This window comes from Equus przewalskii, chromosome 13 (genome assembly GCF_037783145.1).
Source record: "Equus przewalskii isolate Varuska chromosome 13, EquPr2, whole genome shotgun sequence".
NCBI classification, from domain to species: domain Eukaryota; kingdom Metazoa; phylum Chordata; class Mammalia; order Perissodactyla; family Equidae; genus Equus; species Equus przewalskii.
In genome coordinates, this window is record NC_091843.1 from 44,889,807 (window position 1) to 45,033,985 (window position 144,179).

General features: G+C 37.0%; 1 protein-coding gene across 2 annotated transcripts; it reads right to left on the reverse strand.

Moving 5' to 3' along the window:
• Positions 1–39,364: 39,364 nt before the first annotated feature.
• SLC27A6 (solute carrier family 27 member 6) lies at positions 39,365–98,667 on the reverse strand. 2 transcript variants are annotated; one of them, XM_008516413.2, is made up of 10 exons: positions 97,193–98,667; positions 87,206–87,409; positions 78,464–78,622; positions 76,911–77,035; positions 59,322–59,516; positions 50,782–50,872; positions 46,269–46,467; positions 45,119–45,216; positions 43,820–43,950; positions 39,365–39,943 (listed from the first exon to the last, which is right to left on the reverse strand). In XM_008516413.2, the coding sequence occupies exons 1-10, from the start codon at positions 97,671–97,673 to the stop codon at positions 39,767–39,769; spliced, it is 1,860 nt and encodes a 619-aa protein (XP_008514635.1). In that variant the 5' UTR covers positions 97,674–98,667; the 3' UTR covers positions 39,365–39,766. The 2 variants fall into 2 exon arrangements, with proteins under 2 accessions (XP_008514635.1, XP_070427355.1); XM_070571254.1 differs by lacking the exon at positions 87,206–87,409 and having other exon boundaries at positions 97,193–98,485.
• Positions 98,668–144,179: the final 45,512 nt, after the last annotated feature.

Here is a 144,179-nt window from a genome sequence, read left to right on the forward strand (position 1 = left end):
GCTGGACTTTCATGCTTCCGAGAGTAAAGAATATAATATTTGGGGCTAAAAACAAACAAAAAACTTAATGGGACTTTTTGTGCACAAATTTTTCACTTTTTCTTAGCCTTATAGAAATCAATTGTCTACTTAATTCTCCGTGTTTCTGAATGAATTAATGCTTTGGCCTCCTGTCTTTTGGACACTGTTCATTGAATATTTACTGCTCACCAGGCCCAAGACTAAACACCTAACATGTGTTATTTAATTTGATTCATACAATAATCCAATGAGCCAGTGTTGTCTCCCCACCACTGTGCCCCCTCACCCCCATTTACAAAGAAAACTGAGGCCCAGAGAGGTAAAATGTCTTCTTGGGTCATGTGACTTGTAACTGCAGATTCAGGACTCAGTAGGGCATCACTTTATCTGACTCCAAAGGCCCTTACTCACTACAGCAGACCACGTTCTCCTGCATGGGTTTCTTATCATTCTCTGGGAAGCAAATTTTAGTTCCAGATACTATTCAGGGCCACAGTTGTTAAGGCTTTGATAAATCTATCACATACCTTTCCAGATGATTTTGCTTTCTGGAATAGAAATAGGACATCTTCTTAATTAAGCAAAAGGAAAAGGCTTTGGAGTGCGGTCACTGCCTCCCTCTGAGGATGCACGAGTCCCTCTCCTTTGTAGCATCTGATTAAAATGTCTGCTGGTGGAAGGTGGACTGCCAAATAGCATATTCTTTTCTCTTCCTTCATCAGAATAAGCTTCTCCCTGGAACCCACTTCTGTACTCAAAGAGACACAGATTCCTTCAAAATACACAGTTAATGGTCCTTGAGCTGTCCAGTTCTCAGTATTTCAGAGTGTGAACTTCTGGCCATATTCTTGGCATACTAATAGCAAACACTTTTATAGTGCTTAGTGTGTTACAAGCATGGGCCTAAGTATTTCTATTAGTTTCCTGTGACTGCTGTAACAAATTACAACAAACTGGGTGAATTAAAACAACAGAAGTTTATTCTCTCACGTTCAAGAGGCCAGAAGTCCAAGATTAGTATCATTGGGGCAAAATTCAGATGTCGGCAGGGCTGTGCTCCCTCTGGTGAGTCTAGAGGAGAACTGTTCCTTGCTTTCTCCAGCTTCTGGTGGCTGTTGGCATTCCTCGGTTGTGGTCATATCTCTCCAGTCACTGCCTCCATCTTCATACCACCTTCTATCTGTCTGTGGTCAAATTCCCCTCTGCCTCCTTCTTATATGGACACATATAATTGCATTTAGGGTCCAACGGAATAATCTCCTCATCTCAAGATCCCTAACTTAATCACATCTGTAAAGACCCTTTTTACCATATAGGTAACATTTACACATTCCAGAGATTAGGACCAGACATCTTTGAGAATCATGATTCAGCCTATTCGAGTATTCTACACATGTAACTCACTTAACCACACAGCCATTGAGATAAGTATTGTGATTATCCCCATTTACTGAAGAGAAAACTGAGGCAGAGAGTAGTTATACAATTTACCCAAGATCAAGTGGCCAGTAAGTGGCGGTGTCTGGATTTGAACCTAGGAAGTTTGTAACCTTAAAAACTAGCTGCCATGTAAGTAAATGAGAAAATAATTCCTATAGAAGAACTCCTCAGACTGAGTATGCCAAGATAGGAGTCAAAGGAACAGAGGTTTCTCCTTTAAAGGCAGTACTCCTAGGTTATGGAATTTCCTTTCTTTCTCATCTTTGGCAGGACTCCTTGTTCTATTGTGTACTTTATTATCTTACACATACACAATCACTTTAAGTGCAGGGCTTTTAGAGCAGTGTGAGAAAAGGGTGCTGTATAAACTGCATGCAGTTGAGATATTTGCTGAATGAATGGACTTTTAACCAATCCATCAAAGGAACACCCTGTTTGAGTTGGCAATAAGCAGCAAACAAGCTAGATACTCCTCATCATTTTTAATTTTTAAGACAGACCCTTCCAGAACAGCTTGCTAGACTCCTGTACCCACAATACCTCAGCCTAGTTAAGCTGTTTCTGCAACCCCTAGATCTCAGGAAAGGGTTTCTTAGACTGAACATCCTACGGCATCAAACGTGTCAAACTCCTAGCAGACAATCCTGTAACCTTTGGGATATGGAGCCCTAATGGCTCTGCTCCTTGAAATCTTTATCTTGTCCATCTCAGACTCTTTTAACCAAGCAGCGCATTTCTGTATGTATGTTCTGGGGTCTCTTCTAGAAAGCTCTGTATTTATATCCTTTCCCAGGTCTACATTCTTTATAGCACCCTTTTAAACAATTCATTCTCTACTTCTCTCCCCGCACACTCAGAGTTTCACCAAATCGATTTCCATGGTTCTTCATATCACCACACTCTTAGGACTGGGTCGCTTGCCCTGAAGGTCACATTTTCCTTTCATGTGAATCTCATTCTCCCCTGACTAAACTAGCACAATAGCTCGAATGCACCTCAGTTTATAGCCTTAAGCTGTCCCTCCAGTGCTGGGACAGCACAGGTATTGCTATTCTACAAAATACTGCAAAGATGTATTCAAAGAATAATACCATGTCAAAAATAAAAATGTTTTAAAAATACTATATGTTGGTAGATGGAATAAGGCAGTCTTTCATACATTTCTGGTGAGCATAGAAATTAATATAATCTTTTAAAAAAGCAACTTGACATCATGTAACAAGAAACTTGAAAATATTCATAATCTTTGATCTATGAATTCTGTTGTGTAAGTCGGTATAGGTTAAGGTTCTGTAACTGATAGTGTTAACATGTAAATTGGCTTAAACACACTAGATGTTTATTTCTCACTCATGTGACAGCCCTGGCTGGGTGACTCTCCTCCACATAGTGATTCGAGATGAGGCTTCTTCCTTCTAAAGTTTTGCCTTCCCCTGTGTCATCATCATCTGCCTCTGGCAAACAGAAGAAAAAGAGAGGATGGGGAAGATATATTCACTTACAGCTTTCGTCCAGAAGTGACAGACATCACCTCCCCTCACATTCTGCTGGTGAAAACTCCGCATATACCAAACTATAAGAAAGACTAGGAACCTAGTCTAGCTATGTGCTCAGAAACAAGAGGAACTGGTCTTTTGTCAGTTAACAGTCTCTGCCATATCAATCTTTCAAAAGAAATAAGCCTAAATATAGCACACAAAACATCATGTAGTGGGAATGTAGAGCCAGCACTAAGATTGCACACGTGTCAAGGACAGATATGTGGATTCGGGTCTGAATGCTGGCTCTGGCCCTCCCAAGTTGGGGCTCTTAGCCAAGTTACAAGTTGTCTCACTTTATAGTTGGGATAATCATCTCTCAAGGGGATTTAGTGAAGATTAAATGGGATACCGTATTTAAAGCACTTACAAAGCACTTGTTATGTGGTAAATGGTTACTATTATTATTGCTTTTTTAAAGTTTTATATACAAACGTGTATTGAGGGTATTCTTGTTGAACCATAATAATCTAAATGCATCAGTCAGTCAGTCATGGCACAGACATTCAGTAGAACAGACTACAGTTATTTAAAAGTGATGCAAAGTCTACACAATACAATGGGAAAATGTACATAAAATAAAAAATTTAAAAGCAGGAGACATTTGTAAACCATATGAACTTAATTAGGTTAAAATATTCTTAGCTATTGAAAAATTTAAAATACAACAAAATCGTAATCAACATTATCTATGATTTTTCACTTTGTTTTGACTTGGTGTACTTTTGAATTTTTTAAAATTTTTGTTTATTTTATTTTTTTTTTTGGTGAGGAGATTGTCCCTGAACTAACATCTACGCCACTCTTCCTCTATTTTGTATATGGGATGCCGCCACAGCATGGCTTGATGAACAGTGTGTAGTCTGTGGCTAGGATCTGAACCCATGCACCTCTGGCTGCCAAGGTGGAGCACGTGAACTTAACCACTATGCTATTGGGCTGGCCCCTCTACTTTTGAATTTTTGGTGACTACTTTACTGTTTTTCCCTTGTTTTTTTTTGCTCTATTTCTTATCTTAAAACTTCTTTTCAGTAATAAAATGTTACAGTTATAATTAAAATCTCTTTTATATTCCTCCTAAAACCCCTCCCTCCATCGCAGATAAAAACGTTTTCTTGAGTTGCTATATGTCCTTTCTGATCAAGTATTTTACTCTGGCTAGGTAAATATGTTTGCATAAAAATAAATGATTATTTAGAATTGTTTAAGTTACATGAATGGTATCTATCTTTGATTTTTTTTCATGCAATACTGTATGTCCAATATATATCCATATTTATTCTATAGATCTAGTTCATTTATTTTAATAGTTCCATAGTGTTTTATTGAATGAATATAATATAATCCCTTCATTTGTTCAGCATGGGTGGATATTTAGGGATTTCCATAGTTTTGCTATTCCAAAAAAACGTTGCAAGGAGCATTCTTCTATATGCTCCTTGTGAATGTAAGAGATAGATTCCCTGGAGTATATTATCAGAAGTGAAATTTACGGGTCATAGGTTATGATAATACTGAGGTTTATTAAATATTGCTAAATTGGTCTCTTACTGAGTTTATATTCTACTAGGAATATGTGAGGTTCAATTTTCCATAACTTTTTGCCAATTCTTTCAGACTTTGTCTCTTTTTTTTGCCAATCTTATGGTATTTAATGATATCTTTCTGTGGTTTTAATTTTCCTTTCACTGATTAATTATGAGGTTAAAGATTTTTTCATTTTTTTGTTAGACATTTAGATTTCATCTTATCATGACTGTTTATTTTAACTCTTTGCTATTTGTGTTTATATTTTACTTATTGATTGACAGGATTCTATATCTATATTCTCAAAACTAAACTCATTTTTAAAATATAAGCATACCAAATGTCATTGTTTATTTTGCAGCCTGATATTTTGCTTAACAAATAAACTTAAAAATCAAACTAATATTTGGTAACTCTGGTGGGAAATTATAATTATTTTCAAGTTGTTTTTATTGTGACTAATACATGTGGTTCACTGAAGTGATTTCTGGGGACAAATGTGTATTCCACACAGATAAAGAAAGACAAGCCACTGAACCTCTTGCAGTTCACCTTCCCTGCAGCTAAAGACAACAGAATCTAAACATGCTGCCAACTGTGAGGGATTTTCATACTGCTCATCCAGGCTTAAATATCTGCTAATTTAGATAATGGCTGCAGTCCATCAGTTAATAGTATTTACAACAAAAACATATGGCCAGTATTTGGAAGGCCAGTCATTAGCTAATGTGAGTCATTTCCAGATGATATAGAGATAATTTGCATTGTCAGTATGAATTCTGTTTGAATATGGCATCTACAAGGGGTGACCTTACCAGTAGACATTGGCGACTACCTATGTGTTGATGGTTGAGGGCCTCTGAAAAAGACTACTCACCTATCACAAATTAGGTGGTACAGATTGAAACAAGCACTGGAGCTTGAGGGAGGTAAGGGAGAGATGAGAGAAAAAGAAAGAGTCAGAAAAGGCTAGGAGGACGGATTGAGAAAATCAAAGTCTACATTAGTCAGAATAGGTATGCTAGGTTATGCTGCAATAACAAATAATCCCTGATAATAATGGCTTAACCCAATAAAATTTTCTTCTTGCTTACTTTACATGAGTCAGAGAGGGCTCTGCCCAATGTAGTTACTCAGAAGGCAGAAGCTTCTGTGATCACAAGGGCTTCTTCCCCAAACTGATATACACCATTTCTGATCGTACTTGGTTGTCCACAGCAAATCCCATGGCCATCTATAACTTCCACAGGAACTGACATACCTTCTGTGATATGCCTGGAAAGAAGTGAACTGGAGTATTTGGTAAGCAGCGTCATGGTTATGACATGTTGGTTCAATTGGTTCACTCTATCCCACAAACAGAATATATCTGTCCCTACTCCGAGGAAGACAAGCCCTAAATCCCCCTCAGTCATGGCATTAAGCTCAATATCTTGGACCTCCATGTTATATGCGTCAGTTTCTACCTCCACTTTGGATGTGGGTTCTTTTGAAATGGAGGTATAGCAACTAAAAAGACATGTTAACAACTTCCAACACACAGACACACACACCCCCTATATGTTAGTGTAACGGAAACGGGTAACCGTGATAAGGCTGGAAGCAGTAGGAAGCCAGTTCACGAAGTTAAGAACTGCTGAAAACTGCTAGTTCAGTGATTTTTCTGTGAATCTTACCAATGAGCAGGGTCTGGAGGCTGTCTGGCATTTCATTCATCCTAAACTAGGCCTAGGGTGATACCTGGAAAAGAAAGACACAAGGAGCTTCTACTTTACTACACTCAGTACTTTGCCAAATTAGTGTGATGAAGTTAAAACCCTATGTAGCATATATAAAGATAGACAGGATGACAGTTTACTTTTATCCCAGGCATGTCTGTCAGTTTCTAGATCTGCAAAATTAAATTCCCTGTGGGCTGACTAAATTTAAACTCCAGGACTCCTCTAGCAAATGCATTTCTCTTCTATTTCCACCTCATTTTCTTCTCGCCTGTGTGGTCTGCAGACCCTGAGCTCATTTGGACTGAAGTCTAATATCTGTGCTTCTGGCATCTAGTTTGTTTGGTCCCAACTGAGTCTTTCCCTTACAGAAGAGAGATCTATAAAAAGAAAGGGGATATTTTTTAGAAGGATGGAAAACTTTCATATTACAACTGTTTTCAGTAATTGATGGCACAATTGGCCGAGAAATCAATTATAAATGAGAGAGTATGAGGGTATCTTTTAGTATGTAGATTATACTTCAAGAGGAATAAAACTAGGAAATAGTGAATCAGCCTGAGAAGACGTACAGAATACCAAACACCAAAGGGAATAAGCAATTGGAAAAAAAAAGGCCCAGGGAACTGTCAAGCAGGAGTCAGTGATGGAGGCTCACCTGCTGTCAAAGCATAATCTGTGCACTAGCAGCATGGCCATCATCTGGGAATTTGTTACAAATGCAGAATCTTGGTCCTGAGCCTTACAGAATCAGAGTCTGCACTCTAACTGCATCATCTAATGATTCATGTTTGTGTTAATATTGGCACTTCTCTAGATTGTAATGAAGTTATTTAAAAAATATTAAAAAATCATTGTTTGTATATTCTGGTATTCAGAAAGCAGCACTTAAAGTGTCTGATAACTAGGTGGTTATCAGTAACTATTATTAAAATCAAACTATACCTTCTGTACTGGAAACATTATTTTGCTGTGTAGAATATTATTGCTGAAAAAAAGAATATTATTGCTGAAAAAAAGAATATTATTGCTGAGATAAAGTTTATGTGGATGGCAAAGCAGTAAATATAAAATTTGAAAAAACAATTTAGGTAGAGTAATGTCTTACCTTTTATATGTTTACATATTTATGTACATGTACACATACGTAAATCATGTATACAAACATATAAAATGTAACATAAATAAAAAGTGTAACCTTTGTCACATAGGTGTCATTATAACATGATAAAGGATATTGAGGCACAGAAGAGTTAAGTGTATCCAAAGTCACAAAACTTGTAAGTGGCAGAATATTGAATAGCATCTAGTTTTGCATTGTATCTAATAACTTTGAGGCTTAAATATTTTTATCAAGGTTAATTACAGTAGGATTCCATGATGAATTTCAAACAAGAATCAAGTTAGAGCTTGAATGGGATGGGATTTATGTTCATGTTCTTCTGGAATTTTAAATTAATAAATGAAATTTTAATCTTGCAGTTAAAAAATATTTTTCATAATTTATATTCCTATACTTTTAAATGTTTATTTTATGATTATGGATTTACTCTTCTACTTTCTAAGTAAGATGGGGTAAATTTTTTGTGTGTGTGTGTGTGTGTGAGGAAGATTGGCCTGGAGCTAACATCCGTTGCCAATTCTCTTTGTTTTTTTTTTTTTTTTTGGCTTCAGGAAGACTGGTCCTGAGCTAACATTCATACCAATCCTCCTTTCTTTTGTATGTGGGTTGCTGCCACAGCATGGCTTGACGAGTAGTGTAGGTCCATGCCTGGGATCCAAACCCATGGACCTGGGCCACCAAAGTGGAGCATGCCAAACTTAACCACTTTACCCTGGGGCTGGCCCCAGATGGGGTAAATTTAGTTTAAACATTAAGGCTTTACTTCAGAAACTTTAATGTCACTAAAGTTTATCACAAAGTTTTAAATCTGAAAGTTTTTCTTACTCTTGATTTGTTTTAATCTATTCAGGTTTGATAATGGAAACCGTAAAGCATATAAAATGGTAAAAACTAATTTAGTATTTTCTATTTGTTATTCATTTATGCCACGCTTTTGCACCAGTAAAAGTTACTTCTCTTTAAAATATTAATATACATTAGCTCCAGCTTTTATTATGCATAAATAATACATTATTCATATCTATGAAGACTAAAAATAGAGAACGTAGAAAATTAAAACATGTTTATGTTAAAATAAAATAATCCAAAATTGCATGTATACCATGATTACAATGTAAAGATATTAATGCACATGGAGGGTGAAATACAAAACTAAGAAGTTTGTTTTAACATGGGGTTATAGATTTTTGTTATTCTAACACTTAATGTTGAATATTTGTTTCAATAAAAAGTAAGTGCTCCATGTGCACACACTCACAACAAATGTTTTCTGTGAATTGAGTTTTCATCTTCTTAATGATGAATTTAGGGAAACATAAGGACATAATTTCAACTGAATTAGAGATATTAGTCTTCCAGACTAATATCTTGTTTTGGTTCTGTTTTAATTTTTTCATATCCTGAGTTCATATTCTCTCATCTTCTAAAAATTTTGTTTTTACTTTCACATTTAGATTTGCAATCAATTTGTAATTGATTTTTGTTTGTGGCATGATCTTGAAATACATTTCATTATTTTCACATATGGACATCCAATTTTCACAACATTATATTTTGAAATCAACGTAATTTCCCCACCACTCTCCAGTGCCACTTTTGTCATAAGTCAAATCTCTATATGCCAACAGGTATGTTTCTGGATTCCCTATTCTCTTCCTTGTTCTATTTTTCTATCTTTGTGACACTATGATAATATCTTAATTATTGACTGTATAATAAATCATTAAATCACAGATTGAATTTACTTAATACTTAGAAAAGTATTCAGATTTAACATTTCCTATTGTATGAGTTTAAGTAAGCGTAGTTGTCTAAAATACATTTAACTAAAGTCCCAGAAGAAAAAAAAGCGAAAAAGGGTGGGAAAGAAAGAATATTTGAAGAGATAACAGCTAAGAATTTCCCCACACAGATGAAAGGCTTCAATTCATAAGTTCAAGAAACTCAAACTCCAATCAAGGTAAAATTTGTTAGAGGCAGATAAATGGTAAAATGATTAAAGAAGTCACAAAAGTAGAAAAAGGAACAACAGAGTGGCAAAATATATAGAAACCAGGTATCAAGATTACAGGTTTCAACTCAAATACTATTGATACTAGTTATCAATTCAAATACCTGTTACATTAAATACAAATGTACTAAGTGCTAGGACTGGGATTTTTCAGAATCTCTCAGCTGCCTTAATAAGCTATTCTGCAGTCTCTGTAAGAGCTGATTCATTTGCAGTTTACCCTGACTCCTGGAGTGCAATCTTTTGAGCCCTAATGTAAGGGCATTGTGGGTTTACAAGGGTCCCCACCATCGGTGGGCTCTGGAGTGACGCTTTTGTCCTACGTCTCCAAAATTCTTTCAATAGTGCTGCTCAGCTTCCCTGCCACCACTTCTGGGTTAACCAAAGAACCCTGGGCCAAAGCAGCCCCAGAGGGATGCTGCATTTCTCTGCATTCCTGTCAAAATTCAATTCTCTGCATTTCTGTCTTCTCATCCAGTAATTCTGGACTACTTTGTTAGGATCCTGGTCACTTCAAGTAAATTTTTTGCAAACTATTTTATGCAGGTTTTCTAGTTGTTCTCAGTGGGAAGAGTGGTCTTAATTACCTAGTTTGCCACTATCAGTAAAGTTAATTCCCCTATTATTTTTTACACGCATAAAGGTTGTCATTTCACTCTTTCTAAACTAGCTAAAATGGTTTCTTCATTTCTTAAACTTATCAAAAATTCAAGTTTTAATAAAAACAGCATAAAAATCACATTAAAAAGCAGAGAATCTCTGAATTCAATCATTAATATTATATTTAATATTTGTAGGTCAAGGGTTTCATGGATTCATTGTATTCATCGTCCTAGTACCCAATTTCATCAGTATTCAAATGGGCATCACTTTTATGCAAGCATGTTTAACATCAGTTTCCTTTAGCTTAGCTAACTCTAAGGAAAAACAGTAACAGATATAATATTAGGGATACGGGGCAAGTGAATTCCAAATATTTATAAGCTGGAAGACACAAGAGAGCCAGGAGCACTATGAAACTGAAAGGAAGGACAGAAATAAAAGTAGATATGTGCAGAAGACAAATTCCACTGTTTATCAATTTTCCTAGGATCTACCATGGCGCTGTGGAGCCATTCACGAATAGCTGGCAGTTCTCCTAGCATGCAAATAATGTTGAATTGGGGGTTCATGTGAATATTTCTCCCATTTCAGTTTCATGACTGTTATGCTTGGTTATTCTTGATAATGAAAACAAGGCCAGATGGTATGGCCAGTTAACAAGCTCTATGAGACAGCTACCAGAACTTAAATGGGAGTTCATCTTAAATAACTCAAAGTCTTTCAGTTGCTTTTCTTAGTGTGAATGAGAAATGTGCAGTCGGTTGGCAAGAGATGGACTCAGTTACTTTAATACTTCAACCTTTGTTTAATGCAGTTCTGTTCAGAAACTGCTTATGGAGTAGGAAAGATTTCCTGGTAAAGACAAAGTCTCTGATTACTGTTGAATAATGAGTATGAATTAGCAAGGTAGAGAAGGTTATGGGAGAAGGGTAGTCAATGCAGGGAGATATTTAAGAGATATCTATTTATTTATTTATTTTTTGAGGAAGATTAGCCCTGAGCTAACTGCTGCCAACCTTCCTCTTTTTGCTGAGGAAGACTGGCCCTGAGCCAACATCCATGCCCATCTTCCTCTACTTCATACGTGGGACGCCTACCACAGCATGGCTTTTGCCAAGCGGTGCCATGTCTGCACCCGGGATCCAAAGTGGTGAACCCTGGGCCGCCAAGAAGCGGAACGTGCGAACTTAACTGCTGCGCCACCGGGCCGGCCCAAAAGAGATATATTTTAAGATCTTATGTGAGAAGCAAAGGAGCAATTTCTAACTCTGTAATCAGATAAAAGTTTCTGATGTGAATAATTGGGTGAGTGGATAATGGTACAGTTTACTGTGATCAGAAATACAGTAGGTTGAAATCCTGAGATGCATCAATATTTGAGAAATGACTTGAAAAAGAGGAAAAGCACTTTGAGATGAAATAGAGGAGAACTCAGAGAGGGTAAGTCTAAGGTGTCCTAGAAGTCAAGAGATTCAAGAGTTTCAAGAAGAAAGAAGTGTTCAAAGACGTCAAATAAAGCCTGCAAATCTAGGCAGAAAATACTGAAAAGCCATTGGATTTAACAACATCTTTTTTTTTTTAATTGGGTTATTGATAGGTTACAATCTTGTGAAATTTCAATTGTACATTAATGTTTGTCAGTCATGTTGTAGGTGCACCACTTCACCCTTTGTGCCCACCCCCCACCCCACCTTTCCCCTGGTATCCACTAAACCGTTCTTGGTCCATAGTTTTAAATTCCTCATATGAGTGGAGTCATACACAGATTATCTTTCTCTCGCTGGCTTATTTCACTTAACATAATTCTCTCAAGGTCCATCCATGTTATTGCAAATGGAATGAATTTTGTTCTGTTTTGCAGCTGAGTAGTATTCCATTGTATATATGTACCACATCTTCTTTATCCATTCGTCTGTTGATGGGCACGTAGGTTGCTTCCACGTCTTGGCTATTGTAAACAGTGCTGCAATGAACATTGGGGTGCACAGGACTTTTGGGATTGCTGACTTCAGGCTCTTTGGATAAATACCCAGTAGTGGGATGGCTGGATCGTATGGTAGTTCTATTTTTAGTTTTTTGAGGAATCTCCATACTGTTTTCCATAGTGGCTGCACCAGTTTGCATTCCCACCAGCAGTGTATGAGGGTTCCTTTTTCTCCGCAACCTCTCCAACATTCGTTGCTATTACTTTTAGATATTTTTGTCATTCTAACGGGTGTAAGGTGATATCTTAGTGTAGTTTTGATTTGCATTTCCCTGATGATCAGCGATGATGAGCATCTTTTCATGTGCCTATTGGCCATCAGTATATCTTCTTTGAAGAAATGTCTGTTCATGTCTCCAGCCCATTTTTTGATTGGGTTGTTTGATGTTTTGTGGTTGAGTTGCGAGAGTTCTTTATATATTAAGGATATTAAGCCTTTGTCAGATATATGACTTGTAAATATTTTTTCCCAATTAGTGGGTTGTTTTTTTGTTTCAGTCCTGTTTTCATTTGCCTTGAAGAAGCTCCTTAATCTGATGAAGTCCCATTTGTTTATTCTTTCTATTGTTTCCCTTCTCTGAGAAGGCATGGTGTCCGAAAAGATCCTTTTAATACTGATGTCAAAGAGTGAACTGCCTACGTTTTCTTCCAGAAGCCTTATGGTTTCAGGTCTCACCTTTAGGTCTTTGATCCATTTTGAGTTTATTATGGTGAATGGTGAAAAAGAATGGTCAATTTTCATTCTTTTACATGTGGCTTTCCAGTTTTCCCAGCACCATTTGTTGAAAAGACTTTCTTTTCTCCATTGTACGCCCTCAGCTCCTTTGTCAAAGATAAGCTGTCCATAGATGTGTGGTTTTATTTCTGGGCTTTCGATTCTGTTCCATTGATCTGTGCACCTGTTTTTGTACCAGTACCATGCTGTTTTGATTACTGTAGCTTTGTAGTATGTTTTGAAGTCAGGGATTGTGATGCCTCCCGTTTTGTTCTTTTTTCTCAGGATTGCTTTAGCAATTCAGGGTCTTTTGTTGCCCCATATGAATTTTAGGATTCTTTGTTCTAATTCTGTAAAGAATGTCATTGGGATTCTGATTGGGATGGCGTTGAATCTGTAGATTGCTTTAGGTAGAACGGACATTTTAACTATGTTTATTCTTCCAACCCATGTACATGGAATGTCTTTCCATCTCCTTATGTCGTCATCCAATTCTCTCAGAAAGGCCTTGTAATTTTCATTATATAGGTCCTTCACTTCCTTAGTTAAATTTACCCCAAGGTATTTTATTCTTTTTGTTGTGATTGTGAATGGTATTGTATTCTTGAGTTCTTTTTCTGTTAGTTCGTTACTAGAGTATAGAAATACTACTGATTTATGTAAATTGATTTTATAGTCTGCAACTTTGCTGTAGTTGTTGATTACTTCCAAAAGTTTTCCAATGGATTCTTTGGGGTTTTCTATATATAAGATCATGTCGTCTGCAAACAGCAAGAGTTTCACTTCTTCCCCCCCATTTGGATTCCTTTTATTCCTTTTTCTTGCCTGATTGCTGTGGCCAGGACCTCCAGTACTATGTTAAATAAGAGTGGTGATAGAGGGCATCCTTGTCTTGTTCCTGTTCTCAGGGGGATGGCGCTCAGTTTTTGCCCATTGAGAATGATGTTGGCTGTGGGTTTGTCATATATGGCCTTCATTATGTTGAGGTAGTTCCCTTCTATGCCTATTTTGTTCAGTTTTTATCATAAATGGCTGTTGGATCTTGTCAAATGCTTTCTCTGCATCTGTTGAGATGGTCATGTGGTTTTTATTCCTCAGCTTGTTGATGTGGTGTATCATGTTGATTGATTTGCGGATGTTGAACCATCCCTGTGTCCCTGGTATGAATCCCACCTGATCCTGATGTACGATTCTCTTGATGAATTGCTGAATTCTGGTTGCCAAAATTTTGTTTAGAATTTTTGCATCTATGTTCATCAGTGATATTGGCCTGTAGTTCTCTTTTTTCGTGGTGTCCTTGTCAGGTTTTGGTATCAGTGTGATGTTGGCCTCATAGAATGTGTTAGGAAGTGCTCCATCTTCCCTAATTTTTTGGAATAGCTTGAAAAGGATAGGTATTAAATCCTCTCTGAAAGTTTGGTAGAATTCCCCAGGAAAGCCATCTGGTCCTGGGGTTTTATTCTTTGGGATGTTTTTGATTGCTGTTTCAATCTCTTTCCTTGTGATTGGTCTGTTCAAATTGTCTGCCTCTTCTTGAGTGAGCTTTGGGAGATTGTAGGAGTCCAAGAATTTATCCATTTCCTCTAGGTCCATTCTGTTGGCATATAGTTTTTTGTAGTATTCTCTTATAATCCCTTGTATTTCTGCAGAGTCTGTTGTTATTTCTCCTCGCTCATTTCTGATTTTGTTTATTTGAGCTTTCTCCCTTTTTTTCTTTGTAAGTCTGGCTAGTGGTTTGTCAATTTTATTTATCTTCTCAAAGAACCAGCTCTTTGTCTCATTGATCCTTTCTACTGCCTTTTTCGTTTCAATAGTATTTATTTCTGCTCTGATTTTTATTATTTCTCTCCTTCTGCTGACTTTGGGCTTCATTTGTTCTTTTTTCTCTAGTTCAATTAGGTGTGCTTTAAGGTTGCTTATTTGGGATTTTTCTTGTTTGTTAAGATGTGCCTGTATTGCGATGAATTTTCCTCTTAATACAGCTTTTGCTGTATCCCATATGAATTGGTATGGCATGCTATCATTTTCATTTGTTTCCAGGTATTTTTTTATTTCTTCTTTAATTTCTTCAATGATCCATTGCTTGTTCAGTAGTGTGTTGTTTAGTCTCCACATCTTTGTGCCTTTCTCAGCTTTTTTCTTGTAATTAATTTCTAGCCTTATAGCACTATGATCTGAGACGATGCTTGTTATTATTTCAATTTTTTTAAATTTGTAGAGGCTTGCCTTGTTTCCCAACATATGGTCTATCCTAGAGAATGTTCCATGTGCACTTGAGAAGAATGTGTATTCAGCTCCTTCAGGGTGGAGTGATCTATATATGTCTATTAAGTCCAATTGTTTTAGTTTTTCATTCAGCTCCACTATTTCCTTGTTGATTTTCTGTCTGGATGATCTGTCCATTGATGTGAGTGGGGTGTTGAGGTCCCCTACTATTATTGTGTTGTTTTTAACATCTTCCTTTAGGTCTGTTAATAGTTGCTTTATGAATCTTGGTGCTCCTGTGTTGGGTGCATAGATATTTATAAGCGTTATTTCTTCTTGATGAAGTGTCCCTTTGATCATTATATATTGTCCCTCTGTGTCTCTCTTTACCTGTCTTATTTTGAAATCCACTTGGTCTGATATGAGAATTGCAACACCTGCCTTTTTTTCCTTGCTATTTGCTTGAAGTATTGTCCTCCACCCCTTCACCCTGAGTCTGTGTTTGTCCTTGGGGCTGAGGTGTGTTTCCTGGAGGCAACAAATTGTTGGATCTTGTTCTTTAATCCATTTTGCCACTCTGTGTCTTTTTATTGGAGAGTTCAATCCGTTCAAATTGAGAGTGATTATTGATGCATGTGGACTTAATGCTGTCAATCTGTTGCTCATTATCTTGTTTTCCTGTGTTTCTTTTCCTGTGTGCTTTAGACTACCCATTTAACACTGCAATTTCTTATGCTGGGTTTCTTAGATTTTTCCTTATCTATGATTTGTGACTCTGTTCTGTACTTTATTTTAGTGTCTACCTTGAAGTTTGTATCTAGAATCTCGTGTATAATATAGTCTATTCTCTGATGGTCTCTTACTTACTCGACCAATACTGATTTAGACCCTTTGCTCTTCCCCTCCTAAATAATTATTTTCATTTTTTATTCCAACTCATCTTATTAATTTGTAGTTAGAGTGCTAAGATCGTCCTTGTTTTGGTAGTTTCCTTATTTTCACCCTAGTGCTATAGTTGAATATTTGCTATCCTGTTCTGGTTCTATCCATCCATCTTCCTAGTCTGTGGATTGTGTCCCCTTTCTCCCTTTTTTCTTTTTTCAAGTATGAGAGCCTTCTTGAGGATTTCTTGTAATGGAGGGCTTTTAGTTACAAATTCCCTTAACTTTTGTTTGTCTGGAAAAGATTTAATTTCTCCCTCATATCTGAAGGAAATTCTTGCTGGATAGAGTATTCTTGGCTGAAGGTTTTTATCCTTTAAAGCTTTGAATATATCACTCCATTCTCTCCTAGCTTGCAGGGTTTCTGTAGAGAAATCCACTGACAGTCTGATAGGGGCTCCTTTATAGGTTATTCTCTTTTTTTTTCTTACTTCCCTGAGTATTCTTTCCTTATCATTCCTATTTGCCAACTTTACTATTATGTGCCTTGCGGTGGGTCTTTTTACATTGACAAATCTAGGAGATCTAAAACCCTCCTCTACACACATTTCTCCATTGATCCCTAGATTTGGGAAGTTCTCTTCAAAAATTTCGTTAAGCTCACTTTCTGCTCCATTTTCCTTTTCCATATTCTCGGGAATTCCTATGATCTTTATGTTCTTACTCCTCATTGAATCCATTATCTCTCGGAGATTTTCCTCATTTTTTTTAATTCTTAGTTCTCTTTCTTCCTCTGTCTGGCGCCATTCAGCCTGTCTGTCCTCGATTATGCTGATTTGCTCCTCTAAGTTGTCTACACGGGCATTCAGGGAATCCGTATTCTGTTTTATCTGGTCCATTGTATTTTTCATCTCAAGTAATTCTGTTTGATTCTTCTTTATGATTTCAATCTCTTTTGTGAAGTAACTCCAGAACTCGGCTTGTTTCTCTATCTTTCTCTCTACCTCATTGAGTTTTTTGATTATAGCTGCTCTGAATTCATTATCACTTAGTTTACCTAATTCCAAGTCCTCAGGACTTAATTCTGTGTTTTTATTGTTTTCCTTCTGGTCTGGGGCTTTTATAAATTGCTGGATGGTAGAGGAGCGGTTTTTTCTCATGGTGGTAGAATTCAGTTGCAGATACAGCCTGTCGCCACTAGATGGGGGTCGAGAGCAGCGTGTTAGCTCTCCGCCTTCGGGGCAAGATGGCTGTGCCCAGTGGCTTTGTTAGGGGGGAGGGGCTGTTACTCACACGCGCCGGTCTGGGTTCAGATCAGTTCTGTTCTCTGGTCTCCCAAAGCCCTTGATTTATAGGGTCCCCGCGGACGGAAGCTTCCCCCCCCCCCCCCCCCCCCCCGTCAGCGGGTCTCCACTGAATCAGCGGCAGGAGTCCTGGATCATTCCCCGGTCACGCGGCCCCTCCCCCGCTCCTTCCCAACCCGCGCCGCAGCCATCGCAGACTCTAGGGGAGGGAGCGATGTTCTCTCCTATTGTTCCAGCACCTCCGAAGCTGTCTGCAAGGTTTATGATCTCCGCCTTCTTGGTATTGTAGGTCTCTAACGAGCTGGCCTTATGTTTATTCTCTGAAATTCAGTTCTTCCAATCTTTTGTTGTATTTTGGAGGGGAGAGAATCCCGGGTCAGCTCACCCCGCCATTTTGCTCCACCCACCCATCCTGGATTTAACAACATCTTGATCATTATAAGGAGCAATCATTAGAGAACAATTTTGACATTGCTATGGTCCCCAAAATAAGATTTCAGCGAGTTAAGATGCAAAGGAAGTGGAAATAATAAGGACAGAGTAGACTTTCAAGAATCTTGGCTATGAGGAGCTGGGATGATAGATATAAAGGGATGCAACGTTGAGGGAGCATCTCCCTTTTTTGTTTTCCCAGAAGGAGTAAACTTAGCAACTGAGAAAGACCCAGGGGACCGGTAGGATAAATATAGTATAAAAAGTGCATAATTCATGGAGAAAATACCAAGTGAGAAAGGGGAGTCTTGATGGAAAGAAATGGGAAGCAGTTGGCCATAAAATGAAGGGAGGGTAGGCAAAAGTTGCACAAGGAAGGTACAGATATGAATATGTTTGTAGAAGTTTAGCTGTGTAGATGGTGCATGATCAAATTCTACACTGTGCAAGATACATTGGTTAAGCTGCACTGGGAAAATTCGGTTGAAGTTGATTTTTAATACAAATGTTATAAATTGTCTTATTTCTCTTAATTATAATAGTCATCCACTTAATGAAGACTCTAAATAAGATAAATTGTATTGTGAACAAATCCAACAAGAAGATTTTAATAAAAGAATCTTGCACTCAAGACTGAGCTTGAAGGACAATTACGGAATGGAAATGAGTTGCTCATGTTCCACAAGGCTATGTTTTCATCAGTAAGACTGCCCTTAGACTTCAAGGACATCCAATCCATCAACTAAAGAAAATGCCAGTGGTCAGAATAGGGGGAATATTTGAGATGGCAGGAGTAAAAGAGGGGGACATGCCTAAAAATACGGGTTTTGAAACATTCACAATTTCTCACACCTTGTAATCTTCTATTTCTATTAGCCTGTGGGATTTAGATAGAGATCACACTTCCTCATTTTCCTGGTTTACATCTGTTGTCACAGTATCCTTTCCTGCTTCATGTTTATCATATGGTGATCCTAGATTTAGGCACACCTGCTTGAGCATTAAAACTAAGAAAGGTCATGCTGGATGTGAGTGAATATGTCAAGTTAGGATAGCTAAGAAATATTAAAATCAGATTACTGTGTCCGTTGGTGTTTGCCCTAAGCCACTCCCATCGAATGCATTTTGCTTTAATCTAATTTAATGTTGATATGCCTGATATTATAAGCTTAGCTGTTCAGACTACAGGAAATTAGCTAAGGCTGAACTATTGACCTGATGATAAAAATCTAACCACAGGGAAAATGCCTAAAAGGCTCATAACCCCCTAAAAGCTTTCTCATAGTCTCCTAGTGGTTCCTAGGTTAAGAACCAGTGCCCCAGAAAGAAATAGGTATTTGTAGTATTATTTTTAAAAGGAAAAAAAGAAGAAGAAAAATCAAATTGTCTCCTTTTCCTATTAATTTTCTTTGCCTTCCTTCTTTTCCCTCCCTCTTTCCCTCGCACTCCTGGAAAACTAACATAATTTGAATATTGTTTCTTGAATACAGAGTCAAAGCAAAATGCTCCATAGGCAGATAAGGGATTTTATACTTTAGTTTAATGATTCTCACACTTTGGCATTGGAAATACCTGGAGGCCTTGTGAAAATACTGATTGCCGGGCCCTGCCTCCAGGGTTTGATTTTGTACATCTGGAGGGGAGCCAGAGAACTGCATTTCTAACAAGTTCCCAGGTGATGTTGATGCTGCTGGTCCAGCGCCACACCTGAGAACCACTGCCTAGCTATAGGGAACTGTTGAAAATACACTCTTCCTCGTGTAACACTTGAGAAACTCTGATTCATTCTTTTCCCACCTCATTGCTTCCTAGATTCAATGAAGATTCAGGCCTGCATTGAAATCCCAGCTCACTCCTGATTAGTCACCTGCCTCAGGAGGCTATAGCCCTCAGGGGGCTCTTGTGAGTAGCAAGAATATATTAAGTTAAACGGCTACTAAGGTGCCTGATAACAAATCCAAAAGTTCGCTGGTTACCAACACAATGCCTATAGTCATCAGACAAAAAGCCTAAATGAAAGCATCCTCCTTTGTCAAGTGTGTTCAACTGGGACACCTGAGCGGGCCAGAAGGGACTCATCTGCGGTCATTGAAACATCATCTTCTTTCGTATCTTCATATAATTGCAATATTGATGATTATTGGCCATTTTACAGATTTCTTAACGAAATTGAACAGTAAACCATGGTTCTAATTTAGTGGTTCTTAAACTTTTCAGGTCCTGGACTGACTTTGAGAAACTGAGGAAAGCTATGGACACTTCTCCCAGGTAAATACATTCAACTTGTCGGGGGAACAGTTAGCGGTCTCTTAAGGGATCTGTATTCTCCAAATTCAGAACCTCCTGCTCTACGTGCTTCAGTCGACCCCTTCCTGGTGATTGTGCGGTCTTGCCATCCTGTGATATGAAGGGCTGCTTCCAAGAGGATTTCACAATCAGGATGGGATAGGCTCCTATTGACCTTACATAGTCTCTGTCTGTACCTCAATCTTCTTTTTTCCTAGAACTTGGCATCTATGTTAGTTTTAGCTGTTATGAGAAATTACCACAAACATTGTGGCTTAAAACAATGCAAACTTACTGTTTTACAGTTCTGGAGTTCGGAAATTCTAAAATCAGTGTCAGCAGACTGTGCTCCTTCCGGAGGCTCTAGGAGAGAATGGATTTTCTTGCCTTTTCCTGCTTCTAGAGCCCACTTGCATTCTTTGGTCTACGGCGACTGCCTCCATCCTCAAAGCCAACAGCCTAACTTTGTCAAATGTCTCTGCTGTCACCTTCCTATCTCCAGCTTTCACTCTGCCTCTTCTGCAGCCCTCTTTCCCTTTATAAGGGCTCCTGTGATTACACTGGGCCCGCTTGGATAAGCTAGGATAATCTTCCCATCCCAATGTACTTAACTCAATCATATCTGCTAAGTCCCTTTTGTATTTAAGGTAACATACTCGCAGGTTCTGGGAATTAGGACATAGACATCTTAGGGTGTGTGTGGGTGGGGGAATGGGACATTATTCTGTCTACACAGCATCCATTTATTGTCATCTCTCTAACACACACTAGTTCTTGGTTGATTATCATTACTGTCACCATCAGTCAAATAAAATTAATAACTGTGGACGTCAGTTAAGCAGTTTCAACTTCTAGCATTTGGTAGGACTCCAATAGCCACTCCATGAACTATGAAAAACTTCTGAAATTAGATATTTATACCCATTTAATAATGACGTTTCCAATCCTCTAATGTAAAACCTGCATACTATGGAAACATGGTCAAATGAGCCTGTATTTTGAGACCAACTGAAAAAAGATAGAAAAAGAATAAATTAGCTTACCTTAAAGGTACGTTAAGTAATCCATCAAAAGTTCTTGCACTTAAGTGCAAAAAATCACCCTGAACACGCAATGAGAAAGACATAATGTTACAGACATAGTGTCAAAAAGAAAATCTGATGGCTTTTTACTTGACCCCATGTACAATATGAGTTTTTAAGGTAATGCAATTTTAAGCTGCATTAATCGTAATATAATATTTAGAAAAGGAAATAACAGTCATTCACTCAAAAAAGATTGTTTTTAAAGCATCTGTGTGCCAGACAATGGAGATACTCTCGTTTTTGTGCTGTTACTGTGTCCTCATTTTTTCTAAATTTTAGGTTCATATAGCTTGCATAAAAAAATCCCATTATAGGTATAGGAAAAGACAACCTTTCAACTCGGTAAAATCTTTGTACCACAGTTTTTCTGAATCATTGTATCTGATTATGCAGATTTATTACCCAAAACCACATTTAAAATTGTTTATTATCATGTCGGTCACAGATGTTAAGGTTTTGAACCATCTGCTTTTCCAAATGTTCAAACATCACCATCAGCACATTTAAAAATTATTTCTTTTAATTTTGCTTATATTTCACCCAAACATCTCTCACTATGAACTATAATAATTATGGAATTTGTATTCTAATATTATTTTTCACCAAACTTTTAATATATTGCAATTTTAAACTGCAATAAAGCTAGTAACGGAGGTATAAAAAATAATTTTTAAGCAAATATTTATGGACTCTAAATTGTCTCAACCTTTTCCAACAAATAGACTCCAATCCCTGTTTTGTTGTTATATTTCAGATATATACATATTCTCAAAATTCATAATGATACATAGGTAGGCAGAAGCTATTTGTGTTAAAAGGTTTGTGAGAAAGAAGTAATTAGTTCCTTTTCTTCAGCAAAATAAACCTAGAAGAAGATGGAAAAACATGGGCAGTGAGCGCTGAATGTATCAGGCCGCAAACTCAGATGCAAAGGAGGTGAATCCAGTCCTTGGTCACTTTGGTCACTTCATGATGGCATCTGCTGAGTTGTACATCTTTCCATTAGCCCATCTGGTCTACAGATCAGACCAGTGGCCTATCAGTGGCAGCTGAGTCTTCGTCCTCCCCAGATTCAAAGCTTTTTGTTCCAATTCTTTTACTACTACAATGCACCTCTGGAAGGCTTAGAAAAATACTTGGCTGTGCTCCCAAGCCATGCTGGCATAAGAATTCTTTCAGGCTGTCTCAGATCCTTTTTGCCTAGATATTCAAGAGGCAATTCCTACCCACACCACACCATGTTGGATGGAGGCCCCTGAGGTCTTGCTGCCTCCCAGGGCTTAACTTGAACTGGAGCTCAGATCCCCACCCGCCACCACTGCTCTAATTACGGTTTCTAACGTTCTTCTCTTTCCCGGTATTGGGCCCCAGATGTCAGCCAGGACACAAAGCCCATTCTTTGGGAATCACACCAGTATCTAACCCTTTTGTATCTGCCCTTCTTCCAGTCGCAATCTTGAATGTCATCTCCAGAGACAGCCAGCAGTGGCTCTGACTGTCTTTGAAGCTTAAACTTCTGAAGCTCAGAAGTGAAGTACTGACTTCTTTGTTCTGTGTTCTGCTATAATTAACAGTTCAAATTGGAGGTAATGGATGCCTCTTGCCCTAGCTGGTTAGGAGAGTAGTGAGGAGGGAATGAGGGGGCTGAAAGGGTCACTCTTGGGATAACTAGGAGGTGGATACTAGTGCAGAGTCTTAGTCTCAAACTCGTCTAGACAAGGAAAAGGACAAACATGAGAGTGAACATTTAGAGGGAAAGCTCTTAAACTGTCTGGAATTCTTGAAATTAGATGAATTGTGAAATGAAAATGTCTCTACTTGAGAGGGAATAGGATTAGAGAGTTAAATCCAGGCTAAAATAGAAACATCTACTCAGGTGAGAGAGAGAAAATTGCTAGTTAATTACCCAGTTTTTTAATGAATGTATGATTTTATTTATTGTAATTTTTCTTGATCTAAGTTAAATTTTAGATTTTTTTTAATGCTTTGATGAATGAAACGTGCTGGGGCAGAAAGAATTCACTCACATTTTCATAGTCTGTTCTCTTCTGGTCATATGGTGGTAGCAAAATTTTATCTTAGGGACCGGCCTCTTGGCGGAGTGGTTACACTTGCACGCTCTGCTTCAGTGGCCCAGGGTTTTGCTGGTTTGCATCCTGGGCGTGGACATGGCACCGCTCATCAGGCCATGCTGAGTCAGCGTCCCACATGCCACAACTAGAAGGACCTACAACTAGAATATACAACTATGTACTGGGGGGATTTGGGGAGAAAAATCAGAAAAAAAAAAGAAGATTGGCAACGGTTGTTAGCTCAGGTGCCAATCTTAAAAAAAAATTATCTCAGTAAAAAGTGAAATAAAGTACAGAGAACTCACCCTCATAATCCTCTCCCCTTCTTATTGTACACTTTTAATCCTAAACCTCAGATTCTGCCAAATATTATGAGAGGGGGTTCTATTTCTCTTTCTTTTTCTTAAATTTCTATTTTTATATTGTTGCTAAAGTAATACTTGTGTTTTGGCAAGACAATTATATTTTTGAAAGCACAATGTAAATTGTATTCTACATGGTAACAGGAAAAGTATCCAGGCACCAGCTCATAAGGGCATTATAGTTTCCTTGTATAAGTCAATAATCTGCTTAGTCCTATGGAGAGTGAAATGCTATGATTCTATAAGAGGAGCAAGCTGAAACTGACAACTCGGGCATGCTTGCCTGGGCCACAGGCTGACCCCAGCAGATACTGGGCACTCGGGAACTAGGCACCCAGCTACTGATACCCAGAGAGCAGCAAAGCAATATAGAGATATCCTCAGCTGTGTAATCTATTTTGGCATTTGAAAGTTTATTTAATCCATCTTTTAAAGTACAACTTACCTAAGGTAATATGTAGCAAAATTTGTCCTTAGAAATGATCTCTTTACAATAATGGCCACTTCTTATTTTATTCTCCTTTTCCTCTTCTGGTTATGGCTTAGTACTGCTGATACTGTCAGGCTTTGTGCTTGACTTACCTATGAACTTGATTGAGCTGCTCTCCTGGAAGTCTCTGATGTGTTTCCTAGTGTATGATAAGCTCATGAACATACTTTCTATGACAAGTAACAGGAACACTACTCAAACTAAAGGGAGTTTACTGCCTCCCAAAACTAAAAGTCTCGATGAAGAACAGACGCTGGAGTGGTCCAGTTAGAGATTTGCTTGGTTTCTCTGCAATGCTTTACTCTGCTTCTGTGTGTGTCAGCTTTTTCCTTATCTTGACCCCCTCGTGATTGTAACACAGCTGCCATCAACAATTAGGGCAACCCTGCTTCCTCATTCACATCTGGCTGCAGGGTCTGGCTTTCTGTTCTTCTCCATTAAAACTAAGGAAGGACTTTTCCAAGAAACCCCCAGAGAAATTGCCCTTGTGCCTCATTAACCAGAATAGGAGGCTTATCTCCATTCTTAACAAGTCTCTGGTAAAGGGAATTCCAAGACCAGCCAGTTCTGCCCCATGAGCTGAGGTCAATTACCCAAACCTTACTGTTCCTTATAAATGGAAGGAGGAGAAAATCATCATCATCCTGACCACCACGATCATCATCACTTCAGATAGGTTTAGGAAATTAAACATATTGGCCTTCATTTATGGGCATTTTTTTTCCCATTAGAGACTGCCACCACTGCATCTTGCCAGTTACACTCCAGTGACCTATTCGCTCATCATGGAGCTTCAGGTGGTCTTTTCTGAACTTCTTATGTCCAACCCTTTCCTTCTCATGCACCTTGTGCAAACCTTCTGAATCAAGTGCAGTCCCTATTCTTGGGGTCTGCTAAATAAAAGTAAATGAATATACTGTATGCTGTTCATTCCTGTATTAACCTGCTGATTGATTGATATGCACTTTAGAAAGCTTCATGATGAATAACATGAAGGAATATCATTTATTAATGATGATAATTGATGCCATGTTTAAATTAATAAAGTTTGGGAATCCATCTCTTTAGGAATGTAACCGTCTACTGAGATCATGTTTCCATGAAAAATGAATTTATCTTTCATCATTTCCACTGCCGTAAATTCATTTTTATTTGAATTAGTAAATGGTTCTAAATTTAAATATCAATTTTTCTAAATTAATGTGTCCATTCATTCATTCAATAGAAAAGGTAGTGCACAGTATAACCCTGAAGTTAGGAAACGGGCGCCTCTGTTTTTACAAAATGAAGGCGACACACAATTTTGTGTATTCTGTAGATGAATGCAACAAATATTTTTTTCTTTTTTTTATTGAGTGTACTCACGACCTTCACATTTGTTGTTCATTTCACCTTCACAACATTTTTGTAAGGTAGATTTATAACTTCTATTTTACAGATGAAGAAAATAAGACTTAGAGAGGTGACTTGCCAAAGGTTACCCAGCTAGTTAAATGGCAAAGCTCTGAAAGGACAGAAAGCAGTAATCCTGACTCCAGTTTCCCCTATGAGTTCAAATAGGAAGTCATAATGGCTGGACACCAGACAGAGCAAAGCCAAGGCGGCAGTGAATTTAATTTCGGAAGTCATTTATTAAAAGAATATTTTGCCACATGTTAAACTTATGCATCTGCAGTTTGGGCTGGTAGACAGATACTATTGTTTGACCAGAAAAATTCTAAAGAAGTAAAAAATCACCACAGGTTAATAATTAAGAGGGATTGCTCTTCTCTATTCTACAGAGTTTATAGAATATGTTAACCTGATATCTTTCCTAGACAAAGATAATAATTTTCCCAAAATTGCCCAATATGTAAGCAGCATAAATTTAAAATTCCAATTATGGACATAAATGTCAACCCACAAAAACAGAAACCAGTTTAAGAGGCAAAGCGTTTATTGGGGATCAAAGAATTGCAATTCGGGGAGCACAAATTCCAGTAGAAACCCAAACAGTGTCCTGACTACAGGAGAGGGGCTTAGGGTTTTTATGGGAAAAAGGGAGGACAAGGTGAGTTGTATGAAAGAAGAGTTCACTGGTACTAGATAAGGGAAGGCTAGGTTTGGATTTCGTAGCTTGGCTCAAGGTTAGATCATCAGACAAAAGGCTAGACTTATACTTGATTGATTGATTAGCGATCCAGTCCTCAGCAAAGCCCAGGTCCATCAGTTCTTACAGACAGCATATTCTTGTACCTTACTGACTTCTTGAAATATTGGTGGTTTGGTTCAGTTTGGAAGATTAAAAAAAAACAAGACATGAAAGGCAATTCCTCTGAAATGGCTGCTCTGGCTCTATTTTAGTACAGCTCCACTCATGTCATCTTTCACACAACTTTATACATTAATGTCCATTTTTCACAAAAAGCATCTTGTAACTTTAGCTGTTTTAATTGAAGCCTCCTTGTTTTTACTGACCTTGATAGTTTTGAGGAGTGCTAGTCAAGTATTTTGTAGAGTGTTCTCAATTGGGATTTGTCTCATGTGTTTTCTCATGATAGGACTGAGGTTATCTACGGGTTATTGCGCACAGTCTTTTTCAGTACAATGTCAATGACTAAAGTCTAAGAAAAGCACATGAGAAATCTGAAATTACTGCTTTGCTCTTCTCATATACAGAAATTTCCCCATTCCCTGGAAAAAAATTGATTCATTTTACTACAAAACTCCACTTGATCTAAATGTCTTTTCGCAATTAGATCATAACAGCTTCAGATAATGTTCTCTTTTTGGATTTAAATAGGGAATGAAGTAATTAAATAGCAAAATCAGGTATTTTGATGCAGATCAAAAACAACTGACCATTCATAGACTTCCTTTTTAAGAATAATAACTTGGCTTGTTTATCAATCACCAAAATATTTGACTAATGCAGGATTTACAGGAGTAGGTTTGATCATTATCTTTGATATAAACCAATTAGTTCATATCTCTCCCATACTGGTTTCTTGGCAACATCAAAAAAGTATTGCTTTTTTGTTTGCTAAACTCAGTCTGGCAGAAATTTGTTCATTGTGTTATTGCCCTTTTGGCATAAGCTTTCATGTATCGTCTTCAACATTTTTAGCTTGTTTGCAGGAGAATACAATATCCGGTTTCAATACTGAAGCTCTTACTATATGGAAAATTTACTTTAATTTTCCATTGTGTCATTGACAACTTATAAAACAGGTCTGTAAAAAATGGCATTTTTTCGCTCAGATGCCCACTTATAGATAATAGTTCTTTTAAGAAATAGTGCGAAGAAGAGGCACAGTGAAAAAGATAGCAAATGCTTTACCTAACTATTTCAATTCCCAAATCTGGCAGCTCAGTGTCAGCATGTGTCTATCTTTGACCCACCCATTACCAATTGTATAGGTCCCTTGTTCCCATCCTTCGTGCACACTGAGATCAAAGCAATCTCTTAGCTGCTTTTCCTGTTCCAGCCCTGATTCACAAACAGGTAGAAAGAGGCAAAATATCTCTCAATTCTGCGTTCTGCCTTGTGACGCATACTAGAAGACCCCAAGAAGCACAACTGATGGACAATCCTTTGAATATCTATCCGTGGAGATCCTTTTTTGCAATTTTTATTCTACGTCAAGAATTAAAAATTAGGGAATTTAAATTTCAGTTCAAGCCAGAATTAATTTAATTTCCAGTTTGAAATACAAGATAGCAGCACTTAATTTCAGGCAATTTTGGCTTCTCTTCTACCTATCATTTCCCTCCACTTTGGGTTTAAGTTCTTGCGAGTGTGCTATGGACACTTGCAGAGGAGGAGGGCATTGTGTTACCTGCCATGCAGTTGTCTCTCAAACACTCATTGTTTCATTAGGTCTCCAGTAGAAGAGCCATGCAGTTAGCCTCTGAGACATCCCTTATTCTCAGCCATGAGGCCTCTGGAAGCCCAATGGCTTTCTTACTAATGTCCTGCTAAAACTGGAATCATGGCAACCATTCTATTTCTAAAATACTCTCTTTGCTTCTCTTATATCTCTGCTTTTCTAAGACCAGAAAATTTTCACTCTAGATGGAAGCCCCATTCTTCTTGAGCTTCTCTTTTCTACATTCTCCTAAGGACTTTAGTTTTTTAGAAATTAAAATCAGAAAACCTCCTTTTCCCCCCTGCTTTTGTCCTGACAGAATTGACTCTTGGTAGGAATTCCATTTCTCGTATTCTCCTCCCCGCCCTCATGACCCCCACCCCCCACTTTCATACCACTCAAGGATTATTCTGGGAGGCCAATTGGCATTTCTTCCTCTTGCTTCCCTCTCCCTGAAGAATTTCACTATAACCCCTTTTGGACTAGAGAGAGGCTGGGTCTCCATGAGGAAGGACTCTGCAATACTTGGGCAATTATATACCTGAGTAATTTCCCGTTCCTCTAAGGGACCGATGACTGTTTTCTCAGGTAATCATACACTAGGGAGAGGGAATACCCAAACTTTTCTTAGACTGTAGAATAAAAGGTTCATTTTAATGTCCTGGGAACCTAGAATAAATCATGCCACACCCATTAGAATAGGAGTAAATAGGAATCAGGAATTAAAGAGAGTATTGGTCCAAGTTCATCTCACAGTAGTTCTGTGGGGTTCACAAACACATACTGTGGTCATTTCCCTAGTTCTAGAATGTACAATAGGAATGGATATTTTAGGCAAGTGGTAGAACCAACATATTGGTTTCTTCACCTGTAGAGTAAGATCAACAATAGCAGGAAAATGCAAATAAAAAACCTTGAATTCTACTCCTTCAGGCTAAGATAGGATATCAAAATAAATAATAATAATGCATCCCAAGAGGTATGGCAGAGATTTGTGCCACCTTCAAAGACTTAAAAAGTGCAGAAGTGGTGTTTTCCATCATATCCCCAATCAATTTACCGGTTTGGCCCCTGCATAAACCAGATGGATCATGGTGGTTGACAATAGCCCACTGGAAATTTAGCTTAACCCAACAGGATAATCAAAAAATGGCAAATATGTTGAAAGTCTGGATAAGATACATGCATTTAGAAGGTAGAAGGTAAATCCTACAAAGATTCAAGCACCTTAATATCAGTGAAATTTTTAGAGATAAAGTAGACAAGTCTTAAGGAATGTACTCTCCAAGGTACAGGACAAGTTATTCCCTCTTGTGTCTCCTACCACTGAGAAAATAACAGAACACATGATACGTCTCCTAGGGTTTTGGAAGCAGTATATTCCAGATTTGTGAAATTGCTTTGGCCCATTTATCAGATGACGCAAAGGCTTCTGGTTTTGTGTGGGGTCTACAGCAAAAAAGGATATTGCAGCAGACCTAGGATGTTGGTACAAGCAGTCCTGACACTTGCACTGTATCCAGCATGTCTTATGGTACCAAATATATCTTCAGTAGAAGACACCATATGGAGGCTTTGCCAAGCCCCAACAGGAAATTTAAAGTACAGACAACTAGAGTTCCTGAACAAGGCTAGGGAATTTGCAGCAGACAATTATTCACTAAGTGAAAAAACAGCTGCTGGCCTAAAATTGGGCCCCAGTGAGGACAAAGTCTCTGTCTAGAGGGCAAATGACCATGCAGCTAGGACTGTCAATCATAAATTAGGTACTGTCAGAGTCATAAGATTGGACAAGCCCAGCAGCAATTCATTGTAAATCTGCAATGGTATATCTGGGACCAGCCTTGAGCAGATCCAAAGGACGCAAGTAAGTTGCATGAATAGATAGCATGGGACCCATAACACACTCCACTTTTTTTTTAAATTAAGAGCTTTATTGAGGCATAATTCACATACCATAAATACATACTTTAAACGTGTACAATTCAGTCACTTTTAGTATATTCAGAGTTGTACAACGATTACCACTATCTAATTTTAGAACATTTTCATCACCCCAAAAGAAACTCCCATTCACAGTCACTCACCTTTCCCCCTTCTCATAACTGTGGCAACCACTTTCTATTTTCCATTTTTATAGATTTGCCCATTCCAGACATTTTATATGAATAGAATCCTGCAACATGTGGCCTTTTATGACTGACTTCTTTCACTTAATGTGATTTCAAGCTTTATCCATGTTGTAACATGTATCAGTACTTCATTCTTTTTATTGGCAAATCATCATGCCTCCTTTTCTGGAGAATCATTTTGCCCGTCTTGCTTAGGAAATTATGCACTCTCCTCAGGGCACCTCCAGATAATGACTGACTGACTTTGAGCACAGAAGGCCAGCCGTCAGTGGTAAATTCACCCACCAGAGGTCACCATGGGAACAAGCTGAATCCAGACTCTGAGACCACATCCTTGCTGAGCCTCTTTCCCTGCCCAGTCCTGCTTCCTGAATGCCCTTTCTTGTTAGAGTCCTCCACCAATAAATCATTTACAATTTGAGTGGCTGTCTTGGGCTCTGCCTTACAAAATCTGAGCTAAGACAGATGGAGAAAATCACATAATGATGCTGAATTGTCTCTAAACATTTGACCACTTTCCTTAAGAAGTTTCTCGAATCCCTGGCCTAATATATTTCTCGAATCAATTTACTCATCACATCTCGTTTCAACTCTCCGCTACACCTTCCTTTTCCTTACTCTCAACCAATGATCTCTATTATTTTTTTCCTGAGAAAAATAGATGCAATAATCAGAGAACCTTTTGAATCTTCCCACCAATAAAGCTACCCTCGTTTTTTCATATGTTCTTATTCACTCGGCCTTTCTTTATGGACAGTGGACAAACAGTTCACACTCCTATGAGTCAAGGTTTTGTCAGGAAAAGACAACCTCTCTAGAAATTCCAAGTAGAAAGGATTTTAATACAAATATAGGGTTAGGGAATTGTTGGAATAGTTTGGGCGTTAAAGGACAGGAAAGTCACCCCTAGAAGTAGATGACTAACAGGAGCCCACATGGAAGCTAGTGTGAGTCACAGTAATCTCAAGGAGGGTCATCACCTCCAATTTTAACAGCCTGCTTGATTTTTAAAGTTCACCATCTTGCCACACACCAGCCTGCAACTGTCTCCAGAGAAAAGTGGCTTCTCTTTCTCTTCTGCCTTCAAATCTGCCTGTCATTGACTGATTCTAATCCAGAAGTGTTCCAGGTAGTTCCAGGCATCCTCTCTGTATACAAAATTTTACCACGGCCTACAAGGTCCGGCTGATGGAGTCCTCTCTGTTCCCTTCCCTGCCACCCACCTCGTCCTCTTGCTTAGTCTTCCATCTACATAGGCTTTCTTGCTGTACTTTGAGCCATCCTACTTCTTTCTTTCTCAGGAACTTTTCTAAATGTGTGCTGTTTCTACTACCTAGAAACCTAATCCCCAAAATGCCAGAAAGTGAGTTTCACCAATGCAGGGCTATTTTTCTATGTTTTATTCATATTTTGTAAGCACCCAAAATAATAGTTGGATATAGTAAGCGATCAAAAACTACTTATTGAATAAAGGCACAAACTCAGAACTTACTCCCTTTAGCTCATTCAGCTGTGTACAGAGTTCATTGATCCCCCCGCCTTCCAAAGACACTGGGCCTGGGCCCCACACAAACGAATGTGTCAAAAATGGCCACTTCAGCCTTGACTCTAAGGCAGAAGTTACAAAAAAATACGTCCTGTGTCATGTTCCTTGTCTGGGCTGGCCACTCCGATGGGCACCTGACAGGACTTTAGAAACATCCCATCCGTGGGAACAAAACAGATAAAAACACCCCATCCATGGGAACAAGAAGAAATAACTCAAAATATCCAAATATCTAAAACCCTGAGTCAGAACCCAGAGAAACCTTAGGATAAAAGGGAGTCACAGGCATAGAATAATTGGGAGTCTCACTGAGGAAAGGACGCTTTGCCTCAGACCTGGACAATCGGCACTCCCACCCCCCATACAAACTATTGGGACTTCCCCGGCTGATTGTGGTGTGGATGTTGTAAATACCGATTTGTTGTCCTCTTTATCCCTGATCCTTGTTCTGTTTCCCTTTATCAATAAACTTTGATTGCTTAAACAACCAAGTAGCCTTGGTGGTACCTGTCATTCCTTGCCCTTTGCGGCTGCAGGCAACAAGGTGTCAGATCAAATAACACTTCAGAGAGGTGTTCCCTTATTCACTGCTTCTAAAATGGCATACTAGTCACCCCAATGGCCTCTGTCCAACCCCTTTCTCTGCTTTGTTTGCTTCATAATACTTCTAGTTTCTAGGAATATAGAAATAAAACAGATAAAGTCCTGATCTTAGAGAATAGGAATAGACAGAAAACACTTGAATAGGTAAATATACCAGGTGATGATACATAACGTAAGGAAAACAAAGCATGCTAACAGAGCAGAGAGTGATGGTGAGTGGTAAAGAGAGAAGGCTAATTCTCTGAATTTGCTGTCCTGCTCTATGTGAACAGGGAATTTGTCTTGTTACTCTTCTGTCCTCGGTGATGAGAAAAGTGCCTGAAATACAGTAGGTTCTCAATAAGCATATGTTGAATAAACTGGATGTCTTGTCACCTTCCTTCTTTAAGGCAACAGGCAGAAAATGAGGTATCTACTTAAATGGGAGAAAGGAAAAGTAGGGAATTCCTGGGGAAGGAAAAGCATTGGTTACTATTTCAAAAATGTGATCTCACTCTAACATCATTGGAGTTCCCAGCAAATGATGGAGTCAGATTAAATCCTTATGAATCCAGAACTAGGAAGTGAGTCTGGATGATCCACATATGTGAGGTCTACTAATCCTCTATCAGGTAATTTCAGCCAGAATTATTTAATTTATGTGTTTTTAAAAGAAATCCATTTCTCCTTGTTTACTCTATTCAGTTTACAGGGTAGTTGTTGAGTAGTTGACGGTTTTAGTATCTCTGTGTCTGTGTTCACTGTCATCACCAAAGCCCACCTTGTTTCTCTTGGTCTTTAAGAAAGGACTCATTTGCTAGTGAGTGAAAATAAACACCTGCTTTCTAGGAAGGGAGATAATCAATAATCTTAAATATGAGAGAAATCATAAGTTGTGTATGATGCTTCACATTATAATGCTCAGCATTAAAATAGCTGAAGTATTTTTGCAAATAAGTAATAGAATTTGAAATTTAACAATTTTTCATAACCTTTCCAATAATTTTTAACACTGTATTATTCACTTATTGACAAATATATATTAAACATTTGAAAAGCATATGCAAAGGCCGTAGTATAGGAAAGAGTTTGGCATGTTGGATGAACAGAAAGGAGGCCAGTACTCTAGGTGGCTGGAGCATAGTGAATGCAGAGGAGAAAACTCTGAGTGGAGGTTGAACCTGTAGGCAAAGTGTTTGGATTTTATCTCAAGTGTGATGAGAAACAATGGAAATAGTTTGATTATGGAAGAGACGCTATTAAAAGAATCAGACTGAGAAATGAGGCAAAAGTGGAAATGAGAAACCACTTAGAAAACTATGTGTTTTGATAGTCTTATGTGTCGACTTGGACAGGCTATCATGGGCAGTTGTTTGGGCAAACACTAGTCTAGATGTTGCTGGGGATGAATTTGATAGATGTGATTAGATTTACAATCAGCTGACATTAAGTAAAGAGATTACTCTCCATTACCCAACGGATGAATGGGTCTCATCCATTCAGGTGAAGACCATAAGAGAAAAAACGAAGTTTCCTAGAGAAGAAATTCTGCTTCCAGACTGTAATACAGAAATTCTGCTGAGTTTCCAGCCTGCCAGCCTGCCTACAGATTTCTGCCTTGTCAGCCCTTACAGTGATATGAGACAATTCCTTTAACTTCTTGATAGATATGTAGATAGATAGATAAATGGACAGATAGATATAGATAAGATATAGAGGTATATAAACATACACATGCATATCTATATATCAATAATCATAATCATAATCTAAGCATAATTAACTAGATTTAGTTATACATTGGATAAGGAGTTAAAGGATAGTGTATTATAGCCTAGGTTTCTATTTAAACAACTGAGCAGATAGTGATTTTATTTATTGAAATGGAGGTAACTGGGAAAAAATAAGCATTTGGGTGGTGAGGGTAGTGGGAATTAGTTCCCTTTTGTCCAGGTTAATTTTGTGATATCCAAGTATATACGTAAAGTTGTGAATATGTGAATGTAGAGCTGAGTGGGTGGTTTAAGTTAAAGATAAAATTATAGGATTGCCACATAAATATGATATTTAGAGTTAAGGAACTTGAGGAGAATTTCTAGTAGGAGAATGAAAGATGACTTATGACCAAGTCCAGAGAGCCTAGGACCACAGTGTGAGGAGAACCAACAGTTAGAGCTCAGGTGGAAGTGGAAACACAGGAGTGATGAGAGAAGGAAGAGGTAAATGCGTGCTATGGTGTCACAGACCTAGCAAGAGAATAGTCAATAGTGTGGAATGATTCAGATTTATCTAGCAAGATAAGGCTAGAAAAAAAAGCGTTACATGGGATTGGCAAAATGGATGTCATTAATGACCTCAGCAAGAGTAGTTTTTGACTGGTGGGGAGGCAGCAAGACAGATTCAGATAGGTTCAAGAGTGAATGGTAGGTAAGTGGAGACAGTACGTGGAGATAATTCTTTTAGGAAATTTTGTATTAAACAGGGACAGAGAAAGAGCTTGAGGAGTATGTGGTGTCAAGAGAGAATTTAAATATTTTATTTATATTTTGTTTTAAAGAGACCAAACTTTTTAAAATAAAATAATATATAAATAAAACAAGATGAAAAGATATATTGGTAAGTCTTGATTTTATCCTGACTTTGTCTCTCACCCTTGATAAATAACCACTTTTATTCATTTCTTGTGAAAAGTTTCAGTGTTTCTTTATGAAGATATAGTAAACATGAATACATATTATTTCTGTGCCCATTTCAAGCATATAAAATGCTATTTTGTATCTGAAGTTTTCCGTTTCATAATGTATTTGGGAGATCTTTCCAAATTAGTACAGGGAGCTACCTCATTTTCGTAGTAGTTTTGGACACTTATATCATGGTTTGTTTAAGCAGCCCCCTGTTAATGCACTCCTGGATTTTTTCCAGTATTGTGCTACTATAGACAATGCCCAAATCAATGACCTTGTAAATATTTCTTGCTGTCTATATCCAGGCGCATCAGTTGAATAAATTCCCAGAAATGAGATTGCTGGGTCAAAGATACATGCTTTTATATAGATATTGCTAAACTGATTTCTATGGGATTATGTAATTTTACATTCCCATCAGGAATGTATAAGATGGCCTGTTTCTCTAGTCCCCTACCAACTGTTGTGAAAATCTTGAATTTTGCCAGTCTCTTGCTGGAGGCTGGGGACTCAGGTAATAAAGGCTTCCTACAATAATGTGATGGGGAGGAGGAGCCATCACTGTTTACAAGGTCAGGTGTGTTACTGGGAAATCCATTCACACTTTCAGCTCTTTCACCTCACTGTTGAAATGTGACAGAGTACATAGATGGTAATCGTACAGCTATGCTCCTATCTCCAGAAGGATTTGACTCAAATAGTTACATAGATTAAATGTCAGTTAGATTAAATCAAGAAACCAAAATTCTGAATAAGGAAAAGACAATGAAAGCACAGCAAGAAGTTAATAAAGTAAACTCTACAGACATTTTTAGTACCGCATTTTAACTTTCATTTTTAACTTGGTGGAGACATTGCCCAGAGTTTCCTGGTCTGAAAACCACAGTCCTGGTAATAAACCCTTCACCAGTAAAAAAGCCAGAGATGTAACAGATACCTCAAATAAAGAAAGATCATGATAAATGTGGTTCAAATGTGGTTTTTGTTATATATATTTAAAAACCTACTTACAAATTTACTGAAATTTAGGCAGAACTAACAGCCAGAGTATTCTTCTTCAAGAAGTTAACACTCATGTATGAAGTTTATAGAAAATAGATGTTTTTTACTCTTGTCTTTAATGGTCTTAAAATGATTCATCTTAAATACGTCAAGAGGTGGTGGAGTCTACAGGGATGTGAAATATATTGAGAGAAAGAATGACAACCTATAATTTATTTCTACTGAGAAATGGTTGAGTATCTTAAATTCCCTCCTGTAATGATACTTAATTCAATTCTCTGCCTTCTGTCTTATGCTTTCCTTAAAGGAGACAATTTATGTAACTTTTAAATTGTCTTAAAAGCATACATAAGCAGTGTACAGCAATTTTTCAATTCAAATGACAAAAGGGTATAGAGTAAAAATTAAAAACCCACCCGGTCCCCATCCAGCTCCACACTTCTTAATTATTTAACTAGTTAGGAATATTTGAAACTGTCCTTGCAAATGTTTATATTTCTCAAATACATTTGTAACAAATAAATAATAAATACCCTTTCTAACCCCTTTTTTCTTAGTGACATAATATGAATATTCTTCCATGTCGGTACATCCTGACTTATCAGTCACTCTTTGTAAATCATTGCAGAGCATGGCAAGATATGGATTCTACCAATATTTATTTAACTTTTTTCTATTTTAGATTGTCTTCAATTAATAATACTGCCCTGAGCAGAATAAATTTTGATATAAATCCTGGCTCACTATCAATAATAATTTTTTTATTTCTAGAAATAGAATTGCTGGGTCAAAGTTACATCAATTTTGTATGCTGATTGGCACTGTCCTCTAGAAAGCTGTGCCCATTTATAATCCCACCACCTATGCCTATAAGAGTTCTATTGCTAATACGTTGCCAACTCTAGACAGATCCAATCTTTTTAATTATTCAAATCTGATTAGCAAAAAAGTCTCATTCTTATTTGAAGTTGCAATTTCCTAATTGCTAATGAATTTTAAGATTTTTTTCCCAGTGCTTCATAAGTATCTGTAATTTTTCCATTGAATTTCCCATTCTCTATGCGATGATTGTTATTTGTATTACATCTACATTAAGTATAAACCCACAAAACCAATGTTATGAATTTTGCATTAAACAGTTATATGCATTATTTTCAAATTAAGAGAAAATATCTTTGCCCACATATTTACCATTTCCAATACTCTTCATTCCTACCTGATGGTTGGAGTTTCTGCCTACTCTTATTTTTCTTTGGTCTATGGAAGCTCCCTTAGCATTTCTTCTAACACAGGATTCCTGGCTATGAATTCTTTTAGATATACTTTACCTAAAACTGCCTTTATTTCACCCTCATCCTTAAAGAATACTTTTGCTGTATGTAGAATTCTGGGTTGACAATTGTTTATTTACCATTTTAACATTATTGTTCCATTTGCTTTTGGCTTCCATAGTTTTGGTGAGAAGTTAGCCATAATTCAAAGTGTTGGGTTCTTTTTTTTAATGTAATGTGGTGTTTTTCTCTTACCTGCTATCAAGAATTCCTCTTTATGTTTAGTTTCCAACAATTTGATCATAATGTGCCTTGGTGTGGTGTTCTTTCTATTTTTCCAGTTTGAAGTTTGCTAGGCTTGTCGTATAGTGAAAATTTTTTACGTCTATTGCCAAGTTTGCTTTCCAAAATATCTGTACTGAGTTATAGTCTCAATAGTGGCACTAGGAAGTTAAAATTTACCCACATCCTGGCCTGCCAAACCCAATAATAATGTGTACAAATGTGTAATTATTGCTTGATGGGCAAAACCTGATGTCATTATTGTTTAAATTTTCATTTTCTTTAACAATAAGATTGACTATCTTTTTGTAGCAATTGTCACAGTTGCAACTCCACATTTCATTGTGTGTTTTTTTAATGGCTTCCTCTCCTCGCCTGTTGACCTGATTGTGCTTATCAGTGTATCCCTAGTACCCGTCTTTCTTTCTTTCTTGCACACACACATATATGGGGTTGCGTTAAATGATTGAATGAATTGAGTTTTTAATTTTTGCATTGTTAAATCACCTGTTCTCATATTTTTCCCATTAAAAATTATTTTGCCTTTGTATTTTTTTATTTGTAAGTATTCTTTATATACTATACATATGAACAATTATCTTTCCCTGGTTTCTAGATATTTTCTCCTGGTTTCTAGCTCTTTAAAAACTTTAATCCTTACTGTCTTTGTCTTAAAGAAACTTTGAATTTCATGTGGTCTTATTTGCTATTTCTTTCATGTCATGAATCTACTTTGTCTGCTGATGGAAGTTTTCTACAAGCAAGGGACAGGCAAGGCACCTCATGATCTCAATTTCCTATAATTAATTACCCTGATGATTACACAGAGGCCCCAGCTGGGTCTTTATATGTTTTCAATGTGGTTGGAGTTTCTTTTGCCTTTGAAGCAGTCTCCAGCTGCATCCGTGTGAAGTTTTGTTTCACCCCTTCCTCTATTGTTTCTTTGATAATCTGATTCCATCTGTTTTCTATTTTCCAGTAATTTCTCACAATGTTTCAACTATGGAAGACACACTCTCTCGGTTTTCCCTCATCTTTTAGTGGCTTATTCTCTTTGTAATACTTTGTCTTTTATTGTAATGGATTTGACAGGAAGGATGGGGAGGGGGTGAGATAGGTGTGCTTAGTTCACACCATCACAATCTAACTCCAAAGGTTTTAAAGAGCTAGGAATTAGTAGAAAAGAGTTCAGTCATATTTATAGCATTTAAAGGGCACCTATAAATTACAAATATATACATAAAGGCAAAACAATTTTTTAATGGGAAAGGTGAAAAACAGCCAAATCACCAATATAAAAATTAAATGTCAATTTGTTCATTTCATTTAATACTTTTTTATTACAGAAAATTAATCCATTCTCATAGATAGTGGGAGAATAGATATGCTTAGACTTATTTTTTCTATTTATCATTTTTAATATTTCTCTTTTAAAATTCCTGGTTTTTGCAAAATTGATTACACTTTCTTGTTTATTCGCTCATTCTAAACTTTGACCTTTTATTTCTATGCTACTTATGATTAACCTTTAATTTTAAAAAATGTTTTAACTTTATAACATGTTTTCCTAACAATGACAAAAAGGAACTATCTGCAGCTTCTCTTCGAACGAAAATAAGCTTTTTCACCTGGAGAGGAAACATGAGGCAAAGCCCCCTTTCCTTCTGGTTGTACAGGAGGTAGGTTTATGGGCAGCAGAGCTTCCTGCTGGGCCCTACGCCCCTTCTTAGTCCAGCCCCACAACCCAGCATACGGAGGACGCTCACTTTAAGAGAGTCATTCATGTGGTTCTAGCTTGAAGCAAACACTGGAGCCTGGTGCCTCCAGACTGAGGGACAACTGTGCTTATTGCATTATCCTTGTCTTACATTTCCCAGTTAGCTGCTCACAAACCTGCTCACACTCAAAACCTTTTCTGCCTCTGATCTTGGGGTTAATACCTGGGTTCTATTCTAGTCTGTTCTTTTCTCGTATTATTAATGGTTTCTGCAGATCTGTTGGATTTTATTGTCAATTTGATCCCATTTATATATCTTCCCAAAATTCCTAAATACTTTTAGCTTATCAGTTTTCCTGCTTTGCTGTTTCGTATTTTCATATTTCTTCTATCATCTTAATGTGCCTTTAAGCTAAGGGAGAGAGCACTGCATGCATTTGGTCAGTCAGTTTCTCTTGACTGGAAGTTTACAATTTAAAACATCAGAACAAAATCTCAAAACATATTAATGAAGATGGTTTTATTGAGTTATAGGACAGGGCACATAAAAATCAAATATTTGAGTAAAATTTAATGATTTATTCAAAACTAGAAACTTTAAATATTAAAAAGTTCATTTTTAGTAAGCGTCTAAAGTCTTAACCACTGATTGATTATTTAAAATCTTTAAGATTAAGGCAAATACTTAGTTATGCACTGAATCTCCAAAAAGGTAAAAAGAATAGTCAACTAAAGGTTCTCAATTAAAACAAATTAAACTTCTCACTTAATTAAAGAAAAGCTTTGAATATTAAGGAAATAGAGCACACAATTAATGTCAGTTCCCTTTCCCCATTTCATATTAAAGAGTCACATACTATCACCTCTCCTAAGAAAGCATATGAAAATGCCATATATAAAAAATCTTAAAGTTTGATCTCCCCCAATATTATTTGATCATAAAGTTCTTTGGTCAATGGAACATAAGATTTTTTCAAGTTATCCATAAAGTAAAGTGGATCAGAAATTTTCAGTGGACTAAATCCTTCTTCTACCAGCTGAAACTTCTGTAGTTTGAATGTCTCTGTCGTTTTCATCTTTTCCTATAAAGCAATTACCAGGATTAGTGGAATCACTTAATATTATCTATAATATATAAATAAAACATTTAGCAATGTAGATTGTAATAGTTAATTCTAACACTTTTATATCCAATAACTATCTCTATATTTACTACCAATAATTTAACATTAGAAATAAAAAATGCCCCCTGGAACATTTAAGTCTTTAGCTTGATTTACCTGTGAATTCTATTCAACATATAAGAATTATGAATAAAGTCAATAACTGATTACAACTTATTACAAATATGTCTCAAAACACATAAGCTTATTGGTTCAATTCAGTGTCGATACAATATTATGTACAGAGAATGCTAGTAGATACCAAGAAGATAGAAGCTGTAAAAGACAGCAATGTATTCCATAAGGCAGAAAACTCTAAGAACCAGAGGGAGTAAAGAATGATCTGAAACTTGGGTTTCCAAACTATGCACCGAGGTACCTTGTGTAGTACCTCTGTGAATTTCCAGGGTCCCCATGGGATATTTTAAATATTCAAGGTAAACCTAGTGACATCCGTTGGTCACTACTCACAAACTACTAGCTCAAGGTAGGTCACAGTTTCAATATTAGTTAGTGATACATTCTTTTCAATGATGTCATTTCTTTGTGAAACAGGGTTTTCAGTGGTTGCTGTGATAAAAAGCAAGTACAGCCAAAAATCAATGTGGAACATGGAATTAGGCTGGGCCTGTTCGGTTCAATCTAATTCCAAATTTATAATCCAACTTATATCTCCTTAGTACTTGTGGTTATTTAAAAATGAAGTATGAGTATTTTTTCTTTCAATTTATATACATTATTTTTTCAAACGGAAACTAATTTGTTAGATCTAAATACTTATGAGTTTGTCTTACCTAACTACTGAATAAAGGGATGTTTAGGTATTCGTTTTGGCCCAAGAGTGCCATGAAATAAGTTTGCTGTTGGTAGTGCTGTGGAGTGGATTCTGACTCCTAGTGACCCCATGTACAGCAGAGTGGAACCCTGCCCAGTCTTTTTGCTCCGTCCTCTCACCTTCTGGTGCTACCTCAGACAATGCTCCACTGCTATTCACAGGGTTTTCAGAAGTGGGTGGCCAGGTCCTTCTTCCTAGTCTGTGTTACGTTGGGAAGCTACACTGAAACCAATCCACCACAGGTGACCCTGCTGGTATTTGAAATACTGGTAGCATAGCTTTCAGCATCATAGCAACACACAGCCACCACAGTATGGCAATTAACAGACAGGTGATATGGTTCCCTGACCAGAAAACAAACCCGGGCTGTGGCAGTGAAAGCACAGAATGTTAACTACTGGACCACCAGGACTGGCTATGAAACAATTACTGAGACACTAAAGATGCCATGAATCTAGAAAGTTTAAGATGCTCTGCTTTAAGAGATTTAAAGGAGATAAGGTATATATCTTTGTGGCAGTTTCGAGTATGGAGAAGCAACCTTGTTTTAAATCAGATGAATGTAGAGGTTCATATAAGGTTCTGCGAGTAACTCGGCCATTTTTATTCATCCTTCTGGCCTGATTCAAGAATCAACTTCTCTTCGAAACTCCTTCCCTGATCTCATGCCTTCTCTCCCCTCCTCACCCAAAAATGTCATCACAGAATTAGATGTGACTGTGTAGAAACACATATTTTTTTCTCTTTTTTAGAAAATTAGAAGCTTACTGTATTTATACCATTTGATATTCTGCTTTTTTTTAAAAAAACAATATTATACCAGGTATATTTCCCCAGGTTAGGTAATTTTCATTGAAACAGTACTTTTTAGTGGTTTCATAAGATCTCATCTAACTATAATATTTTAATTAACTTTACTCTTATTCTTGAACTTACAGAGAATATTGAAAATTATTACTACTACAAATACTTTGAAGAACATCTTTACATATAACATTTGTGCACCTTTGATTATTTACTAAGGATAAATTTCTGGAAATTAAATTATTAAGTCAAAATATATGCAAATTCTGAGTCTGATCATATATTTACCAAACGGTGTTCTAGAGAGGTTATGATAATTTGTGTTTCCACAGCAGATGAAAGGAACAATTTAATTTCATCCCAGCTATACTGAGTAATATCACATTTTAAAATTTTTTCTAAATTTATTGGCAAAAAGAATCTTTTTTTTAATTTGTGCTAAACAGATTTTTAATGAAATAGTTGTTTTATTCATTTTGTCAGAAGTAACTTATACTTTGCATTGCTTATATCAGATCATTTATTATAAATCATTTATTAAATAAATATTTTGAAGGCCAACTAAGTGTCATGCATTGTGCTAACTATAGCAAATACTGTAATAAACATAACAGTCATGGCCCAAGTTCTTTTAGGTGTTTAATGATGCTAAAATATTTTCTAAATTTGTACAAGACTGATTTAGTCTTCGAGTAGTCTTACGCCAAAATATTTCTTCTGCTTAATGAAGTGAATTTTAAGTTGCCCTGGGGAAAAATGTTTAAAATATTATTTGATCCATCAACTTTCTACTCTATTAAAATACATTATTTCTGGGACAGGATAGGAAGGGGCGGAGCTGGTGTGGTTATAAAAGGGCAACATTAGGTATCCTTGTTGTGTTGGAAGTGTTCATATCTTGACTGCGATCATTGATGCATGAAGCTACACGGGTGATAAAAGTGTGTGGAACTTAATACACACACACACACACACACAAATGAATACAAGTAAAACAGAGGAAACTTTTAAAAGATAGGTGAATTGTATCAATGTCAATATCCTGGTTGTTATAGTTTTGAAAAATGTTACCTTTGGAGGAAACTGAGTAAAGGGTACACAGGATCTCTCTGTATTATTTCTTACCACTGCATGTGAATTTATAGTTATCTCAATCAAAATTTCAATTGAATATATGTTACTTCTGCTTCATATTTACTTCCTTTAGTATTTCAGAGGATCGCTATGAAATAATCTGAGACAATATATATGAAAGCTCTTAAAAATAAAAAAAAATCATGTAAATGAAGTATGTATTTATGACAGTTCAGATGATGTGCCCCATTGGCCAAGTAGTGACTGGGCCACAAGGATTGCTCAGCAAAAGCTTTGAAAATGAAATGTCTCCATCTGTTGCTCCATTAGGGAATCTAACAGTGATATGACAAAAGTATCCAGAAAAATTCTGTGTGAATAGATGTTAAGAGATGATGAGTACTGGCTTTGGGAAATTACATTTGAGGCACAATATTAAATAAATGAATGGCTGAATAAATGAGCCAGTAAAGTTACCCAGTACCTGAGTAGATTTGTTTTCTTTTTACTGTACTTTATTCCAGTAACCTAAGAAGAGAGAGCCCACCTCTCAAAACCAATGAATTCAGGATTACCCCAAAATATAAAGTCCCGGAGGGAGGTTGGACAGAATGAGGAAACATTTTAAAAGCAGAATTGCTTAAAGCAAATTGCCTGTAAGTTCTGCACACATCCTGCAGACACCTTAACGTCAGCTTGGTGGGACCTAACTTTAGGTACATTGCACCAAAAGTCTTCACAAGGCATGTGTAAGATGTAGTTTGGGCCTTGCCACAATCAATGGGAGCATCATTTTTTCCCTAAGGTCTTGATTGAAGAGGAAAAGAGCAATTCTATAATTAGGACAAAAACATCCTAGCGTTTCATCATGCTCCCTTCTATAATCAAGCTTCAAAAATGGCATAAATTAGCATCCCAACACTTTTAATTGTTCTTGAAATTTTCTAATATAAATAAAATGCACGTATTATGTAAGGGATAAAATACTATTTTGTGATTAAACCATTTCTTGGATTCCTGGTCTTAAATTTGATGGGTAAATAAAATTATCTGAATTCTTAAAATTCAGACAGGAAAATTACCTGAATTCTTAAAAATCGTGGGCAGGCATAAGCTGGTAGATATGTTACAACTTGTTCATAAAGTTTTTCCAAGTCTAAAGACTTATTTGGTTTTAAAATAATAGAAGCCATTCCTGCTTTTCCTTCATAATCTGAAAAAAAAGTTTGAAACAGAGTCAATTTTGTAAGTACTAGTTAAATTTAAAAAATAATCCTATTAATTATATACTAATTGTTGCAAATAGAGACATTAAATCCACTGCAGCAATAATAATGCAACAGTAGCATAAATGAGCAGATCCTTCCCTGAGCATATGATTTACTCCCTAGAAATAATTTAGCAACCGAGAACGGCAGAGTATATCCCTAATTGTCTACACTATAAAAGTGAAATAGATGGAATGGAAAACCCCATAAATGATCCATAATTTGCATCCTACCACCATTAATATAAAAATATGAAGAGGAAACACTTACTTAAAGGCAAATATATTCCAGAGAATTGTCCATGTTAAGCATTAATGCAAAAAATAAAGAGCACACTTTTAAGTTAAGAAACTAGAGACTGGTATTTCCATAACTAATTCCACAGATGGCTTACTTCTTATCATGCCACGTATGGATTTTTCCAGGGGATCAGAATCTCCTGTAGCATTTCTCCAGCACCAGTTGCTGTCTATTAGAGTGACCATCTCCTTCCTCTGCCCCCCTGTGAAAACCCCCCAGTGTCCCCTGCACCTACAAACATTAGCTGGAAAGTATTGTCATTTAAAAAAAAAAAAAAAAAAAAAGACAGCAAAGGAGAACAGCTGTCTGTGATTTCACGTTGGTCACTTTTCTTTGCCATTTTCACCATCATAAGACAATCCTTATATGCATATTTACAAAGATAAATGAGGCCAAACAGATTTTTGAATAATTTTTGAAAAAAATTCAACTTAACAACAAGTGTTACTAAACGTTTAAATTAGAACACATTCCTGTTTAGTGGCGTGTATAAACTCCAATCATAAAGAGAAAAATAATAGACTGTTGAAAAGCTGTAAACTATTTTCAAGCATGAGTCACTAAAGTGAGTTATTTTAAGCATGAGCTTTGCTTAAAAATACACACATACGTTAAAATTTAGTGGGTACCTTTTCCCTGAGGTGACCATGAAGTTTGTTAGCTTGGTCTAGGGCATTACTTGCCAACACAAGACTAGGATATTTATTTTAACATATAAAAAATAAAAGGTTGAATTAATTAAGATTGCAAAACTAAAGAAAAGTAGTACATACTATTCTGAGAATCCTTCCAAACCCTGAAATATACTCATACCTGGCACAGCTACACCATACGCGTTTGTTTCCTGTATGAAATCCAACATTCCAATAGCATCAGCAACTTCCGTGGTTGCAACATTCTCCCCTTTCCATCTAAATAAACACAAAGGTCCAGTGAGTGCACCTATATTTGAAGAACTAGGTACCCAGTTCTAGTTTTAGTGCCTTGCATTTGGCTCTGTGCGAGCACCTAGTAACCAACAACAACGGCAGTTTGCAGAACAAAAGGCATTTCTAAGGTAGCACTTTGTTGATAAGTCAACAAAGTCAACATCAGTATCTGTTTTTTAGTGAAAATTATTTTATCTATGTCTAATGTATATAAATTGCTTACTGTAAAACATAACATTTTTACAATGTTATAAAAAGTAAAATAATGATAAATCCCTCTTTATTTTGTAATATAACAACAGTTAAGTACATACTGTTCCATATCTCTAATGACAGACAGAAAAAACTGAAAAGAAAGCTACAGTAGTTGTCTTTCAGTGTACTGACTTCCCTTAATTTCTAGGGCTTAACCCCTTTGGCTCTTCAAATGCATATAAATGAATATTTTATTCTAATTAAAATAATTTTACATAAAGTGAGCTCATAACATGGTACAGGAAGGAGAGAAAGTAGGAAGTATAACTCGTTTACTCAGTCAATCATTTTTGAATGTGTACTGTCTGTCTTTCACTGTTCTATGTCATTGACTAGTAAAGCAACATAATTTCATAAGCCAAAAATAATCTTAAGGAACTAAAAAAGAACACATAAGAAAAGAAAGTTTTGCTGTTTCACTATTTTTATCATTAGGTCAAGAATTAGACTATATTTGATGAAATTGATTTTCTGTTTTAACCCTACTATTTAGATTTCATGTCTGCTTCCCTGTTTTAGATTCTAAAGAAAAGAAGCTCAGATTTGGACCAAAGTGATTCATTAAAATAATTATAAAAGTGGACATCAAACTTTAACTTATGTTTCAATCTAAAAACAGATGGCCAATGAATTTTTAAGTGGGGAGACATTATAGAGCAAAAAGGGCTCCGTCCGCCCTGAAGGTCAAGAGCACGTGGTCTGTAATGTTTCCACAGAGCCTTGCTGGGAGCATGGTTCACCGTCACAGAACGAGCAGCACAACTGATGGTCTTTCATACCTGAAAGTGTCTCCAATACGGTCCCAAAAGTAAAGGAAATCCTCCTGGTCTTGGACTATTAAGTCTCCTGTGTTAAAGTAAACGTCTCCCTTCTTAAAAACATCACAAAGCAATTTCTTTTCCGTGTGCTTCCTGTTCCCCACATAACCAAAGAAGGGATTCTGTGCATTCACTCGAGAAACGAGAAGTCCAGGTTCTCCTGTGAGAGAAGGCATTTTTCAGTGATCTCATTAACCACCATTGCACACACTATGCAGGTACCTAAATTATATCCAACCAACACAACCAGTGTTGCTTATCTTACTTTCCTTTGAACTTATTTTTATTCTATCCGATATCATTTACTCTGGGTGTCTACATTTAGCACCTCCTTTCACAGATTGCCATAAACACAAATTACTTTGGAAAAACTAATGAAAAGGAAATCGAATGTAAAGAAGGTTACGTTAACTTTATTTTATATCCTGGGTGGGTGGACCAATGGCTCCTTGTTTTTTGGATTACATAGATTTTTAACAGTGATAATAATGACAACTATATACGTAATAACCATAATAATAATTTTAATAAGATTATGAGAGTAGCAATATTTATTGGGCATTTGCTATATAGCAAGCCCCATACGCCCTTTGCAGCAGTCATCTTGTTTATTTTTCACAGAAATTCTTTGAAATTGAAAATTATAATCCCTGTTTCACAGGGAAGGAACCAGGGCCCAGAATGAAGTAAGTTATCAAAGTCCAATAGATAGAAACGAATGGACTTAGAACACAAATTCAAGTCTCTATGATTTTGTAACAAGGTTTCTGTACAATACTTTGATCTAATTAATATATTATTAGAAATTTAAGAAAATGTTTTATTCTTCTGGGATGTTCATTTGGAAATCCTTTACAGGCAAGAGATGAGACATGAAATGTATTGGTTTTACCTATATTTAGACACTTTATCTGAAATAAATTTTCAATAGGATTTATCCAAATTAATCAAGATTTTGCCCAGCAATCTGCAAGGTAAAAATCTACTCCTAAGAGAAGAGTAGAAGACAGAGGGGAGCAGCAATCACTGCCCTACAAGATTTCAAGGCCATTGTTGACTTGGTCTGTCCCCTGCCCCCTGCCCCCCTTCTCTTCTGGATGAAGGGCAGCAACATCCACATGATGAGTTACACGGGGTTGAATTCCAGCAAACTGTAAAGCAATTTGTGTCATTTTAACACTCTCTATTCAATTCCCATTGCTCCCACTCCTTATGGACATTCTGGCTTCCAAGGGCACACACGTCACTGGCCAAAGCAAGCCAGCTCTGCTATAGCAGAGGCCTCTCATTGTCATTGTCATCACCAACACCATCATCATCACAATCATTGCCATTGTTACACTTATTGGGCACTTTCTGGGTACCAGCCACTACTCTGAGTGCTTTACCTATGTATCCCATCTGGTCCTCATCACAAACCTGTAGGACAGGCCCTTCTAGTATCTTCATTTTACAGGTGAAGAAACTGAGGAAGAAAACCTGATTTGCCCAATGTCACACAGCTGCCAAATGTTGGAGCTGGAGCTTTTTAACCAGGTCCATCCAACTCCAGAGCCTCTCCTTCATCACATATTCCATCAGTCTACATTCCCTGTACTTCAGAACTTTCCAAGCCCCTTATATTTCCCTTAAAATTTATGTCCTTTGTTTTTCTTGTTCAGGAGACAGGTGACAGGTTCTTCCCTGACAAATTAATGACTACAAATGCTTAAAAAGGTCACAGTCTATTCTTATCTTTCCCTTCTGGATATAATTTATGCAAGACAAAATACTTTAATGAAAAAAATAATATTGAGTAACCCAAAATGAGAATTGGAAAATAGTAAAGTTGATATTTGGAGACAATCTGCTTTTTTTCTTTTATTGACGTATAATTGACATAGAATATCCTATTAGCTTCAAATGTACATCACTGATTTGATACGTCTCTACATTATGAAATGATCACTACAATAAGTCCTGTTACCATGTCACCATACAAATTTATTTTAATATTATTGACCATATTCCTTATGCTGTACATTGCACCCCATGACTTATCAATTTTATAACTAGAAGTTTGTACCTCTTAATCCCCTTCACCTATGTCACCTGCCCCCTCAATTCCTCCCTACTCTGTTCACCACCAGTTTCCTGTATCTATGAGTCTATTTCTGTTCTGTTTTGTTTGTTCACTTGTTTTGTTTTTTAGATTCTACACATAAGTGAATCATATGGTATTTGTCTTTCTCTATCTGACCTATTTTATTTAGCATAATACCCTCTAGGTCCATCCACATTGTTGCAAATGACAAGATTTCATTCTCTTTTATGGCTAATATTCCACTGTATCTGTATACCACATCTTCTTTATCCATTCATCTATCAATGGACACTTAGGCTGTTCCTATATCTTGGCTATTGTAAATAATGCGGTATTGAACATGGGGTTGCATATACCTATTCGATGTAGTGTTTTTGTTTTCTTCAGATAAATATCCAGAGTGGAATTGCTGGATCCTACGGTAGTCCTATTTTTAACATTTAAAGGAACCTCTCTACTGTTTTCCATAGTGGCTGTGCCAATTTACATTTCCACCAACAAAGTGTACAAAATTTCCCTTTTCTCTACATCTTTGCCAACACTTGTTATTTTTTTATATTTTTGATAATAGCCATTCTAACAGGTGTAGGGTGATATCTCATTGTGATTTTGATTTGTACTTCCCTGATAATTAGTGAGGTTGAACATCTTTTCATGTGCCTGTTGCCCATCTACATGTCTTCTTTGGAAAAACATTCAAATCCTCTGCTCATGTTTTAATCGGAGTGTTTGTTTTTTTGATATTAAGTAGTGTAAGTTCTTTATATATTTTGGATATTAACCCCTTCTCAGATGTACGATTTGCAAATATCTTCTCCTGTTCAGTTGGTTGCCTTTTTGTTTTGTTGATGGTTTCCTTTGCTGTGCCAAAGCTTTTTAGATTAATGTACTCCCATTTGTTTATTTTTGCTTTTATTGCCATTGTTTGAGGAAACTGGTGCAAAAAATACTAAGATTGATGTCAGAGAACTGACTGCATATGTTTCCTTCTAGTTTTATGGTTTCAGGTCTTACATTCAAGTCTTTAATCCGTTTTGAATTAATTTTTGTGTGTATGGTATAAGATAGTGTCGTTTCATTCTTTTTCATGTGGCTGTCCAGTTTTCCCAACACCATTTATTGAAGAGACTGTCCGTTCCCCATCATATATTCTTACCTCCTTTGTTGTAAATTAAGTGACCATACACGAGTGGGTTTATTTCTGGCCTCTCTATCCTATTCCATTGATCTATGTGTCTGTTTTCATGCCAGTACCATACTGTTCCAATCTGCTTTTTAAGGAACCCTGAGGTTGCATAAGCAGTTCTGGGATTCAAGTTCCAATGTCAGATATTGTTGTAATTGTAATAAATAAAACACACTAGAAAAGTGTTTAAATAAAGTTCTTTGCAATCTCTTTAGAAATGCCTTTTATCTTAGATGCTGTCTATAGAGGTGAATTAGGGAAAGATATTTGAGAAATTCTCCTAGGCTTGAAATTCAGAGGATTGGGAAATTTGTTTTTTAATAGATAAGGCCTATATTTTCTCCAGTCTTTCAGCTACCAGGAAAAAAAAAACAAACAGGTTTGCAACCTTTAGCTTCACATTTTAAATAAAGATTTAAAGAAAATCATCTCTGGAATGTAGTTTAAACATATTCTGAGGCTGTCAAAAGTATTTTTGGCCTGATTTATTCAGAGTGGATCTCTAAACAATTCTAAGTGCACGTTTCTACATTTAATTTTCTAGGTTAATGATATGTAGCAGCAAATTAATTGGGGCACTTGCTTTCATTAAAATTTCTAACCAAAAATTATAAGAAAGTCTACCTTAGTGGAGGAGGGAGAGTGAGAGGGAGAAGAGAAGGGGAGGGAGGTAAGAAGGCACATGCCAGGCCCTCTCCAGGGCTTTGCACACATCGTCTCATTTAATCGTCAATGATAACCTTACAAAATAAATATTGTCACTCTATTCTACATATGAAGAAAATAAGACTCAGGTTGAGTGAGCTGCCTAAAGCTGTACACTTTCTAAATGTGAAAGCCCAGATTGAAATCCAAGTCTGGCCAACTTTCCCCCAGACCTACAATGACAAATTAAGTCATTCATTTCTATAGCATATTTTGGTGATATCAAGCATTCCACATGTGCCACTGTTACAAACCAGAAGTGATAGATTAAGAAAAATATGAGCCTAATAGTAACCACTTTTAACTTTTAATAATGTGCCATCTGAGTGATCCTTTTGGGCCCCCTAACATCTAATAATTAAACCATTCTACCTGCATTGAAATCCCAAATAAGTTACACTATATATTAGAAATAACCATTCTTTCTTTTCTAAATACAGTAGTAATTAAATAAAAATCCAGAAACTTTGAGGAGAAATCTTCAAATACAAGAATCTTACCTTTTTTTACATTACTACACCAGCCCTGTTCATTTCTAATGGGCTCATCCTTCTGAAAATCATACTTTATCAAGTCAAAAGTGAAAAAAAGCTGTAAAAACAAAATCAAACAAACAAAAACAAAACTTGTTATTTATTTGGGCAGTGACATCTACTGGTAGTAGATTTTATGCTCAGTCAATTGAAATAAAGAATTGGAACGTGGATTTATTAAAACCGGTAAACTTTACTGATGAAAAATTAAATAAACATTTGAAAATCAAAACTGAAGGTATTAGTAAACAGAACTTAGGTACTGACATTTACTTTCATTTCTTTTACGATGCACTAATTTTAATCTTGAATGAGTGATAGCAAGCAATCCCTGCACATAATGAAATATTCTACTAATGATAGGTAGGAGGACCATTTTCTTGCCTTCCCCTTTTTGCAGTCATTCAAAACATCCCTTGAAACGGAAAGTCTTTATAGAACTAAAATGTAAGCATGTGAATGCAAGGATTTTGTTTTCTATTTTTAACTTCCAATCCTTTGAAAAGGGACCAGATGCCTAAAATGTACTTATTATTTGACACACATTGATCTTTCCCCAGGCCTTGCACTTGAATGTCCCTGAAGGAACACTCAGTGCTTCTGCACACTGTTGTGCTGGGAGACGGCAAATCTGTGGGAACATCCTCATCACATTGGGAAACAAGTTAAGTGGACATCTCTCCTTGCCCCCAAATATATCTGGCTACCCCGCTCCTGTAATGTCCATGTTGCCATGTCACGCAGATTCACAGGTCCACTAAAATCTGACCCTGAGAGAGAATCGCAAATGGGTTCAATCCGACCCGCTCATTTTATATATAAGAAAATTGAGGTTTTCCTGATCATTAAACAAGCAATTTCATTAAGCTCAACTAAAAAAACTAAAATGGAGGTAATAAAATGAAGTGAGAAAAATAAGGAAGGATGAAGAGAGGGAGGAGGGAGAGAGAAATGAACAAATATAGAACAAATAAATGGGAAAAGATGAATAAGATGGATGTAATAGTATTATTTATTATCAAAGACTGAACAGAAACATCTCTGGTTTTTAATCTCAGTAAACTCAGCATGTAACTAGAATCAGAATTCATTATTTGAATTGAAATATAAATGAGAGCAACTAATATTGATTGAGCACTTACTGCATGCCAGACACTGTGCTAAGAGCTTAAGAGCAGTATTTAATTTAATCATCAAAACACCCTATGGGGTAGAAATTAGTATAATCCTATTTTACAATGAGGGCCAATGAAAGAGGCAGCAAAGGAAAATGTATTGTTATTCTAGACATAAAGATTCCTCATTAAAATGCAAGCTTGCTTCTTCTTGGTCTTTGTCTGTAATTGGGATAACAGGATGTTGGCCACTTGCCTAATGACTGGTCAAAAGAAAGATTCCAGAAGTTCCGGAACTGCATTTATCATTTAGGCCAAACAAGAACAGAGCCCAGTTCATTACCTATTCTTTTCTCTAGTGTTTTAACATGCTTTGTATCTTGAAAAATTTGCCCAGCAACTGGTGATATTATTATAACAGCTTTAGTGTTATTTCTTTTAGATTAATTTGGCAACCACATGCATGGGTGATTCATTCCACACCCAATCACTGTTCCATATGCCTGTTATCAGATATAGGGATTCAATGGTCAAAAAGTGGGTAATTTTATAATACAAAGGAAATTTAAATATATCATAGCATCTTCTAGAAGTAGTCTGGGTCAGAGCAGTAAGTCTCAGCTAGAGGGGTTTCTATCTTTTCTCCCTGCATTCAACAGGTCCCACAAGATTACAAAAATGGCCATTATAATAACATAAAAAAATAGATGCCACACTTTAATATCTCCTAAATGTATATGTACCTGTACAGGTACAGGTAAAGGTATAGGTATAGGTATATATGTGCAGAGCACAGCGGAAGAGGCTCCCATTCATACCAGGTTAGGAGCACAGATCCCCCAGAACTGTGCTGTGCACTCCTGTGGCTGTACACACTGCCCCTTGGAGTTCCCGCACAGATGGATCTCTATGCCTTTGCAGACTCAGATTTGTAAATTTAGAAGTTGGAAAGGGAACACAAGAATCATTTCTTCTATTAACACTTGAGGAGACTTTGAATCCAGAGGAAAGTTACTTGTCAAAGTCAAAAAGTCAGGTAGTGGCAGAGCTGAGATTAGAGTCCTTGGTACACTGATTCCAGTGTAGGATTTTTCCCCTCAACATTCTGCTACATTGCCTCCACCTTGACAGCAGAGGCTCATTTATTTGGCACCATAGGTAAAGGGCAGTTTCTCTGTTTTCTTAAACAGAAGACTCTTAAAAAAATACAAACACGCACAAATAAGTCGTCTACCTATTATAAATCTATATTTTTATATATTGTAATATATAATATTATATATAATTAGGGTATTATGAATACTTATTCTCAGAATGTATTGTTATGCAACAGTATAGTTCTGAATAGTTTTCAGAGTTAATTGTGTTTAAAAATTATCTAAAAAAAATCAAAGAAAAGAGAAAAATAAGAAGGAAATTAAAAATTTTCCCAAACCTGAACCAAAAGTAAGCCATTGTTAACACATTGGAACATATTCTTAACTCACCCAAAGTGATCCCATTAAAGCTAAAACAGATGCACTCAATCTTCTGCTCAAAATCTTTGCTCACTTTACTATCAGTACCGTGGTCTCATTGCTGTTCCTCAAACATGCCAGGCAGGTAACCACCTTAGAGCCTTTGCACGGGCTGTTCATTCCACTTTGAACAGCAGATAGCCTCATGAACTCATTGCCATATCCTTCAAGCCTTTCCCTAAATCTTGCTTTCTCAGTGTGGCCTTCCCTGGTCAACCGATCTAAAATTACAAAAACCCCTACCAAAACACACACACATACACACAATCTCCTTTCCCTATTTAATTTTCCTCTTTAGTGTTTATGAGTATGTAATATAGACTGTATTTAACTTATTTATCTTGCTTGTTTTCTGTCTTCTCCAATAGAATACAACCTGCACATGGGCAGGCATTTATGCCCATTTGTTCACTGCGTTCACAGGGCGAGGCATATTGAAAACTTTGAACAAATATATATAAAGAAATGCATTTGATGAGCATCATTATAAATATGTGTTTAAATTGATTGAGAGGAAGGTAGAAATGATTAATAAAATAATTTATGAAAAATGAAACTATACCATTTTAATAAATGCAATCAATTTAAATTTTCTTGAATTTAAACAAAAGGAAATGGAACTAAAGTTAAACTAAATTGTTTCTTGAGCATATCAGTCCCTGTGGGGTAAAGAATTTAACCTTAATTCAAAATTTAACCAGGGGTCTGGCTATTACTTTCAGCTTCTTGGAGACAATCTCTAAGTCTTTGCAAGGTCTCTATAGATAGGAGTGTATTTGATGCCCGAGGGCTACAGCAACCAGATAGTAATATGATGTAGAGTGGCGTCTCTGAGCCACATCAATAATGTGACGTAGGGTAGGGGCTTTGAGTCAGCCAGCTTGACCTCCTGGGGGGCTGGATTTGGAGGTCAGCCATGGAGGCAGCCAACTAGATTTACATGATTGAGTCACCCCCGCCCCCAAAAGGCTCTGGACATCAAGGCTTAATGAGCTTCCTTTATTGGCAATAGTCCATGTAAATCACCATACATCAATTCCAGGAGAGTAATGCCACTGTCCTGACTCCACAGGAGAGGACACTAGAAGCTTTGCATCTGGTACCCTCCTTGGTTCTGCCATAAGGCTTCTTCTCCTGGCTAATTTTAACCTGCATCCTCTAGATGTAATAAGCTGTAACTATGAGTCTAACAGTTTTCAGTGAGCTTTGTGAGTCCTAGCGAATTACCAAACCTAAAGGTGGTCTTAGGGACTCTCAAACAGCAATTGATGGCAGGAGTAAGGGTGGTCTTGTGTGGACTGTTCCCTAAATTTGCAGTTGGCTAAATTTCCTAGTCCCTAAAAGATGTCTAATTTTAAGACATTAAAAAAGTCTATAAAAATGTGAAGAAAATAAGCCTATTGACTAAACTCCATATTTTATCTTTACATTGTATCTATGGTTTTCTCACTATGAGAGATGAAAGAATTAGCACTTATATTTCCTCCCACCCAATTCCCATTTTTGTTAGTGTTACAGTTATTTTTATATTGTCAGGATTTACACTTCCATTCCATCTATAAACAGAATTCAGAGCTGTTCGATCTTCTATATTTAAACAGATTCAATCAAACCTTTTAACTGAAGGTGATTCCTTCATTTTTTCTGCTTTATCTTCTGGTTGACCAGAAATTTCCACTCAGTGAATTTTATAAAGAAGCATTGCATTCCTGTAAATCCACGGGTATTATGTTCTCTGATTTCTTAAAATTTTGAGAACACTTCTTTGTTGCCTTTATACTTGAAGAACAACTTAGAACTAAAATTCTTCGGTGGAAACATTGCTTTCCTTTCTTTCTGATATTTAATGTTTTATTCTTGTTTTGAGCGATGTCTAAGATGTTTCCCATCTTCATCCTACACTTTCTACGTTCTTTGTTTTTTCTGTCTCAGCGTCTCTTCATGGTTCTCTAATTTATGTTCAGTAATTTCACCAGGATATATTTTTCTGATGATCATTCTGCGTAATATTTTTTTTCCTGGAACGCAATGTGCTCTTTTGCTAAAGATTGGAGTCTTTATTTTAAGGAAGTTTTCTTCTATTAGGTTTGAAAAAATTGTTTTTCTCTTTGACTTGATCTTTTCTACAGTAACACCAATTAAGCACATGTCTATGTTTTCAAAATCTATCTTTCTAATTTACTTTATATTATAAGAATATTTGCTTATTCTTTTTATTCTTTGTGTGACTCCTTAATCCTATCCATCTTGTTCCCTAGGAATGTTTATATTCCTGTTTATTTTTAAGTCTTTTAATGTGGTGTTGTAAGTCTTTTAATGTAGTGTTCATCTCTGTAATATTTTCATTTTTTCCTTTATTTTTTTCTTTGAGCTGAGCATGCCTACTTTCCAACTCTTTTTGTTGATTTACATTTTCCTTGCACTTTCCTCTTCTTTGAGCTCTTATTTTTAAAGAGAATATTATCGCTATTTTTGAACTTGTGGGAAATTGTTTTTCTAAACATTTCCTGGCCACTTTGGAGGCCTTATTATTTTAATGTGCATCCATATTTTTTTCAGCTGTCTTTTATTGAGATTCATTTTCTCCCTTTTTTCAAGTTTTATTTCCTCTAGGGATTTCATGTTTCTTCCTTCCCTGTTATTATCCCTGGGTGTAGAAAAGGAGAAGACAGTCCGTAACTTACTTGGGTTTGTCTCTTCCATGCATTGTCACAAATTTTTTTATATTTTTTCCTATGGGGCACATCACCATTCAGATTCATGCATTTAAATAGTATGTATAGCACAGAAGAAGGACATTTGGGTTACAAGAACTCTGTGTTGCTGCCTCATCTTTGTCCTTCAGTGTTAACATCCTACCTTCATTGAGAGGCTGTTTCCTCTCTGAGATGGTAAGTCTCCTTGGGTTTACATTTCTGAGAGACACACTTCTTAAATCTCCCCATGTAATTATGGAATAGTTATTTGCCCAAATTTTTCTGATTACCTGCTATGTAACAAACAATATGTGAAGGGAATAATAAAAGAAACTAGAATTCATATGATATTGGGTATATTTTTAAAAATTTACTAACTGAAAAAAACCCTAACTAAATGGTGTTGAACATCAGAAGTTTTCCAAATAAATTGGAGACAATCATGACTTCCAGCATTGACATTATTACAATCTGACAGGGAATTTAAGACATTAGAAAATTGTAATGAAGTCAAGCCAGTAATAGAAAATACAAATCTTCTTCATTGTGCTCCAGTTGGATGATTACTTTGGAATGACTCAGGAGCTTTAATAGGAATACCAAATTTTTAACAGAGCTAGTGCAATGAATTGAGAAAATCAACTGTAAGGAATGTAAAACTCAGTAATATCAGCATTTATTCTTCCCCAAGTTACTTTTGTTCAGAATGCAGACATATTTCTGAGATGTCAATAAGACCTTCAAAATCCCAAAGAACGCATTATGAAAATAGTTTTCACCTTCTTGAGGTTCCAAACATTAGGACAATTGCACCAGCTTTGAATCAATTTCTTTACTTTTTAAAAATTATATTTTTATCTCTTGACACTCCTCAATAATGTTTCTATTCTATTTCTTCAATTTATGCTCTTTTTTATTTCCCTCCTTTTATTTTCTTTGAGTTTATTTTAGTGTTTTTTTTTAATTAACTTATACAAATGGACATTTAGTTCACTAATCTTCGGCTGTTCTGAGCCAGGCCCACAAGTTTTGAAATGTAGCATTTTCATTATGATTCAGCTCAAACTATTTTCTAATTCCTATTTTGATTTATTTGTTGACTCACAGAAATTTAAAGATGCTTTATTTGCAAATATATAGGAGACGATCTAGCTGTCATTTAAAAATTTTATTTCTAGCCTGTTAAGCTGATGTCAGAGAACATAATCCATATATATTCAATCATTTGAAATTTGCTGGAATTCCATAAGTGGTCCCATCATCCTTGTGAATGCTTCATAAGTGCTTGAAAAGAATAGATATTCTGCAGTTTTTAAATACGGAGTCCTATGTATGTCCGTTAGTTCAAATAGTTTGTTTATTGTATCATTCAAATATTTGCTATCACTTAAGATTCTTTTGCTTATTCTGGCTAACACTGAAAGAGCTATAATAAAATATCCTACTATGATTCTGAATTTATTTCTCCTTGAGGTTACATAAATTTTGAGACTTATTTCTTTACTTTCACTTTTATTCTTCAAAAAATATTATTGTTGAGTATAAATTCTATTTTGACAATTGTTTTCTCCAAGCAAGTCGAAGATATCTGTCCACTATCTTTTGTTTCCCATGGTTGCCACAGAGAAATTAGCTGTAAGTCTTATTCCTAGGAAGGTGATTTTTTCTCTGCTTTTAAGATTTTAGTGGCATCTTGATATAGTTTTTTATAAAAACATATATTAGGGGCCAGCCTGGTGGCATAGCGGTTAAGTTCATGCACTCCACTTCGGCAGCCTGGGGTTCTTGGGTTCCGATCCTGGGTGCAGACCTATACACTGCTCACCAACCCATGCTGTGGCAGAGTGCCACATACCAAAAATAGAGGAAGATGGGCACAGATGTTAGCTATGGGACAATCTTCCTCAAGCAAAACGAGGAAGATTGGTAACAAATGGTAGCTCAGGGCCAATCTTCCTCACCAAAAACAAAAAAAAAAGAAAAAGAGGGGCTGGCCCAGTGGCACAGCAGTTAAATTCACACGTTCCACTTCTCGGCAGCCCTGGGTTTGCCGGTTCGGATCCCAGGTGTGGACATGGCACCGCTTGGCAAAAGCCATGCTGTGGTAGGCGTCCCATGTATAAAGTAGAGGAAGATGGGCATGGATGTTAGCTCAGGGACAGTCTTCCTCAGCAAAAAGAGGAAGGTTGGCAGCAGTTAGCTCAGGGCTAATCTTCCTCCAAAAAAAAAAAAAAAAGAAAAAGAAACCATATATTAGAAGCCTATAAAATAATCTCACCTTATCTGCAGTTTCAGTTACCTGTGGTCAACCACAGTCTGAAAATATTAAATGGAAAATTCCAGAAATAAACAATTCATAAGTTTTAAACTGCACACTGTTAGTCACTTAGTACCCGTCTCGATTATCTGATCTGATTATCCGACTGTTGTGGGATTGCAGTGCTTGTATTCAAGTAACCCTTATTTTACTTAACAATTCGAATACGCCAAAGAGAGGCTGTAAAGTGCTTCCTTTAAGTGAAAAAATGAAAGTTCTTGGTTTAATAAGGAAAAAAAAAATCATATGCTGGGGTTGCTAAGATCTATGATAACTTTTATTACAGTATATTGTTATAATTATTCTATTTTATTATTAGTTGTTGTTAATCTCTTACTGTGCCTAATTTATAAATCCAACTTTACCTAGGTATGTATGTATAGGAAAAAACATAGTATATATAGGGTTTGGTACTACCTGCAGTTCAGGCATCCACTGGGGGTCTTAGAAGGTATCCCCCGCAGATAAGGGAGGACCCCTGTATATAATTTTTGAGTTATATAAAAATTAAAGGTACATAGAAATAGTGGATTGAAAATACTCAAGGAAAGTGGAAATAGTTAAATTAATATATATCAGGACTTATGCTTGCTGTTTATATGTTATATCATAAAATTTGCAAACTGAACAAAAGAATTAGGTATCATTATCTCCATGTTATAGAGGGAAAACATGGGAGATGTTTGCAGTTTTCATAACCCACAGCACCACAGTTCGTCTAGAGGCCACTACTTTATTTATGGAAGTTCTCACCTTAAAAAAATAAGTTGATAATATTTACCGTAATTTACAAGCACAAAGTCTAGAAGAGAGATTAGGAGACCTCAATGTATTTCTTTTGTAAAGAAAATATTGTACTTACTTTGTAAAAGAAATTTGTTCTCCCTATTGATCCAATTTTCCCAGTGTGATTCATGAAACAAATGTTTCCTTCAGTAGCTCCATAAAGCTCACACATCTTAATATTTCCAAATCTGTCTAGAAATTCTCTCCATACATCACTTCGTATGCCATTTCCAACTGCCAAACGCACCTGATGATCCTTTTCTTCTTCTCTCTGTTAGAAGAAAAGATTTTATTTGTAATTTATTAATTCTGGTTCCCAATTCTTTCTTTCAGCTGTTACTTAAATGGCAAATATCTAGGGGTAAGTTGCATATGTGCAATAATGGAGAGGAAGTAAAAAGAAATCATGTAAGTCTGTTGCAGAATGGTGTCCAACAGCTAATGAAACAAACACTAGCCCAGAGTAACATAGCTTTTATTTCCCCACATCTGGGAAGAGCTTTTCCTAAATTCCAGATTACTGAAGCCTTATTTTGGTAGAGATCAAGTAAGGAAGAAAGCATGTATCAGGAAAAAAGCATTACTTTAAAAAATTATAAAATAATACTTGAGTTTGTATTCTCACTCTATTATTTATTATCTATATAACTTTGAAGAAGAGGTTGAATACTATTCTGATCTCGGTTTATTCATCTGCAAAAACTGATAATAATACCTGTCTCGCTTACATACTGCAGTATACAATTCACTCAGTTCCCAGCATACAGTAAACCATAGATTGAGCTCATCTAATCACGGTAATATTTGGCTTGAAAACATTATGAAACCTATTTGTAACTATTATTTTTGAATGTACAATATCTTCATATTTTTACTTCTAGTTCATATCTTAGAATTAAAGGAAAAATAGAACTATATTTTATTCTATATTCAATAAGCACTATGTTAATTAACATGAATTATACAGGGATCAAAAATTGGAACCTCAGTAGAATGGCTATTATCAGAAGACAAGAAATAACAAATGTTGGCTTCGATGTAGAGAAAAGGGAACCCTTGCGCACTGCCCGTGGGAATGCAAACCAGTGCAGCCACTATGGAAAACAGTATGGAGATTCCTCAAAAAATTAAAAATAGAACTACCGTATGATTCAGCAATTCCACTTCTGGGTATTTACCCAAATAAAATGAAAACACTAATTCAAAAAGATATTTGTACCCCCATGTTCATTGCAGCATTATTTACAATAGCCAAAATATGAAAACAACCTAAATGTCTATCAATGGATGAATGGATAAAGGAAATGTAGTATATACACACAATGGAATATTATTCAGCCATAAAAACAAATGAAATCTTGCCATTTGCGACAACATGGATGGATCTTAAGGGCATTATGCTAAGTGTAATAAGTCAGACAGAGAAAGACAAATACCGTATGATCTCACTTATATATGGAATCTAAAGAACCCACAAAACTTCAAGCTCATAGGTACAGATTGGTAGCTGCCAGAGGCAAGGGGTGGGTGTGGGTGGAATGGGTGAAGAGGGTCAAAAGGTACAAATTTTCAGTTATAAAGTAAAAAGTTATGAAGATTTAATGCACATCATAGTCGCTATAGTTAATAACACTGTATTGCATGTCTGAAAGTTGCTAAGAGTAGGCCTCAAAAGTTCTCATCATAAGAAAAAACATTTGTAACCACGTATGGTGTCAGATGTCAGCTAGACTTATTTTGGTGATCAGTTTGCAATATACACAAATATAAAGTCATTACATTGCACACCTGAAACTAATACAATATTCTATGTCAATTATACCTCAATAAAAACAATTAGAGTAAGAATATATTATCAGTATAGTCATGGTAAATCCATTGATTCCTTCCGAGCTACTTTCATCCCCGCCAAAAGTAATACAAAATAACAAGAACTAATAATAAATCAACAACAATAACAAAATACAGAAATCAGTGACCCTTACACTTGCAATTAAAAATGATTAACTGATCACATTCTTTATCTCAGTTCCTTCTCAGTCTTAAAGGAAAGATTTTAATATATTAACTCTCAAAAACAAAGAGAATGTGAACGAAAAGTAATTTTGGAAACTGAAAAGTGAATAGATAAGAGGCACGTGACTAGGCAGAGTGAATAATGCTGAACTCTAAGCCTGCAGGTGGGAACACAACAAGTGCTCCTGAGAGTGTCAAAGAAGCATCAAAAAGAATGAGTGGGAGCTGGCCCTGTGGCCTTTTGGTTAACTTCAGCGTGCTCCACTTCAGTGCCCTGAATTTGCAGATTCAGATCCTGGGAAGGAATCTACACCACTCATCAAGCCATGCTATGACAGTGACCCACATACAAACTAGAGGAAGATTGGCACAGATGTTAGCTCAGGGCGAATCTTCCTCAGGAACAAAAAAAACGCATGAGGAAGTCTGCCTTGGAAATTTGTTTAAGAAGTATTTGCACCCCTAGATACCCTAATGTAGATGATGCATCTGGGAGTCTGCCTTTGCTACACTTCAGCCAAATACTGGAGACTTACTCTCTGGAGAAGTCCAACCAGACAGCTGCCAGTTTGGGTTGAGGAAATCTACTGGAAATAGTAGAGTTAAATGAAAGTCTGAATACCAGTTGGTGAGATCACTAAATTGTTCTGCTCTGATCTCAGAGCAAAACTAATCTATATTGAGAGAAACCAGAATATTGTTCACATTTGGTAGGACAATGACTGATTCTTGAAGATATCCAGGGCAAATGTCTTCAAGAAAAAAATAAATAAAATTGAGTAAAAATACTTGAAGTGTTTGTTAAATCGTACTGAGAAATTTCAGCTATGATGGAGCGTTTGAGAAGGATTAGTGACAGGCATTTAGAAAGCTAGATAAAAGAAGGCAATTATTATCAGGAATAAAAAGTGGAAAAAAAACAAATTGTAATTATATTTGCAATACATTATGTATATTAGCTATGAATAAAATTATATATTATAATTTCTTTATAATTCTAAAAACGGATAATCAAAATATTTGCAAATTTTCATAATTATATTGGTGCCTTAGAGGGAGAAGAAATATGTGTGAATATGAGTAGGAAGCCAGGTAAGTGATAGTTAAAACTGAAAAATTGAGAATTAGTAACATATATATTCTATTGAGAAATATAGAAGTAAATGATAACCAAAAATATCTTAAAATAATTAAAAATGTTGACCTCTAGAGATTAAGTATTGATAACAGGAGGGTACTGTTTATCTTGAGAGTACTATTTTATTTTTGAAAGTCATAAAAGTACCAAATTGATAAAATAAAAACTATATTAAAACAAATAAGAGACAGGGGGCTAGCCCAGTGGCATAGCGGTTAAGTTTGCATGCTCCACTCCAGTGGCCCGGGGTTCTCTGGTCTGGATCCTGGGCGCAGACCTGTACACTGCTTGTCAAGCCATGCTGAGGCAGGCGCCCCACATATAAAATGGAGGAAGATGGGTACAGATGTTAGCTCAGGGACAATTTTCCTCAGCAAAAAGAGGAGGATGTTAGCTCAGGGCTAATCTTACTCAAAAAAAACAAAAAAAATTAAGAGACAGCCAAGACTGTGGATACATCAGAAATGACACTCTGCCTTGCTGATTACCTTAGGCCCACATCAATAGGGTTTAAGGTAAATACTCTGCAGATACAGAAAAGAAGTCACTCAGATAAGAGCAGCTCCTTCCCAAACAGGATTCTTTTCTACCACTAAATATAACCCTGGGCAGTTCTGCCCCGGTTCTCACCTGTGGGCATGTCAGATATTGCCTACCTGGTATGGAACTAGCTCTTGGAAATTCCACTGCCATTCTCCTATATAAAACAGTAGCGCCGCAAATCTTAGGATTTATTGTGCTTGAACAGAGCACACTCTTTTCTATTGCAAAATTCTTGGATGCTTTTCAGGTGAGAGATGAGTTTTAGCAAGTATCACTGTTTACAAAATGTGTTGGCACATTCCAGAAACCAGTAGGAAGCTGGTTTATAAACTAAATTCCATAGACTTTAACTTGTGTGGGCTATAGCTGTACAAGCTTACTGAATAAGAATAAATATTCATCCAAAATGATTCCATTGATATAGAAAATCAAATTATCAAAACTAGGATAAGGTTTCTGTTTAGAAATATCAAATTCATTATTTAACTCTCAAGATATCTTTACTCTGTCTTCTTCTCCTTTGAAAGAAAACTCAGAAGATCATGCTTTGAGGAGTACGAGGAAAAAGAGAATGTCTGTTTCTTCTGATGTTGAAATGCATGCACATGCTGGAAAATTTAGAAAGTATAAAAAAATAAAAAAAGAAATAAAAATAACCTGTAATCCTGTGACATCAACATTACTATTTTCATATATCTATATATATATATATACATGAAAAGTTAGTTATAATGAAAAGTCACACTTTGTATAGAACTATATATTCTAGTTTATTAATATATTATATTCTGAACATGGTTCTGACCTATTAGCGCTTATCTTTCAAAAATATGATTTTTCATGTTTATATAATTATTGTACAATTATACCACAATTTATTTGCTATCACCTATTTTTGGATAGCCACATTGTTTTTAAAGATTTTTAAAGAAAAAGATCATTTAAAGATTCATTGTTTTAACGTTAATGTACAACTGAAATTTCACAAGATTGTAACCTAGCATTAACTCAATTTAAAAAAAAAAGATTCATTGTTTTAAAGATTCAAGTGAATATCTTATCTATAAATCTTTGCATCTCATTAGGACAGATTCCTGGAAGAAGCCAATAGTTGTAAATATTTTTATGACTGTTGCCAAATTGTTGTATAAAAAGGACATCCTATTTGCATCATACCTCCTCACTGCACTAGAACTAAGGATTTTCATTTAATTTAAAATATTGTCAATTTGATAAAGAAAATCTGGCTTATTTGTTCTTTGTATTTAGTTTGTTTTTCTTTGATTTTAGGCAAGTTGAATGCTTGTCATATAGTAATATATTAATAAGATTAATACTTTGTTTCAATAGTATTTGTTTCAATTTAATTTTTATTTTTAATATTTTTATTCAATGTCTTAATTTTTATAATTAAATATATTATTCTCTTCTCTTGTTAATATTTCTACTTAATTTATGATAAAAAGTCTCTGTACCCATCCATAGCCAAAAAAATTGAAAGATTATTTTCTTCTTTACATTTAACTACTATATTCATCTAGAATTTACTTGTGAGAAAGGTATAATGTTCTAAATTTCATATAATGATTTGTCTCACTCATGGCCAATTTAGACTTCATGAAAATTTAATTTTAAATTTATTCAACTGTACTTATCCAAAGCCTTGCAAATAGAAGCTCCTCAATTAATAAATGTCTAAAATTTTAATCTGATTCAGTAAGCACATGAACACAAAATACTTTTAAACAATTCTTTAAAATTTTCCTTTAAAACATAACTGAGAATCTAAAAATAAGAGTAAAACATAAAGAGAGAACTGAAATAAGTGATATAAATTAGTTATTTTACAGTTTATTGAGATAATTATCAAAGCTACCAATGACATCATTCAGATTTTTGTTTGCTGATTCAAATCATGAGCATGAAAACAATATGATTTATTTATAATAATAATGTAAAAATTATATGAAGTCCTGTAGCAAGCCCAAAAGATATAGTTATTTTTGCCATGCACACACACACTCATATATACATATATGAAGAGAGAGAAAAATATAAACAAACAGAAGCTTAAAAAACTAGTATGCACAGGAATGAAAATTTTACCTAAAAGAGATCTACAATAAGTATTAGCATAAAGTCTAAATTGAGGGTTAGCAAACTGCATCTTGCAGGGGTCAAATCCAGCCTATCTCCTGTTCTTGTAAATAAAGTTTTATTAGAACACAGCCACACCCATTTATATGGATTGTCTATTGCTGCTTTTGCAATACAGAGGCAGAATGAAGTAGCTGTGATAGAGACAGTATGATCCACAAAGCCTAAAATATTTACTAATCTAGTGCTTTACAGAAAAAGCTTGCTGACCCTGTCCTAAATTATAAATAAAGTCAAAAAAGCAACAACTTCTTAATGTTAACACAAGTCAAGCACCATCTGGTTAGTTGGATAATACATTGGTGCCACAAATATTGGTTCATTAAGCTACCTCATCCAGATTCCCATGTATGTTCATTTTATGTTTCTTTCTTAGGAAGGGCTTTATGTCATTGGACATAACTGGGAGTTGGTTTTATTTGTAAAGTGAGAGAATAGCTTCTGATGCACATTAAGCATATGGTAGGTGAGTAAAATATTGGTCAGATGAGCCTTCTTAAAAAGCCTATCCTGCTACTGATGTTGTGTAGCTCTCGGTGACGCCGAAAAATGACTGGAAACCAAGGGAGGGCATCGAGCAGAGCCTGACGTAATAACATTAACCCGGCACCAACTGGCAGGTTGGTAGGGGTCAAGGATAGCAGGTGAAGTGGTCCAGATAAAAGATGATGATGGAAGAACGCATCTTGTGGTCAGGGAAATAGAAAAGGAGGGTCAGCAGAATGACAACTGTGAGGAAGAAAAAATCGTCAGGATTAGCAAAGGGAGGCTTAAAAAGTGACCCTGGAATATACAGAAATTGAGAGGAGGGTCTGGGGTTGCTAATTATATTTGGTTTTATATGTGTCCCTTTTGAAGCTGCTGTGAAACTAGCAGTATATCATCTAAAATACAACCAAATCTTCCTAATGCCCATCTATAAGTTAAAAAATCCCCTTCTCCGTCCATAAGTCCCCTCAAGGCTTCTTTAGAACAAATTCCTGTTCCTTTTCATTCTTTCTGAGACATGAGGTTACTACCTAAATATCACTGGATATCTAAGCTATGTTGGAAAAAGAAGAGGAGAGCATGTGCAAATACAAGTACAATCAAATGAATGAATATGTAACACCTACATATATACATACACAAGAGAAAGACATAGAGTGGCCGAGACTAAGAGACAGAGAAAGACAAAGAGATGGAGAGAGTCAGAAAGCACGAGAGACAGACAGACAGATAGAAAGCGGGAAAGACAGAGAGTGGAAGTGAAAGAAAGTGAGAGACCTACAGAGAAAGAAAGCAAGAGACACACAGAGCAAGAGAAGAGAGAGAGAGAGAGACAGGGAGAGTGAGACAGAGAACAAGACAGAGAGCCAGGGAAGGGGTTGGGGGGAGAATATCAGCAAAATAGAGAAAGAGGCAGAGTGAAACAGAGATAGATAGAAACATAGAGTGACATATGCAGAGACAGAGAGAGACCCACACTGCGAGACAAACACAGAGAAATGCAGAGAGACACACACACTCACACAGGGATGCAAAGTGACACACACTCACACAGAGATAGAGACCCGCACTCTGAGAGTGAGATACAAAGACACGTGCACACAGAGAGACTGTCTCCCTCTCCCTCTCTCTCTCTCTCTCTCACTCACACATACAGATACACACACACGCCGAAAGAAAGGCAAAAAAAGACATAAGCTAGACACAGAGAGGCATACTCAAAAAAAGAGGGGGCGCACATATAGAGACACAAATACAGAGACACCGTTGCACACAGAGACACAGGTATTGAGACCCTCAAAAAGAGAGAACATGCAAATAGAGACATACAAACAGGAACCAAGGTAGAGAGAGACTGAGAAAGGGGGCAAATATGGAAACCCAGAGAGTGCTGGATGGGAACAAGAGACACATTTGCAGCCAAATCAGGAGAAGCGAAGGGAGTAAATATGTTTGAGTCCCATGTCCAGGTTATAGTGTTATCTCATTTTAATCACCATGATAATTCTATAAAATAAGAAACATTATCCTCATCTCATTTTGCACCTTGCGGTAATCAAGTTCAGGTCCAATGTCACATACTAAATAGACAGAATTCGAACTCATTAAAATGTACATGCTATGTGGGCAGAGACTGCTGCCTGTTCTGCCTCTGCTGTACCCCATTGCCTAGGATAGTGCCTGGTGCATAAGAGATGTTCACAACACATTGGTGGAAAGAAGAAAGAAAGGGAGGAAAGGCAGGTTGAAGGAAGACAGAGAAAGAAGGAGGGAGGGGAGGAGAGAGGGAAGAAAAGAAGCCAAGAAGGAGAGGAGGGAGAAAACCAGCTCCAAAACCCCTCAAAAGCCCATGCTCTATTTTTCCAAGCCTCTCCCCATGATTTCTGTCATAGGAAGCAATCAAAACATGAGTCTCTAATTCAGTAGTTAGTGCTTAAATGTTTACACGCTCGCACACACACACACAGAGTAAGCCATTTTATGATATACAGAAAGTACTCATTTCATCTTCAGCCGTAAAATCTCATTCAAAATTTAAAAGAGAATTTGCTGAATGGGTCAGCGCTTTTAATATAGAGATCCCAAGATCTTGGATTTCAGTGGACCAGTCTCCCCCTGGCTTTCAGCGGCACGCATCAAATTGGCGTGATGATATCAGTAAAGAAGTCACATCAAGTTGAAAAAGGCTCTTGTTTCTTCAAAAGGTTCTTCTGGAGCTATTTTCCAGCAGTGTCTGGTGAACTGCCATACGCCAGGCAGTGGTTGAACTAGGGTTACCTCCTACCAAGTCACAGATTTATTCATTCATTTTCTGAAATAGGCAGGCCTCTAACAATGCCCTCCTAGAAAAAAAGGCTCTTTCTTCCAGAACATGTGCTTAATCCTACTCAGAGAATCTAAAATACACCCAGGCTGAATAGCCTCTTTATACCATATGAAATGTGAAACTCTGGAGGTTCTGTTTAAATACAGGTAATTTTTTACCAACCTTGATTTCTCAGGACACAAAGACTGTTGATCGATGGAGAGACAGAATAAAACAGAAATTCATAATGAAAACAAAGGGGCAAATCATTTCTGCCTTAAGCCCTGGGTAATTGGTTGCTTTAGGTACAAAACAAAAATCTGGTCTAATTCCTAAAGCATCACCTAAAATATCTAACAAGACATTTTAGGGATTATGATTCTTCCATCTTGATTCAATTTAACATAAGACCTCTTCTTCCTAAAACCCACTGATAATTACACATGCACACGTGTCACACCAGCATACCCCATGTAATAATAAGAATAATTACAGATTCCAACAGTTTGTTTCCTTCACAAGCACTCCAATATTATACACGGAAAAAATATCTGCAGCAAGTCAAGTGGGTATTACAGAACAGGTACAAAGTAACACTAAATGCAAACAGGATGTCAGAGAATCCTCGGGCAGAAAAGCAGACAGACCTTCTTGCACTGAAGCAGGAAAGGAATGGTCGGGGGGCGGTGGGGGCCTCTTTTGAGAAAAGACGGGAGAGTATTTAAAAGAAGAGGCCTGCAAAGCTGAGACAGTCCAGCTGCCCCTAAAAGCCTTTGTCATGTTGCCTCTCCAGCCTGAGTCTGCGCAGGCCATAGTTTTAGAGATGACAGCCGTCAGTTCAAAAAACCATTTTCAGTCATAAATAATAGCTTGAAAAGACCTCTGTGATGTCAAGTGTGACAGCAGAAAGCAACCACATTGTGGGCTTATTTCAAACTCATTTTCTAGATATCACAGGAATAGGGATTGCCATTTACAAACCACTCAGTCTCAGTAGGTGCTTTCCATCCTGGCAGCGCTTGAGAGAACTGACAGTGGAAGGAAAGCAATGCTTCAGAGCAGACATTTCAAAGTCGCCCTGCAGAGAAAGATCAGCTCCAAGAGTCTGTAAGACCGGCCTCTAACCTGAACGACTGTGTTCACTCGCCTAAAAAAAAGGCTGCGTAGATGTGAAGGGAGGTTGACCTTCCCTGGAAGCCCAGAAAAAGGGTCACCTGAGCCGTGACGACTACAATTCATCAACGCAGTGTTCTGAAAAGTGCAAGGGCCCGATGGCAAGATCATTTCTGCTGTGAGGTGGATGCAGCAACGGCCTGAATCCTTCCACGCCATGATGTGAACCTTTGATTTATCCACACTCCCTCAATGGACTCTGTCCTCCCCAGGAACTCTGACTTTCTGATTATAATTCAGCTTCCTTGCAGGTCGGGGACCAGGCAAAGATTGTGCTGGTCATGAGCACAGAAGTGTCCCAACAACTGGGTCAGGAAGACTGAGGAAGATCTAGCAATGGAAACAAGTGAAAGCTATAAACTGGCATTCTTGAGCCTGGCTTATGCGAGTCTAACCTAAAGACTTGAACTGACAAATGGGGCTCTGAACCTATCAGGCTGGAGACTAGATCTTCAATGTTGGCATAGTCACTATGATAACAAAAACCATCTTGTAAGGCCCCTTGGGAGAAGACTTAAGTCTCCTTTTCTAGAGAGCACCCAACATTGTGGTCAATCTGTTTCCATTTGAATTTCTACACTTAACTAATTAATCCTTATATGAACTCTAGATGTAATTGTTATTATACTCATTTTATAAATGAAAAACTGGGGTGAGGGCTGCTCAGAAAAGCAAGATAATTTGCTCAAGATCACAGAGTTTGTAAGACATGGAAGTAAGGTTTGAATTTTCAAGCTCCCAGACTCCAAGGGGCAAACAAATTAAGTGACTTGGCTGACGTCACATGGTGAATTCATGGAAAAGCTCGAATTAGATCCTTGATCTTTTTCATCTAAATTCACTATTTTTTTTCCATTGGGAATAAAATGATCTACTGGAAAATTCTAGTCATTAATCATTTGCTGGAAATTCTCGTATTTGCTAGTAAGCGCTCACTGCAGAGTAAAGAGTGACAAGACTGACCATTTCTGACATTGACTTTATGTGTCCAAAGCAAGGATGTCAGGAACAGACTATTAAAGGAATAGGCAATGTGAAAAATAGCAAATGAATGATAAAATAAGTAATTTTGGATGTAAATTTTAAAATGTTAAATCAATTTGGAATGTAGGAAAACCTTACTAACATACCACATTTATAGTAACAACAGTATATTACCCAAGAGGAAACAGGCATAATATTTTCAGGGTTTCTAATTTCATATGTTTATTTCTAGTGTTTTAATTTGTGATAAGTATAATATCATAAAATTGTTAATATTTTAATATGATTAAAATTCTATTTTAAAATTATCATGATATATTTAAGTGGACTTTTGCAATCAATGTAAGATTTTTATTAGTCAAAGACCAATTATTTTTCAACACTCACAAAAATTACACTAATTTTATAATGACATTGGTGGAAAACATTAGTACATTCCCTTTAAAAATAAAATCCTTCCATTTGCATTGGGATTCCCAGTTTCACATTTTTTTACTCATAACTAGATTGTGAGAATCAAAGGCCAAATTAGGAGAAGTAGGTATTGTTACCTATTTTTTATAAAGACAGGAACTATGGCTCAAAGAGGAGAAGTGACCAGCAGAAAGCCATTCAACAAGAACTTGAAACTGAGCCCATGTCTTTTGATTCCACAGCCAATGCACTCTCTGATGACTTTCTATGTAAAGCTAAATTTGTTGGGAAATTTAATAAATAAGGGATATGTGTGTTCTTAATGGAAATGACAGCATGAATGGTATAAGCAGAGAGACAGAAAAAGATGTATATTTTATATGCACCACTACCCATGAACTATAAATCAAGTACCAAAATTAGCACTTATTAAAAGCCTTTAATATATACACAGTTCTAAAACATTCCAAAATATTCATTAATTCCATTCTAATTCTATTAGCATTAGGCTGCTAATAGATATTTCTTATTTTAGTCCCTCATATTTCTATATTTGTTGTTTCTAAGCAGAAAAGGAGGTTCTGGTCCCTTGCCAACTTTTCTAATTGCTTTCATATCTAGTATGAGAATATTAAACATATTTTTGGTTTATTTAAGAAAAACCTGGTTTTAAAAAAGAGGCGATTTTTCAACCATATAATAATATGCTTCTAATGTTTGGGGAAAAGAAATAATAAAAAATGTATAAATATCTTAAAACAACTAGGCTTTAGAGATAAAATCAATTGTTTTGAGCGTTGCAGAGAAGAAAATGGCAATGAAACTAAATCAGAATATATTAATAACAATTAAAGTTCACATTAATTTAAAAATGTCATTCTTTAGAGGTTACTAAGCATGATGAGAAAAGTTTCCAAAGCTTAATGCTTTGATAAACTGCATCTTTTACAAGATGTGGAATGGGGAAAACACAACAGTAAAACACTTGAAGTTATATAGAAACTAAGAAAATGAAAACATGATAAAAGAACAAATTTTTATATATCTAGTTTCAATAGGACAAAAAGAATAAACAGCAATGCACTGAACCAGGGACAAGGTAATGCCAATGCATTTAGCCTGTGACCGTCTTCAGACTCATTCAAAACATAACTGGTAAAACAAACAAGCTCAGGAGATGTTGATCAAGTCAGCATCATTTAGCCTCCCCACTGCAATCTTATTCTCTGGTACCGCTGCACCTTCCTCATCCTCACATCTTCTCTAAATATGACAAGGGAAACTCTTAAAGCTTGAAAGAAATGATGGGCTTTCTTTGGAGAAAGCAAAGTAGGTGCACTTTCAAACTGAGGTCTTAAAAAAAATCTCACAGCACCATCATTTGATTCTTGTCATTCAACATTTTCATTTTGTTACCTTCAAAAAAGAACCCAGCAGGGGGCTGGCCCCCGTGGCGGAGTGGTTAAGTTCTCGCACTCCACTTGGGCAGCCCCGGGTTTCGCCCCTTCGGATCCTGGGCACGGACATGGCACTGCTCATCAAGCCATGGTGAGGTGGCATCCCACATGCTACAACTAGAAGGACCCAGAACTAAAACAATATATACAACTATGTACCAGGGGGCTTTGGGGAGAAAAAGGAAAAATGAAAAAAATCTTAAAAATAAAAAAAGGAACCCAGCAAACACCTAGGCATTCACTGCTGGATTATCTAAACATTACTAGGGAATAATTTAGTACAACTTGTATAGCTTTTAATGAAAAATATTTAATAAATATTTATCAAATATCCAGGTACTTTAAAATGTTTCTCTTTTCATAAAGGGAGTTGAGTAAACCCATTTTGTCAAAGTTTTAATATACTTTAACAAAAGTGTACAAAATCATAAGAATACTGTCTGGCTCCTAGTGAATTTCTTAGCATTTAAGAAAACAGAATAAAGAAAAGGGATATGATATACAGAAAATATATATACTAAAATACATATATTAAAAAGTATAGGCTATGCCTTGAGAATGTCAAAATGTAGGTATTCCACATTGAGAGCTATAGACAAACTATATAGCCTAAATGATAAACCATAATATTAACTTGAAAAATAGTATCATACATGTGTATGATAACACAGGTCTTTGCTTTGTTAATTAGGTCCCAACCTCTGTACGCTTTGGGCTCCAGAATCCTATGTCCAGCTGCTTATTTTACTTCTTCACCTGGATGCCTAATTAACGCACCAAACTTAACAAGTCCTAAAGAAATTTAATTTTCATTCTTCAAATCTCAGTTTTCCTTATCTCTGCAAATGCTTCACAATTTTACCTAGATGTTTGAACCAAAAACCTGTGACTCATCCTTGATTCTATCTGATCCTTTACTCCCTATCCCTCAGTTAGTAAGGCTTATTATCTTTGCTTCAAAATAGATCCCAAACTGGTATCGTTTTTCCAGTTTGTCTTCATCTTTTTCCAAATGCTTTGATGGGAACAAAATCCAAACTTCTCCTCCATGGTCTACTGAGCCGTACAAGATCTGGCCAATGGATGGCCCAGCCACACTCTCCTTCTCTTCAAACATTCAGGCTGTGTCCTCTATGGGCTTCTTCATTTTCAGGTTATTCTGTTGCAACTGCAATCCCCTCAGCTTTTCCACGGCTGGATCCCACTTGTATCAGTTCCTCAGCTCATAAGTCACCATTTCAGGGAAGTCTTCCCTGACCACTCAGTCTAATTAGCAACGTCCCACTCACCACCCCTCACTCTCCATCACCTCAATCTGTTTTGTTTCTTCATAGTACTAGTCATTGCCTGTAATTACTTTTCTTCATGTGTTTGCTGGTTTATTTTCTCTCTCTCTAAACTAGAGTGTAAGTTCCATAGAAAAAAAAGTCTTGTTTATCTTGTGTGTCCCTGTATACCCAAATCTACAATATCACTTGAATGAATAAATGAGTGAATGAATGAGTGACATATAAGATCCTATCCCCAGATATATCCCTTGGTACAGCTAATTATCAAGTGCCCTAGGCAGAGTTATTTAAACAAAATAAACTGTGCAGCAGGAGTCCCCCAGAGGATCAGTGACATCTAGAGTTCCGCTACATTCCTCCTCTATCAGCATTAAATGCAGCATTAACATGAGAAGAATACAGAGCTAGACCCAATCAGAATGAAAGACAACTTGGAAGACTGGAAAGTGAGGAAGAGCTTCTGGGAAGAGATTAATGACCCCATCCCTCTGCGACTGAAAGGAGCCAGAACTTCCACTTTTTTTAAGGATAGTGCTGTTGCCAGCAGTTTGAGGCACATCCAAAGTTTACGCCAAAGGAACTTTTGTAACTGGAGTTTTGCGAAAGAGAAAAAGACTGGGTTGGGAGGGGTGTCGATAAATGCTTCGAGTCAGGGAAAAAGCCAACCCTAGAGCGTTTTTATGCAACCACATGTAAGCACTCAACACAAACTGAAACTTTTGCCTGCAGGTAAATCTGCACCAAGTCTGCATACATTTAGAGAATATGTGGTTTTGCTTTCACTTAAGGATTTATTTTAAATAAATGTCTATGGGGCTTCAAACCATGGCTTATGAGACATTCAATTTTAATTCTTTAGGGTGTGGACCACATCACTTGTTCACTCTCTGGCCCTACCTGAATCCACTGCTGTGCTGGCTGCACAGCAGCCACTGCCCGTTTCTTTCAGCAGTTCACTGAAAGGAATGAATATTGAACAGCAAAAAAGCAACATCTCCTTGAAGGGATAAGATGTCATAACAGAATGACTTTCTCCGTTTCCTAGTCTTTAATGCCAAGAGCTGCTTGAACTCATTCTGTGTGAAGGGGATTAGGTAATACAATGCATGTCTGCTCAAAAAAATTATTAAGTTTTCCTTTGGGAAAAACTGTATTTATTTCCCTCTCTCTTCCTCAATTTGCCTTCAGGCAAGTGCTTAGAGATTATTTCACAAACACTATCTTTTCTTCAAAGAGCTTTAGTTAAGTATTAAAATATTTAATTAACTAAAAGCAATCAGCAACTCTGCTTTCAATTCTCAGCGCTCTCAAATTCTTTGCAGCTATAGTATTTTCCCAAAATTAGTGCATTACAAATTGAGAGGTGAAAAGGATATTTCACTTTACAAAAAGAAAATTCAAAGGGAAACATCTTGAGAAAAGATTTGTAGCAAATATGACAAACTATTAATACCTTTATTATATGAAATGATAGCTCAAATGGATAAGATAAAACATGTGCCAAATAAATAAATGAGTAAAAGACTCAGGAGAGACATTTTAAAAAGGAAATACAGCTAAAAAAGTATCCCACCTTGCCAGTACTCTTAACAAAGAAATTAAAAAAAGTTTTTTTTCTGGTCTATAAAATTATATGTAAAATTACATAATCCTTTTCCCATTTTTCTTTTTTAAAAAACAAGACTTTCTTTGTTCAAACACAATATTATTAAGAAGCCCAAGCAAATGGGTTTCATCCACCATATCTGGAAGGGTGGGCCATGAAGACTGGCTTATTCCCGAGTTCTTCATCCTTTAGGGAATTTTCAGGAAGCTTGAAGGAGCATCTAGTTCTCCATGAAGCACAACTGAAAGGCCAGTATTTTTAATACCACCCGGGACTGATAAGAGACTGTGCAATAGGCACACTCTCACATTGCTGATGAGATTCTAAGCAGGCCAATCACTCTGAACAGCAATTTGGAAATATGCCATGAAAATCACCAAAACATCCATGTCCTTTGACTACTTCACTTGTGAGACCCTATACTGTGGCTTTATTGCATGAAGATACTAATTGCAGCATTATTTCAGACGGTAAAACTTTAGAAAAAAAAAATGTATGTCTTCAACCATTCAATAAATACTTACTGAGCAAATGACCTTGAAAAGCTAACGTTGCTGTTAAAGGATGAGAGGCAATAGGAATGGCTGGGGTCACAGTTTAGAAAGGCCGTGAAGAAGGTAGCGCCTACTACGTGCTTTACTGAAGGTGCTTTTATCTTATTGGAGGGCGTTAATTCCTTAAATTAACGTAGTCCAGTTAGCACACTACCAAAGAATACAATGAAAACCAGAAGAGAAAATATGTCAAGTCGTGGCATTATAATTGTTCTACAGGGATGCTTCAGGTAAGACCACAATCCGACACTGGCGAAGTCTCCCTAAGAGAATAAAGGTCAAAAACCTAAAACATTTCTCTGGGATGCCCTGTCTTAGCCATGGATCTAGGGAAAATATAGTAATTTGAAGCACTCCTGACCAAAAAAAGAGTAAGCCTGGCTTCTGCCACAAAGAAGTGGGTCTTCTTCCACAAGAAGTGCCACAAGGAAAGAGGTCTCTCCATCACAAACTCCAAGCTTAAAACGAATAAAAGCATTTTGTAAATATGATCATCCAGTTTCACATTCTTTTCTGTGTTTATCTCCTTTGTGCAATCCCATGTCTTTAATAAAGTCTTATTTAAATGCCTCCAACCTAGTCTCAGCTGTGCTCTGTGTAAAGGAAGGATTACATGTCCAAATTGTAGCCAACCAGAGAAGATATCCCAGCCCACCATCCATACCTTAAGCTGGTGTGACGATGGCAAAGGTGATGAGTGAGAGATGCCCTAGCCTAGGAAAGTGTTTCTCAAAGATCAAGGGCAGGCCACCAGGCTCTGCTGCCCCGCCTCACAGAGGGAGGCGTTCTCTATTGCCATTCTTCAAAGGGCTGATGTTGACTTGATTACAGAAAGAGTCACTTCTTTGTAGCCTCAAGAATGTTTAGAAAATCAGACATTGAAAAAATAAGCATCTTGAGATACAAATGAAACTGGGAAAAGGAAAATAACTTGTGAGAGCAAAAAAGTAAACAAACTAATAAAAAACAAACGTCAGGCCCTTGCAACTCTCTCTGCTTGCCTGTTTTCAGAAGGGGGCAATTTATCACAAGTATGTGGAAATGATTGCTTCAGGTGGGGAGACAAATCAAATCAAAGCAACCCCCCCCCCCAAAATATTCTAATGTAATCACTAATTCAAAAGAAAATGATAGAAAAACAAGTATAATGAATGTCATTAGTTTTGGGGTTTTTTTTAAAGAACAGGATTTAAAAAAATTATCTAATTCAACCTTGGAATAATTGCTTTCTGTAAACACAGCAGGCATCTAATTTCATAAGTGGATGCACGCTATGTTTACAGAAATTTTAATCATTTAAACATGAAGTGGACTGGATTGAGGGTCTGTCCTATCCTGCCACAATATAAAACACATTAGTCCATTCCTGGATTTCTCTGACTTGTTTTATATTCATTTTATCTTGAGGTATTGCATACATCTTTGTAAGGCAGCTAAACTATGTTCTGACAGAAGGTGGAGAATAAACAAGCAAAAAATCCTTTTCCCTCAATGCTTTTTCATTCTGAAATTACTCTTCCTCTCTGAGGATTACTCTTACCTTGGGTTGTTTGCAAAGGTAGCGACAAAGTTCTCCAATATACTGAAACACAGTCACATTATGCTTTCTGCAGTCGTTCCAAAACTGGCTTGCTGAGAATTTCTTCTTTAACACACAAGTAGCACCTATGAGAAAAGGCAAAAAGAGGCACTAGGGAAACAATTCAAGGGCAGAATTAACATAAAATACAAATGATGTTGCACTTTTGCTCACTTTCAAGGCTTTTATAATCCATCAGAGGCCATTTATATCAAGCTCATTTGCAAACATTAATCATACAGTCCCAAAAATCTTTTAAAAATATTCATGTTGTAATTCTATATTTTGACAGTGTATATACCTTTTGCAATACATGGGATGAAAGAATCAGTCAAAATAAGTAGGAGAGGGGTCAACTCCGTGGCCTAGTGGTTAAGTGTGGCACACTCCACTTCAGTGCCCTGGGTTCACAAGTTCAGATCCCTGGCAAGGACCTATACCACTCGTCAGCCATGCTGTGGTGACAACCCACATATAAAATAGAGGAAGACTGATATGGATGTTAGCTCAGGGCTAATCTTCCTCAGCAAAAAAAAAATGGAAGCAAGTTACAAGTATCAGAACGTGACTTCAAAGAGACCAAGAATATTAACTTACTTTTGACCTTAACCTTAAAGCAGTCTCAAAATAGCTTGAAGTCAAGAGTTAGTAAGATAGAGTTGGTAAGACAACACTAAGAAAAAAGTTCATTGATGACTACAGAACCTCATTTTAACAATATATGTCACATGAATATTTTCCAAGGAAAATGCTAATGTCTCAACCCTCATCTTTATTTATTGTGGACATTGATCATATTCTAAATATACTATTCTTTAAAATTACTTTATAGTATTTTAGACACACACAAATAGTATTGAAAGATTTCTATTTATATATTATTTCAGGGCTAGCTAGTAACAGACAGAACCTCAGCCTGTTGCCGAATGGAATCTACTGAACTACAAGCTTTACCAACTGACTTATTGGGTGCAAACAAGGTACACTGTTTGCAAAGATAGCCTCAATAATTCCTTCTATGCACTTACCTTTGCAATGTGAATTTGCCATTCCTCCCTTCAAGAGATGGGGTCTATTTCCCTGTCCCTCAAATCTTGAATCTGGACTGGCTTGTGATTCACTTTGATCAACAAAATGCAGGTGAAATGATCTGCACAACTTCCGAGACTAAGCCTTAAGAGCTATGCAGCTTCCAAATTCACCCTGTTGGAAGGCTCCAACCACCACTTAAGGAGGCGAAGGTAGATCACTAAAGAAGGAGCAATCACATGGGAGGGAAGCCCAGGCAACAGCCAGCTCCACCCACATGGCAGAATTCCTAAGGCACTGCTCTTTCTACTTCAGGAATACATGGAGTATATCATGCAATTATGCCCTTTTAATAAATATGATGTTATAATTATATAATAAGCACACAGTCACCCTGATTTCTGATAGCATTTCAAACTTTAACAGACACAAGTTCTAATTATTAGGCATTTTGAAAACTTACCAAACAGAAAGTTAAAACTTACCTAATTCAATACATCCACCAATTCCCAGGAGAGATCCTGAACTGTGGTACAGAGGAAGGGGTATATAAACGATGTCATCAGCAGTACAACCAAAAGCCCACAATGCAGCAGAACCCTTTAAAGCCTGCAGCTGACTAATCACAGCTGCTTTTGGTAGACCTGGAAGAAAACAAGGAAAAAATCTATATGTAATAGAAAGCAAGTCTGTGCTGGTATCAACTACAACAGCAATTGAGACAAAATACATCAAAGAGTTCTAGATGCTTTATAAAAGGGGCCATGCAGGGGCTGGCCCGGTGGTGTAGTGGTTAAGTTTGCATGCTCTACTTTGGTGGCCAGGGGTTCGCCAGTTCAGATCCCAAGTGCAGACATACACACTGCTCATCAAACCATGCTGTGGTGGTGCCCCACACACAACATAGAGGAAGACGGGCACAGATGTTAGCTCAGTGCCAACGTCCCTCACCAAGAAAAAAAAGTGGGGGGGCCTTGCAAATGTGTGTTACTGCTTTAATTAATTTCTATCACCTTAGATCTACCCAGAAGGATCAAAACCATAAAATTACATTTGAGACACTGTAAGCTTCAAAGAGCCATATCAGCTACAAGAATGCCAAAAATGCCAAAAATCTGAAAGCATACACCCAAAACGAGGCAAAATATAAATCTAAATTATACTTAAAGTAGAAATTTTCTAGTGAACAATGCCAATTCCAAATAAGAGTCTGTCTCAATTATGAGCCAATGATTTCGTTATGTTTAATATGTTCTGGAAAAAGATCATTAGAGAATATCAGATTCCATGATCCATGATGTTGAAATAGTTCTATACTTTCATGATACAAAGGTAAATAGTTTTCTTTTTTTCTCCCAGTCTCCTTCTATGTACAATGGGTTTCTTGTAAAAAATTGTGGTTGTGATTAGTGTATAAAAAGTTTTACATACTGCTTTTGTTACGTGATATTTTTAGCCTATTTTCCATATTGTTATATCTTCTGTATTATGTCAGCATAATAAATTCATCTAGTTAATATGTAATATAATATGAAATTGCCATATCTATGGTTGAACATCAGTAATTTTATATGTCAACCTATATTTCCTTACCAAGGAACACAGCTTGTTTTCACAGCGATAAGTATCATCTCTTGAATTAATGTGTTAGATTAAACTGTATTATAGTCATAGGCCGTCCGTCAGTTCAGAGTCCTAATATTTTTAGAATGTCTTGATGTAAAGGGCCCCATCCCAAATCTAACTCATCAATAAAGTTCCTTTGCTTCATAAAGCGCAGTGTAACAAGGAGTATCCATAGTTTTCCCAGAGGCAAGCAGAGACCAGTGGCAGAGAAGCCACAGGAAGCATGCAAATGGCAGGATCAGGAGTGAAGAGGAGCAGACAGCAAAGCTTTAAGCGTGGTCCTTGACTGCACTGCACGGACTTACACAGGCCTGCTTAGCCATTTGTCAAAGGAGAGTTACTAACTTCAGTGGCTCTGCAAACTTATTCTGCACCTGATTTGACTTTATTTCCCAATTCTAGAAATTGAGTTCTAAACTTGACAACGTGTTTCCCAGAGCGAAGTACTTCCTTGCTGTTGTCTAATTGTCCAAGACTAGAGTCTAACATTCAAATACATTCTCATGTCTGATGTCCCAATTTTTATAGCCAAAATTTCCTACTGCCTACTATGTGCTTCTCTGGGTGTGCCCTGGCCACATGTAATGCCCTGTGGCTGGTATTTCTTCCTGGATCTCCTTGCCACTGATCATTTACCTGTCTTGACTCAGCCTCCTTGATATGATGCTCTATCTTCTAACTGACACTTGACCCAAACTTGCTGCTGTTTTTATCTCCCAACATATATCCCACTCAGACAACGAGATCTATGTATTCTGTACAAACTAAACCCCAATTTGCTCTTGTAGGCCTTCTCTGGTGTCACAATATATTCTGTGGTCTGTAGTGACCAGAACTACTTAACACACTGCACGGTCAGCTGGGGCACTGTCTTACTCAGAATAGGACATCAATCTTTCCCTTATGAAAGCCAAAGTTTTCATAGGGTTTCTGGTTACAGCAGCACATGGAGCTATGAACCATGGTCTACAGTGACTTCTGGACACTCTTACTAGGCTAAGCCTCAAGTCCACCTGTGGCTACATCTGCTTTGACATTTTCTGACAGGCACTGTACTCCATTTCTGCTAACTGGACGAGACTTGATCTCATATGCAAGTTGGCATTATCTTACCTATTATCCTAACTAAAATTCAGTTATTAATTTTTTCAAAAGAAATCTCTGCAGCTCTTCCCAATAGCTTGGCATCTCACGAACTGAAAGAGATTCTTGTCATCCACATGCATAGAGAATCTCTCCAAATTTTCTAGTCAGAGCCATGTACAAAGATTTTGAGTGAGACTAACTCCAGGCTTGATTCTAAATAATGCAATGCCTTTCTCTTCTTCATCCAGAGGACCAAATATTTATGTTTTATGCTTCCAAGAAGTTCTCACCTATGGCTCTTCAGTCATCATATTTCCTACTTCCCACACTGTTCGCGATCTCATGGCAGCCCAGCTTTAAAAAAAAATAACTTTTCATTTGGAGGTGTGTCAAAAAATGAAGGATGATTTTATCTAGTTATTTTCCACCTGTACGCTTATGTTACTCCTTCAAAGCACTTTAGTAAACTAATTAGCCATGCCTTCCTTCCTAATTTGGTTAGCTTTAAGTGAATAATGATCTCATTAATTTATTATAAACTATCCAAGGTACACAGTTAAATTTTTTGATAAAGGAGACAACAGATATGAGCTTGTCCAACAAATGAAAGTGATCAAAGGTCGATGGAGTTTAAAGTTTGAAAGAAGGAAAAAACCAGGAAAATAAACGAAATTTGTTAAAACTGCATTTTAGAGTCCCTTCTTAAAAGAATTAGAAAGAGAGGATGGCCCTATGGCCTAGTAGTTAAGTTTGGTGCACTCTGCATCAGTGGCCTGGGTTCACAGGTTTGGATCCTAGGCACAGATCTACACCACTTGTCAGCCATGCTGTGGTAGCAACGCACATATAAAATAGTAGAAGATAGGCACAGATCTTAGCTCAGGGCTAATCTTCTCAAGCGAAAAAAGAGGAAGATTGGCACAGATGTTAGCTCAGAGCTAATCTTCCTCAGCAAAAAAAGAAAAAAAAGAGAAAGCACATTAACATATTAAAGCCCTTGAGAAGCCCAGCAGTATAGAAACCTAGGCATTTTTATTAATGGTGTTTCCCAAACTTATGTGGTCACTAAAGCCCTTTTTCAACTTTTATTTCATTTCTTTGAAGACATGAAGGGATATGCTGTAACACACATTTTGAGAAATGCTCCCTTAGATTGTCTCTAAAGTCCTTTTCTCTTCTAATGTTCTATGAATTCCTGGCATTGAAACTCTTCTAATATCCCTAGATGTGAGTAGACCATTGGGATGAAGTCTAAAGCATAAAGGTGGGAATGAGACAATGTCCAATGAATTAGGGATTAGGAGAAAGAGGTGATGTCAAGAGACAACCAATGCAAAGGCAGGGATAAATAATTTGGGAAATTCAAGGATAATTTTGGCAAAAAGAAAAAATCCATAAGGTTAAGGAGAGGGAGAGACAAAAAGAGAGATTTAGATGGTGACAGCAACAGGCTCCCAGGTGCAGCACAGCAGGCAGTTAACCTTGTTTTCCTCCTCCCACTACCTTATAGGAGTGGTTGAATGCATGGCTGCTCTGTCCAGGCTTAAACAACCTTTTCCAGAGAGTCTTAAGGCTACTTGACCAAGTCCAATGAGCCATAACAGGACTAGAAGTAGACTGAACAGATACCTAGACCCTCAAGACAAAAAGAATGGACTCAGAAATGACAGCAACAAAATTTTAGAAAAGCAGATGGACAACCGAGGTGACTTATGCAGCAGACCCAAGAAGCTGAAACCTAAGGTGAAGCCTTGAAGAAAGCTGATTTGTGCCCACAGAACCCCTGAAAGGCACAGAAATTTGATTACCAGGTATCTCATAGGATGACAAGGATGGAACTATAATCACGGAGCTTTATGGAAGTTCTGATTAAGAAGTAACTACATCAAGATCATAGATAAGGGAATCTATATAACTCTCACTCTTTGCTCATCTAGATATCACATAATCTCGTAGGTCAAAGAGACATGAATGGTACAAAAACTGACTTCAATCCTTTTCTTACTCAGAGATGCTTTAAGTTCATTCTTAGGTACAGGAATACAATATTTTGGTGACATTGGGCAAACAGGATTGGGCAGTAGTAAGAAGGGCTAGGAAATGTTCACTATCATCAAAAAGGCTCCCTTATAACCTGTTGAAAGGCCTCTGAGCAGACTCTACTTCAATCATTTAACTTTTCAAAGACTCATTTCTGTGTATCACATCCTAACTTGCACCAACACCTTCATTATTAACATTGTAAGATGATTTTGTGGGTGAGAATCAAGTGATTTCTATATTAGGTGGCAGACCAATATAAATTCTCATATTTATTACCATTATAATCACTTAATTCAGCTCTGGGTTTTGAGTTGCAAAACATCAGTTTTTATTACTGAGAAAGAAAGAGAGAGATGTCTTTTATTAAAAATGTCAATTAAAGATTTAATGAGCCTCAGTGTGATTTTGTTACATTCTTCAATAGCTTTATATTCATAAAGCAACACATCTACTGCATGCCCAATTCTGAATGATGCTGTGCTCTGCCATCTACAAGACCCCACATTGCTCAGGACTGTAAGCTAAAAGGAGATGATATTTGCATAACTTTCCCTATGTAAGATCATTCACAAACCAATTTTGGAAGAATGCCAACAAATGCTTTTGGTATTTGTTTTAAAATGCAAAAAATAAAGTAAAACAAAACTACAGCCCCAGATTGCTTCTTCCACACTGGTAGAAGATCTGAGGTTTATTTTCTGTAAAAGATGAGCCTCTGGAAACACCAGGAAGAAGAGAGATTGAATAAATAGGGGGAATAAGAGAAAGTCTGCATACTCCTCCAGCTCCCTTTTAACATTTTAGTCTTACCCTTCAAGCTCCTTGTCTGAGGAATCCAAATAGCCCACAGGTAAAAACTGAAAGACACTGACAGTCATGAATCCCTAAACACAACCTCCTGGACACTGAAACCAACCAGTCCACAAGTCCCACTCAGGCACACAGAGCTTCTAGTCAGGATTTGGTTTGTTTTTGCTGTGTTTTCATGTCTGCACTTCAAATATAAACTGACTGCCAAAGGTCACCAGATACTTGAGGAAATCCTCTAGGAAAAAAGACAAGAGACCAATATAAACCAAAAGAGAAAGGATGCTGGAGAAAATATAGACAAGATAGAAGAAATTTTCAAAAAATTATCATTAATATTCTGAGAGAAATGAGACAAGAAAGTATCAATAATACAAAAATAACATCTTACAAAAAGAGGAATATTCAGAGAACAAAAAGGTTAGAAGATAAATCTCCTCAAAAGTTAATCAAAAGGTAAATGAAGGGGCTGACCCCATGGCACGTAGAGGTTGGGTTTGGCACACTTCACTTTGGCGGCCCGGGTTCATGGGTTCAGATCCTGAGCGTGGATGTGCACCACTTGTCAACCATGCTGTGGCAGTGACCCACATATAAAGTGGAGGAAGACTGGCATGGATGTTTGCTCAAGGCTAATCTTCCTCAACAGAAAAAAAGATAAAAGAAGGAAAATGGAATAGGAAAGATTAGAAGCTTAATAATTCAGTCCAGGAGGGCTAACCTTCAAAAAGTTAGAGTTCCACAGATAAAAGAATGAACAAACAAGTGTAATAGAAAGATGGAATGGGCAGAAAGAACATAAATAAAGAAGAGGATGTAGAAAACAATTTCTTTTAATTTTCCAGTACCTAAAATTGCACAATATGAATTTCTAGACTGAAAAGGCCTATAAATTTCCCAGAAAAATGGATAAATAAGACCAGTCTCAATAAAAGTCATCATGATGTTATAGACTACTGAAGACTCATAGAAGGTTCTAAAAATCCCCAAAAAACATAGAGAGAAAAACAACACCAGGTTGCACATAAAGGATAAGAAATCAGAAAGAAAAAGACTTCTCAATATGGATAGTGGAAGTCAGAAGATAATACAGCAATGCCTTCAAACCTCTGCATAAAATAATTTCTAACCCAGAATCCTATACAAACAACTGTAAGGGTAGAAAAAGACATTTTCAGATATGTAAAGACTTAAAAAAACTCACCTCCCAAATTCTCTTTTATCAGACAGCTATTAAAAGCAGTGCTGAGATAAAATGAAAAGTAAACCAAGGAAACTAATTTAGGAGCTAGGAATCAGGGGATCAGAACAAAAAAAAAAGTTGAAGGGAATTCCCAGGAAATGGTGAAGAATGAACCCAGGACAGTAGAACAACTGGTCAAGACTGAAATAACGGGGAGGAAGACTCTGGAAAAGAGGTGGCCAAGAACATGGGCTTGACAGAATACAGACTATCTTTTCAACGTCAAAAGTGAGTTACCTTCTTTACAAAGGGGTGGGTATGAATCAGTTATAGGTGTATAGAAAACTAAGCAAGGAAACAAACAAAAACAATGATTAATTCCAGGTTGGAGGTATTTTTACATGAAAGGAAATAAATATAATTTAGTTATACTATTGAGCTCAGCTAGCAACAGTGTTTACTAAGTTATGATGCTGACACCAATCAAGCCAATCAAGCTGGGGAGAGAAAGTGTCTGCATCAGAGAGAAAGAAATGAGTGGAGAGAGAGAGTGATGATAAAAGAAGACAAAATCATCTTCCATCAGGGGAAATCAGCAGATACTTTTTAAAGATTTTATTTTTTCCTTTTTCTCCCCAAAGCCCCCCAGTACATAGTTGTATCTTCTTCATTGTGGGTCCTTCTAGTTGTGGCATGTGGGACACTGCCTCAGCGTGGTTTGATGAGCAGTGCCATGTCCGCGCCCAGGATTCGAACCAATGAAACACTGGGCCGCCTGCAGCGGAGCGCGCGAACTTAACCACTCGGCCACGGGGCCAGCCCCAGCAGATACTTTTTAGTAAGTAGCTGTTAAGTATCTAGGAGGATACTCATTCTATTAAGAAACATGGAAGTGATTATAAAAAGAAAGATCTAAAAATACTGAATGTTGATGGTTTGGGGAAGGAGAAATAGGAGGGTCAGCAGGATACTTTTCTCTCAAATTTCTAAAACTATTAGAATTTTTCATCTCTGTGCAGTATAATTTTAATACCAATAAATATCAAATGAAAAAAATTAGTAGTGCTTTTGCTTTCAGCCTGTTGTACAAATGTATGAAACACTCTGGTTTAAGCTTGAAGAACAAAAGCCGTTAATGGTCTGCTCCAGCTTGTTCTCTCCAAGCTGCGGAGATGGGTGGCCAGGAGGGGGGAGTAGTGAAGATTGTTTTGAATGCCAGAGTCATGTTCTATTTTTCATAAGAAAACAGCCATAAAGTCAACTTGGTTAAGTACCTTCTGTTGAAAGTTTTCGAAGCACATCATTTCTAAAATTTTACAGTCTCTTTCAAAGTCTGAAGTCAGACTGAATTTTTGTTGACAACTTGATACATATTAGCATTTTCCAACTCACTTATCAAAACGCTATGCTACATGTAAGTCAAAGATATAGTCTATGGAGCCAGCCCAGGGGCACAGAGCTTAAGTTCGCACACTCCGCAACAGTGGCCCTGAGGTTCGCAGGTTTGGATCCCGGGCGTGGACCTATACACCCTGTATCAAGCCATTCTGTAGCAGGCGTCCCACATATAAAATAGAGGAAGATGGGCACAGATGTTAGCTCAAGGCCAATCTTCCTCAGCAAAAAGAGGACAATTGGCAGCAGATGTTAGCTCAGGGCTAATCTTCCTCAAAAAAAAAAGTCTACTCTCCAGTCTAAAAGAGATCACTGTAAGACTCCAAATAGTAAAAAAGAAAAAACAGTAAGAAAACTTTACTTATATAGTAGTAGTTTTGCTTACAATACTACCTGTGCACAGGAAATTAGTAATAGAATATTTTTAATGTCTAATTCAAACTCTTAGTCATCTTCAAACTAATTACCAAAGCTTATTTAGCCTACCATAAATACCATTCAGTTTTTCCTAAGAATCAATTAAGTTTAACATTTCTTTTGAATTTTCAGGCAGTTTCATTATTCTTCGTGCATGTGTATTTTTGTTGCTTACCTAAGAAAAGGAAAGTTTAGTTACTTGATTCTATTTGGTACCTTCTCCCAAACCTGCAATGCCTTCAAGACCCTGTTTGTCACATGTTTCACACTCTGAGCAAGTGGGCTGGGTCAAGGTCTTCAAACATTCCAGTGCCCTTTCTATCACCAAACTTGAAGAAAATCTTTTCCAAGTGAGACAATGGCCAAGTGAACCCATGAGCACTGTGGGCTGGGTTAAAGTCTTCAGACATTCCAGTGCCCTTTGTATCACCAAATTTGAAGAAAATCTTTTCCAAATGAGACAGTGGCCCAGTGCACATTGACTTGCCAAGTTAAAGCAATTAACTTTTTCATCTAAGTTTCAGAATTCCAAGATCTAAGTAACTCAGGTTTACTTGGATGCAAGCTTTCTCAGGTGTTTGGTGACTCTGCATGGCAGAAAGTTCCCCAACACTGTTGTTTTGTAAATATGTTGCAAGCTTTTTAAGTCTTAAGAAGACATGGATCATACCTGTGGTTCCAGAAGTAAAAATGTAAAGATAAGGAGATTTGAGGCTTGAGGCAACATGGTGGCTGCGTGGCACTGGCCTGTCAGATGCTGTGCTCAGTTTGTCTTTGAGTGAAAGTACACCTTGTGGGACAGAATCTTTCATGCCCCAAACACTGATATCTTCTGGGAGGCTTGGAAGGATTTCGTCTATAGTTCCAAGCAAATCTAAAAAACAAAGGATTAGGAATAGGTAAACAAAACATGAATCTCAAACCATTCACCTGTGTTCTCTTTTGTTGTTGGAATAGGGATAAAATCTAAATACAATGCTGATTTCCTTTTCATGTTGGACGAGTAAGTCACAACCATTTTATGATTCTGTTTTAACAGGACCAACTGAAAGGGACATCTGGTTACCACCTGATTTAATCAATGCAAATAGATAAATTCTAATTGAATTTTGGAGACTCCATTATCCAGATTATGTTTTTTCCCAATTTTTAAATAAAACTCCATTTTTATGCTCTGTTTTAAATCTAAATTCAGGATACTGAACTAAACGTTTTCCTTGAAATACAACTCAGTAGCTCATTATTCGAAAAAGCCATCTGTTTTTCACTATTGTGATGGTGACATTATAGTTTAACTATAATTTAGTACATTAAGGAGAATCCCCTGACCACTCTGGAATCATAAGATCATTATGGCTTAGAGACCACTTCAGAGCCAAAAGTTAAGTGGGGAGATTTATGGATGTCCTTTTCCCTTGATCAGAATAATTAAAGGTAAAAGTTTTTGAAAGGAAAAGGAGAAAAAGAATGCCTTCCAGAAATGGCAATAAGATCCACAGTGCAGAGCAGGGTACAACAATAGCAGGTGAGAGTGGACTGATGAGAGCAGGACCTCTGCCAGCAGCACTGGGATGCAAGGCCCAGCTAGAACTGTAACTGAAGTCAAGGGATTCCCTCTCTTGGTGGGTGTGGAGCCAAAAAGCACAACCAAGGCTGAAGTGGGTGAAGAACAGGTTTATTGCTCACACAAGCAATAGAGAACACTGAGGATAGCTCCCAAAGCAGTCTCTCCCCTAACTGAGCGCCAGTGGAGACTTTATACACAAGAGTGAAGAGGATCTGTTACAACTGTGTAACAGCTGTGCTCAGTCAGGGCACATGTGCAGCAGGTAAGCAGGCCATTGCATAACGAGTTCAATGTAACCTGCCATTACATAACAAGTCCATGCTAACTTTTGGACACTTGGAACCGGAGCAATTTGCCGGAATCTTGCTGTACCAGTGTAAGTTTCACTGCAGGATGGCAACATCTGCAAAAACCAGGACGTGGACTTCTGAAAAACAGAACATTTAGCTTCTCCTTATCTGGAAAACATTGACAGCCCACGTTAGTTGCCGATGAGATTCTTGGTAATCCTTTCCTTGCCTGGTTCCAGGTCACAGAACGAATGTCAGGCAAAAAAGAAGGCAGGGGAATAAAAAAGCCTGAAACATTGGTGTCCTCAGGCCTGAAGAACTTAGGGGTCCTCACAAGACCAAGGGTCTGGGTGGAGATTCAGGCTTTAGAAAGTGAAAGGAAGACTTCTCTCAGGACGCATCTACTGTCCAGATAGCAAAAGGGCAACTGGAGGTGAGACGAAACAGAGTTAATCTGGGAGGTTGAACTAGACCTTCTTAATTTGGTCATCAATGTAGGAGAAAATGTCATTTGAGTAGTGGTAGAGAAAAACAGAGAGCAAAGGGGGGTGTGGGTCCTTGAGGAGGAGATATTAAGTATTAAGGTATCTGGCACTCTATGGGATGCCAAAGGAGCAGAGCATCATCACTCCTGAGGAGTCTTTTGTATAAATGAGTGAGGCATCTTTTTTTTTGTTTCTTCCAGAGTACAGAGATAAACAGTTACTTACATTCTTTCCGTTCTTTTAAAATTTAACATTCCTTTACTTTAACGTGGATCTCTAACAGTAAGGTCAACTTTTATACTCTACATGCATGTCCCAGTTGTATTTTCATATTCCTATAATATGTCCTACTTTTCTAAGATTTCAGGGACTTCTGAGTGCTATGTTATTATCTTAAAATCTATATTAACATCCTTGGGGATATTAAGCAATAATACCCCTCTGGCTTTTTAGAGATAATGGAAGGAATACCCAAGATTACCAGCAACCCTGAAGCTAGGAAGAGGCAAGGAAGGATTCTTTCTTAGATGCTTCAGAGGGAGCATGGCCCTGCAGACATTTTTATTTTGGACTTTCAGCCCCCAGAACTGTGAGAGAATAAATTTCCGTTGTTTTAAGCTACCCATATTGTGACTTTATTATAGCAGCCCTAGGAAGTGAATACAACAGAGTCACAAGTTGGCGGACAGTAGAATTGTTACTCTAACCCAAATCTAATTAACTCTAAAATCTATACATTACCTTATAAAAAATGTTATTAAATGTAGAATATACCCTGGTCAGAATGCTCAAGCACATGTAAATATAGACATTTCCATCTAAACAATTATATTTTTTTCTAATTTTTTAACAAAACTTTAAAAATAATCACAAGATATATTCTGCTTTGAAGCTAAATTCAGGGCAGTGCATTAAACATTTCCCTGGAAATGTAAATCAGTGTCTGGTTACCTCAAAAAGCCATCTGTCAGCCACTGTTTAGTTCTACTAAATACAATACGTTTGAGAAAAACTCATGATTTACTTCCTCAAAATCTATAACCCAGACTGATCACAAAGAAGCAGCTAGAGAAATATGTCAAACGGGACTAGGCAGCTGACAAATAAAACCTGCAAGGAAACTAAGGAAACACAAACAATGATGAGGAGTTGATAAGTTGGGGTTGGGGAGGCAGATTGGGACTTGAAATTTTTTGAATTAATTTTTATTTTTGTAAAAAATCCAAATAAAGTAAACGTCCAGAGGAAATATCTAGTTCCACTGAGCATACACAGCATGCTGCTGTGTACAGATTGCTCTGGTTAAGAAGGAGAAGTGAAAAATCACAAGGAATGCTGGGGGAAGGACGAGTCAGAAACAGATGAACATGCAGAACAAGCAAATGATCTAGATTTTCTATTTTCTTTTAAATTTTTAGTACCGGATTTTGTTGTAAGGACTCTGTCTGGCATTTCGAATGTATAAGTACAAGTCTCTGAACTGACTCCATTTCATTACCTTAATTTCAAATCTCTCATCTGGAATTATAAATTAACAGCACAAACTTTAATATGTATGTATGTCTAAATTGGAAAAATAAATGCAAAGAAAGTTACAATATGATTGATTGTGGCCCCAAATGTTTGTTGGAATTGTAGAGTCTAAAAAAACACTGAGTATTTACAAAGAGTGATGACTTTTACAAGAAAAGGGAAATGAGTAGAGTCCTAGGAATCAGAGGAGATACAATTTAATTTCCTTCATATATTAAAATTAAATTGACAAACTAAGACATTTAGAATTCTCAAATAAAATTTTATCTAACCAAATTATTTCTCCATTAGCAGTAGGAAATGTGGGTGAGGACAGTGAAAATTGAAATAAAAATTTGAAAAGTCTTGTAGGGGATAAAAATCATTGTTTACTTATCCCTGTCAATCTTTGTTAATAAAATGAAAAGTTTTAGTGTCATTTTGACAGTAAATTCTGAATATGAAGCCCTGACACAAAATAGCATTTGTTTAAATACCTCACGGAATCTTGGTTGTATTTCATGAAGATTTACTCTTTAGTAAGTGTTCTACCATTGAAACCTGTAGAATCGTAAGTACTTCAAAGGAATGATGTGTGTCCTGCTCCATCCTTCGGCTGACTGTGCCTGGCACACACGAGGTGCTGGGTAGATATCTGGTTACATAACTGAGCTCTGCCCATGGGATCCACTGTAGACACAGCTCAGGACAGTAACTACTATAAGAAAACGAGACAGCTGGAATGCTCGATGATCTTAACAAAGTCTACATTACAGGAGAAGGCTCAATCTCTCTTTTCAAAGCAATAGTTTCTCCCAAGAAATACTGTTTCTCTTACATGCAAGGCTCAGCATTAGGTGGGGTTGCAAGCATAAAAACAGATAATTTATGATCTCTGTTTATGATCCTTTAGCACTTTTTGTACAAATTACTTGCTTGTTTCTGCATCATTATTATATCTCTTATTCACATTTCTGAAACTAAAAAATCAATAAGTAAAGATTTACTATATCCCTCTAATATGCCATTAGTGTGAATTAGATATTCATAATGCATTAAAAACTCTTTAAATTATCTTATTCTACATAAAACAAGCTAATATTTTCAAAGGTACTTAATACTTTGGCAAACATTTAAACTTTAAACTTTTATGTATTAATAAAACTAACATGAAATTCAACTACAAATGGTTAACTTGAGCTTCCCATAGTGAAATTATAAATCTCACCATATGCTTATAACTACCATCCCACTACTGAGAGCACCTCAACAGGTTTTCCATAGAATTCATGGGCAGGCTATTCTTTCTAAGAAAATTGATGCTTAAGTAAGCAAGGTCCTAAAGCAATTCATGACATGATGATTTTTGCTCCTGCCTGTGTTCAAGCATCATTCCCTTACAGTAAACACATGTTCCGCAAACACTGTAAGTAAGAACTCCAGGGCCATGGTCAGTACAGAAAAAGCCATGCATGCACCAGGGCTTAGTACACTGCCTTTTCCCCCTAGTGAAGTCTGAAACCAAGTAATATTGAAATCAGGTACTTTCTTTTGGAATGGATGTAATTCTTGACCTAAAAGTCTGAAATGGTAAAAAAAAAAAAAAAAAAAAGATAAAAAAAGCAAAACATTCATTCATTCTACTAACTCCAAGTAAAAATATAGAAATGCCCTGAAAATAGATATTTATGAGAATATCATAGTACACGGATAAAGTAATAAAAGTTCACATGAGCCATGTCTTATCTTTCTGAGTACATATTACTTTCTATAAAACTTAAAGAGTCTTTATTTTTCCTCTAACTCTTCCTCTTGGTCTGTAAAAAGCAGCTGGCTTTAGAGTTGAAAGTCATTTGGGGAATTACAATGGCTCGATTGTTAACTGGAACATTTGCCCTGCACAGTCTGAACGCAACAGTTCATGAAAACTAACAGGGCAAGGCTGCACACATTATCGACAGTTTACAGAGCCGACACAGGATTTTTACTTCTTGTGAACAGAAACACAAAACCCTTCCAAACATGTTAAGACACAAAATACTATTGAGTTTAAAGTAAAAGAGTTCAGGATAGTATCAGTATATATTTTTTGGTTGTCCACTTATAACGATTACAATGATTTAATATGTGGTATATTGAGAAAGCAGAGAGTGCAAAAACTACAAGCAGATTGAAATCTCGTGGATGCTTAGTGTGTCTAGAACACTTTAGACTTTTGGGGAGTTATGATTCTAATACTTAGCAACATGGATATAAAATGACACAACAAAGAAATTCTGTTGATAGATCTACTGTCAAATTCATTTACCAAACAGACAGAAGAGGGTCAGTTTATTAGCAAAAATATGCAAGGAAATAAAAAGTTACTGAATGCCCATATGTACTGCATAGTTTTTTTATTAGGTCATTCATTCATTTACTCATTCATCCAGGTAATAAATATTTATTGAGCATCTCCTTTGTGATAAGTGCTGAGAATTTAGCAGTGAACAAAACAAACTTCCTCAGCTCAAAGAGTTTCATCCAAGTTCTTGGCCTGTTCTCAAAGGCACGCACATACCTATTTGCGAATTAGCAAACAGAGCTTTGCCATTCTATTGGGTCGCTATGAATAGCAATAGCACACTTGAAGCAGGAGGATTTAATGGAAAGGAGGGGGAATGAAGAGGAAAGGAAGGGAAAAGATGGAGATGAGGGAATGAACAGTAGCAGAAAGGAAGACAAAGACAAAGCTGTCCCCAACAGGCTTTTATCATTTAGCATCAGAAAATCCAGGTCCAGTCCCCACATTGCCTCTCCCAGATGTATAAGCTTGAGGAGATTACTTGCCCACTCTAAACAATGCTGTATTCATCTTTTTTTTTTTTTTTTTTTTGCTGAGGAAGATTAGCCCTGAGCTAACATCGGTGCCAATCTTCCTCTGTTTTGTTTGGCATCTGCCACAACATGGCTGATGAGTGGTGTAGGTCAGCACCCAGATCCAAACCCCCGAACGCAGCCGCCAAAGCAGAGCACACCGAATTTAACCACTTCACCACAGGGCCAGCCCCTTTCTTCATCTTTAAAAAAGGCCATGGCTGTGGTGAAGATCATATAAAATAATATGTGTAAAAACACTTTGTAATTTAAAGTACTTTAAAAATGGGAGGGATTATGATTATGATTACGATTAACATTATTATTATGGCTAAATATGTCAAAGGATATAATTAAATAGACTTTTAAAAATGATGTACAAGCATCTCAACATTTTTCTGTTTGTTCTAAGAGAAAAGCATATATAGGTAGATGATAATCTGGGCAGCAGGCACTATTAGAAATATCAGAGTTGAAATATTGGGAGGAAAGGGCTATAAGTTTAATCTAAGATGATTTAATTTTCAATAAGTGCTGAAATTTTCCAGGGAAATTTGAGATGCTGCTTGACACATCTTCTAAACCAATTACACAGATATAAAACTTCTTTGCCATCATTTTTGAGTCTTCAGACTATGAGAGAAAGGAATAATAGTTTTATAAACATTGTAATATTTTTATAGATATTCGTGTATGAAAAACCTGATGTCTTAATAATAGCAATTTTTATTTTACTATTTTTATATACTGGACTGCATATTTTTTTCATAGTTATATCAAAAGGGGATTGGCAGCCCCAGAAACAACTGGACTATATAGTACATAGATTCTTATATCAGAGACCAGGTTTTGCATCTTTGCTCTGCAACCTGCTATGTTGTGACACGATAGACACCCCACATGAATTTCTTTCCCCCTCGGTTTCCAAAAAATCACTCAGTACCTGCCTTTCAGAATCATTGGAGGTACCTTTTCCATGGTCAGCCTTGAGTAAATGGCAACTGTTGATATTTTTGTTAATGACAATAACAGCTAGAAGAACATTTGCCTGGTGGCTTAGTTGATTTCTTTTCCTTTGACTTGTTCCTGGAGACAGAATTATCAGACACCTGCCATAATTGAAATTTCATCTATCGCCATGGATGTTATCTGGCTTGCCTGTAAAATCTGTTTGAAACTGGTTCTATATAACTTCTGAAAAATAAAATTTTGCTAAAACATAAAAGCGTTCAAGATGCTATTCCAAATAAATGACTTTCTTATAGCTAACACCAAATTAGGTTGTAGCAGCAAAATCCACATGAGATCCCTTATTAAATGCCTCAGATGTCTCTATAATAATAATAGCAATTATTTCAATTCACCAAGGATCTAATTAGTACATACCAAGAACGCAGCTAGCCGCTTTACAAAAGCTACCTCATTTAATCCTCAGAATTACACTGTGACTTAGGTAGTATTAGCACCATTTTACAACTAAGTAAAGTGAGACCCAGGGTAATTGATCTTATCTTCGTCACACAGCTAAGAAGTGGCAGACTATAAACGAAATCCAGATCTGTCTGCCTTCTCCTGTCTAAACCACTTGAGCGGTCTTGCCACTTCAATACACTCTCCCTGGGGATATAATGATTTAATAGTACATATCTGTGAGAAATACCCAACGAGAAGCTAAGAGCTCTGAAGTTTAAAGTTCTAAAAACTATACATATATATTATTCACTGATAAGACTCAAGATGCCAAGAATACAGTATTTCAGGGTAAGAGCTTCAAATACAGAAAAGCGGCTGTGATCTAAGCCATGTCTTACTAAACAAATATAGTAATTAATTCAAACAGAATGGTCTCATCTTTGAAAAACAGATGTAATTCATGTATTTTAGAGGTACGCTAAAAAGAACTGCTAGTAAGATTTAAGGTTGATTTCTCCAGCTGCCTTTAACTTACTGAGCAAATTGACTAAACGGTTTTGGCCTAAAACTCCAGCATCCCAACATGGCTTTTATATACAAAAACTGACTGTTGGTGTTAAAAACAAGGAAACAGTGCAATTAGTTATTGGCAAGCAAAGCAAAAGCTGGCATAAGTAAAACTGCAAAATTAATTGGTCCTAATGAGGCAACAACTCAGTCAACAGCAGAGTTTGAATGCTCTGTTTGGGGAGGTAACCAGCCCTATGCACTTTAAGAGGAATCCCTCAGAAGATCAGCTAGGGCATGTTTCTCAGGTTGCCTTCAACATCATGGGCACGGAAATCTTTTCAGGGCTACTGGGGCCTTCTTAGTGTGCTCCTTGAAAGAGAATTTATGGCTTTCTCAATTTTTACCACAATTTCAGGTTTATATTTGCTCTAGAAACTGCAATCTACATTAGACTGAGCAATAATATGGAAGTAGAATAAAAGGTCAGAATATATCCAGAGATGAACCGTGATGTTTTTTCCTGCCACATTCATGTTATCACTTGCCCCTACACAGGTGGTAAACCTTGTTTCACCATGTTATCAAAATTCTTTGTGACTCATTTATTTTGCTTACTTCTATAGTTCAGAGAAATTTCATGGCACTAGTTAACCTCTTTCCAAGGTGAGAGGTTGAATTTCAATTTTGGAGGTTATGACTGTTGAATGAAAAAAAAAATAAACAAAAAATACACGAGAGAGGCTTTCTGGCTTCTTCACTCTATAGCTTAAATAAGATAAAATCAGTGCTTCAGAGTAAATATTTTGGTACTTTATCAGGTCACAAATTGAGCTAGAAGAAGAAAACAAGCAAAAGTGAAAGCCTTGAATAACCAACCTTTTTACTGTATATTGCCTACTCACTTTTGTGTGATGTGCAATTATTAAATGATCAAGGTGACCTGGAAAGTTCTATACTTTAGAGATCACAGGTGTATAAATGTAGATTATTTTTCCATACTGCTCTGTGAATCTCAAAACTCTATATGTGGTGTCAGTATGTATCTATTAATCTAAAATACCTAAATATTTTCACTAATGTCTTTGCCATGGGTCCTTCTCATTTTCCACCTTCCTACCCCCATGCAAGAAGAATAGGCATAAACCACTTAGACTATACCAAATAAGTATCACTTTACATACTTCAATTCCACTTTGTTATGCCACCCACCTTCCTAGGTTCCTTGGTAAGTAGGCACTCAACCAAAGACTTCTCTTTGTAGTTCTCTGTCAAAAATGTGTATCCAAAGCCTAACTCCAAGGGGAGGGCTAGAAGGCTAGAAGTTACTGAAAGAAAGAAAATTTTGCACAAATGGAGGTGGAGGAAGAGAAAGAAAGAGGCCTAAAGTCTGCCAAGAGCCCGCCCACTGGCTGGCAGGTGGGAGCCCAACTTTGCTAGGCAAATCCTAGCTTGCTGCAGGCAGTGCAAAACAAGAGCAGATAGGAAGACAGGAATTCATGCCCTGTGCATTAAACATATGTGTTCTGCAAACGTAGCCAGCCTTCAGAGTGTTACTATAAGAGGCAGGTAGGTATTCCACAATGGAATCAAGGTAACTTCCCTACTCATCAAATAATTCTGTCAGATCTGACAAAATGTAGGACTTAGCAAGTTCTGTCTCTGTTCTTACACTCAGCGCAGTATCAGCAACAGTAAAACTGCACCCCCCCCAACAACACAAAAACTCTTCCCCTTCCCCCCCCCCCCCCCCCCCCCCCCGCCCCGAAGAGTAAGAAGCAGAGATTTCAGGAAAGTTTTCTGAAGCAGTCTTGGTATTTATTAATCTGCCACAGAATAAGTAATTGAAGTAGGAGAGGGGTTATTAAACCACCAGTCATAGAACTGCAAAATTATTTTGTACCTTTAACATGGACACTTCATCACACACTCAAAGTATTAGTCGTGGACTGTTCTAACAAAAAAGGAGGGCGGCGGCAAGGGCAGGGTCGCCATTCTGAACAAGCAGACCACACCCCATACTCTACCTGCGCCCACTACGAGGGCCCTGGGCTCGCAGCTACGGATGCAATGCAGGAGGGAGTTGGAACGAACGTTGGAGTTGAGGAAGGCCACCACGCAGCCCAGCTTGGCCAGGCCGAACCACACGTGGACAAAGTCTGGCTCATTGCTCATCAGCAGGGCCACGGTGTCCCCCCTTTTCAGCGTGGAATGGTTCAGGAAGACATGGGCCACTCTGCTACTCATTTTATCCACATCCTCATAGGTGTAGGTGTCTCCCTCGTAGATGATGAAAGGTTTCTGGGGCTGCTTCTTGGCATGACTCAGGAATTTATCCAGGACAGTGACAAGCTCCCCTTTCAGTCTGCACATCTCCAGCCAAATTCCATAGCGTACCACCTTCAGCAAGTACCAAAAGTCATGCCAGAAGTAAGGGAAGAGAAGTTTCTGCAGGAAGTGCAGGAAGACCACTCCAGCCCCTAGTCCTGTTAACCATGGCAGAAGCATGGGGGCCCTGGGACCAGAAGGCAGCTCGGGTCCCAGCCGTATCAGTCTCCTTCTCTTCTAGGCGCAGCTCTCTGTGGAGACCGCTGGTCCTCAGCCCTCAATGGTTGGCACCTGTAGTGTGCCAGCCCTTCCGGGGGAGGAGCGGGGAGGGGGATCTTAAGAAACAAAAGCAGAAGGTCGCACAGAGGAGGCTGCCCCAGGGGCTGGGTGGTGGAGATAAGGCTTGGCACACCTGGCGGATGAGCAGAGAGAGCGCGAGAGGAACGCAGGCACCGCCAGGGTCCCGGAATCTACAGCCCAGCGCAGCGCCCTCGCCTCGGGGCCCCGACGGCGGCTCGCGCCCTGCCGGGTTCTCTCGCACTTTCCAGCCCTCTCCTGGCGAGATGGGTCAGTCCTCGGCGCCTCTGTGGCCCTGAGCAAACCCCACCACCGTCAGGAGAAGTAGGCCCAGGGGTATACGCTCTCCTTCTCGGAGTCGTCCTTCCGGCGGCTGCAATTTGGGGGCTGAATGGAGCCGAGAGAAGCTGGGGTAGCGAAAGCTAAGAGATGCAGAAGCTCCCCGTCGTGACCCGCCAGAAACCGCGCTGGGGCTCGGCGCCACGCCTCAGCCTGATGTGTCCCCAGGGCCCGTGAGATCCGGGCCCCTCAACGCCGCCGCCACTCCGAGCCCCAGCCAAGCTCCTAGGAGCTCCCCTCGGACACACCGGGTCCCCGCGAACTGCTCCCGGGTGACTGCTGCGCCCGCTGGAAGCAGCTCCTCCCCCGAGTGTCTTTGGGGCTGCTCTCTCCTCCGAGCAACCCCAGAGGCGCCCTCCGCCCACCTCCCGCCTCCAGGCTTCAGGCCAACCTCAGCTCCCACCGCCTCTCTGAAGCAGCTCGGGCCCCTCCCTCTGTGCGCGTCCCGCCACCTCGGCAAGTGTGTCGCGACCCGCCCCTCTGGTGGAGCACAGGACAGTCTCATGCAGAGACAGCCAGGGATCGTGGAAGAAATGGCATGGGGTCAAGGGGAACCAGACTGCTGAGACTGGGTGGGAGGCGTACCTTCACTAAATCAGAAACCAATTAAAGGGAACTAAACTAGAGGCTGGAGAGGCGAGGGGAAGAATTAAAGAAAAAAAAAAAAAACCCAAAAACGGAGGGGGAGAGAGAGAGAAGGAGGAGGAGGAGGGAAAGAACAGAAAAAAAGATATTTATGAATGGGACAGATCAAGGAATATTTGAACTCTGTTCACAAAATTGACTTGCTGTTTTACAAAAACTATTTTTGAAAACTTATAATAGGTAGGTATTGACATTTATATTGGAATTCTATCCTTAGAGTGCCTAAGCAGTGTTTTTTACAAAATTTTCCAAAACTATGTATTGATGTGGAAGCTTAAGTCCATATCTACAACTTTTTTTTAAAAAAAGTATAAAATGCTGACTATTCTCCGTCCTTAAAAATGACAAAAAGTTTTTCAGTTAGATCCTTTAAAGAATATCGGGACTTCAAACTAAGAATTCTAAACGGGCGAGAAGGAATTGGAGAGGAAACAAGTAAATGCAAAGAATAACGATAAAATTTTGTACAATGATGAAATTTTACTGATGATAATAAACTGACGGGCATTTAGTGACACATTTTTTCTTGCAGACACCATCCTCCCAGCTTTCTGCTGTTAAGAAGTGTGTATAAATGGTTAAGGACACATATTGAAATGGTTAAGTATTTCCTCACATTGTCAGGCTTTTCCTCCTTTTTCTGTCTTACATTCTATAGCTGGGTTCTAGCTAACCTCAGATTTCCTAATAAAGAAAAAAACTGATCACTCAGAAGACAGACTGATTTATTACTCTGAAAATTATTACTTTGAAGTCACAGTGAACAGCCCAGAAGTAAGACAGGCTCTTAAAAGCCTTTTGGGTAGATGAAGAAAATGCTTTCTAAATTTGCTCAGAAGTTCTGGCCTTTTCAATTCAGAAACATCTTTTCAGTCAAAAAAAAAAGTGCTATTATCGAATAGTTTGCAACTGGAAACACCAGCTTACAACTGGAAAAACGTCTTTGTAATTCTGTCCTTTTGTCTCCCGGTTTTAGTCTGATTCAGTCACCTCCCAGAAAACAACATTTGAAGCAGAGAATATATAGAACATTGGTCACAGACTTTTGGATTTCCAATAGGAGTAAAATCTGTCCTCTAGTGGAAAAAAATGAGTAAAGAAACAAGGTTTCCATCTTTCTATTTTGTTAAATTAGGAACACTAAGCACACTTTAAAACAATTACCATCTGTCACCATTTGTTTCATAAAGGAGGGATTTATTTCAACATTAAAAAGAAGGAGGAGGATACCATTATTAAGGACAGTCAAAATACATAAAATTAACATCATGAAAAACTCGTGTTACACTTCTTGTCATGGACCTGCTAATATCATCCCAAGGCGTGGGACTTAATTTTTAGCAACTACTGATATAAGTGAGTCGAGAATATATTTGACACCATAAATGTGAGACAGTTTGATATATTAAGAGAACTACAAGCATATGTTGCCAAAATTTATATTGCCCAAGACCAATTCCATGCCTGAAATCTCACCATGAAAGGAGGAATCATGAAAATCTGGAGATTGTGTGCATTCCTACATCAGCCCATGTTTCTGTTCTTATTTCTCCCAGAAATTTTGTATTCACTTTCAAATAATGTCAAAGACAGCTAAGTAAAACAGATGTAATTATTAATTATAATTTTTAATCACTGTAAAATGGGGGAAAGACAATCAGAGGTAGTTGTAAATGAGTAAATTTATTGTTTAACTAAAGAGAAACACATGCAAATAGTCTAGACATTGTTAATATTACTTTTGATCAGGGACAACGCAATATTTCTCAGGTTCCCCTTTAGAAAATAGAGAAATTTTGTGTTTTTCTTTAATGTTATTTGAAAATAAATGTTGTAACTAAATGCAAAATCAATGCAAAAAGAAAAATCTTTAGTTTTCAATCTAAATATGCGCTTTTCTACCCCTTCCTCATTTCTGATTTGACTTTTCTCTCTAACCGGCTCCCCTCTGCACCCTCAGTTCTGTTGAAGATGAGTTGTTTAGTGAGTAGATCCAAGTAAGACTGAACAAATAGCATCATGTGATGGACCCTGACTCATCTTATGCCCACAGAACTTTATCACTGAGACTTAAGAACCCTGACTTTGTGCAGACAAATTACGTGTGCCCATAAGTCTTCTGATGAAATTCTACAGCAATCACAGTTTGGATTGTGGGAGGTATGGGTGAAACGGCAGAGATTCAGAAAGGATTCAAATTATGCTATGTTGGTACCTGACACACCGAGTGGTGTTTGAAATGAGTCAGGAAGCTCTGAGTACCTAGAGTGCAGCTGGGACTTGGGGAAGGGCATAAGGGTGAAATGGATATGTGAGGGAGATGGATGGCTCTAAAAGTGAGGGGGAGAATGCTGAATGTAATACATCCACTTTACGATTCCGTCCAGTATCAGGGTACTGCTTAAGTTTTAATCACTGCCTTAGTCTCTGATTACAGCTTAGTTTTTGATGGGAAGCATACTCTTCCTACAACCTGTTTGTATTAATGAACAATCATTGCCAAGAATATTACTCCTCACAAGGACTCATGAAGCAAACTGAACATTAAAGATGAGGAGTTGTTAGAGGGTTGGGAGGCATTAACATTACTATATGTCTTCGACACATCAAACACTCCTTGAATTATAAAATTTTTATAGCACCAATAAGTGATCCCGTAATAATGTCCTTGGGAAAAATTCCCAAACAAATTAAATATTTAACTATCATTTTTGCCATCAACTGCAAACTATGCCCAGAAATTAATGCCTATCAGGATCCTGCCAAGAAGATATTTGACACATGTGTCCTAGTCATGGTTTTTAAAAATAGCTTTCTTACATCCAGATACTTCTGTTCATGATAACTTCCCCTTCTTCAGGGTTGGTGAAACGTACTATTTGGAAAAGATATTTATGTAAAGTTTTATCACTGACTCTGAGTCCTCAGGGCAGCTTCATTTCCATTTTATAAGCCACCTACATGGAGGCAGGTCATCTGATCACTAGTGAGACAAATCAAAGAAACTTTTTGGCAACTTTTATTAGGAATTAACAATGTCCCCAATATTGCAGTGAATTGTTCCACAGACTCCTACTTCTGCATGTCCCAAAAGGTCTAAGATTTAGTCTCGAAGGTGTGGGAGGGGAGAGTGAGACTTCAGAGGTTCAGAGTGTGTGTTTTGTTTCTTGACACAACCTGCAAATTTACAACACTTAAAATTAAATTTTTTCCAACAGCATAATTACGATAATTATTTCTCCCTGCGTAGGTAGGGTCCAGTGCTGGTAGACGGATGGCCCAAGGCTGGCACGACTCTGCTGACTTCAACCTGTGGCTCCTACTTATGGAGTCAGGGCAGCTGCTTCAGTGTATTCCTGCTCCCAGGCATCGAGAGGGAGAAAGGAAGTACCAGGGAAGGCACATCAATTGTTGTTTGTTTGTTTCAGTTTTATTTTTTAGCTTTTTATTAAATGAAAAGTTTCAAACATATATAAAGATAGGAATAATAAAATGACACCCCCCACCATATACTCATCACTAGATTTCATGATTTTTAACATTCTGCCCAATTTGTTTCAACCATTTTTTTCTGAAGTATTTTAATTACAGACAACATAGCATTTCTACCCTAAATACCTCTGGGGGCATCTCTGAAAACAGGATATCTCTCTAACTAATCATACCATGATCACATCTGATAAAATTAACCCTAATTCCCTAAAACTATCTAATATTTAGTCCATATTTAACTCCCTCCAAATGTCTTTTGGAGTTGGTTAGTCTAAAACCAGAATCGATTCAAGTTCTAACGTCTAAGTTCTCTTTTAAACTGGAATAGTCCTCATCACAACCTCTTTATCTTTTCCCAAGACATTTCCTTGTTAAAGACAACAGACCGGTGGTGGTGTTCCGTCCCACCTCCTGCATTGGTCTGGTTGCCTCCCCGTGTCTCTTCAACACATGCCTTTGTTCCCATATTTCGTGTAAACTGGTCATTAGACTTAAAGACATGATGAGACTCAGATTAAACATTTTTGGCAAGAATACTCCACAGGTGATGGTATGTACTTTATGGTGTATTACATCAAGATAAACATAATATCTACCAGTTGTGCATTACATGTGCACATCACTATTGATGAAACATAGCTAGGTGTATATGCTGATATGCACCTAGCGTTTTTCACCTCATGTATCCTGATGATCACAATCTGTCATTATGCAGAAATCCTCCTCATTTTCTCGATGGTTGCATGTATACTCCATCATGTGGCGATATCATAAATTAACTTGTTCTCTACTGATGGGCTTGTTTTTAATCTTTTGCCATTACAAGTAGTGTTACAATTAATGAGTCTGTGCACATGGTACATACCTTTGCCAGACTAACTTCAGGATAGCCTCCTAGAAATGGGATTACTGAGTCAAAGAGTAAACATATCTATGATTTTTCTGGATATTGTCAACTTCCCCTCCACATCAGTTGTATCATTGGCATTCCCACCTTCAGTGTATGAGAGTATTTGGGAAGTGCAAAAGAAGTCTCTAATAAGACTACTCCTGCTAAATTGGAAATATATAATTGGAGTATATATAATGTTCCCACAAACATGTAAAAGTTAACTCGTGTTAGTTATTGAATATGTTTTGGTTCTGTGTTCTAACACCATTATTGAAGTAATTCATGCCTATGGAATGTAAATTTTTCTTTTCTTTTACATGAAACTATATAATTTGAAATCCACATCTGTTTTATGATTTTGCAATACTAAATTTCCAGTCTGTATTAGTAGTAAATTAGAAAAACATATTCAAAACACAAGCTAAACTAAATTAACAGATCTTTTCAGACATGAGAAATATGGCAGCCACATGGCCTCAAAATCCAGACCGCACACTTCAAAGAGATATTGTTCTCCAAATTATTGTAAGAATGTGTGTTCTGATTTGCTACAGGAGGCACATGCAAATTTTGGCTCATTTAATTAATGATACCCATAACATAATACCAAATGAAAACCCTAAAGGTTAAAGACAAGGAATTTCTGATGCATGCCAACAGCAAAAACTTGTCAACTCTAAAATTGGCTTTTGAACCCAGAGAAAGATTCCAGAAGTCCTAATATGGACCTTTCTCAATGTGGAAATTTTATGAAAAGAACTAAAAATTTGTTAATGCATTCTTTTGCCAATGAAAGACACCCAAAACCAGATAGAGAAAGCCTGCTTCTCCATCATAACCATGGATTTCCAATAGAGTCAAGGGCAGATTCTGTGGCCCTGTTCCAATAAACTGAGAACCAGAACAAACACGGTGATTGACACTCATCTTTAGAGATTTGAGTACAAGGGACTGACTTCCAGCAATAACATGCTGGTAGAACCTTGGGCTAGAGGATTTACCTTGGGGAGGTTAGAAGCACAGTTAGGCCTAGTTGCTGTCATTTGGCCACATAATTCATCAAAGTTTAGGCACAGGAATGCCTCATGCAACTCAGGACCATCTTTGACAAGGCTGTAGAGGGACTGTTAACTAATTAAGTTGTCTCTCCCCAGGGAAGCTTATGCTTGGCACTTTACTTATGCTCTAGCATAATACTAGTGGGTCGCCAGCAATATAAAGCATATAGAATTTGGGCTTTTGCATCGTCTTGTGATGCCCACTTGATATAGTGACCCATACTTTATAGAATATATTCATCTAGACCAGATGGACCAAAGAGTTTTCTGTACCTGCTCTTGAGCCCCAAGCAGCGTGGGTTCTGGTCTCAGTGGACCTGAATATTGGTCCGCGTGCTTTATTAGCCAAGGTTGCCTAATTCATCCCCTTGATATGAATCATCCTTGGATATCCATACCCAGGTCTTTTTGTCCTCTGGCTTCCAAGATCACATGTTATATGACTAAAGAACTCTAATTCATATCCTACTCTTGGTGGACCCTTTTCAAAAATTCCGGGCACTTCTATAGTTCTGTTTAGTACCCATTCCCATGCCCGTAATAGATGCAGAAAAGACTGTAAGCTGAGGAGTACCTCCAGTGCTGCATCACCTAGTGCATCACTCGTGTCTGTGGGACAAAATTGACATGCTATAATTCTTTCCAGGCATTTAATCGGTAGAGAGTCTTCATTATAACAGCTTTTGTCTCTCTCACTGTTATTGCAGCTATTCAAATAGCAGGCCGGGATTTAAAGAAACTGCATGACAAATAAAAGGCCTCAAAGTAGGTAAATCAGAGACAGAAAACCACAGCCAGCAAGGCCTACATTCCTCAGGTTCATACATTTTAGGGAGCCTTGGTAGGCATGAGCTATAGCTCTCACCTCTCCGGAATCATTCTACTTGGATTTTCCATTAAATAAAAAAGAGGTTCCTTGTCTAATGCTCAGGGATCAAGCTAATACCCCAGGAAAACTTCTGCCTGAAGCTTCTTTTCCCTTCTCCCAAGAGTTGAACTCTGGCCTCCGCCATTCTCTCCTATCACTAGCCCATAGCATTCTACCTGGTTGCACCTCAGCCTCAGTATTAAGAGTAGAGGATTGGGATATATGACATGATAATCCTGTACTCACATAACCACAATGGTCAGTTGTAGTATCAGGTGAAATGGAAGGGATATAGACCCACCTCAAGCATACTGTATTTCCTTGGTTCTGTTTATTCAGCAGAACACCAAGCGACCCAGCCTGCCCTCATTTAACAGAGAGCATCTACTGGAAGACTGATGAGTAATGTTGCCTGATACTTGAAGGGCCTTCAACTCACATGTGAGAGAAGTATCATTGCTGGGACCCGTTCCTGGACGTTTCCACTAGAAGTGCTGTAGGCTGTAACATCAGCAGGTTGACAGGTTGGTCTTTCAAATTCACAACTGGCTATCACCCACTGATTCTCATGGTGATTGATCCTTAAATTACCAATGAACCAAAGATCAGTCTAATAAGTGACACATTAACTAAAATTTAATTCACTAAAAGATAATTTGCTGAATTATTGAGAATTTCTTTAATGTTTTAGAGGTTTTTTTTAGTTTTATTTAGCATTTTCTTCTATTGCTACCAATGCCTCAAGCCTGCCCTTGTTCCTTCCAGAGGCTGTCAGACAAATACTGGAATCTGTCTAAGACAATTAATGCAGCAGTATTGCCACCAGAGGCAGGGAAGGGGCAGACTCAACTGAAGGAACAGGATGCCATTGAGCTGCAGATGGAGAGTTGAAGGGTCAATTGATCCTTTCAATATAAAATAGGAGGGTCAGCATAGGGTCAAGCATAGACGGCAGAGCAGAAGAAGATGTAGGAGGAAGCAGTGACTTCATTTAGCAAAATGGAAACTTTCTGAACAGTCCGTTTTTCTTCCCAGGCATGATGTTCAGTATATTTACTCACAATGGATTAGGAGAAGAGTGGAGTAAATCTACAGATTATTGGAGACACATTATGGAGCTACAATGAGGAAGGGATTGACTAATCTTTTTTTTTTTTTCTTCGTTCTTTATTTTTGGTGTCATAATAGTTTATAACAGTGTGAAATTTCAGTTATAATCATTATTTGTCAGTCACCATATATATGTGCTCCTTTACCTCCTTTACCCCTTATGTCCACCCCCCAACCCTCTTCCTCTTGGGTAACTATTAATCTGTTCTCTTTGTCCATTGTTTTTTAATCCTCCACATATGAGTGCAATCATATGGTGTTTGTCTTTCTCTGTCTAGTTTATCTCACTTAACATAGTACCCTCAAGTTCCATCCATGTTGTTGCAAATGGGATGATTTTGTCTTATTTATGGCTGAGTAGTATTCCATTGTGTATATATACCGCATCTTCTTTACCCAATTATCAGTTGATGGGTATTTGGGTTGCTTCCACATCTTGGCTATTGTGAATAATGCTGCAATGAACATACGGGTGCACAAGTCTCTTTGACTTGTTGATTTCAAGTTCTTTGGATAAATACTCAGTAGTGGAATAGCTGGGCTGTATGGTATTTTGATTTTTAAATTTTTGAGAAATTTCCAAACTGTTTTCCATAGTGGCTGCACCAGTTTGCATTCCTACTAGAAGTGTATGAGAGTTTCCTTTTCTCCACATCTTCTCCAACATTTGTTGTTTTTTGTCTTGCTAATTATAGTCATTCTAACAAGTATAAGGTGATATCTCATTGTAGTTTTGATTTGCATTTTCCTGATGATTAGTGATGTTGAACATCTTTTCACCTGTCTGTTGGCCATCTGTATATCTTCTTTGAAAAAATGTCTGTTCATATCCTCTGCCCATTTTTTGATCAGGTTGTTCAATTTTTGTTATTGAGTTGTATGTTTTCGTTATATTTTTTGAGATTAACCTGTTGTTGGATATATGATTTGCAAATATTTTCTCCCAGTTGATGTGTTGTCTTTTCGTTTTGTTCTTGGTTTCCTTTGCCTTCCAGAAGCTCTTTAGTCTGATGAAGTCCTATTTGTTTATTTTTCTCTTTTGTTTCCCTTACCCACGTAGATATGGTATTCAAAAAGATCCTTCCAAGACCAATATCAAAGAGTATACTGCCCATATTTTCCTCTAGGAGTTTTATGGTTTCACATCTTACCTTCAAGTCTTTGATACGTTTTGAATTACTTCTTGTGTATGGTGAAAGACAATAGTCTGCTTTCATACCTTGTGTGTAGCTGGCAAGTTTTCCCAACGCCATTTATTGAAGAGACTTTCCTTTCTCTGTTGTATATTCTTAGCTCCTTTGTCAAAGATTAGCTGTTCATAGATGTGTGGTTTTATTTCTGGGCTTTCAATTCTGTTCCATTGATCTGTGTGTCTGTTGTTGTACCAGTACCGTGCTGTTTTAGTATATATGGCATATACTATAGTTTTGTAGCATATTTTGAAGTCAGGGATTGTGATGCCTCCAGCTTTGTTTTACTTTTCTCAGGATTGCTTTCGCTATTAGGGGTCTTTTGTTGTCTCATATGAATTTTAGGATTCTTTGTTCTGTTTCTGTGAAGAATGTCATTGGGATTCTGATTGGGATTGCATTGAATCTGTAGATTGCTTTAGGTAGTATGGATATTTTACCTATGTTTATTCTTCCAATTCCTATGCATGGAATATTTTTCCATTTCTTTATGTCATCCTTTATTTCTTTCAATAATGTCTTATATTTTTCGTTGCATAGGTCTTTCACAACTTTGGTTAAATTTATTCCTAGATATTTTTTTGTTGTTCTTGCAGTTGTAAATGGAATTGTATTCTTGAGTTCTCTTTCTATTAGTTTGTTACTAGAGTATAGAAATGCAACTGGCTATTGTAAGTTGATTTTGTACCCTGCGGCTTTGCCATCGTTCTTGATTATTTCTAATAGTTTTCTGATGGATTCTTTAGGGTTTTCTATATATAAAATCATATCATCTGCAAAGAGCAAGAGTTTTACTTCCTCCTTGCCAATTTATATATCATTTATTTGTTTTTCTTGCCTAAATGCTCTGGCCAAAATCTCCAGTACTATGTTGAATAAGAGTAGTGAGAGTGGCCACCCTTATCTTGTTCCTGTTCTCAGAGGGATGGCTTTCAGTTTTCCCCCGCTGAGTATGATGTTGGCTGTGGGTTTGTCATATATGGTCTTTATTATGTTGAGGTAATGTCCTTCTATACCCATTTTATTGAATTTTTTTTTATCATAAATGGATGTTGGATCTTGTCAAATGCTTTTTCAACACCTATTGATATGATCATGTGATTTTTTTTTAATTGAGGCTTGGGAGGTTATTTAATTCAAGAGACCCTGAAGTCCTGAGAATTTTCCATGTGGCTCTGGTATGTCTACTTTGCCTGAAGTTGTTCCTCTAGTTCCTTCTTGTGCAGGATCTTAGCCCCTAACTGTTCCTCCCATCCATTTTTTTTTTTTTTTAAAGATTGGCACCTACCTGAGCTAACATCTGTCACCAATCTTTTCTTTCCTTCTTCTTCTTCTCCCCAAAGTCCCCCAGTACATGGTTGTATATTTTAGTTGTGAGTGCCTCTGGTTGTGCTATGTGGGATGCCACCTCAGCATGGCCTGATGAGTGATACCATGTCTGCACCCAGGATCCATACTGGTGAAACCCTGTGCTGTCAAAGTGGAGCACGTAAACTTAACCACTCACCTGTGGGGCCGGCCCTGATCATGTGATTTTTATTCCTGTTTTTGTTAATGTGGTGTATCACATTGATTGATTTGCAGATGTTGAACTATCCCTGTGTCCCTGAATAAATCCCACTTGGTCATAGTGTATGATCCTTTTGATGTATTGCTGAATTCAGTTTGCCAATATTTTGTTGAGGATTTTTGCATCTATGTTCACCAGCAATATTGGCCTGTAAATTTTCCTTCTTTGTGTTGTCCTTGTCTGGCTTTTGGATCAGGGTGACATTGGCCTTGTAAAATGTCTTAGGAAGGTTCCATCTTATTCAATTTTTTGGAATAGTTTGAGCAGGATGGGTACTAAATATTCTTTGAATGTTTGGTAAAATTCTCCAGAGAAGCCATCTGGTCCTGGACTTTTATTTTCTGGGAAGTTTTTGATTGCTGTTTCCATCTCTTTACTTGTGATTGGTCTATTCAGATCTTCTATTTCTTCTTGATTCAGTTTTGGGAGGTTGTATGGGTCTAAGAATTTATCCATTTCTTCTAGATTGTCCAATTTGTTGGCATATAGTTTTTCATAGTATTCTCTTATAATCCTTTATATTTTGGTACTATATGCTGTAATTTCTCTTCTTTCATTTCTAATTTTATTTATTCAAGCCTTATCTCTTTTTTTGTTAGTGAGTCTGGCTAAGGGTTTGTCAATTTTGTTTGTCTTCTCAAAGAAACAGCTCTTAGTTTCATTGATCCTTTCTACTAATTTTTGGTTTCAATTTCTATCTGCTCTAATTTTTATTATTTCCCCTCTTCTGCTGACTTTAGGCTTTGTTTGTTCTTCTTTTTCTAGTTTTGTTAGATGTAGTTTAAGATTGCTTATTTGAGGTTTTTCTTGTTTGTTAAAGTGGGCCTGTATTGCTATGAATTTCCCTCCTGGGACCACTTTTGCTGCATCCCATATGAGTTGGTATGGTGTGTTTTCATCTTCATTTGTCTCGAGATAGTCTTTGATTTCTCCTTTAATTTCTTCAATGATCCATTGTTGATTAAGTAGCACATTGTTTAGTGTCCACATGTTTGTTCCATTCCAAGCTTTTTTCTTGTAGTTGATTTCTAGTTTCATAGAATTATGGTTGGAAAAGATGCTTGATATGATTTCAATCTTCTTAAATTTATTGAGGCTTGCCTTGTTTCCCAACATATGGTCTATCTTTGAGAATGTTCTGTGTGCACTTGAGAATAATGTGTATTCTGTTCATCTGGGTTGGAGTGTTCTCTATATAGCTATTATGTCCATCTGGTCTAGTTTTTCATGTAGTTCCCTGTTGACTTTCTGTCTGGTTGGTTTATCCACTGATGACAGTGGGGCGTTAAGGTCCCCTACTATTGTTGTGTTTCTGTTAAAGTCTCCTTATAAGTCAACTAATAGTTGTTTTATGTGCTTTGGTGCTTCTGTGTTAAGTGTAGATGTATTTATAAGTGTTATGTCCTCTTGGTGGAGTGCCCTTTTATCATTATATACTGCCCTTCTTTGTCTCTTATTGTCTTTTTTATCTTGAAGTCTATTTTGTATGATATAAATATGGCAATACCTGCTTCCTTTCATTTGCGGATTGGTGAATCTTAATGAGGACTTTTTTTTCTTAAAGCCTCTTAATTATTTGAAAATACATTTGAGGGCTATAAGACAGATTCAACAGGTTTTAGAAGATAGAATAAAAGGATTAGAGTATATAAAGCAATCCTTTAGATTTTTTGCTAGGGACTATGATTTATTTAAAGTACCAGGCTAAGGCTAACCCACCCATTTACTATTCCACTTGCTTCAGCAGCTCTTCTTCTGCTTTTTAGCAAAGCTAGTCAATTGTTTTCTGATATGCTCTAATAAGCTGGTTGACTTCTGTGTACACTTGGATTGTGGAATGTTTTGCAAAAAAAAAAAATGCATGAGGGTTCACTGTACTAAAAATAGAGCTTCATCAACATAAATATAGAGAAGCATCTACTACTGAGGCATTCACAGTAGAATATGAGTTCTTTTTGTTTTAACTTCACAACAAGGTAAATAACTCAGAATTAGCTTAATTATATGTGTGTATGCATGTATGTATATTCTTTCACTAATATCTAATAATAAGTATTATTATTAGTGAAATTTATGTTCTTTAGGTGACTAAGTGAATTTCTTGTGAATGTCTTGCTTTTGAAACAACTTTATTGTTAGTATAAAAACTGTACATATTTATTTATTTATTTTTGAAGAAGAAGAAGACCAGCTCTGAGCTAACATCTGTTGCCAATCCTCCTCTTTTTGCTGAGGAAGACTGACCCTGAGCTAACATCCGTGCCCGTCTTCCTCTACTTTATATGTGGGACGCCTCTCACAGCATGGCTTAACAAGGTGGTGTGTAAGTCTGCACCTGGGATCCGAACTGGTGAACTCCAGGCTGCCAAAGCAGAACATACAAACTTAACTGCTGCACCACCAGCTGGCCCCCAAAACTGTACATATTTAAAGCGTACAATTTAATAAATCTTGACATATGGATATACCTATGAAATCATCACCACAATCAAGATAATGAAGATATCCATCAACCTTCAAAGTGCTTTCACTTTGAAATCCCTTCTTCCTGCCACTCCCTACCATCCCTGCCCCACCCCTGTCCCCAGCCAGTCCTGACAGTGCTTTCTATCGTTATAGATTGGTTTGCCTCTTCTAGTAGTCCATGTAAATAAATCATACAATATGCACTTTTAATTTTCTTTGTTTTTGTTGTTTTTTAGTTTAGTCTGGCTTCTTTCACTCAGCATAATTATTTTTAGATTAACCTATGTTGATGCATGTAGAAATGGTTTATTTTTTATATTGATAAGTAGTATTGCATTGAACGGATATGCCATAATTTGTTTATCCATTCACTTTTTAATTAACATTTGAATTGTTTCCCAGTCTTTAGCTGTTACAAATAAAGCTGCTATGAACATTATTGCACAAATATCTGCCAGGACATATGCTTTCAGTTTTCTTGAATAAATACCTACGGGTAGAATGAATGGATCATAGGGTAAGGATCTATTTAACTTTCAAGGAAATGGTCAAAACAACTTCCAAAGTGCCTGGACAATTTTTTATTCTCATTACAGTGAATAAGAGTTTCAGTTGTTCCATAGCCTGATGCACACTTAGTAATTTTAAACATTCTAAAACTCTGTAGTGATAGCTCATTATGGTTTTAATTTTCATTTCCCTAATGAGTAATGATGTTGAGCTACTTTTCAAGGGCTTATTTGCCATCATATAACTTCCCCGTCTGTTCAAATTATTTTCCTATTTTCATACTGATTTTTTTGTTTTCTTGTAGAGTTTTGAGAATCTTAACAATACTGATCTTCCGATCCAGGAACACAGTATATCTCTGCATTTATTCAGTCTTCTTTAACTTCTATCAACAATTTTTTTAGCTCTTGGTGAACAGGTATTGCACAACTTCTGTCAGATTTATATAAGTATTTCATATTCTTGACTGATATATATAGTATTTAAAATTTTTTAAATATATAATTTTCCATTGCTAGTATAAGGAAATACAATTGATTTCTGCATGTTAGTCTTGTATCCTGGAACTGTTACTAAACTTATTTACTAACTATGTTAACTTTTTTTCACGTTCCATTGGATTTTCTATGTAGACGATGATTTCATCAGTGAATAAATTGAATAAATGCAGATTTACTTCTTCTTTTCCAACCTGCATGCCTTTATCATGTTTTTGGTTTTATCTTATTGTGCTAGCAAGAACCTCCAGGTCAATGCTGAATAGAAGTAGTGAAAGGACACCCTTGCCTTGTTCCTAATATTAGGAAGACAAGAGTCAGTTTTTTACCATTAAATATGATGTTGACTGTAGATTTTTGATTGACACCCTTCATCAAGTTGAGGAAATTCTCATCTATATCTAGTCTGGAGGGATGTTGGGTTTTGTCAAGTGCTTTTTCTGCATCTATTGAGATGATCATATGGCATTTCTGTTTTAGTCTACTGTCATTGATTTTTTAATGTAAAAACCAAACTTGTTTTCCTGGGATAAACCTCACTTGGTCATGATATATTATCCTTTTTATATACTGCTGGATTTGATTTGCTAGCATTTTGTAAGAATTTTTTTACCTTTTTCTATGAGCAATACTAGTCTCTACCTTTCTTTCTTTCCTTGTAGTGTCTTTGTCTGATTTTGGTATCAGGATAATACTTTCCTCATAGAATGAGTTAGGAAGTATTCTTTCCTCTTCAATTTTCTGGAAGAGTTTATGTGGAACTGGTATTATTATTTTTTTTCTTAAATGCTTGGTGGAATTTTTCAGTGAAATGATCTTGGCCTGAAAGTTTCTTTGTGAGAAGTTTTGCAGCTACATATACAATGCTTTTAGTAGATATAGTGTTACTTAGATTAATCTATCTGTTTTGCATTCAGTGTGCTTTGGTAGTTTGTTTTTTTAAATGAATTTCATCTAAGTTGTCTAATTTGTTGATGTAGAGTTGTTCATAGTACTACCTACTGTAGTAGGTGGAATAATGGCCTACCAAAGGTATCCGAGTCCCAACACTCAAAGCCTATGAATGTGCTATCTGACATGGCAAAGGGACTTTGCAGATGTGACTCAATTAAGGATCTTGAGATGGAGGAGATTATCCTGGATTATCCATGTGAGGCCAGTGTGATCACAGTGGTCCTTATAAGTGACGGAGGGATGCATGAGTCAGAATCAGAGAGAGATTTGAATATGGTATGCCACTAACTTTAAAGGTGGAGAAAGGCACTCAGGAATTCAGTGATTTCTAGAACCTGGAAAAGTTAAGGGGACAGATTCTCCTCTTAAGCCTCCAGAAAGAGTGCAGTCCTGCAAACATTTTAATTTTCGCACAGTGAAACCCATTTCAGACTTCTGACCTCAAGACATGTAAGAGAATAAATTTCTGTTGTTTCAAGCCACTAAGTTCGTGGCAATAGGAAAGTAATACACCTATCATCCCTCTTAACGTTTGTAGAATCTGTATTGATGTTTCTGTTCCCAATGTTAATATTAGTAACTCATGTCTTCCATATCTTTTTCCTGGTAAGTCTGTCTAGAGGTTTATCAATTTTATTGATCTCTTCAAAGAACCAATGCTATTTTTTTCTGTTTTCTATTTCATTGAATTCCTCTCTGATGCTTATCATTCCTTTCATTCTGCTTATTTTGGGCTTAATTTGGTCTTCTTTTTGTAGTTTCTTAAGATGGGACTCAAGGGCCTTGACTTTCTCCTAAGTACTGCTTTAGCGCATCTCACAAATTCTGAAGTGTGTTTTTAATTTCACTCTGTTTAAAATACTTTCTGATCCCTTTTGATTTCTTCTTTGACTTATAGGTTATTTATAAAGTTGTTTAGTTTCTAAATATTTGCAGATCTTCCAGATGCTTTTCCCTTATTGATTTCAAATTTAATTTCACTGTAGTCAGAGAACACATTTAGTATGATTTAAATTATTTTAAAGTTATTGAGACTTGTTTTATAGCTCAGAATATGGCCTATAAATGTTCCAAGGAAACTTGAAAATAACGTGTCCTCTGCTTTTGGTAGGTGGAATGCTCTATAAATGCCAACTAGGTTAAGCTGATTGACAGTGTTGTTCAAATCTAAGGCAATACTGATTTTCTGACTAATTGTTTTATAAATTGTTGAAGAAAGGATGTTGAAATCTTTATATTTATGTACTTTTCTATTTCTCCTTGTAATTCTATCAATTTTTGCTTCATGTATTTTAAATCTCTGTTATTAGATGCATAAACATTGAGGATTGTTTTTTCCTTTTGATGAATTGATACTTTTATCATTATTAAATGACCTTGATAATATTCTTTCCTCTTAAACCTAGTTTGTCTCATATTAGTATAAACATTAATAATATTTATAAATTCCATGCTTATATTTAACATGCTCAATCAATCTTGGTTTCTTGAACATAAGGAATACAATTATACTTATTGTTTAACTGTCCTAGTAATACTGTCACATATGTAATTTATGTATCAATTTCGTTTCTTTTTTTTGAGGAAGATTTGCGCTGAGCTAACTACTGCCAGTCCTCCTCTTTTTGTTGAGGAAGGCTGGCCCTGAGCTAACATCCGTGTCCATCTTCCTCTACTTTATATGTGATGTGGAATGCCTACCACAGCATGGCGTGCCAAGCAGTGCCATGTCCACACCCGGGATTCCAACCAGCTAACCCTGGGCCGCTGAGAAGTGGAACGTGCAAACTTAACCCCTGCACCACTGGGCTGGACCCCTATGTATCAATTTCAATGGATTGATAAATCTCCTCAAGATGGGTCATATTTTCCTTCTTCTTTATATATTTTATATCTGGTAAATTTTTATTGGATGCTAGACATTGTGAATTTAACTTAGTGCTGGATATTTTTGTATCCCTTTAAGTATTGACCTATTTTTCTAGGATACTGTTTAATTGGATCCTTTTGAAACTTCTTTTTATGCTTTGTTAAAGTGATGATTAGTGTAGTGCTCATTTTGTCCCACTACTGACGTAAACTCTTTCTTACTACTCTACCCAATGCCCTGTGAATAATGAGGTTTTTCTACTCTAGACAGTTGGAACAAGAAGTATTGCTGGTCCTGTGTGAGCTTTGAGGATTGTCCCCTCTTATCCTTTTGGTTGACTCTTTCCCCAGCCTTGAGTACTTTACTTGCATCAGTTTCACTGATCTGAACTCACCTGAAGACTTAAGTAGTACTCTCTACAGATTTAGAGTTTTCTTCGGGTAGCTCTCTCCTCAATGAGGCCTTGCAACCTCTGACCATGTCCGTCTCCCAGGATTCCGAGCTTCATCTCCTTAACTCAGAGAGACTGTCAGATTCCACCTAGTTCTCTCTTCTCTTGCTGTGTCCTGGAATTCTTTCAAGTCTGTAAGCTGGGACAACCATAGAGCCCACCTCACTTTCTCCTCATCTCTCAGGGATCACGGTGTCCAATGTCTCGAAAAACATTTTTTCTTATATTTTGTTCAGTTTCTAAGTTGTTTCAGACATGATATTTAATCTAAGCCTATTAGTCTGTCTTAAGCAGAAACAGAATTCTTCTGCATAAGATTTCCTTATCACTAAAAATTAGATATAGTCTTATCTTTCCCTCTTAAAATAATTTTTATTTGCTTTCAAGAAATACCCACCATTCTATGTTCTCTAGCAAATTCTTGAAACAAAAGGTGAATGATTATCTGATAAGTTTTTGATCTACAAGAAGATTAGTACTTATAGCATAATTCCAAAAGATTATCAGTAATCTTTTCTTCCAGAATGAACAGAGTATTATAATTAGGAATTCGGCTTTGAATGAATAGAAACCTATTAAAAAGCTATTCCAAAAAATTACACAATTAAATTCTTATTATTGAGTGTTGTGTAACAAGATTATTTTAATAACTACCTACAGTTAGTTCTGCTCATTTTTGAAATATAATTATTTAGCAAATATGGTAAAAGTTATTTCTTTTGTCACTTTTTTGAAATATAATTTTATGAAAATTCTCCTTTTTTAGGTTTTTAAGAATATTAACATGATACTGTATCATATTTGTTGACTTTATTCGATGGAAAGTTAGTTAAATATATAAAGTATAAATCTAACCTCACTGAATCTCTCTGTTCTTTTCTGATAACTAAGAATAAAACTTCCTCAGGAGGAGGTTGTAGCATTTTAAGGAATTAATGTGTAAGAACATACTTTGTAAAATGTAAAGCGTTTGGTGAAGGATCAGAAATATTGTTATATGACAGCAAAAGTAAAGGCAACAAAGCGAAAATAAACAAGTGAGACTGTCTCAAACTAAGAAGCTTCTGCACAGCAAAGGAAATCATCAACGAAATGAAAAGGTAACCTAATGAAAGGGAGAAAATATTTGCAAATCATAGATCTGATAAGGGGTTAATATCCAAAGTACATAAAGAACTCATACAAGTCAATAGCAAAGAAACAAACAGTCCGATTAAAATATGGGCAAAGGATCTGAATAGACATTTTCCCAAAGAAGACTACAGATGGCCAGCAGGTATATGAAAAGATGCTCAACATCACTAATCATCAAGGAAATACAAATCAAAACCACACTGAGATACCACCTCCCACCTGTTAGAATGGCTGTTATAAAAAAGCCAGGAGATAACAAATCCTGGTGAAGATGAGGAGACAAGGGAACCCTCGTACACTGTTGGTGGGGATGTAAATTGGTGCAGCCACTATGGAAAACAGTAAGGAGCTTCCTCAAAAAATTAATAATAGAACTACCATATGATTCAGCAATTCCACTTCTGGGCATTTATTCGAAGAAAACGAAAACTCTAACTCAAAAAGATATCTGCACCTCCGTGTTCTTTGCAGCATTATTTACAATAGCCAAGATATGGAAACAACCTAAATGTCCATCAATGGAGGAATGGAAATAGAAGATGTGGTGTATATATACACAGTGGAATATTATTCATCTATTAAAAAAAAAGAGTGAAATCTTGCCATTTGGAACAACACGAATGGACCCTGGGGAATGATGCTAAAAATAAGCCACACAGAGAAAGACAAATACTGTATGATCTCACTTACATGCAGAATCTAAAAAACAAAAAACAAAAAACATGCTCATAGATACACAGAACAGATTGTTGGTTGTCAGAAGCTGGCAGTGGGTGAAATGGGTGAAGGGAGTCAAAAGGTACAAATTTCCAGTGATAAAATAAACAAGCCATGGGAATGAAATGTACAGTATTGCTACTATAGTTAATAATAGTCTATTGCATATTTGAAAGCTGCTAAGGGAGTAAATCTTAAAAGATCTCATCACAAGAAAAGAAATTCTGTAACTATGCATGGTGACGGATGTTAACTAGATTTATTGTGGTGAGCATTTTGCAATATATACAAATATCGAACAGTATGTTATATACCTAAAACTAATATAATATTGATTATACCCTAAAAAAACAGATCTAAATATAACTATGGCTTAAAAAGGAAAAATTATTAATGAACTTAAAAGCCCATTAGCTTTTTCATATTGTTTAAAGATATTTATTACATATGAATATCTTGAATCAATGAAAGGCTTAGGTTTGTCATTATGTTACCTTTTTTCTTTTTCTTTCCTAAATAGTTCCAAATATATTAATAAGCAACATGAATTACCATGCCATTAATTTGTTTATTATGTATTGTTTAACTTCTCACCTAAATATGATTGTTCTTAATATGTATATTTATAAATATGTTATCATTATAAAGTGATTTAATTAAACATTACTATTTTATCCACCCTAGTGGTAATTTTGTGAGCACCAGCCCTTTAGCTGTAGCAGGAAAATTGCATGCTTCACGCAGAAGCATTTCCCCATATATTGAGGGAAGATTTGCTCTTCTTGGAGAAGATACGAAAGAGGATAAATTCTAAAAGAATTAATAAGGGACACTTGACATTGGTGGACCATTTTGTTCAGTAAGAGGAGAATTTCCAAATACATATTTTATCCTGTGTGAGAAAGAAGTCTACACCTATCAGGATGAAGGCACAGGGGCAACCCGGTTAACCATGTCTTGCTGGGCCAGGCAGCTCATCAGAAGAGAGACATTGCTTTGCTGCTGAGCCATACATCAGATTTCGTTCATGTACGGTTTGAACTGGTCAAGTTGGATCATGTAGTAGCACTCCTCATACTGGCTCAATCCAACTCCTGCCTGCACTGTCCTCACCAAAGCAGAGCCACATTATTGGTATTGAGTGATGTTAAGTCTTCTTTTATTTATAATGATGGTCAACCTACTGGCTTTTATTTCTATAGAGAATGTTAAACGTGCCATTCATTTATTTAATGAATATGTACTTAGTACCTATTCTGTAGCAGATATTGATCGATTTGGGGATACAACATGAAATATCACAGTCTCCCCTCTCAGGAGAGGGAAGTGGATGTAGGGCAACCAGTGTGCTTGTTTATATAATGGATGAATGAACAAAATGTATTGAGGGGCAGAAGGAAAGAATTCTTGAGTTGCTTGGGAGAGTCAGAGGAATCTTTCGAAAGGAAGTGATACTTGAAATGAGCTTTCTGAATTTCCTCATCCCATAGAGCAGCCATGCTCCAGGCACAGGCTCAAGAGTGAGACTACCTGGGTTTCACCGGAGCTTCGTGTGTTATGGTGAAGTTACTTGGCCTCTTTGTATTTTACTCTAACCATCTACCACCAGGGCCTACTGTGGACATTAACTGAGATAACATAGAAAAAGAACACTGAGTAGCATGTAGTAAGTTTCTAGTAAATATGATACATTTTTGCTTCCTTTGCATTACCAGATGTTTAGTCATATCAGTTATTAGGGTGACACTATCTGGTTCAGGACACACAGATGAGGAAAAGCAGACCTAGAGAAGCTGGTCAGCTGCAGCCACACAGGTAATTAATCTCCTGAAATAATTCCCCAAATTAATTTATGACTTTTTTGGAGGTATAATTTGCTTCGTTTTCATTTTTCTTGACTCCAAACACACTTAGATTCTGAGCTTATCATTCCTAAAGTAGCACTTAAAAATTTATGATAAAATGATTAAGATTTTAAAATCTTCTCATTGTTTTAACTGTGATAATCCTTCAATTATTTTTTAATCAATTGGATCAAAGATTAAAACTATTTGTTCTTACCTTAAAAATTTAAACTATTCTCCTTCTCATGGTTGATTATGTGAATATTTGTGAAGATGAGCTTATCTGTCAGCCTCTGGAAGCTAACTTTAGCATTTGGCTCATGAGCAAGAATTATCCTTTCCCACACATTAATACTTTATTGGATAAACTAGATGATGCCCCCAAAGAGCCTGTTCCTTCACATCTCAGAACTGTAGCAACTGTAGGCAGCCCAGCCTTAATCATACTCAAGTCTGAAACCACAGGTGGTACCTCTTCATCATTTATTCATAATGTTCAAAATCTCTATTGCACAAGAAGTCATAGGAACAACATCCATGCCCTACATCTATATCTCATTGTCACAATGCAAGTGAAGGAAAGAAAAGTTCTGATGAAAGAAAAATTTCTGAGAAAATAAATATTTCTAAGACTTTCTTTCTTTCTTTTTTTTTTTGGTGAGGAAGATTGGCCCTGAGCTACCATCTGTTGCCAGTCTTCCTCCATTTTGTACGGGAATGCCTCCACAGAACGGCTTGATGAGCCATGTGTAGGTCTTCGCCCAGGATGTGAACCTGCGAGCCCTGGGCCATGAAGCAGAGCACGTGAACTTAACCACCACACCACCAGCTGGCCCCTCTAAGCCTATTTTTTACATGGAAATTCATGAAATTAGTGCCAATAAATACAACCTTTCCAAAATTTTTTAAATATTAAAATTGATATTTTGGTATTGAAACAATATTTATATTATATCTACATATCCACTGTCTAAGATAAATTAGTCAAAGTTTAAATGAAATTATTTGTTACATCTTCCTTTTTTTTTGCATTTTTGTCATTAGTATGTCATGTTTGTTTCATTAGATATTTCACAAGTGTTTATTTGATACAAGAACACATTTGTCTTCATTTGCCATAGAAGCAGGCATAAGGAGTCATCATATTTACGCATGTGCCTTAATCCAGCACAGATTTAGTAGGCTGGTGACATTTTGGGGGTGAATTAAAAAGTTTTCAACATATCTGCACTGGATTTATATACAAAACATTTGTTCTGAAATTTCTTATGCAGTGAATATGGTTGAAATGTCAAAACATTATGTTTCAAAGAGGAAAGCAACAATGGAATTTAGTGAGTGTTTGCCCCAACAAATCTGTACCTTTTCTTGGGTATTCCTTATTCCAATCCTATTAACTAGAAACTATAAAGAAATTGAAGTACCATCTGGATGAATCAATCAGGAGAATTTACACTGGTTATCTAGCCCTTAACTGGGAAGAATTAAACTGGCTCTCACAGTCTGGGGATCAAAATAATAATAATGATAATAACGATGTTTATTTTCAGATAACTGCTCCTGAGTAGTGGATGTGTTTCAGTTTCACATATAGTTCTCTGCTCGTATATACTCAGGGCTGGCCTCCTGCATGTGAGGCTATTTCAGGGAGTGACCATAATGGCTTGCTTTTATTTCCCAGTGCTGCACCTAGGGCTCCTTTACCTTTTATTGCATATGACTGCTTCCATTTTCTTCCCATGGAATCTTGGTCTTTTGGTACCCCTTGGAATTTTTGATGGAAAGAAGAGAAATAATGAGGAAGCTAGTTGAGAAAAGAAAGTGGGGAAACTCCAGGGCAGATTGGATCAATATGGTGGAGTAGGAAGAGCCTTAGCTCACCTCCTACTGTGGCCAAGCCAAAACTACAACTACACGTAGAACGACTACCACCAAGAATGACCTGAAGACTAGAAGAACAGATTTTCCACAACTAAGAATATGAATAAAAAGTAACATTGAGATGAGTTGGAGGGGTGGAGACACAGTCTAGTCAGGACCAACAGTCCAGCATGGTGACCCAGAAGCAGGAGGGATATCACAACCACAGAGGTCCTCCCAGGTGAGCGAGAGGCTTGAACCCCACATCAGGCTCCCTGACCTGGGGGATCTTCACCAGGAAGACAAGCCCTCATAACATCTGACTTTGAAAACCAGCAGGGCTTACATCTGGGAGAGCCAGAGGGCTATACGAAACTGAGACTCTGCTCTTAAATGGTATACGTACAAACTCAGTTGCTTTGAATCTGAGCACAGAGGCAGCAGTTTGAAAAGTACCTGGGTTATACATGAAGGAGATGCATTGACTAATTTTAGGGCATGTGCTAGAGGGGCAAAGTATCTGTTGGAACTTTCTCTAAGGATTGAAGCACTGGCAGGTGACTTTTTTTTTTTATTCTCCTTCTACCTAGCTGGCCCGGCCCTGGTGGGCACCATTTCTCACATTCTCCATCTACCTTTCTAGAACCACTCAACCTGCCCTGGCATTCCCCTGTAGACTCAATGCTGGCTGCTGCCTCTACGAAGTGGCTCCTACACCAGAGGGTCAGCCCTGCATACCAGCACTCCTGCTGTAGTCATGGCTCAGGCATAACAGGAGGGTGCACACAGCCTATATAGGGGACACACCTGGAGCATCTGGCTCTAGTGACCAAGGGGGATTGCACTACCAGGCCCCACAGGACATCTTCTACATAAGGCTACCCCTTCAAGACCAGGAGACATAGTTGATCTACCTAGCACATAGAAACAAACACAGAGAGTTAGGCAAAATGAGGAGACAAAGGAATATGTTCCAAACAAAAGAATAAGACAAAATGTTAGACAAAAAAATCTGTAAAAAAAAATTGAGACAAGCAATTTACCAGATAAAGATTCAAAGTAATGGTCATAAAGATGATCACTGAACTCAGGAGAAGAATGGATGAACACAGTCAGAACTTTAACAAAAAGACAGAAAATTTATAAAAATTAACCAATCAGAGCTGAAGTATACACTAACTGAGATGAAAAATACACTAGATGGGGGGCCAGCCCCATGGCCTAGTGGTTAGGTTTGGCACACTCCACTTCAGTGGCCAGGTTCATGAGTTCAGATGCCAGGCTCAGACCTAAACCACTCATCAGTCATGCTGTGGCAGTGACCCACATATAAAGCAGAGGAAGATTGGCACAGATATTAGCTCAGGGCTAATCTTCCTCAACAACAACAACAACAAAATACACTAGAAGGAATCAACAAGAGATGAGATAATGCAGAAGAATGGATAAGTGATCTGGAAGACAGGGTAGTGCAAATCACCCCAGTCAAAACAACAAAAAGAAAAAAATTAAAATTAAATCAGCTTAAGGGATCTATGGGGCAACATCATGTGCACTAATATTCACATTATAAAGGTCTCAGAAGGAGAGTAGAGAGAGAAAGGGACAGAAAACTTATTTGAAGAAATAATGGTTGAAAACTTCCCCAAGCTGATGAAGGAAATAGACACCCAAGTCCAGGAAGCACAGAAAGTCCCAACTAAGGTGAACTCAAAGAGACTCGCCCTAAACACATTACAATTAAAATGTCAAAAGTTGAAGATAAAGAGAGAATTTTAAAAGCAGCAAGAGAAAAACAACTAGTTATGTACAAGGGAACCCCCATAAGTCTATTAGCTAATTTTTCAGCAGAAACTTAACAGGCCAGAGAGGAATGGCACAATATATTCAAATGTGCTTAATGTGTTTAATGGAAAAAACTTACAACCAAGAATACTCTACTTAGCAAGGTTATCATTCAGAATTGAAGGAGAGATAAAGAGCTTCCTAGACAAGCAATAGGTAAAGGAGTTCATTACCAGTAAACCAGCCTTATAAGAAATGATAAAGGAATTTCCTTAAATGGAAAAGAAAGGCCATAACTAGAAATAAGAAAATTATGGAAGAAAAGATCTCACTGGTAATGGCAAACATATAGGAAAGGTAGCGGTCAACCATCTTTTAGCTAGTTTGAAGGTTCAAAAAAAAAAGTAGTAAAATCATCTATATCCACAATAATTAGTTAAAGAATATATAAAATAAAAATATGACATCAAAAACATAAAATATGGTGGGAGTAAAAATGTAGTGCTTTTAGAATTTGCTCAAACTTATGCAACCATCAACTTAATATAGACTTCTATAAACATATATGTTATATATGAACCTCATAGTAACCACAAACCAAACACCTATAATAGATACACAAAAAAATAAAGAGAATGGAATACAAACATAACACTAAAGAAAGTCATCAAATCACAAGGGAAAAGAGCAAGAGAAGAAAAAAGAAACAGAGAGGAATTACTAAAACTCCCAGAAAAAAGTAACAAAAATGACATCAGTACATACTTATCAATAGCTACTTTAAATGTCAATGGACTAAATGCTCCAACCAAAAGACATAGGGTGGCTGAATGGATAAAAAACCAAGACTCATATATATGCTGCATACCAGAGGCGTACTTCAGATCTAAAGACACTCACAAACTGAAAGTGAAGGGATGGAAAAAGATACTCCATGCAAATGGCAAAGAATAGAAAGCAGAGGTAGCAATACTTACTCCATGCAAATGGCAAAGAATAGAAAGCAGAGGTAGCAATACTTATATCATACAAAATAGACTTTAAAACAAAAAATTGTAACAAGAGAGAAAGAAGGGCACTACATAATGACAAAGGGAACAAGCCAACAAGAGGACACAATACTTGTAAATATCTATGCACCCAAGAAAGGACCACCTAAATACATAAAGCAAATATTAACAGACATAAAGGAAGAAATTGACAGTAATACATTAATAGTAGGGGACTTTAACACCCCACTTACATCAATGGATATATCATTTCAACAGAAAATCAACAGGGAAACATTTGCCTTAAATGATGCATTAGACCAGATGGACTTCACAGATTTATACAAAATATTTTATCCCAACACAGCAGAATACACTTTATTTTCAAGTGCACATGGAACATACTCCAGGATACATCAAATGTTAGGCCACAAAACAAGTCTTAATAAATTTAAGATTGAAATCATATCAAGCATCTTTTCCAATCACAATGATGTAAAACTAGAAATCAATCATAAGTAGAAAACTGAAAGAAACATAAATATGTGGAGGCTAAGCAACGTGCTACTAAACAACCAATGAGTCAACAAAGAAATCAAAGAGAAAATAAAAAAATACCTTGAGACAAATGAAAATGGAAATACAATGTTCCAAAATCTATGGGATGCAGGAAAAGCAGTTCTAAGAGGGAAGTTTATAGCAATATAGGCTTACCACAGAAAGCAAGAAAAATCTCAAATAAACGGTCTGAACATACACCTATAGAAACTAGAAACAGAAGAACAAACAAAGCCCAAAGTTAGTAGAAGAAGGAAATAATAAAGATCAGAATGGAAATAAATGAAATAGAGACTAAAAAACAACAGAAAAGATCAATGAAACTGAGTTGGTTCTTCAAAAAATACACAAAATTGATAAACCTTTAGCTAGAAAATCTGAACAGACCAATTACTAATAATGAAATTGAATCAGTAATCAAAAACCTAAAGCAAACAAAAGTCTAGGACTAGACGACTTCACAGTTGAATTCTACCAAACATTTAAAGAAGAGTTAATACCTATCCTCTCAAACTATTCCAAAAAGTTAAAGAAGAAGGAATGCTTGAAAACTCATTCTATGAGGCCATCATTACCCTGAAACCAAAAACAAAGTCACTACAAAAAAAGGAAAATTACAGGCCAATATCTTTGATAAACATACATGCAAAAATCCTTAACAAAATATTACCAAACTAAATTCAACAATACATTAAAGAATCATACACCATGATCAGGTGTGATTTATCTCAGGGGTGCAAAGCTGGTTCAGCATCCACAAATCAATCAAAATGATACATCACATTGACAAAATGAAGGATAAAAATCATATGATCATCTCAATAGATGCAGAAAAACATTCAAAACAATTCAATATCAATTTATGATAAAAACTCTCAACAAAGTAGTTACAGAGGGAATGTACCTCAACATAATAAAGGCCATGTATGACAAACTCACAGCTAACATCATACTCAACAGTGAAAAGCTGAAAACCTTTCCTTTAAGATCAGGAACAAGACAAGGAAGCTCACTCTCACGGCTTTTATCCAACATAGTATTGGAAGTCCTAGCCACAGCAATCAGACAAAAAAAGGAAATAAAAGCCATTCAAATTGGAAAGGAAGAAGTGAATCTGTCACTATTTTCAGATGCCATGATACAATATATAGAAAACCCTAAAAACTCCACCAAAAAATATTAAAACTAATAAATGAATTCAGTAAAGTTGCAGGATACAAAATGAATATACAGAAATCTGTTGTGTCTCTATACTCTAATAACAAGCTATCAGAAAGAGAAATTAGGAAAATAATTCCATTTACAGTAGCATCAACAAGAAAAAAAAACCTAGGAATAAATTTAGTCAAGAGGTGAAAGACATACTCTGAAAACGGTAAGACATGATGAAAGAAATTGAAGATGACACAAATTAATTGTAAGATATTCCATGCTCATGGGTTGGAAGAATTAATATTGCTAAAATGTCCACGCTATTCAAAGCAATCTACAGATTCAAGGCAATCTCTATCAAAATATCAATGGCATGTTTTACACAACTAGAACAAATAATCCTAAAATTTTTATGGAACCACAAAAGACTGAATAGCAAAAGCAACTTTGAGAAAGAATAACAAAGCTAGAGGTATCACACTCTTTGATTTCAAACTATACTATAAAGCTATAGTAATCAAAATAGTATGGTACTGGCGTACAAACAGATGCATAGATCAATGGAACAGAACAGAGACCCAGAAATAAACCCATGCTTATATGTCAATTAATCTATGGCAAAGGAGGCAAGAACATACAATGGTGAAAGGACAGTCTCTTCAGTAAATGGTGTTGGAACGCTGGACAGATACATGGAAAAGAATGAAACTAGACCACTTTCTTACGGCATATACAAAAATAAACTCAAAATGGATTAAAGACTTAAATGTAAGACATGAAACCATAAAACTCCTAGAAGAAAACACAGTCAGTCAGCTCTTTGGCATTGGTCTCAGCAATATTTTTATGCATCTGTCTCCTCAGTCAAAGGAAACAAAAACAAAAATAAACAAATGAGACTACATCAAACTAAAAAGCTTTTGCACAGTGAAGGACACCATCAACAAAACACAAAGGCAACCTACTGAATGGGAAAAGATGTTTGCAAATTATATACCCAATAAAGGGTTAATATCTAAAATATAAAAAGAACTCATAAATTCAATATAAAAAAAATCTGATTAAAAAATAGGCAGAAGACCTGAATAGACATTTTTCCAAAGAAGACGTACAGATGGCCAACAGACACATGACAAAATGCTCAAAATCACTAATCATCAGGGAAGTGCAAATCAAAACAACAATGAGATATAACCTCACACCTGTCAGAATGGCTATTATCAGAGGTAATAATTGTTGGCAAAGATGTGGAGAAAAGGGAATCCTCATACACTCTTGGTAGGAATATAAATTGGTGCAACCACTATAGAAAACAGTATGGAAATTCCGCGAAAAATTAAAAATGGAACTACTATATGATCCAGCAATTCCGTTTCCAGGTATTTATCTGAAGAAAATGGAAACACTAATTTGAAAAAGTATATGCACCCCTGTGTTCACTGTAGCAGTGTTTACAATAGCCAAGATATGAAAGCAACCTAAGTGTCCATCAGTAGATGAATGGATAAAGAACATGTGGTATATATATAATACACAGCAGAATTTTATTTAGCAGTAAAAAATAATGAAATCTTGCCATTTGCAACAACATGGATGGACCTAGAGGTTACTTGCTAAGTGAAATGTCAGACAGAGAAAGAACAATACCATGTGGTTTCACTTATATGTGGACTCTAAAAAGCAAAACAAATGAGCAAACAAAACTAAACTGGAACAAACTCATAGATACAAGGAACAAATTGTTGGTTGCCAGGGGAGGAAGATAGGGGGATGGGAAAAAGAGATGAAAGGGATTAAGAGGTACAGATTCCTAGTTATAAAATAAATAAGTCACGGGGATGTAATGTACAGCATACGGAATATAGTCAATAATATTATGATAACTTTGGTGACAGATGGTTACTATGCTTGCCATGGTGACCATTTCGTAACGTATATAAATGTCAAATCACTATGTAGTACACCTGAAAATAATATAATATTGTATGTCAAAGACATGTCAATTAAAAAAAAACCCTGCAAGATGAGTTCTTCTACTTACTGTCTCACCAACAAGCCCTATTCTCAAACTCCCAAACTTTCACCTCTCGGAGTTCTCCATCCTTCTCTTCATTGGACTTCCAATGCAGATTTTGCAAGGAATTACCAAGACAGTCATCTTTTGCATAAAGCAGAGCCAAAGTCTCTAATGTTTAACTAAACCTTAGGGAAATTTACTGCAACTGATTGCAAACAAGAGAAACTAATTTACACTATGCATACTTAAACAGAAAGAATTGCCAGAAAGGCTGGAAAATCTGACACAGACAAGGCAAAAATTAAAGAAGGCTGGACACTATGATTCCAGCTAAAAGCACACCACCAAACACCACGTGGATGCAGACACTGCTATCCTTCCAGCTGGATATTGAGCACAGCATCTGTCACCCAAGTCCATTTGGCTCTAGACAGTGTACACTGTAGCACCACAGTGACTGCAGCCAATAGTAATTTATGCTCCCAGATGAATTCTTGCTCCAGACCAAGGTCTTGGAAGGTAGTACCCATCCTTACTTGTTCAACTCATCCTTTGGAGCTTCAACACCTAAACAGCCAAAGTAAATTAAATGTCTAGTAGAGTGACATTTTTGAAATGACTCGAAATTTTGTTAAATTTCTCTTGTTAGTTTTAAGCCATTTTTAAAAAATTTTAGTATTAAAAAAATTTTTAAACTTCCAAATAAGAGTTCTTCAAACTGTGGGATGTAACCTGCAAATCAGACATGTGACTAACATTTTTTTCATAGACTACAATGGAACAGAAATTATCAATGTGCATATCACACAGTATGATGAGTTTTGTTCCATAAAACTTCCATTTCAGTTATTTATATGTAGGTATACGTTTATTTAATTATGATATAAAATGCTTTTATTACTGTGAGTCATAGTCAAAGATACTTTGAAAACCACTGCTCCAAAGGTCTGTACACCTTGATTCAGAGACTCGGAAACTAGAGAGTAACTTTAGCTTTTCGTGTCAGTGGCCTGGGAGAGGAGACAAACTGTGGGCAGAACGGAAAGGTTGGGGTAGTAGAATTGGAAATATGTTGGCCACTTTCAGGGCCCTATAAGAAATGTAATTAGGAGTGGATGCAGAACAAAGGACTTCTGAGGACTCCTCGTTCTCTTCCTATTGTCCTTTACCCAAGCCCCAGATGACTGGGTCTCTTTATCTGGGTCCCAGTAATCATTCTCAGAGATTGAGGAGAGAGTGTCAGAAAGGTAATAGCAGTGGGACATGGTCCCTGTCCTCCCAAGCTAGAATCCATGATGAATTTCCCCTGAGAGAGCATGGAGTGCAACACTGAAGTCCATGGTGTTGTTACCACTATATTCAGGCACATCATGAGTTATGGAAGCAACATGTATAATATTATTTCTATAGGAAGTAGGTTCAATTTCTAAAGAACTGACACAATTTTCTAATGACTTGGTAACTTCCTCTAGTAGTTCTAAGTAGAAGTGGGGGCTGGTAAAAAATCATGTGGACAAGAGAGGAAGTATCTCTCAGTATAAACATCTGAACAGGCAGTAGAAGCCATGTAGAAAATGCTTTGTCATTTTTTTCATAGTTCAAAAATTCTTTTTAAAAAGCTTGTAAAGTTTAATTTGGCATTTGCACAAATTGCGGTAATAGACATTTTTAATGTTTTCATACTCTACCATTACTCATTTTCAAGTCTCCTTAAAACTGGGTTATCATTAACTTGAAGATAGAGCGAAAATGTTTTTCCTCTTTGTGGGGGAAAAATTTCGTGATATTACCACGTTAATCTTCTCATGCACCATGCCAGGTCATCTCCTCTTGGCATTGGAGAGTGCACGGAATTGCACAATTTATCTGCTGAGTAAACATTGTTCTGTAACTCAGACTTGCGTGGTGTGGTTCGGAGGACAGGGGACTACAGAGAGAATCATCACCAAGATTGCAAACACATTTCTCTCGCAGAGCACTAGGCTGTAAACTTCTAGAGGGTAAGGAATGTGATTTATTTAACTCTGTGTTCCCAGGTTGAATATAGAGCCAAATACACAACTGACACTCAACAAGTCATTCTGGAATGTGATAGCTACATTTCTCTGTAACATTTACTCTTACATGCTTTACTAATTAATCTTCTCCAAAACCCTGTGAACTGGGTTTTATCACTGTTTACATTTCCTCAAATGAGGAAACTGAGAAAGGCTAAATAATTACTCAAAGTCACACAGCTCAGGAGAGGCCTAGCTGGGATCTTAACCATGTGGTCTGAATCAAGAGTCCACACCCCGAATCACTGAGCTCAACCGCCTGTCTCAATGCCGAAGTACTGTTGGAAGGAAAGAGGACCACAAGGAAGATTACCACAGGATTTACAGAAATTGTCAAATTGAGAATAAAGGTAAAATTATAAAATCCCCCAGGAGAGTCCTATTTCTTTTGCTAGAGTAGCTTTCCTTTCTGCCTCCATTTAGTGAAACTCTCTAAGACCTGTAGTATCAGGATCTGTCTCAGCTATATAGACCAGAATACATCTGAATAATAAGGGCTTACAGAAAATAGTTTATTTTAATCTCATATAAAATAAACCTGGAGGTAAGAAGTCCATCCTATGTTTTCATCAGAAACTCAACTCCTCTCTTTCTGTTCTACCAGCCTAACACAAGGTTTTCGTCTTTAAGTCACCTTGTGGCTCAGGATGGTCTGTGGAACTCTAGCCATTATACAGGAGTTGTGGTGCAGAAGACAGACAAAACTCAGGATGGTAAAGAGATTTCTTCCTGAAAGGCAGCTACCTTTAAGCAATAGGCACAGAAATCACACATAACCCTTTTGCTGACATCTCATTGGCCAGGGCTTAGTCACACGACTGCACCTAATCTTAAGGAAAGCTGGAAAATGTAGTCTTTCTTTCCAAGCGTCAACATGCTCAGCTAAGATGTAAGATTCTGGACTAAGAAGAAGGGGGACCATGGATATCCAGGTAGACAACCAACAGTTCCTGTGACAGTGTCTAATATGTCACCTATTCCATGAAATCTTTTCTTTAACTTCTGGTCTGATATCATCTCTGCTTACTTTGAATCCTACAGCATGTTCTGTGTGCTTCTAATCGCAGGTTTTATTATCTGTTCTACATTGTACTCTTGCCTTATCCTTAAAATTTGATCGTCAGATTCTTGAAGTCAGACACACTGTCTCAGTCCTCCATGCATCCCATGTAGCACCAAGAACATAGTCTTGCATTGAGTAGATATTCAATGAAAGTGCAAATGGAATCTTCTTTTTTAGGTACATTTTAGGGAAACAAAAGAATGATAATTAATGGTGTTAATATTAACACGTAACATGTAGACGATTTCTAATATGTCAATAAGAGTATAGGTTTTCGAGCAGATAGAATTATTTGAAGATCTACTTTGACCTAAGTATAGTGTTAAGTAATAGAGATATTTTTACTGCATCATGCAAACATGTTTGAATAGCACAGAATATGTGAATGACGAGCTTGTAATCATTACCATTATTCCTGCCTTCAGGGAGATTCTAAACAAACAAGGAGTTAACTAGTATATAAATAAATATGAGCCATATAAGCAAATTCCCAGTATAATCTAAAATAGAAAATCAACACTTTGTAAAGAGAAAATACCACCAGAATGATGGAGAAGCTTTCAGTTAATCTGTGATGTCTTAGAAGACATCTTTCTTATGATTGCCTTCTTATGCATTTATATGCAAAATTAATATGAACAACAGAAAAAAATTTACATCAAAAAGAGCCTAGAGAATTGAATAATATACAATAAAATAGTTATCATGAAAACAATCAGATATCTTTATTATTAATTATGTCCTCAAGCCTTTCCCACTATCGCTATATTAAAATCACCTTTCAATTTGCTCCGTCACATAGCCTGTTTTGCTATATGGCAACTAGAAATTTAGCCCAATATTTAGGAGAAACCTTCTTATATTTGATTACTGGCAAGGCATTTATAATTTTTGAATAAAAAATATGAACCTTCTCCTGTGAATTTCAAATTCATCTTATGATTTAGTGCTTTTTGATTTAAGTGGGATATGGATATTTCTTCTAGTTGTCTAATTGCCCTTCTCTCTGACTGGTGTCTATTTCTACATACCTCAAATAATTTCCAATTACATATAATAGCAAATATTCAAAAATCATTATTTTGCATCACCCATTTAGTGCCATTTCCCACAATAATTTTTGCATGTGGAAATTTAAAAGTTGACATTTTTGTTAAAAAACTCATAAATATTTTCATTTATACAATGAACCAAAATTGAATTAATTTTGGGAAAAGAAATGACCATCACAAGCAGAGGAAAAGGTAAAAGCATGAGAAGGACAAGAAAAATACGAAAACATTTCTAGCAGTTTGTTAAAAGGAAAGCTCAAGTTAGAAAATCAACCCAGAGAAAAAAAGACAAATGGAAATTTTCTGAGGCACTGACAGTGAAGGGCTCCTTCCAGCTCATGTCACGCACACGGAAAACTGAAGAACACAGCAGTTACATTGCTATACAACTGGCATTTTGTTAAAATGTCAGGCCATAAAATTAGAATTGTATTGTCAATCAACTGGACGTTTGCGCAATTGTTCTAAATAAAAGCTTTTACAAATGGATTCATTGAATATCACTATTATCAACCATACAGCTTCATACACGCCTCCTTGCTAATCGTGAGAGAGTAAATTTGGCCAATTATCCACCAGAGGCCAAGGAGTGTTGAAGAATGGCACATCCTATCTTGAGGCCATTTGACCTCACAACTAAGAGTCTCATTTCAAACTCTGAGAGTAACTTTGAGACGTACAAAGTCACAGTGTTCTGAGCTCATCCTCAGATTGTCCCCCATTATCACCAAGAGACAGAGTTTTCCACAGGAAAGTAACTAACAAGACACAAGTATTCTGCTTACCATAGCCACACAAAGACTAAGTAAAAATTCATTCTGAGAAAGACTTTCATTTTCTGCCAAAGAATCTGAGTATTAATTTTAAGACCTCAGAAGCCACTAAACAAAGTCAGTACAATACTGTGTGAATCTCATTTATAACCTACGATTAACACGGAAGCATATTTTACAGCTTTTATAAAATCCTCAACACAAACTGTGCTTCTAGTATCTTGGCCTCACTAGTGTTCCTTTTCATTCTTTTATTTATTTAATTTTTAACACTGTTTGACTATATGCCACGTAAAAATGTTACAACCTTTTCCGAAGAAAAGAAAGATCACCAAGTAGGCCTGGCACTGGCCTGAGACTTGGAAGAAATTTCTTGACCTGTTTAGTCCACTTAAAATGTTTGGGGTTTATAGATCCACAGAGGGAAATATATTTGCCTTCATCTACACAACACCACCGGCACTGTGGGACATCCCATTGTCTTCTCGGAGATAAATGTCAGCACGCTTTTGTGTAGACCGGCTGCCCAAGCCTGCCTGTGGAGATTCAGCTTGATTCAGATTTCGTTCAGTGTTTGCCAAAATAACCATGATTTTACCAAATAGTGTTTTTACTTCATTTAGTGTGACAATCCTTTCACCTTCTTGATATTTGGTATAAAAAAGAATGGACAATTCGGAGATGATCATGGATGGTATATCAAGGCCAAACAGGATATAAAATGGCTTTCTTTTCAGTACGCCATAGTTGATTGCCTCAGATGAAAGAAATAATACTAAAATATTACTGTGGCAATGATGACATAAACTTAAAGCTGGAAAATACAGTAAAAATATTAATGCTAGACAGGCAAAAACAAAGCAAAACTAAAAGCAAAATATTTTCCTTCCTGTAGTGGTTTGAACAGTAGCCCCCAAAAGATATGTCTATGCCCTCATCCCTGGAACCTGTGAATGTTATCTTATTTGGAAAAAGTCTTTGAAATGTAATTAAATGAAGGATCTTGAGATGAGGAGATCATCTTGGATTATCTGGGTGGACCCAAAATGCAATGACAAGTATCTTTATAAGCGACACACAGAAGAGAGGACAGACATACAGAGGAGAAGGCAATTTGAAGACAGTAGCAGAGATTGAAGCGATGTGACCGCTACCTGGAAGCTGGAAAAAGCATGAAACAAATTTTCCCCTAGAGTTTTTATAGGGAGTGAGGCCATGCCAACACCTTGATTTTGGACTCTGGCCACCAGAACTGTGAGGGAATCAATTTCTATGGTTCCAAGCCACCAAGATTGTGGTAATGTTATGTCAGCCATAGGAAACTAATACACATTCCAAACTACACACACACACACAAATTTGTGTGTATACATATATCCACACATATGGTTGTGTGCATGCATATATGTTATACACAAATACATGTGTGTGCACACATGGTTCTGTGTATTATATGCATTAGACATAGGTTTATGTATACATATTCATAATATGTTCATTACATAGCTTCTGCTAACCACATCTTAACAACTTGAAATATCCTGTGATGTTTGGCAAATATCCCTGAGGGCCTGCTATGAACTAATGTCTGTATCTCCCCAAATTCATATGTTGAAATTCTAACCCCCAATGTGGTGATATTAGGAAGTGGGGCCTTTGGGATGTAACTGGGTCATGAGGGTAGAGCCCTCATTAATTAAACTATTGCCCTTATAAAAAGAGACATGGGAAAACTTGCTGCCTCTCTCTCCCTGCCAAGGGAGGATACCACGAGAGGTGGCCATCTGTAATCAGGAAGAGGGCCTTTACCAAGAACCTGACCATGCTGGCACCCTGATCTTGGATTTTCAGCCTCCGGAACTGTGAGCAATCAATGTTTGTTGTTTAAGCCTCCCAATCTATGGTATTTTTGTTATAGCAGCCCAAACTAACTGTGACAGTCCCCCAAGGTCATCAGTTTTTCCTCGCGGATATTATCATGAATGATAGAATCATGTGGTAAGAGAAACTTAGGATTTTCTATTATCCTTCCCCTTGCTTTCAGAATGCTTTCTACCTCCATGCCAGATCCTGTTACAGCTACAGTCCTTAGATATGACCTGCTTTCTAAATGAGATGCTTCCATTAGAAGGAGCCTATCCCTAAGGGATCGTGTGAGGTTGTACTGAGGCTATGTAATGTGTGAACCAACTGGTTTTCTGTCTTTGGCAATCTTATTAATAAATTCAGGATTACCTGTAATCCTACATTTTAGTGCAATTTAAACAAGGGATATTTACTGCCAATATATAGTGACAATGAGTCCTCTAAGAATAATGAGAGAAATGCATTTCCAAACTATCCACATGTAGGTGCCTCTATCATGAATGAATAAAAGAGCAAAGGAAATTTTTCTTTCCTTTTGTCTCTCAGAAGAGGTTGCCTTTTTAAACCCCAAGTGATTCCAAACAACCCCTTCCTAGGCTATGATAGAAATGAACAGGCTACTAAAAACAAACTCTAAACAAGGTAGTATTAAAGGAGATCAGCGTTGGAATTTGGGGGCCCTGCTCCTGATGGCTCAAGATGGGTTTCTGTACTCAGGAACCAAGCGGGTGATACATTCAGGTAATGTATTTTCTGCAAAAGTGCAGAGGTGAGGCTCAGTCACTGAAGAAATGCTCAGAGACAACTTACAGAAATAATGATATCATGCTCCTTCTGAAAATTATATTCAACATATGCTGAAGCCTAACATTAAAACGTAATCTTTCTATATGCGGGAAGCTGAGATCCCAGTCACGTGGTTGTCTCTTGGCTGTGATCACCATGTAATTAGGTTCTTTTGCATTTCCCTGTCTTTCCCTTTGTGTTAACTTGCAATCAGGCACTATTTGCACTATAAATGCACAATAGCGAATACTATTCTTATAGTGAGTTGGTACAAACTCTTGATAGTTTGAGTATGATGTGTTCAAAATCACTGGGAATAGCCAACTCATTTATGTGTTTTAAGGTATAGTTTTCAAACTGGAATTCAAATACTTTAGGGACTAACAGGGCACCTCTTCGATGAAAGCTATGTTACTTATTTCCTTCTCTGTCTGTAGGCACAATCTTCTCCATTGATTAGATTTGCCTCTTAATCTTTGCTTTTCATTGTCTTGAAGCTACTGGGCGTCTTCCTGACCCTCGCTGATATTGGTATCTTTTTCCCCCCTTCAATTTAAATCTTAGATATCTGGATTACAATTTTATTGGAAATGTGGGGTTCTGTTTTTATTTTTAGAGTTTAAATAAAAAGCGATCTGTCTCTTCCTTTTAATAATATTTTTCTCAAGGAGAGAAATTAGGCTAAAGCAAAATTTGGTTGAGGTTATACATGTTTTTACTTTCTGGAAATTAATAAATTTTAGAATTTCAATGTATAGTGTGTGAGTATATACAAATAAAATAACTTGTTTGAAAGAAAAGCTTCCAACTTTTTCACAAAAAGGAACTTATTTTCTGTGCACTATATATTTAATTAGATATAAAGGAGAACGTATTTCAACCATGGAGGTTTCTGAGGTCACTTGTACACCAGATTTTTTCAGAGAGGCTAATGTATATGGAGTGAGATTAAAAGATATGATGCAATTTTGGTTTCAGAATTTGGTTAATTTTTTAAACCTGAACATAAATTTACCAGAGGGATGGAAATTCAAAGACCTCTAAAGAGAGAAAGTAGTAATCTAGCTAAGAAGTAGAATTCTTCTAAATGAGAAATTAGAACTACTGTTTCTTCTCTATATTTGCAATTATTATTCAATGTCAACTTTCTGTATTTACTACTCATAATAAATTTTGCAAAGGTATAAGCATGTTTTTCTTAAAGCTTCAGTACATTAGCTCAAGGATAGTCATTAAGACCTTACTTTGCTAATTCTATATGAAATTTAACACAACACCATGAATACAGATACGCTTAATACTAAATGTTTTGATTGTGTTTGTTTTTTTCAGTTGACTTGGTTGTGAAAGCAATAAAATTTGAAATTCCAATTGCATGAAATTTAAAGAAGTATTCCATCCAGTTGATAACTTAAAAATGAATTTTAAACCGTATTAAACATCCAGCAACAATTATAATTATCAACTATTGATCTGAGGCTCCAAAGGGCCGATAGGAATGGTGATAGTGGTTCTTACCGATCTCAAGAGCTGGATGAGGAAAGACTTTATGAGCATGTTGTGAGGTTCCTCCTGAGTTGAGTCATGGCAAGAAAAGAGATACCACTTCCAAAAAATATACTTGTTTTTTGTTAAATGGCTCCTGACTCCATTCCTCTGAATGGAGCCTAAGAAACTACAGAAGCAAGAGTCCATCTGGGGATACTGAAGACTGTCATGAGTCAGTGTGAGGACTGAGTGAGGCAGTGGTGGTACGGAGGCAGCAGTGGCTGAAGGTTAAAGTGAAAGGATAATTTGGAGGAAAGCTATAAATTCTGTTCTTACCTTTCACCACATTGCCTAGGGAAAATTATCGCCTTCCCCATGACTGAAGAAATTCTAAGCAAGTGCGGGCTGTTAGGATCAGTAGGGTATATAAGGGCCATAGCCTCCCAACATCTGCTCAGAGATTTATGAAAAGACAAGCACAAGGATGTCCTCTGCAGCCTCATGTGAGCACAGGGAGGACTGGTAGTCTCTGGGAGTGAAGGAAAAGCACCTTATGAGGTACTACACAGCAGTTAGTGTCTGCTTTTTACCAAAACATAAAACCTTGTGTAAAGAAAGATCTAAGATTAGACCAGCAAGTGGTTGGAAAAGGAACTATAGATATTTTCATTAACTCTGAGGTCAGAAAATATGAGTAGTGATGTGTTTCAGCTACTAGGTGTGTCTGACCATGGGAAACATTTCTGTGCACTTTGGAAAAAGAGCTTTCTAAAACAGATAAATGACCCAAAGAAATGAGGTAATTCAGAGTCATCAATATAAATTATTAATACCAGTAATTTCAGTCTTTTCCCATTCCCCATGTTCTCATATCTGTCAATCCATGGAAGCATGGCCATGATTGTGAGTCTTTCCTCATGTACAATAATAAGTTTATAAAGTTATCTTACTTGTCATGCAATCCAATATGGTTGTCCTTGAGTCTGAGTCCACAACTGAACTACATAAGTGACATGTTTTAAAAGGCAGACATGGAACCCAGGATGCTCCAACATCATCATTAATCTCCTGTTTTCTAAAGAATGTCTGATAATTCAATCCCAACTGTCTTCTGAAAGAGAGTCTCTATTACTCCTGCACCTCATATCAGCAGGCAGGCTTCAGACCCGTCTAACCTGTGTTAGATAACTTAGCCTCATTTTCCTAGTTTTTGATTTGGTAAAGACTATAAAAGAGGGCTAAAAAAAAACCTTTGCTATGTTAGAAAAGCAATACTGAAAGAGATATTACACACTTTCAAAATTTTATTAACTGGAATTTTTTAGGAAATTGTGACAATACCACCAACTTTGAAATGTTTGCAAGGAGCTCTAACAACAAAGGCATTTAATCCAGATGTCATCTCTGGACCACTTTATTATTTGGAAATTCAACTTTCCTTTAACAAAGGAAACCTATATGAATATCACTTCTGACTATGTCCAGTTATAACTGAGATCGTGACATTTTTCAAAGAACATGGGAATAATTCTGAGAATCTGAAAAAAGACTATGATTTTAATGGTTATCTGACAGTTTTTCTAGTTGGCATGTCTGTACCTCACATCCTTTTCTTTTTTATTTCTTACCAAAAAGTATCATTTTTAATTTGATCATGAATCTTGAGTTATGAAAATAATAGGGTTTAATGAAAACATTATTTACCAAGAAGGCAATGGTAAGTCTAAGGATTTTAGAGGGGCTGGCCCCGTGACATAGTGGTTAAGTTCACATGCTCTGCTTCAACGGCCTGGGCTTTGCGAGTTCAGATCCTGGGCACGGGACTTAGCACCGCTCATCAACCTATGCTGTGGTGGCATCCCACGTGAAATAGAGGAAGACTGGCACAAATGTTAGCTCAGTGATAATCTTCCTCAAGCAAAAAGAGAAAGATTGGCAACAGATGTTAACTCAGGGCCAATCTTCCTCACACACACACAAAAATTCTTATTAAAAATGAGTATATTAATTTCATAGTATATAAATCACCATGAGCTCTTTTTAATAAATTAAGTTAATGAACAGAGACAAGTCCTTTTTAAATTTACCTTTTTAATAATCAAGATAAGAAGTTGACAAAATCTTCTATGGTATCGGCCCAAAAGTCAGAGGATGGTCAGAATCCACAATTTTTAAAAAACTACCTGTGCTAAAGACATCTTGTGTAGGTGCAGAAAACATCTATGTATGCTTTGACTAACGATGAGACAAAGCTAAACATGCACAGTCACTGTTGTAGAGGTTCACTTGGTTGAGTCAGACAAAGGCATTTGATCATTTCAGCAACAGTCTCAGTCTCAGTCTCTTGTTTGGAATTCTTTTATATATAATTTCTTTCTGCTCCCATGCACTTAGAATTCTGCAGCCATATTATTACTATTATTATTATTATTATTTTGCTGAGGAAGATTTGCCCTGAGCTAACATCCACTGCCAATCTTCCTCTTTTTGTATGTGAGCTGCCACCACAGCACGGCCACTGACAGACAACTGGTGTAGGTCTACAGCCAAGAACCGAACCCAGGCTCAGTAGTGGAGCACAGCAAACTTAACCACTAGGCCACCAGGTCTGGCTCTATATTGATACTTTTAAAACACCAATTCCAGGTCATTATTTCCCTCAAAAATTCTCAGCCATCCTCTATGTTTTGTAAGACAGTGCTCAAATCTCCCTTCCTGGCTACATCATGCTTCTAATCTACACCTCTTCCCCAACTGTTCAACCAGATCTCCCATGCATTCTTTTGGGATACTAATACTGCTCTTTGCCTCAAACTGCCCATTTCCAGCGTCAAGCCTACCTTGTGTTTTTTGCGCCACTTGCCCTTTCTCAAACTATTAGCTATGTATCACGAGACCAATTTCTTTTAAGAAGATTTCAATATCTTTAGCATTCATGTATCCAAATTCTTGTAGCACTTATTGTCTCATCTGCTTATTTTAGCATCTAATTATATACTTCCATATCTTGTTAATTATTATTTCAAAATTTAATCAGGTTCCTATAATTAGGCATTTAAATAATAATTACTGCTGTGTATGAGACCTTACTGTTTTCTAGCTAGCAAAATGTTTTGCTCAAATCAGACCTTTTTTATCTGTTGAATGAATGAATGTTGAGAGAGAAAGTTCAGATGCATTGATCTAGCAAAATCAAAAGTAATGTTAGGTCTCTTGGTTACATAAATCCAAAAAGTATACAATATATAATAGCAACTAATTTCTCATCTGTGACAACATCAGGCAATGTATGCCAGCAGGAAATAACTTGTATATGTGGTCAAGATGTCTTCAGTACCTCAATAAAGATTCTGACGAGACTGCTTTTCCAAGTCTCTATTGTTTTTAGTAGTCTTCCCTTGACATTGCAGAATACCTAATGGTGCCTATTATCTCACTTTGATTGGAAAAAAACTAGATTGTTCTAAGATGTGCCTGAAATAGTGCCCCCAAATTTTAAAAAATTTAATAGCAGATTTTATACTTCCAAATAAAGTATTTTATTGTGTGTGTCAAAATAAACCTTACATTATCACCACGGCTCATTTCCAAATAATACCCACCTTATTCACTAAATTTAGCTCCAAACTGAATTAACTTCTTTTTGAGTGAGACGGGAAGCCATTGGTGTTTGGGAACAAATGAGTGATACGATCACATTTATATTTGGACAAGGTTATCCTGGGTGTTGGGTTAAAAATAGACTGATAGGACAAGGGCAGAACTGGCAGACCAGTTAGGAAGCTACTGTACTAATATACTCTAGGAATGAGAGTTTCTTGGACCCGGCTGACAGTAGCGAAGATGAAGAGTGGCCAGAGTTTGGATATATTAAGGCAATGGAGCTGACAGTGTATGCTGATGAATTGGAGGCTAGGATGTGAGCGAGAGAAGGAGGCAAAGACAGACCAAAGTTTTTTGACCTGAATCATCAGAAAAGAAAGAATTGCCAGGAGTTCAGTTTCGGGCAGACTAGGTTTGAGAAGCCTGTGAGACCTTCAAATAGAGAGATTGAGTGGGCAGTGAGGTCTGCAGTGGAGGGAGGAAGTCCTGTCTAGAGATATAAATTTGGGAGTCGTCAAGATGGTTTGAAGTTTCACCTCTATGTCGGTATAAACAGGAATGAGAACTTCTCCCTTTCTGGTCTTAGATTAGGCCTCTTTCATTTACAACACTTGTCCTGCCTAAATGCATCTACCATCTCGCTGTAATTATTTAACCCAGCCTCCATGGCAATACACTCAGCACATGTTTATTAAACCCCCAGCACGTGCAGGAACTGTTCTCAGGGCTGAGGATACAACAGTGAACAAAACTGACAGAATCCTGTCTGTTGTGGAGCTTATGCCTTATTAGGGAAGAACACAAACATAAACAGGCAAACGTATGGTTGGTTGATGTTAAATGTTGTAGATTTTAACAATAAATCAGCATAAGGGGGGAAAAGAATACCGGGGTAGAAGGGGCATTATTGTGTCATGACTTTTTACAAGGTAGTCATGGAAAGACTCATTGATCTGAACTGAGCAGAGACCTACAGAAATGAGAGAGAGTCATGTCGAATCCGGAGGAAGAACTTCTCAGAGGGAAGAGCAATTTGAAGTGATTTCCCCCTAAGTCAGTAAATCAGAAAAGAGGTCAAATAAGATTTGTGAGTAAGGATATGTTTTCTACCACTGGCTTAAAAGTAAATAGAGTTTTCACCAGGTAGCTTAATTTATAAAAGAACAAATTTTAATCTGATATTATGGGATGAAAAAATATACATTGCTCTTGAACTTAAGAACATAAACAACAACAATAAAATAAGCAATAACGTAAACTGGTTACATCCTATAAGGTGGAAGTAAGCCTTTGAATCATCCTTTACAGGTCCAAAAGCCAAAGGCTGCATTGACTCTACACTAACACAAATATTACTGTAAATAAGCACCCTTGCGTGTGCTGCCATCCTGTGGCACAACAAAAAACTGTTATTAAATGACTACATTTATGCTACTCCTGGTTCTTTTAGTTGTTCAAATATGTGTCCTGAGAAAGAAAGGTATACTTTATAATGGACCTTTGAGATAAAATATCTTTGAATTAAATTAACATTGAATAAAACAACTGATAAAGTGACATTTATAAAAACTGAGACTTCATCAGCTTGCCTAAAAAAAAATTGCATCGTCAAATTATTTCCCATACAAAAGATTTTTTCTCAATACACAACTACACCATTTTAAGATTAATTTTATTATTCTGTAATCCCCAAATCAACCTCTTTCTCCATTTACTCAGATCATGTCTTTCAATCTTTGACGAATTGCTTTCTGTATATGTTAAAAAATACATACAAGGGTAATTTCCATTCTTCCCCAGGTCTGTGACTGTTGTCCTTTTTAGCTGTAAGTGACTTGAACAGACCAGTTGCCTGGGTATTTATGAGCACTGTGCTTGGAGGAATAGGATTCCTTGGGTGGGGCGGGGGGCCACCTGAGGAAGTGAATTAATGTGTCATGAAGAGTGACTCCTTGCCTCCTGGTGAGTTAAAGAACATGAGATGTCACCGATGGTATGTTATTGTGAATTCATTTGCCCTAAGAGCAAAAGTATTTGAGACATGGCTCTGTTGTAACACCAAGTCACAGGTCTGACCTTTGCCTCCATCTGAGGCTATTCGTCCACACAATGTGCTGGGGTCCTGCTCGTGCCTGATTGCACATCCGTCACTTTTATCTCATAGCGCATTGCTGCTTGGTGGGTCTCACAGACCTCTTTCACCTCCCCTGCGAGGTAGTGTTTTTACATTGTCAAAATGTATGTCACTTACATGTGGTTTATAGTAGTAACTCCCACATCGTTTAAGCTCGGTTCCATGTTTAAACGAATGCAATGTTGTGGCAGAGGCAGCTAGTAGTCCTCCTGTATCTACCCTCCACCTTGTCCATTGTCAGTAGCAGGAACTTTGATTTTCACCTGCACACTTGATTGTCCAGAATGAAAAGCTCATTTCCCGGCCTTCTCGCTATCTGACTAAGTTCTAGCAGAAGTGCTGAGTGACTCCTTCCAGAAGTCTTTTTTTAAATGACAGCTAGTGTCCTACATATTAATTTTAAAAAAATCAATTTCAGGAAGTAGCATGGAAGGTGGAGGAATCTAGACACATTCTATAAGGTGGGAAATGAACCCTACAAAATTTCAGGAGTACATCACATCAGTTAAGATTTCAGCAGTCCAATAGCATGGAGCATGCCCAGACATCCCCTCTAAAATAAAAGACAAATGATTACGTCTTGAAGCCTGGCTCCACTGTGGGACAACCTTGAACGGCCATCCAAGCTCTAAACTCTCTGCTGGAGCTCTGAGACCTCTGTTGCAACTTCTGTCTGCCCAATCTTGCTTTTCCTACTTCTTTATAAGTGAAAGGAGAGGAGCACAACTCCACCACCCCCTAATTAAACTCGTCCACACAAAATCCCATTCTGAATGCTTTTCCAGGGATTCCAACCTAAGACTCCTTTCAGTGCCTGCTCCATCTCCACTCAGACCTGTCTGACTTACATGTTCTTCTGAACCCCACAGGGTCTGCTGTTAAGTGTGTTTAATGCTGAATTCTAACTCCTTCCTATCCATTTAGGTGTAGTACATACAGTTATACACAATATACAATATGATCCTATACATACATATGCAGATTTTTAAAATACTGGACAAATGTCATGAAATGTGTACAGAATTAGCTCTAGATTGCAGATAACTTTTTTTTTTTTAAGATACTGCCATTCCTTTTTTTGTTTTTAAGTTCTTTTGGTGCAGAAGACTGGCCCTGAGTTAACGTCTGTTGCCAATCTTCCTCATTTTTTCTTCCCCAAAGCCCCAGTACAAAGTTGTATATCCTAGCTGTAAGTCCATCTAGTTCCTCTAGGTGGGATATCATCATAGCCTGACTTGATGAGGGGTGGTTGTGCGTCTGCGCCTAGGATCTGAAGTAGCAAACCCTGGGGCCGCCACAGTGGAGCATGCAAACTTAACCACTATGCCACCAGGCTGGCCTTTGTGGATAACTTTTAGTGTTCTCTTTTTACTGATTTTTTTTTCCTAAAAAGAAAATTTACTACTTTTATAATGAAAAATTTTTAAATAAAGCAAAAAAATTCCTTTCACATCTAACAATAATTACCAATTAGAAATACCACTTATGATTATCCCAAATGCACCAAATATACCAAACAAACGTGATAGATTTGTAACACACACCCCATTTGTGGTGACTAATAAGTACAGAAATGATCCCAAGTCTACCTCTTTCTCT

What these genes read in the sequence shown, in the direction of transcription:
- SLC27A6 (XM_008516413.2), bottom strand. Translation starts at nt 97,673, where the DNA reads ATGCTTCTGCCATGGTTAACAGGACTAGGGGCTGGAGTGGTCTTCCTG. An exon ending in GAACAAATTTCTTTTACAAA is followed by an intron (nt 50,873 to 59,321) that starts GTAAGTACAATA and finishes TTGTTTTTACAG; the next exon opens with CTTTTTTTCACTTTTGACTT. An exon ending in GTGTAGTAATGTAAAAAAAG is followed by an intron (nt 46,468 to 50,781) that starts GTAAGATTCTTG and finishes CTTCTCTCACAG; the next exon opens with GAGAACCTGGACTTCTCGTT.